Raw genomic sequence first — 144,179 nt, 5'->3', positions numbered from 1 at the left:
GAGTCCAAACCCACCAATCCATGCCAGCAAAGACAGATTGAGACAGAGTCCACTAGTCATAATGGTTTGATAATACAAAGGTTTGCAGATGGCCACATAGCGGTCAAAAGACATGATCGTGAGGGTAATGAATTCCACAGCTCCCATTGTGAAGACCACAAATCCTTGGATCATGCAGCAGGCAAAGCAGATGGTGTTTGTACCAGAGAAGCTATTGACCAACATCTTTGGTATCTCTGATGTTGTGGAAGAAATCTCAGCTATGGAGAAGTTGAGTAGGAAGAAATACATTGGCGTACAGAGCTTAGGTTCCATGGAAATCACTAAGATGATTAAGGCATGTCCCATAAGTGACAGAAGGTACATCAAAAGCAGGAGAGTGGAAAATCCCAGATAAATTTCATCTAATTCAGAAAATCCCAGAAGAATAAATTCATTGAAAAATGTAGCATTTGACATTGCCTTTTTCTTTTCTAAAAAGATACAATAATTTATTATCATTTGTGGTGTAAGAAAGAAACAAGGCATATAATGAGATCTGAGCAAAGGTTAATTGCATCAATGACTGAAGTGAATTGCTATGCAGGGTTGCTGAACTGTTTAATATTTTTTACTCATACAACTGTTGATTAATTAGTGGTTTCAGAAATGTCACCACCACTCTCAGAGAATCTGTGTCTATTTGATTCAGGATGGGAGTTGAAGCAGGAAATTCATTTTTCCTCATAAAATGTTATCACCATTTTTCCTCACTGAAATATTGCACACAGTTCAGGGTTTGTTTAGTTCTTTCTGAAATCTAATATGGGAAAAAATAAAACTGACACAATCTTCCTTCTTTAATTTAATATTTTTGAAGGACAGCCTATAATGTTGACTTTTTCTTTTTTTTAATTGAGAGTATTAAACTTTGTGGACAAACACTTTGATAACTTCGCTGTGGTGTGTAATATTATTGAGTGCCTTCACAAAGTGATTTAAAAAATGTAGTCTATTCATGCAACCTCTCACCTCCACACACACACACAAATATATACACACAGAGAGAGAATTAATTTACATTAATGCAGGAAAAACTGAAAAGATGTAGGAATGGTGAGGAATATTTGTAGACAGGAAGCAGTTGTAATTTGAAAGAATTTCTTTTTTATTCCTCTACAAAAGAATTGTATTTCATAATTTGTATCTCTGGAATTTGTATCTGTTTTTAGCCATCTCTGATCAGTTACTCCAAGGTAAGAACTGTACTCTCCTGCTTTTCAGTTAGTAAAAAGGCTTTAAAGCTGGGTGAGATTAATTAATTAATTCATGGAAGTAGATGTCTTGTCCATTTTCCTACCTGACCTTAATCTTAATCTTTCTATTTACTCTTTCAGCACCACCCCTTTATTAATGTCCTTGCAGAGTCAGCCACCAACAATCCAAATTTATCTCAACTTGTCTATGCAGAATTTTAAATTTGCACCTATTTGTGCTTGCACTGGGGTCAGATGTGCAGAACCTGTCATGGTGCTTTCAACTGGAGTCCCACATCTTGTAGGAACCCTTCCCATACAAACCTTTAAGCTGCCTTTGCAGTGTTCCACTGGCCCAAAGATAGCATGGGCAAATCCAAATAAATTAAAAATTAAAATGGCCAAATTAAAATTCCCTCAAATGTTATCTTCTAACAAACTGGGTTCAAGATTGGATAGGAAAAGCAAAGCAGAAAAAAAACAACAACAACCCATAAGCCTGCAAAGTGTTGAGCACATTGCAAATGATTTATTGTCTCCTCTCTCACCCTGAAAATTTGAGTCATGATGCCAAACTGTCCTGGATAAATCCAGTCTCATTTAGAAATACCAAACTGCTTTGAAGATACAGCATATATTTAATAAGCAAGCAAACTACAGGGTATACTAAGCTTCCACCAAAACATTGGCTGGATGTCAGCCATAGAAGTCATCTATACATCCATCCATCCATCCACCCACCCACCCACCCATCCCTGAGGCTTTGGGAAGGACAATCAATAAGGTTCTAGTCTAGTAGCCATAATCTAGTTCAAACACCAGCCCAATGCCAGCCTCTTAAAATTGCTAGAAAGAAGCTACATCCCTCTTCCTCCTCCTCCTCCTCCTCCTCCTCCTCCTCCTCCTCCTCCTCCTCCTCCTCCTCCTCCTCCTCCTCCTCTTCTCTTCTTCTTCTTCTTCTTCTTCTTCTTCTTCTTCTTCTTCTTCTTCTTCTTCTTCTTCTTCTTCTTCTTCTTCTTCTTCTTCTTCTTCTTCTTCTTCTTCTTCTTCTTCTTCAGAATGAAAAATCAAGGCTGATGGCCACTAATGGACTTGCAAATTCTTCTATATCTCTTGATGTTCAAGGCCAAGTGTAACCTGGAACTCTAAAACCTTTATGTATCTATAATTTTTAGGGAATTATATACATCCTACAATACTCTGTCTCTATCATTTATCTATCATATTGATACTTTCTGAGTATTTAGAGTTCTACATTTAAAGCTTTGAGCAAATAAAAAAAAATGATCTTTTCTCATAAATCTTACAGCTATTGATAAAGATCCATTTGAATCTCAAAATGATTTCACCCAACCCCAAAATTACCATAACTGTAAAAGATCTTACAAACCACATCAAATATAGAATATTCTTTCTTATCTTGTAGCAAGCATCAAACATGTTCTGGAGATACATTTAGAGAGGAATGTTTCTACATATAACTGCATTCAGTCACAGTGATGAGTTGGAAGATTTTTTTTCCTCATGTGATTTCTTTAGAGTTCCTCAGGGATAGCACATGTGATGTGGTAGTTTCCCTCCTGCCAATTAGTAGTTTATGTACAGTATGGAGGTTTTCAAAGGACAATATTCAAATAATGGAAAGGAATCATCAGGAAAAAAAATCCATGGTCAAGCTGAGAAATATGGGTTGATCATTGAGAAGACTTTTGAGAGTCCCTTGGACTGCAAGGAGTTCAAATCAATCAATCCTAAAGGAAATCAATTCTGACTGTCCTTTGGAAGGACATACTGAACCTAAAGCTCAAACACTTTGGCCAACTCATTGGAAAAGACCCTGATAACTGGGAAAGATTGAAGGGGAAAGGAAAAGGAAGTACAACAAAAATGAATTTGGACAGGAGACAGACAAAGACAGGGAGGCCTGGCATACTGTGGTCCATTGGGGTCACAAAGAGTCAGACTCAATTTAGTGACTGAACAACAACAATGAGCAGATTAATTAGAAGCGGTTCTTTTTGGAACTAGCTTTTTCTAGGCCATCAAACCACTCAACTGGGACTTTAGTGTGATGATCCAGAGCCCCGAACGGAGGCAAAGTAATCAGCTGGCCAGAGCAATCACTGCCAATGTTCACCCAACAGCCCCCATATATGCTGGCACGAGTTCAAACAAAGCAGCCAGGGAAGTTTACACTGTTCTTAAAGCAAGACAGATAACAAGCAAACGTATAATCCTTTTAACTCCAGCTTGCCTGTGAACTGCAAACTACAGACTGTAAGGTGAGATCAGCAGGAAGCAAGCTGGTCCAGAATACAAAGTGTTCAGGTTACAAGAGCACACTATCTCAAGATTTCACGTTTGTTCCCGGCAAATGCCCCACCCCACAGCGTCTCCTTAAATCCTACTCCCCAGGTGTGCCTTGTGGAGTGGGGCGGGATGCTCTCCTCCCGAGCAAGTGAGCCTGCCTCCATTGTTCCCTCCTCCTCTCTGCTCTCCTTGCTCTAGAACAGTGGTTCTCAACCTTTTTAATGCTGCGACCCCCCAACCGGTCATAAGTCAAGGACTACTCAATCGGTCGTAAGTTGAGGACTACTCAACTGGTGCAGCACCGTTTGCAGAATGGGACTTTTGGCGGGCTCAGCAGGGCAGAGACAGCCTGGACAATTCCTATTGGCTTTTGAAAGCCAATAGAATTAGACTCTATTCAAGAGAGTCTATTCTATTGGCTTTCAAAAGCCAATAGAATAAAAGGGAGTAGCACAGCTAAGGAAAAGGGGAAAAAATGGCGGACTGCATTGTTTGGCGACCCCCGTGAAATGGTCGTTCGACCCCAAATGAGGTCCCGACCCCCAGGTTGAGAACCACTGCTCTAGGATTTGGTGGGGAGGGGCCTTGCTCTTCGCCTGAACTCTGCCTTCCCTGTTCCAAACCTGAAGGGCCCTGGCCTGCCTCAGCCTGCTCCTCCCCACAGTCCTCAGAAGCAACAGACACCCCTTCCTGGGCCTCAACAGGGAACTCCATGTCTTCCTCAGAGTCAGGCTCGGATCAGAGGCATGACACTTTAGTAAGACTGAGGTTGAAGTTGAAGGTTCATTCTAGCTTATGGGTTGGTTTCCAAATGTTTTGTTATCAGGCCAGGTAACAACTTCAACAGCATTTAGGGAAAAGTCTTTAGTAAGACTTTCAAGAAGTCACAGTGATATTTTTATACATAAAGAGCGTAGTAGAGAGTGGTGGTTTGGGAGATCATGAAAGCATCTTCTTTGTTTGGAGTTAAAAGGACTTTTTTTAAAAAAATAGATGAATAGGAGTTTAATGGTGACCAGGGGAATTGTTCATCTGTAATATCATATCATAGTAGTCAAATGGAAATAAATTGTGCTATTTAAGGTAAGTACCATATATGCCGGCATATAAGACGACTTCCACAAGCGCTAAACTCGGCGCCAAAGACAGGGGTCGTCTTATATGCCGAGTCGTCTTATACGCCAGAAATACTGGTTCTAGGAATGTAGCTCAGCGACAAAGATGGGGGTCGTCTTATACGCCGGGTTGCCTAATATGCCGGCATATACGGTAAGTCCTTCCCCATAAAGACCTGAATTTTTAAGGAAAACAAATGGGCCACTGTCTCTTGGAAACATTTAGATACAAGAATATTGATTAGGATAGGAAGCCAAGCCTTTAGAAGATAATATCTGAAGAAAATAACATAAGAAGAACAACTTTTATTCCCATAATACTGCTTTGGTCTAACTAAACTAAAACACTCTCTGAAGTGCATTCCTCAATACAGCATTATCCTTAATTTATGGAAATACCAAAACTGTCACACCAAACCCATACTTTGCGGTCATAACCAAAACATATCCATTTTCTTATTTGTACGATTTTATAAAGATGAATTTCATCCTTGACCCTTTTCCGGTGAATTTCATTTGCCTCTGTACACAATGCTTTACCTACTCACGTTTCGATGCAACAAAATTCAGAGAAAAGGACACAATTCCTATATATTTTTTTCAGGCTGTCATGGATGTGAATAATTTATATATTTACCTAATATCAGATAGGTTGATGTTAAAAAACAAAGGAAATGTGTAGAGGATCAGGCTGTCTTCTTCAATTGCAAACATTAATGCTGAAATAAAGTTAAGCGGGGGGCTGGACTAGAAGACCTCCAAGGTCCCTTCCAGCTCTATTTTATTCTAAATATTTCTTTGCTTTGAAAGCTGCTCTCAGGGACATCAGTGCAGAGAGATAAAAGAAGTTTATACTCATGATTGTGCAGAGAGATAAAAGAAGTTTATACTCATGATAACCACCTGTTATCAGTTTGACACATTTTACAAAGTTAAAAAGGAGATGAGAGTTAGCCATGTGATTCCAATTCCTTTTTTTTAGCTCTTCTTCAAATACTCTTAGCTGACAACAATAATAATAATAATAATAATGATAATAATAAAGTTGGAAGGGACCTTGGAGGTCATGTAGTCCAACCCCCCACTCAGGCAGGAAACGCCGTAGAACAAACTTGTTCAGGCTGACCACATTTTAGGAAAGAATTCAAAATAGATGTGGTTAAAGTTTTAGAGTCCTGTTTTGTCCCCTCTTTGATTATGTGATTTTTAAGGTATATATATATATATATATATATATATATATATATATATATATATATATATATATATATATACCTAAAAAATCACACACACACACACAAACACACACACACACCACACACACATACCTAAGAAATGTTTAACTATAACTCTCTAAAGTTCTACACCATCCAGAGTCACTTTCTTTGAGATGGATGACCATATATACAGGTAGACCTTAACCTACGGCCACAATTGAGCCCAATATTTCTGTTGCTAAGTGAAACATTTGTTAAGAGAATTTTGCCCCATTTTTTACAACCTTTCTTGTCACAGTTGCTAAGTGAATCATTGCAGTTGTTAAGTTAGTCATATGGTTATTAAGTGAATCTGGCTTCCCCAATTGACTTTGCTTGTCAGAAGGCTGCAAAATGGGATCACATGACCCTGGGACACTGCAATTGACATAAATGTGAGTCAGTTGCCAAGTGTGAATTTTCATCACACATGGTATAGGGTTTTCATCACCCATGGTGTCAACTTTGAAAATGAGCATGGCTGCAGCCACTTTCCCTACTCATTTTTGATTGACACATAGCAGGGAGGGAGGGGGGTTTACCAGGTGCTTCTCTAGACTACACAGATTTTCTCCCATGGGAACCAAGGTCATTGGCTGCTCCTGGGACTGCAGGCTGTGCGTTTTGTGAAAAGCCTGCCCAAGAAGATGTATTGGAGAATGTAGTAGCTTGCATAGCTTTAGAGGTGGGATTTCTTAACTTTGTATTGGGGATTGTTACCTGTCGTTTCAGACTTGGTTTCACTTTTCATGTGCTGATACTTGGTATCATTAAACATGTTCTTTGAGGAGCTTGCAAGCCTCAGAGTTCTGCTTTATTTGTCTCTGTCTGTCAGAACCATGACATATGGTATAGGGTTTTCTTCACACATGGTAAAGGGTTTCCTGCCTGAGCAGGAGATTGGACTAGATGACCTCCAAGGTCCCTTACAACATTATTTTTATTTATTTTTATTAGTTTTATTTTTATTTTTTTTATTTTTATTATTTATTTTTATTTTTATTTAGGAACATGGGGCTGCTGCAACAGTCATAAGTGTGAAAAATGGTTGTAGGTCACTTTTTCAGTGACATTATTTATTTATTTATTTATTTATTTATTTATTTTTAAAATTTATAAACTGGCTCACTCCCGCAGGACTCTGGGTGGCTAACAATAAAAACAACATAAAACATGACAAAACAAACAGTACAATAACAGTCATCTAGGGGTCAGATTTTATAAACCCCAGGCCTGCCAGAAAAGCCAGGTCTCAAGCAGCTTACGGAAAACCAACAGGGTGGGAGCGGTCCTAATCTCCGGGGGGAGCTGGTTCCAAGACGTGGGTGCCATCACAGAGAAAGCCCTCCTCCGCGGCCCTGCCAAATGGCACTGCTTGGCCGACGGGACCTGAAGGAGGCCCAGCCTGTGGGATCTAACCGGACGAAGGGAACTATGAGGTAGTAGGCGGTCTCGCAAATAGCCTGGCACTTTGAACACTCACTAAATGAATCAATAAGGAATTCAACCCCTCCCATGGCAAAGACTGTGAAAATTTGTACCACCAGCAAAAAAGAAAAAAAAAGAAAAAAACCCAGATGGTATTTTTACCCAAGATGATATTGGTCAACATTTTGGGGACTTTGGCTGATGTGGAACAGATCTCAGCAAGGGAGAAATTGAGGAGGAAGAAATACATTGGTGTATGGAGCATGGGTTCCATGATAACAACAAAGATGATTAAGGTATGTCCTAGAAGTGATAGAAGGTACATCAGTAGAACTATGGTACAAAACACCATGTTCAGCTCACATAATTGTGGAAATCCCACAAGAATGAACTCTTCAACCAACGTTGCATCGGCCATTTTCTTCTTTCCTGCAATAAAAAGAACCACATCTAAGAAAAAAAAAACAAAACATCTTCCTGAATAAAGGATAGTGAGTCTTAAATAATATTTTGATACCCAGGATTAATATCTGAAATTTCATGTGGGAATTGTTCTTGCAAGCTCAAATTATTATCTTTCAAAATAAGATATAAAAAGCAGACTCACACAATTGTTGTCCATATATACTTAAGCTCAGAAGGAGAAAGATCACTCCTGATTCGGCATTTTGTATTTTTCAAAATAATATTTAACAGCTGCAAACAATGCATGCTAGAAGACTGACTCTTTTATTTTGGTTCATGCTTCAGCTGGAAATGGAAGATAGAATAGAATAGAATAACAGAGTTGGAAGGGATCTTGTAGATCTTCTAGTCTAACCCTCTGGTCAGGTGGATTTGCCGTAATGTGGTGGAAATCCTGACTTTTAACTGGAATCAAGGAATAGTTAATTGTATGCAACTGGGAGAAACTGAAACTGCACACTGTGCTTTGTGTATGCAGATGTTCATTGTGAGGACATCAAAAAGAATCTCCATATTGTGGATAGAGTCAATCTTGAAATGTCTGGTGAAACTGCTCTTATATGCATTGTTTCTTTTTTTAAAAAAAATACTCACAGGAGTCCTTACAATCATTCATTTACTGATATTCATTCTCATTTTTTTATTATTTAAAAAGTAAGAAAAGGATAAATTAAATCCAAAATTACATTTCAGTTACAACATTTGGGAACTTTGGTTCTAGTATCATCCTTTTATTCTGCAAAGCACTGCATGGAAAAAACTGTTGCACCATTTCAGTTTTCCACTTTGAGGGCCCTTCCTTTTTATGGACTAATGACTAGATAAAAGACAGATCTGTCAAAGTCACAATACAGTTTGTTCTGAGATTTGCTAATTTTCTGGACATTTTTATTGTCTTATAAACATGTTTAGATTGAATGATTCTTCCCCCCCCCCTTAATTTATTTAGCTTTTGAGTGCCACTCAAGAAGAAAGCTGGGATATAAATTCTAAGAAATACAGGGGAAACCCCCACCCCCACTTTCCTTTATAAAAAAGTTAATTTCTTACTATGGATTGTATTGTACACAAAAGAATCACAACAAATGCTGTTAACCTGTTCAGGATTTACAAATCTTGAGCATCAACCTCTGTTTAGTGATCACTTGAAGTTACAGTGGCACTGGAAGAACTGACTTACGACTGTTTTTTACACCTACGACCATTGTAGCATCCCCATAGTCACATGATCAAAACTGAGAGGCTTAACCACTGACTTATATTTATGACAGTTAGTGTTTTTAAGTCTGAAACTGCCAATTGAATTCTGATTGCCACACTCAAAATGTCACCAATGCCGCAATTCTCTAAAGTTCATCTCATTCCTGTTGCATAAGAAAGTGCTAGAACTATTTCTCCATGCATTGTCTCAATTTAAGGTCCCTTTCCTTTTATGGATTATGTTCTGGACAGCTTTTTTGACTTCGGCATTCCGAATTGTGTATATGAAAGGATTCAGCATTGGGGTAAGAGTGGTGTTCAAGATCGCCACAGTTCTTGTCAAGCGGTATGAGGACTGGACGTTGGGCCTCACGTACATGAAGACAAGAGCTCCATATAAGATGGACACCACCAACAGGTGAGAGGTGCAGGTGGAGAAGGCCTTTTTCCGCCCTACGGCAGAGGGAATGCGCAAGACGGTGGCAATGATAAAAATGTAGGACAGAATCATGAGAAGTAAGGTCATAATCACAACGACAAAGATAGTCAATATTCTGAGGGACTCAATGAGATGAGTATCAGCACACATAAGGCTCAACAGAGGACCAATATCACAGAAGAAATGGTCAACAATATTAGACCCACAGAATGGCATTCTCCAAACAATAAAATAATGAAAAAAGATAATCCCAAAGGCAGCATACCAGGTGGCCAAAGACATTTGAAGGGACATGTGTTTGGACATAATGATGGGATATTGAAGCGGCTTGCAGATGGCCAGATAGCGGTCAAAAGACATAGCTGTGAGGATGAAGAGCTCTGTGGTACCAAAACAAAAGTGAAAAAATCCTTGAGCCAGACAGCAATGGAAGCAAATGGTGGTTTTGGCTTCTATAAATGTCTGTAGCAATTTGGGTACCACCGTGGAGGTATAGCAGATCTCCAGGAAAGCAAGGTTGCTCAGGAAGATGTACATTGGTGTCTGAAGTCTTGGCTCAATTGCTACAATGATAAGGATGAAGCCATTCCCAAGGATGGTTACAAGGTACATGAATAGACCCACTACGAAGAAGACTCGGTGAAGATCATACAGAAAGGGAATTCCTAACAGGATAAATTCACTCACTCTGGACATATTCCTAGGCTCCATCATTTCAGAATTATTGTTATAACATCTACACATTTAAGTGAAAAGGGTATTTCATTTCATCATTTGTAATACATTACACAAGGAAGTATGTGAAAAGTCAAATTCAGGTGCACAACATTATATTTCAGTGTTTGGACTGATATTTCAGAAGTTACACTGGCCATATTCTTTCTTCCTGAAATAAAAGAAGAACACATTTAAGGAGAAAAATAACTTACTAAGTAAAGGAGGTCTCAAAAGTGCTTTTTCAAAAGGCAACTGGACTGTCTTTATTTTTCCTTGAAGATATTTTGCTTCTCATCCAAGAAGCTTCTTCAGTTCTGACTAGATGGTCATTGGGGGAGAGAAGGGATGGAAGGATTAGTTCTTCCTGTCAGAATTAATCCTTCCATCTCCCCCACCATTCAGTCAGAACTGATGAAGCTTCTTGGATGAGAAGCAAAATGTTTTCAAGAAAAAACAAAGAAAGTCCAGTGGCCTTTTGAAAAAGCATCCTTGAGAAAACCATGACTTGGATTACTGAGAATCTCCATAGATAAATAAAGGAGGGTAGTTAATTTGGGAGGCATCACATAACATCTTGAGATACAGAATTGATATCTAAAATCTCATAAGAGAAGAGTCTTTCCATGCTCATATTATGATTGTTAAGAAAGCAAAAGAAAGACTAAAAAGAATACCCATGGAAATAGTGATATATTAATTTTGTCTGAATAATCAGATAAACTTTTACCAACACCAGTCTTATTCTTTGAACCTACTATAAACCTTTGCAATTATCTTGGTCCTTTGGGTGTGCCAATCAGATCAAACAAATACAATTGTCCAGTGTCTACGTTCATCATTTTTATGCATAAATGATGGTGTATATTTGTATTATTTTGAGGATGGGAAAATTAAAAACATCTTAAGTCAGCGATTAAGAAAACAGGCATTCCAAAGAGTCCAGAGTTTCTGCATACCTAAACGATGAGCCAACTCTAAATTCAAGCAGATTCTCTTGTTAGTGATTTCAGTTGTTATTATTATTTGACTGTCAGGAGGGTGATTGGAACTGCCTGGAACCAGGATTTGGGCATTGTGAACCTTGATTTACCTTGGGGCAATGAATCTTAGCTTCAATCAGCTTTGCTTTTAAACATAGCTTCTTTAAGTTCATATCCCAGTCTCATCTTACTTTTTGGGGGGAAAGAACAGAGAAGGAAAGAAGGCTGGGAGGAGATTGGAGAAAATGATTTGAGCATCAGAGGAGAAGAATTGGTAGAATTGTGCAGTGGTAACATTAAAAAATAATCAAAATATGGTTCATTTCATCTTTGAGACTTCGGATGTTGTACTTCCTTCCCTCAACTCAAAGCAGCTGTTTCCTTCTCTGGGATCTTGCTGTCACCCTCCATGATCTCATGAGATTCCAGGTAAAGACCTCCTTGATTGAAACAGCCCCAAAGCCAAACTATTCCTATGTTATGATCTGTTCAAATCTTTAGAAGGTTGCAGATAGTAATCTACTTTTAAGTTTCCAAAGAGGAGTTATTTTTTCTCACTTCTTCAGTTCTGAGAAAGCTTCTTGAATGAGAAATGAAACGTTTTCAAGCTAAACAAGAACGTCCAGTTTCCTTTAGAAAGAAAGCACCTTTGAGGCAGCCATGACCTGGATGACTGAGAATCTCCAGAGAGATTTACAAGGAATTCTTTTAAAAAGGATGGTCATAGATCTCTTTATCTATAATGTTATATCAATGAAATAAGCCAGCCAATTCCAAATCGTAGAATCCTAAAATTAATAATAATAATAATAATAATAATAATAATAATAATAATAATAATAATAATAATAATAAAGTTGGAAGGGACCTTGGAGGTCATCTAGTCCAATCCCCTGCTCAGGAAGGAAACCCTACACCATTTCAGACAAATGGCTGTCCAGTCTCTTCTTAAAAACTTCCAGTGTTGGAGCATTCACCGCTTCTGGGGGCAGGTTGTTCCACTGGTTAATTGTTCTCACTGTCAGGAAGTTTCTCCTTAGTTCTAGGTTGCTTCTCTCCTTGATTAGTTTCCATCCCTTGCTTCTTGTCCTGCCTTCAGGCACTTTGGAAAATAGCTTAATTCCCTCTTCTTTATGGCAGCCCCTGAGATATTGGAACACAGCTATCATGTCCCCCCTAGTCCTTCTCTTCATTAAACTAGACATACCCAATTCCAGCAACCGTTCCTTATATGTTTTAGCCTCCAGTCCCCTGATCATCTTTGTTGCTCTTCTCTGCACTCTTTCTAGAGTCTTAAAGATGGAGCAGGTAGGATTCTCCTTCTCTCTCTCTCTGTATCTCCATCTCTTGGACCATCATACTGACAACTGCAAGAATCAGGGCACTTATGAAACTCCTGTTCCTCCCTAGCTAGAAAGCTGTCCACAGTGGGATTTAGCAAAACAAATCAATGTCCCTTGCTGTTTTTTTTTTCCCAACCTCTTTCAATTCTACACCTTAGATCCCAAGCAATTTCCATGTTGCATTTACTTCACCGGTTTTGAACCTGAGATTTTAAATTAGGTTCAGCCTTGTCAATTTTCCATACATCAAAGTTTTACATATTTGGGTGATATGCTTAATCTCAGTAGGAAGAGGGTCTGCAGTCATAATATAGAAACTTGCTTAGGTTGATATTTCAACAGAATTTATACATACTGAACAGAATTGTCAACAGCAACATATTCAACAAGAAAACTATAGAATCACCTTTCTTACCCTTCAGGCCATCATCAAACAGAAGATAATTTTAACACAGGAAGATTCTACATATAACTCTGTTCCATAAGAGAGGATAGTCAGAAAATGTTATTTATTAACATTTATTAATTTGTTATTTATTAATAGCTCCTCAGGGATGTTGTAACTGATGTAATAGTTTCCCTTAGGCCAGTGGTGGCAAAACATTTAGAGACCGAGTGCCCAAACTGCTACCCAAAACCTACTTATGTATTGCTGGGTGCCGGGTGGGTGAGGCCCGCTGGGAGGGTTTGGCTATGGTGGTCATGGCAGACTGGGTGGGCGTGGCCAGGGTGGTGTGGCCAGCTCAGTGTTGCTCCTAGGGATGGATGCCTGTGAGGAGCGGGCAGGGTTGGGGGAGATCCAGGGGGTCTCTGGTGGATGAGTCAGTGGGCAGGAGGGTATCTTGCTCAGCTGATGGCTTGGGGGGAAGGGGGCAGCTACGCCCCTTCCCAAACACTGCCGTCTCACAAAAGCAGGATGAAAACGCCAAAAAGCGACAAGGAAAAAAAGTTAAATCAGAAGAGTGTCTCACGATGTTTTTTTTCACTAGGGCCATGGGGGACATGAGGGAAGGCTCCTGATTCCCACAGCTCTTCCGAGGGGGTAGGAGGAGAGTGGGGAGGGGCTGTTCTGGAATTGGGGCTCCTTGTGCTCCCTTACAAATTATTATTATTATTATTATTATTATTATTATTATTATTATTATTATTATTATTATCATCATCATCATCATCATCACATGAACATGGGGATGCTGCAACAGTGATAAGTGTGAAAAACGGTTGTAAGTCACTTTTTTCAGTGCCATTGTAACCTTGAACAGTCACTAAATGAACCATTGTCAGTCGATAACTACCTGTATTTGATAAAATAAATATGCTTTTGGGAGACAATATGGAAATGGCCATAGGTTTCTTATGGCCATTAGTTCTGGCCACTTTCTATAATTTCCACTGAGAAATTATAGCCAAATTTGTCTCCTTCAAACTTTTCCTATCCACATTTTTCTTCCAACTGCTTGATAATAACCAGAGGGAGTTATCTCTAAGTGGGAAAATTCCCAAGAGAAATTATGATTAAGGAAAGTTTCCATTACTCTGAGAGCTCTTAAACAAAGTGAGTTATCCTATTGTAATTAATCTTAGGAGATTTTGATAATGGAATCTTTATTTTAAAAAATGGATGACATATTAATAGTTGGATCACTCTGAAATGTCCAGCAAAAATACTCTACATCAAGTCAATAAAGATTTATTGAATTCTGTAAATGAAGACAAAATTATCGAGAATGACATATAGAACAGTACATTACAAAAGAGATATTGATATTTATTATATTAATCAAGTTTGAAATCATATTAATTTTAGTGATAAACACAAACTGTGAGCAGCTATTGTAAAAATGCCATTGTTTTGTACACACAAGTAGATACAACAGAAAAGTATTGGTTTGCTATGGCAGCTTATGTGGTTTTCATAAATTAGGATAATGCCTTACTGAAGGTTGTACTTCTGATACAATGGTTCATTAAGTGAGACCAAAGCAGTGTTCTTGTGGTTTATGGGTTATCTTGCAAAGTATAGCCACCGAGAATCACAATATCAACATGAAGAGCCAAGGTGGACCAGTGGTTAGAATGCAGTATTGCAGGCCAATTCTGCCCAATGCCAGTAGTTCAATCCTGATGGGCTCAAGGTTGACTCAACCATCCATCCTTTCGAGGTTGGTAAAATGAGGACCCAGATTGTTGGGGATAATATGTGACTCTGTAAACCACTTAGTGAATGCTGTAAAGCACTATAGAGCGGTATCTAAATCTAAGTGCTATTGTTGTTGGTATCAGAGAGATGGATAGCATAAAAAAATCAATCAGTCAATCAATCAATGTTCTCAAGATATTTCTTGCATTTCTTTTCCTTAAAAATTCAGGTGTTTGAGGGGAGGGACTTACTTGCCTTAAATAACACAATTTCTTTCCACTTGACTACAGTGATATTATGGATGGACCATATCAGTGGTCTCATCTAGATTCCCCTTCCATCTAATTTTTTAAGAGGTCATTTGATGTCCAAGCAAAAAAGATGCAATGAATTACAGGTAGTTGTTCAGTGACCGTCTGAAGTTATAATGGCACTGAAAAAAATAACTTATGACCCTTTCAACATCACCATAGCTACTATATATGACGAAAATTCAGATGCTTGGCAACCGGCTTGTTAATGTCGGTTGCTGTGTCCCGGGGTCATGCAATAACCTTTTGCAAACGTCAGACAAGCAAAGTCAATGGGGAAGCCAAATTCACTTAACAATCATGTTACTAACTTAGCAATTGCAGTGATTCACTTAACTGTGGCAAGAAAGGTTGTAAAATGGGGCAAAACTCAACTGTCTTGCTTAGCAGTAGAAATATCAGCTAACCATCTTATGTAATGTAAGATTTAAGATGTAATGATGGGGATGACTCAGCAGGGTCTGTGTCTCTTTAAGAGCCTTTGTATAAAGGGAAGATTCCACCGATGTGTTCTCTTCTTTCCGTTTCCTACTTTAACTGTGGTTTGCTGCATCCTGCTGTATTAGTAGATGTATGTATATTTTCTCAGCTTGCCAACGAGGCTTGCGGCAACGCTGGAGCCTCCCATGGCAACCAGTAGGTCTCCCGTGCCGCTCTGCTGGGACTGCTGTCTTCTGGCCGCGTGGCTGCCTCCCTCCAGAACTGTCTTTCCCCCACGGACCATGTGCCACCAGCATCTTCTCTTTCCAAAGGAATGCAAAAGGTTTCAGGGTTTCGCTCGCCCACCCGGGTGGAGACCAGAGTTGGCTGCTCTAACATCCTACTATCTTTGGCTGCAATCCTATCCACCTGTTTTGTGCAACCGATTGCAAGCCAAGTGCTGCCTGGTTCTTAATGAATAGCTTGGGAGGGCGAAGCCCAGTGAACTGCGTGATCCCAATGACCAAGCTGACTTTGCAGGAGCCTCCATCGGATTGGAACTTTCCTGTCCGATTGAGCTTAGTTTAGGCAGGGCCGTTCTTAGCGTGGGGTTCACATGATAGTTAGTGGGGCTGACTAGTTCTCTGGCAAGGGTGCTGTGCTTTGGCCTTCCTCCAAAGTGCTGTTCTCGGGGGGTAGTCCAAGGCACCAGTTTCAGCCGGCTTCTTTTGCACGGTCCCAATTCTGCTCTGGGAAACTAGGGAGGGGCAGAGAGGGGCAGCGCTGCCTATCTCAGTCACATGGAGGGCCGTGCATTTCTTTCCTTACCTATCCTACTTGTTCAGAGGCCACTTTCTGCTTAGACACATTGCTCTTGCCAATGGTTCAACTGCCCACTTCAGCACTCTCCCTCCCCAAGCCTCCGGCGCTCCACCTCCTGCTTTGGTGGCTCTATAGGCAGAGCTGCAAAGTTCTCTTCTCTGCCTGTAGCTCAGGGGTCCTCAAATTATGGCCTCAACCTCCCGGGCAAACTGTCCAATCATGAGGAGAGGGTGGATGGATAGTATCGAGAGCCCCAGCCAGTGGTGGGATGGTGAGTTGGTGGAAGAAGATGTTTTTTTTCCAGTTTCTCCCTCGCGCACTCAAGGGTGGGCTCGCGCTTTGGCCACACCCCTTCCTTTCCTCCTCTTACCTATTCATGTTTTTACCTCAGGACCAGGCTGAGAGGTTTAGGCCTCGCTTGCAGCCTCGGCCTCGCTTAGGGCAGCCAAGCCTGGTGATGATAATGCCACTGCTGCTGCTGCTTCTGAGGCGCATTCCTCACTAGGTGCTACAGAATGCGAGCCTCAGCCTTTGCCACTGCTTCTGCTGCTGCTGCTGTGCCAGTCAAAAGGAAACTGGTGCTGCTGGTCCTCAACATCACCCCCATCATCACCGAGGGACCCAGCCCTTCGGGCTGCTGGAGTGGGGTCCCAGTTATGGGTCTGGAGGGGAGCATGAAAAGGGTGATATATTTGTGAAGGGTGGATGGGGTAAGAGAGAAAAAAGGAGGAGAATTTACTCCTGGAAGGTTATTTTGGGGTTGTGTGGAGCTGAGGCAATGAAATGTCAGGGGAGCCACTGGGAGGGAGGATGCAGTCAGCCTTTGGAGGAACATCGCGATCCATGAATGGGGATTGTGGTGCCCTCATCTAGGTGAAGCCCCAAGAGGTGGTGGAGCAGCTTGGAGTGCCAGAGTGCCAGAGCTGGTGAGAGAAACTTTATTGGCCTTTAGGCTCCAGGAAATGGTGAAGGAAGGATGGGGTCATTGGGATGTGCCCCATGGGAAAGAGGAATGAGGTCCTGCCAGGCAGATTCTTCTGCCCTGAGACAGTCCAGAATGCCAATCAAGGAGAATTTTTCTGGTTCATAGTTAAAATGAAGGGTTCCAGGGTGTGTGTGTGTGTCTGAGGATGGTGGTTTTCTTGCATACCTTTCAGGACCCAAAGTGGGATAATAATCTTTCACGAGAAGTTGGAATTGATTGATTGACCTTTTTTTTCTCCCAAAAAACTTCCTTTGTTTCCTTGCAGTGGACCGCAAAGGAGAAACAGCACGGAGCTGGGAGTTAGGTAAGGAAAGAAAGGCAGTTTCTGAGGGGAGCGAGGATTTCTTTACTTACCTGCCCCACTTGTTCTGAGGCCACTTTCCACTCCGACTGCCCACTTCATCACCCTCCCTCCCCGAGCCTCCACGCTCCACCTGCTGCTTTGGTCGGCCTGCCAGCTCCCACCTCAATGCCCTGCCAACCACCACCCAGCATGCCCCCCTGGGGCTGCAGGGGCTGGCCTGGCATGGGAAGGGCACACATCCCACCCTCTCACCACCATGCAGGTTAAGGTTGCCACACCCATCCCCCATCTAGATGCCTTGCCTCCTCCAAGTGTTTTTTTACTAACTTGCCTTTCAGCTGCATTCCGTTTCTCTGTTCGCTTCTCAGCCTTCACCGCATGTTATGGGGGATTATCAGTAAAAAAACAAAAAAGTTCCATCAGACTTTCTAACTTTTTCAGATCTCGCAAGATTAGAAAGTCTGATGGAACTTTTTTTTTTACTGATAGTCCCACAAACACGCGGCGAAGCTGAGAAGTGAATGGAGAAATGGAATGCAGCTGAAAGGCAGGTTAGTAACAAAATGCTTGGGGGAGGTGGGGGCAGGCATGGCAACCTTACCCTGGGTGGGTATTGATGCACGTTGCTCATGGACGAGACTGAAGGCCTAGGACTGGGGCGACGGTGCACGTGCCCAGAGAAAGGGCTCTGCGTGCCATCTGTAGCATGCATGCCATAGGTTCGCCATCACAGCCTTATACCATTTCAGACAAATGGCTGACCAGTCTCTTCTTAAAAATTTCCAGTGTTGGAACATTCCCAGCTTCTGGTGGCAAGCTGTTCCACTGATTAACTGTCAGGAAATTTCTTCTTGGTTCTAGGTTGCTTCTTTCTTTGCTTAGTTTCCATCCATTGCTTCTTGTCTTGCCTTCAGGTGCTTCTGAGAATAGCTTGACTCCCTCTTCTTTGTGACAGCCCTTGAAATATTGGAATACTGCTATCATGTCGCCCCTCATCCTTCTCTTCATTAAACTTTACATACCCAATTCCAGCAACTGTTCCTTGTATGTTTTAGCCTTCAGTCCCCCGATCATCTTTGTTGCTTTTCTCTGCACTTTTTCTAGAGTCTCAACCTCTTTTTTACATCGCGGTGAGAAAACTGGATGCAGTATTCCAAGTGTGGCCTTACCAAAGCATTGTAAAGTGGTATTAACACTTGTTTTGTTTTTTATTTAAATTTCAGAACAAGAATGTGTTTGCAGTAAACCAAATGTATGTCATATACAACCTAATAATTGTATTGCTACTTAATTAATTAGTGCTAATAATTGTATAAAACCATAACAAATCACTTTTTTTTAGTTTCCTTTAAAAAATAAAATAAAAAAAATTCCTAAGTCCTAGAGAACCACCATCCGTCTCACTGTTTTGTCAAGAGCTATCTTAAATTCACTGTTCCGGATTGTGTAAATGAACGGATTTAACATGGGTACAAAGCTTGTGCGTACAAGAGATATGACTTTATTGAGTTGAGGATCACCATGTGTAGAAGGACGCAAGTACATAATCATGTCTGCTGTGTAGAAGATGATTAGAACGGTCAGGTGTGATGCACAGGTGAAAAAGGCTTTGGAGCGTCCAGTGGCAGAGGAAATCCGAATGATAGCAGCTACAATGTGCATGTATGATATCAGGGAAAAACCAAGGGACCCCCACATGAAAGTGGCACCGTAGACGAGACCAATTAGCTCTATCAGAGTTGTATCAGCACAGGCCAATTTCAGAACAGGTCCAACATCACAAAAGAAGTGGTCAATGATATTATCCCTACAATAAGGAAATGTCCATATCACTACTGTTTGAGAAAAGATGATCAGGAAACCACCGATCCAAGCCACCAAAGCTAACTGAAGGATGAATTGATTGGTCATGATTGTTTTATACAATAAAGGCTTACAAATGGCCATGTAGCGATCAAAGGACATGATGGAGAGCATGAGGAATTCAACCCCTCCCATGGCAAAGACTGTGAAAAATTGTACCATGCAGCAAAAAAAACAGATGGTATTTTTACCCAAGATGATATTGGTCAACATTTTGGGGACTTCGGCTGATGTGGAACAGATCTCAGCAAGGGAGAAATTGAGGAGGAAGAAATACATTGGTGTATGGAGCATGGGTTCCATGATAACAACAAAGATGATTAAGCTATGCCCTAGAAGTGATAGAAGGTACATCAGTAGACCTACGGTACAAAACACCATTTTCAGCTCACGTAATTGTGGAAATCCCACAAGAATGAACTCTTCAACCAATGTTGCATTGGCCATTTTCTTCTTTCCTGCAATAAAAAGAACCAAATGTAAGGGGAAAAAAAAACATCTTCCTGAATAAAGGATAGTGAATTTTAAATAATATTTTGATACCCAGGATTAATATCTGAAATTTCATATGGGAATTGTTCTTGCAAGCTCAAGTTATTATCTTTCAAAATAAGGTATAAAAAGCGGACTCACACAATTGTTATCCATATATACTTAAGCTCAGAAGGAGAAAGATCACTCCTGATTCGGCATTTTGCATTTTTCAAAATAATATTTAACAGCTGCAAACAATGCATGCTAGAAGACTGACTCTTTTATTTTTGTTCATGCTTCAGCTGGAAATGGAAGATAGAATAGAATAGAATAACAGAGTTGGAAGGGATCTTGTAGGTCTTCTAGTCTAAACCCCTGCTCAGGCAGAAAACCCTATACCATTTCAGACAAATGGTTGTCCAATCTCTTCTTAAATGATTTAAGTTTATGTAAAGATGTTACTATTTACATACTTCATAACAGGGAAATATTTGTTGTGGTGGGGAAAAAAAACGGAGGGAGGGATATATGGAAAAATGCATGAAGGTTTGAGTTTCTGAACGAAAAATAGAATATAAATCAGATAAATAATTGGACGATCTTTCCTGATTCCTTTCTATTATCTTCCAAGGGCTCAAATACCTGCTGAACTTCAAAAGAGAAATGCAAAATGTTTTTCCTGCCTTTTAAGATGCTCTTCTCAGTTTACAAATGAGGTTGTGATCATTTTAATTACCTTCACAAGAACAGCTTTTGTGAAGTCATCACTTGACCAGGAAGTAACTTTTCTTCTATTGCATGAGTAGAAAGAAGTTTCATGCACAATTATGGGAGAAGGTTGCCATCTTTCACTTCTTAAGTTCATACCTCTTATCTCGTAGGAAGAATTAACCTTTGGGAGATAAGGTGCTTTTCTTAGAAGAGAAGGATGCAAAATTCAAGGCTGATGGATCATCAATGGTCCAGACTACATCTTGAATGGGTCCCTAGAAACCTTCCCACCTCCCCAATTCAAACCGATTAATACAACAGAAAAAAACCCTTAGCATTGCATTCACAGGAATTGTATTTCATAGTATCAATATATCCATGACAGGAGTTTGAATCCTGACATGCTTTTTAAGGCTATATGTAATCTGGGGTCCCAAAACATCATATGTGTGTGTGTGTGTGTGTGTGTGTTTGTGTGTGTGTGTGGGTGGGTGGGTGGGTGGGTCTGTCTGTCTGTCTGTCTGTCTGTCTGTCTGTCTGTCTGTCTGTCTATCTATCTATCTATCTATCATCTATCATGGCTCATCTGTCTGTCTGCCTGTCTATCTATCTCTACCTCTATCTCTAATCTATCCATCCATCCATCCATCCATCCATCCATCCATCCATCCATCCATCCATCCATCCATCCATCCATCCATCCATCCATCCATCTATCTATCTATCTATCTATCTATCTATCTATCTATCTATCTATCTATCTATCTATCTATCTACCTATCTACCTATCTATCTATTTCTGATTCACACAGTCTCTCTTGCTGGTTAGCTATTTGGTTATCTATCATCATAGCTTCTACATGTAAATATTTTCTCCTTTGAGCCCAGAGAAATTTGATTTTTTTTCCCTCACAAACATCAGTTTTACAGATATTGATAAGGGCCCAGTCTTTAACCAGGATTACAGTCCAAATCAAATAAATAATCTCTGTTCTTACCTTCTTAGCCACCACAGAATATATTCTGGAAACTATATTAACAAAGAAAAGACTTACATATAACTTATATAGCTGGAAGGATTTCCCCCCTTATGTGATTTCTTAACAGGCCCTCAGGGATACTGAAAGTGATGTAAAACTTTCCTTCAAGAAATGATAATTTTATAAAGAACTTCAGATACACTGGTGTACAGTGGAGGAGTGAGATTGATCCATTTTTTAAGAGTTTGTATCAAGAATGAATGGGAAAACAAAATAAAAATGGTCTGACTGAAAAATGAGGCATAGGCAAATTAATTATATTGAGATTATTTGGTCTTTATTGAAAGACTAAATGATGATTGAATTGCAAAGAAATGTGTGAAGACAGAGTGAATGTGTTGAGAATAAGGAAAAACTGAGAATGAAGTGGTTGGGTGGAACCATTGAGATCTCTAGGAAGAAAGCAGTGAAAAGTCTATAAAGAACAAAAAGCAAGGTCTAAGGTCTTGTATGGACATCATAAAAGCCAGGATGACTAACAAGGATAGTGTCAATAATTTGACTAGCAAAACAAAATATTTCCTTTAAGGCAATTGAGTCCCAAAGAGTAAAACTTTATTGAATATACCATCTTAGAACTAAAGAAGCAAGACCAGCTCTGAATTTTCCCGTGCAAAAGCTTACTTAGTTAAACAATAGATTCCCATGTCCCCACCCACCGGGTGTTCACATTGTCCAATAGTAATACTCCATTTTGTTAAAGGAACAGTTCACTTCTCCATCGAGCACCTGCGGCAGTGACCTTGGCGTGGTGCAGGCTCCCACGATCTTTGAATGGCTTCTTGGCATTACATTTGCTCCCTTCATTTTCTACCCCTCCCCCTTTTCTCTGACAAGTTGATTAGCAACAGAAGCTGACAGGCCCCATAGCGATTCAATCTTGACAGATAGTATATATGATGTACATATTTCTCCGTCTTTTAAATTATTTTCTTCTCTCTGTTTTATTCTTTAAATGATGTTTACCTAACATCTCCTATGAGGGAGAAGGGCAGTTTAAAAATGAAATGAATGAATGAATGAATGAATGAGAACAGAATGATGGGTAAGTCTTCAAGTGTGTATAAGAAAACCAAGAATATAATGACATCTCTCAGCCGCCCAGAATCACTTGGTTGAGTTGGGTGGCTATAGAAATTGATTGAATGAATAGATAGATAGATAGATAGATAGATAGATAGATAGATAGATAGATAGACAGACAGATGAACGAAGGTTCAAATTCATTCTTCTGATTTAGCAGTAAACTATAGGTGGATTTTTAAGTAATGTGGTGGAAATCCTGACTTTTAACTGGAATCAAGGAATAGTCAATTGCATGCAACTGAGAGAAACACATACTGCACACTGTGCTTTGTGTGTGTAGATGTCCATGGGAGGACATCAAAAAGTGACATTCCCTCTCCATATTGTGGGCAGAGTCAATCTTGAAATATCTGGTGAAACTGCTATTATATGCATTGTTTCTTTTTTAAAAAATACTCACAGGTAGTCCTTAAAATTATTCATTTAGTGATATTGATGCTCATTTTTTATTATTTAAAAAGTAAGAAAAGGATAAATTAAATCCAAAATTACATTTCAGTTACAACTTTTGGGAACTTTGGTTCTACCATCACCCTTTTATTCTGCAAATCACTGCATGGAAAAACTGTCACACCATTTCTGTTTTCCACTTTGAAGTGCCTTCCTTTTTATGGACTAATGACTAGTTAAAAGACAAGCATGTCAAAGCCACAATACAGTTTGTTTTGAGCTTTGCTAATTTTCTGGCCACTCAAGGAGAAAGCTAGTATATAAATTCCAAGAAATACAGGGGGAAAAAACCCTACTTTCTTTTATAAAAAAAGTTAATTTCTTACTATGGATTGTATTGTACACAAAAGAATCACAACAAATGCTGTTAACATGTTTAGGATTTACAAATCTTGAGCATAAACATCTCTTTAGTGATCACTTGAAGTTACAACGGCACTGAAAAACTGACAACCATTTTTCACACCTACGACCTTTGTAACATCCCCATTGTTGTGTCCTGAGCCTGCAAAACAGGCTCGGGATGTTGCATTGGTCCCGGGCATTCCAAAAGCTTCCCAGGACCAGACTGAGTGGTGCCAGCCTTGTGCACATGCGCAAGGTGTGAAAACGCTCTGTTACTTTGTTTGTCATTGTCCGGGTCTCTGGACACATAAAGAGGCATGCGTGCCTGTTGCTGGTTGTTCGGGTGTCACTTTAAGAGAATAAAGAACTGTTGAACTTTGCCATGTTTATTCATCATTTGCAAGCAAACAGAGTATTTAACACTGGCGACAAAGGTGGGATCCTTTGCAAACTAAAGAGAAAGTTTTAAGGACTTACCCAGGAAGTCCTGAAGAGGGAAGAGGGTGTCTGAATCAGCGTCCCAGCCTGCCAGTATAGCATCGCTGGAGGGTGAGCTCGGCTAAAGGACCCTTTCCCTAAACAGAAGTTTGCAGAGGAGAGAGTGGTGAAGGTAGTAAAAGTAGTATGGCAAAGATTGGTCGTTTGTCTGATTTTGATGTCTCACACCCAGAGAGATGGAAGGGTGGAGAAATTACTTCAGAGTAAATCAAATTAGAGAGGATGGCTTGAAGGCTGCAACTCTTTTGTGTGTCTGTGGACAGGAAGCTTTTGAAATTGCAGAGAATCTGGTGGCCCCTGCACCTCTGGAGTCAGTAACGTGTACTGATTTGAAGAAAATGTTAAAGGAACACTTCCAGCCAAAGTTGTCTGTTATTGCTTGGAGGCACGCGTTCGAGCAGAGAGACCAGAGGCCGGGTGAGTCTGCTACGGATTTTATTGCGGCCTTAAGGCAAGCAGCCAGACCATGTGAGTTCAAGGATCTGGAACAGAGGCTGCGAGATCGCTTCGTATGTGCTTTAAGGAACAGAGATTTACAGCAGAAGATTTTTGCAAAAGAAGATGTCTCTTTCCAAGATGTGCTACGAGAGGTAACTGTTGAGGAAGCAGCAGGTGGGGCTGTGAAGACCCTACGGCCCACCAAGAGCCCTCCAGAGACAGCTACTGTCCATCAAGAGGATACTAGAGAAGGATCGGAAGCGGATCCTGAAGAAGAGGTGGATAGACTTCACCAGCCAGCTGGAAGGAGGCAGAAGGAACATCTGGACAAGCCCCAGCATCTCTTCAATGCTTTGGGTGTGGAGGACGCCACAAGCAAGCTGACTGCAGGTTCCACTCCACCATATGCAGAGTGTGTGGCAGGCAAGGACACATCACATTTGTCTGTTTGGGTCACCAGAAGGTCCAACCTCATGAAGAATTGTGTCTGAAAGGTACCAGGGTCCCTAGCCAACACCACGCAGGAGTATTTTAAGGACAGGGACACATAAGCCCCTTAAGAAGAAGTTTTCCATCAATTTAAGGTTGCAAGGGGTTCCCTTATCAATGGAGTTGGACACTGGGTCCACTCTCTCCATTATTTCTATTAACACATTCAAAAGGATATGCAGCTGCAGTGGCCTTCGAGTAAAATTCCAGCCATCCAATCTAATACTTACAGATTTTCAGAATTCTATGGTGTGTTTTAAGGGGGAGGCCACCCTTAGAGTACAGCATAAGGATTTTGAAGGTCCCCTAGATGTAGTGGTTGTTGGGGGTGAACGTACGAATCTTATTGGACTCGATTGAAATCTCACCGGCTCAAGGTTGACTCAGCCTTCCATCCTTCCGGGGTAGGTAAAATGAGGACCCAGATTGTTGGGGGCAATGTAAATATATATATGCATTGCTTACTGATGTACACCGCTTAGAGAGTGCTTGCACTTAAAGCGGTATATAAGTCTCATAAATAAATAAATAAATAAATAAATAAATGAATAAATAACTGGGCTGCACCATTTGCAAACATTGAGCCTTGCAGAAGTCTGCAAGGAGTTTGCAGATGTGTTTAGTTCAGAGCTAGGATCCTACAAGGGGCCCCCAATTTCACTATGGTTAGACCCAACCATCACGCCCATCAGGGTTAAGCCTAGGAGGGTACCTTTTGCCCTCAAAGGCAAGATTGATGCTGAGCTGGACAAATTGCTCCAGCAGGGCATTTTAGAACTGTAGATTCTAGTCCATGGGAAACCCCCATAGTAACGCCTCTAAAGGCTAATGGGGACATACATTTATGTGCAGACTACAAGTGCACCCTGAATAAGGCGCTGCAACAGCACGCTTATCCAGTGCCTGTGGTACGTCACATTCTGGCCTCCCTCAAGGGGGGGCACATTTTTGCAAAGCTTGACCTGGCACAGGCCTATCAACAGCTATCTGTTGATGAGGCAGCTGCTGAGGCCTAGACTATTATAACTCACAGAGAGGCCCTCAGGGTCAAGAGACTGAAATTTGGGGTAAATGTAGCCCCTGGCATATTCCAAAGTGTCATGGAGAGCATACTTCAAGGTATTCCTGGGGTCTGTCCCTACTTTGATGATGTCCTCATTACTGGGGAATCATCTCAAAATTTAGCAGAGAGATTAAGGGCTGTCTTGCTTCATTTTCAAAAAGCAGGCTTTAAACTAAAGAAGGATAAAGGTAAGATAGGAGTCAGTTCTACTGAATTCTTAGGATTCAGGATAGATGCTCAAGGCATTCACCCTGCTGAAACTAAATTGCAAGCTATCCAGCAGGCCCCAAGCCCTAAGTCTAAGAGTGAGCTGCAAGCCTTCTTGGGGCTATTAAATTTTTACCATGCATTTCTCCCATATAAAGCTGCAGTAGCAGAGCCATTACACAGGCTCTTAGACAAGCAGGCTTCTTGGCAGTGGACTAAAGTCCATGAAAAGAGTTTCAATGAGGTTAAAGCCTTGCTCACTTCTAATGCTATTTTGGCGCATTTCAATGAGCAACTGTCTGTTTGCATCACATGCAATGCATCTCCTTATGAGGTTGGAGCTGTACTCAGCCATCTGAAGGTCTGATGGGACACAGGTCCCTGTGGCCTATTACTCAAGGACTCTGTCTTCTGCAGAGCGGAATTACGCTCAAATTGACAGAGAAGCCTTGGCTATAGTGGCTGGCATTAAGAAATTTCATGATTTCTTATATGGCCACCATTTCACGGTCTATACTGACCATAAGCCTCTGCTGGGGTTGTTTACCACTAACAAACAGACCCCACATATCATTTCTCCTCGTATGCTGAGGTGGTCCATTTTCCTGTTAGCTATACATTAGTCCACAAACAAGGAAAAGAAATGGGTCATGCAGATGGCTTAAGCAGATTACCTTTGAACCAATTAGAGCCAGAACCAGCTCCAGCCATTAATATTCTGTCCATTCAGGAATTACCTGAGTCTCCCCTCAATGCTAGGGATGTAGCTGCAGAAACTGCCACTGATCACATGCTTACACGCGTGCTGACATGGGTGTTGTCAGGATGGCCTGACAAGTGCCCAGATATTGAGTTCCAAAGCTTCTGGCACAAGAAGCATGAGTTTTCCACTTTCAAGGGTTGCCTGTTATGGAATAGCAGGGTAGTGATCCCAGCCTCATTGAGGTCTAGAATCTTGATCTCTCTGCATGAGGGACATCCTGGTATTGTCAGGATGAAAGCACTTGTGCACAGCCATCTTTGGTGGCCTGGGCTTGATAAAGCTATTGAGGCCCAGGTGCATGGGTGCCAAGTGTGCCAACAGTCTCGGCCTGAAGTGCCTCAGGCACCATTACATAGGTGGGAGGAAACTCAAACCCCATGGTCTATGGTGCATATAGATTACGCTGGGCTCTTTCAGGGGCAATTTTTCCTGGTTGTTCTTGATAGCCATTCCAAATGGCTAGAGGTTTTTCCTGTTTCCTCCACTACTACTGCCAGGACCATCCAGGTGTTGAGAGGAATTTTTGCATCACATGGTCTTCCAGATGTTCTGGTTTCAGATAATGGCCCTCAATTTACCTCTTCTGAGTTCCAGGCTTTTCTTCAGGCCAATCTGATCTGGCATGCAACATTGGCTCCTTTCCACCCATCCTACAATGGACGGGCAAAGAGAATGATGCGCACCACCAAAGATGCCCTCAAGAAACTGATTTACGGTAACTGGCATCATAGGTTAGCAGATTTCCTTCTTGCATACCGCACCATACCATGCACTGCTACAGGGAAGAGCCCTGCTGAACTCCGCTGGGGTCGCCGCCTCATCACTAACCTGGACAGGTTGCACCCTGACTGGGTGGCTTCACAGGTTTCACAACCGCAAGCACCTAGGAGACTCCAAGTGGGTGATATGGTCTGGGCACGGAACTATGGGCCTGGTCATCTCTGGGTCACAGCTGTGGTCTGCAAGGTCTCTGGGACGTTGCCATATGAAGTTGCCTTGGGAGATGGCCGTGTTCTTCGCAGACACATAGACCAACTGCGTTGGAGACTGGACTCTCACCCTTCTGCTCCTGGCTCTGCTCTGGGAGGGGAGGAGGACCATAACATGCATTCTGAGGTTCAGTTTCACAGGCCTAACAGGCCATCACTAGCTGCTACTGAGGCTATTTGGGATTCATCCCAAGGTTCTGCAAGTGCTCCTAACAGGAATTCACCAGATAGGGGGTCATCCCACACATCCATAATTACTCCAGACAGGGAGTCACACCGGGGGTATCCACAGTATTCACATATGTCAGATAGTGCTCCAGAGAGGGAGACTGACCAGGGGTATCCACACAAATCACAAGCAGCAAGAGAAAAAGAATTCCAGCAGGGGTGCTTTCCAAATTCCGCAATTGCTCCCAGAAGGAGGTCAACAGCAAAGGGGGTTGCCATGGAGGCGACTCCTGATTCTGGCACCTTGGGCACATGTTTGGGGGCCACAGAGTACTGGGCACTTCTGCTACCCAGCACTCTCCATCTGCTGGCCTTGGGTTCGAGGGAGAGTGTTCCCAAGAAGGGTCCATTGTGGACCTGGGGACTTCCACCCCTCCAAGGTATGCTGGCTTGGACTTAGAGGGTCCAGCCAGCTAGCAGATGGGCGGGTCAACGGGGTATTTGGGGCAGCAAAGTCCTGGCCTGCCTAGCCTGGTAGGCGAGCAGGTAGGCCAAGCACCCTTACCAGGGTCACCTGGGAATTTAAGGCAGCAACACCCCGGCCTGCCTTGCCTGGTGGGCGAGCAGAGGGGCCAGGCAATCTCTCCTGGCCCTAGGAGGTCGCAGTAGGCCAGGTGCCCACCCAAACATCTTACAGAATTTGTGAAGTTGCTGTCAAGTTCGAAGGGTTCTGTGAATGAGGGCCCTGAATAACGGGTAGACTATTTTGTATTATTTTTTTGATTTCGGATACATTTATTGCTTAACAAAGTTGAAGGGGTTTGCCTAAGGGAACCTCGAGTATTCCATATTCCTTGCATTTGATTGATGAAACTATATAACTCTCCCAATGTATGATGTACATGTGTGTGTACAGATATGTTCCATCTAGGGGGGAGGGGTGTTGTGTCCTGATCCTGCAAAAGCAGGCTCGGGACGTTGCATTGGTTCTGGGCATTCCAAAAGGTGCCTGGGACCAGACTGAGTGGTGCCGGCCTTGTGCGCATGCGCAAAGCGCGAAAACGCTCTGTTACTTTGTTTGTCATTGTCTGGGTCTCTGGACACATAAAGAGGCCTGCATGGCTGTTTCCGGTTGTTCGGGTGTCGCTTTAAGAGAATAAAGAACTGTTGAACTTTGCCATGTTTATTCATCATTCGCAAGTGAACGGAATATTTAACACCCATGGTCACATGATCAAAATTGAGAGGCTTAACCATTGACTGATATTTATGACAGTTGCAGTGTCCCAGAGTCACGTGATCCCCTTTTTGCAACTTTCTGACAAGCAAAGTCAATGAGAAAGCCAGATTCGGTTAAGAACCATGTTACTAATTTAACAACTGCAGTAATTCACTTACCATCTGTGGCAAGAAAGGTTGTTAAATGGGGCAAAACTCACTTAACAAATGTCTCACAATTTTGGGGTCAATTGTAATTGTAAGTCAAGAACCACCTGTATTGTAAACTATAAAGTCAAATGGTGTTTTTAAGTCTGAAACTGCCGATTGAATTCTGATTGCCACACTCAAAATGCCACCAATGCCGCAATTCTCTAAAGTTCATCTCATTCCTGTTGCATAAGACAGTGCTGGAACTATTTCTCCATTCATTGTCTCAATGTAAGGTCCCTTTCCTTTTATGGATTACATTCTGGACAGCTTTTTTGACTTCGGCATTCCTAATTGTGTATATGAAAGGATTCAGCATTGGGGTAAGAGTGGTGTTCAGAATCGCCACAGTCCTTGTCAAGCGGTATGAGGACTGGACGTTGGGCCTCACGTACATGAAGACAAGAGCTCCATATAAGATGGACACTACCAACAGGTGAGAGGTGCAGGTGGAGAAGGCCTTCTTCCGCCCTACAGAGGAGGGAATGCGTAGGACGGTGGCAATGATAAAAATGTAGGACAGAATCATGAGAAATAAGGTCATAATCACAACGACAAAGCTAGTCAATATTCTGAGGGACTCAATGAGATGAATATCAGCACACACAAGGCTCAACAGAGGACCAATATCACAGAAGAAATGGTCAACAATATTGGACCCACAGAATGGCAATGTCCAAATAATAAAATAATGAAAAAAGATAATCCCAAAGGCAGCATACCAGGTGGCCAAAGACATTTGAAAGCACATGTGCTTGGACATAATGATGGGATATTGAAGCGGCTTGCAGATGGCCAGATAGCGATCAAAAGACATAGCTGTGAGGATGAAGAGCTCTGTGGTACCAAAACAGAAGTGAAAAAATCCTTGAGCCAGACAGCAATGGAAGCAAATGGTGGTTTTGGCTTCTATAAACGTCTGTAGCAATTTGGGTACCACAGTGGAGGTATAGCAGATCTCCAGGAAAGCAAGGTTGCTTAGGAAGATGTACATTGGTGTCTGAAGTCTTGGCTCAATTGCTACAATGATAAGGATGAAGCCATTCCCAAGGATGGTTACAAGGTACATGAATAGACCCACCACGAAGAAGACTCGGTGAAGATCATACAGAAAGGGAATTCCTAATAGGATAAATTCACTCACTCTAGACATATTCCTAGACTCCATCATTTCAGAATTGTCAATGATTTCTCAGTGGTAGCTGAGATGACATATAGCATTTCAAAAATTATTGCTACCGTGTGCATTATATATATATAAATAAGGTTAAGAAATGGAATCAAATGAAGAAAAAACTCAAAGCAGAAAAGAAGGGTGTAGGAAAGAAGCACAGGGCATTTAAAACTTCTGAAATGTTCTATTTCTCTAAATTTGTCTGTCTGGAAAATTAACTAGTATTGTTATAACATCTACACATTTAAGTGAAAAAGGTATTTCATTTCATCATTTGTAATACATTACACAAGGAAGTATGTGAAAAGTCAAATTCAGGTGCAGAACATTATATTTCAGTGTTTGGACTGATATTTCAGAAGTTATACTGGCCATATTCTTTCTTCCTGAAATAAAAGAAGAACACATTTAAGGAGAAAAATATCTTACTAAGTAAAGGAGGTCTTAAAAGTGCTTTTTCAAAAGGCAACTGGACTGTCTTTATTTTTCCTTGAAGACATTTTGCTTCTCATCCAAGAAGCTTCTTCAGTTCTAGCTAGATCAGTGGTTCTCAACCTGTGGGTCGGGACCCCATTTGGGGTCGAACAACCATTTCACGGGGGTCGCCAAACAAGGCTGTCCGCCATTTCCCCCCCCCCCTTTCTTTGGCCACGCCCCTGGCACCCGGTGATGTATAAGTAGTTGGGGGTCACCACAATATGGGGAACTGTATTATGGGGTCATGGCATTAGAAAGGTTGAGAACCACTGGGCTAGATGGTCATTGGGGGGAGAAGAGATGGAAGGATTTGTTCTTCCTGTCAGAATTAATCTTTCCATCTTCCCCACCATCCAGTCACAACTGATGAAGCTTCTTGGATGAGAAGCAAAATGTTTTCAAGAAAAAACAAAGAAAGTCCAGTGGCCTTTTGAAAAAGCATCCTTGAGACAACCATGGCTTGGATTACTGAGAATCTCCATAGATAAATAAAGGAGGGTAGTTAATATGGGATGCATCACATAATATTTTGACATACAGGACTGATATCTAAAATCTCATAAGAGAAGCATCTTTACATGCTCAGATTATGAGTGTTAAAAAAGCAAAAGGAAGACTAAAAAAGAATACCCATGGAAATAGTGATACATTAATTTTATCTGAATAATTAGAGAAACTTTTACCAACACCAGTCTTATTCTTTGAACCTCCTATAAACCTTTGGGTGTGCCAATCAGATCAAATAAATACAAATAAAATTGTCCAGTTTCCATGTTCATAACTTGTATACGTAAAAAGTGGTATATATTTGTATATAAACGAAGAACCAACTTTAAATTGAAGCATATTCTCTTGTTAGTGATTTCAGTTATTATTATTTGACTGTCAGGAGGGTGATTGGAACTGCCTGGAACCAGGATTTGGGCATTGTGAACCTTGACTTACCTTGGGGCAATTAATCTTAGCTTCAATCAGCTTTGCTTTTAAACATAGCTTCTTTAAGTTCATATCTCAGTCTCATCTTACTTTTTTGGGGGGAAAGAACAGAGAAGGAAAGAAGGCTGGGAGGAGATTGGAGAAAATGATTTGAGCATCAGAGGAGAAGAATTGATAGAATTGTGCAGTGGTAACATTAAAAAATAATGAAAATATGGTTCATTTCATCTTTGAGACTTCGGATGTTGTACTTCCTTCCCTCAACTCAAAGCAGCTGTTTCCTTCTCTGGGATCTTGCTGTCACCCTCCATGATCTCATGAGATTCCAGGTAAAGACCTCCTTGATTGAAACAGTCCCAAAGCCAAAGCATTCCTATGTTATGATCTGTTCAAATCTTTAGCAGGTTGCAGATAGTAATCTACTTTTAAGTTTCCAAAGAGGAGTTATTTTTTATCACTTCTTCAGTTCTGAGAAAGCTTCTTGAATGAGAAGTGAAACGTTTTCAAACTAAACAAGAAAGTCCAGTTTCCTTTTGAAAGAAAGCACTTTCGGGGAAACCATGACCTGGATGACTGAGAATCTCCAGAGAGATTTATAAGGCATTCTTGAAAAAGGATGGTCATAGATCTCTTTATCTATAACGCTATATCAATGAAATAAGCCAGCCAATTCCAAATCGTAGAATCCTAAAATGATGGAATAGGTGGGATTTTCCTTCTCTTTCTCTCTCTCTATGTATCTCCATCTCTTGGACCATCATACTGACAACTGCTAGAATCAGGGCACTTATGAAACTCCTGTTCCTCCCTGGCTAGATCTTTGTAGAAAGATGTTCATGGTGGGATTTAGCAAAACAATTCAATGTCCCTTTTTTTTCTGACCTCTTTCAATGTTACACCTTAGATCCCAAGCAATTTCCATGTTGCATCCACTTCACCAGTCTTGAACCTGAGATTTTAAATTAGGTGCAGCCTTGCCAATTTTCATACATCAAAGTTTTACATATTTGAGTGATATGCTTAATCTCAGTAGGAAGAGGATCTGCAGTCATGATACAACAATATATTCAACAAGAAAACTGTAGAATCTCCTTTCTTACCCTTCTGGCCGTCATCAAACATGTTCTGAAGATAATTTTAACAGAAAGAGATTCTACATATAACTCTGTTCCATAAGAGAGGATAGTGAGAAAATTTTATTTCCTTAATAGGTCCTCAGGGATATTGTAACTGATGTAATAGTTTCCATTAGGCCAATTAGTTGCTTCTCTATGGGTGTCTTCAAAGAACAACTTTGAAATAATGGAAATGAGTCATCTGAACTAGTCAAGCTGAAAAAAAGGGATTGATTATTGGGAAGGCAGATTAATTAGAAGGACTTTCTTTTTGAAGATAACTCTGTCTAGCCCATCAAAAAATTAAAGTGGGACTTACTGAGATTTTCAAGAAGGCTCAGAAATATTCTTGTACATTGAAATGAAATGGGGGACTGTTTCATTGTCAAGTAGTCCTTGACTTACGGCCAAAGTTGAGCCCAAAATTTCCTGTTAGAATGTGCAGTCTTATTGCATGAGATAACACAGGAATAAACACAGTAAACAGTGGTCTATATTAAATGGTGGTTTATCTTACAATATCTACAATATCATACACCAGGAACAATATATATACATGTACTAATATAGCAGGATCCAGCAAACCACAGTTAAAGCAGGAAATGGAAAGAAGAGAACACATCGGTGGAATCTTCTCTTTATACAAAGGCTCTTAAAGAGACACAGACCCTGCTAAGTCATCCCCATCATTACATCTTAAATCGTACAGTACATAAGCTGGTTAGCTGTTAAATCAACACCATGATATTTCTACTACTAAGCAAGGCAGTTGAGCTTTGCCCCATTTTACAACATTTACAACAAGACAGTTGAGTTACAACCTTTCTTGCCACAGCTAAGTGAATCACTGCAATTGCTAAGTTAGTAACATGGTTATTAAGTGAATTTGGCTTCCCCGTTGACTTTCCTTGTCTGACGTTTGCAAAAGGTTATCACATGACCCTGGGACACAGCAACCGACATTAATACATGCCGGTTGCCAAGCATCTGAATTTTCATCACATACAGTAGCTATGGTGATGCTGCAAGGGTCATAAGTCATTTTTTTCAGTGCCATTGTAACTTCAGACAGTCATTGAACAACAACTACCTCTAATTCATTGCATCTTTTTTGCTTGTACATCAAATTAGATGGAAGGGGAATCTAGATGAGACCACTGATTTGGTCCATCCATAAAATCATATCATTGTAGTCAAGTGGAAAGAAATTGTGTTATTTAAGGCAAGTAAGTCCCTCCCCTCAAACACCTGAACTTTTAAGGAAAAGAAAAGCAAGAAATATCTTTAGAACATTGATTGATTGATTGATTTTTTATGCTATCCATCTCTCTGATACCAATAACAATAGCACTTAGATTTAGATACCGCTCTATAGTGCTTTACAGCATTCAGTAAGAGGTTTACAGAATCGCATATTATCCCCAACAATCTGGGTCCTCATTTTACCAACCTCGAAAGAATGGATGGTTGAGTCAACCTTGAGCCCATCAGGACTGAACTACTGGCATTGGGCAGAATTAGCCTGCAATATTGCATTCTAACCACTGGTCCACCTTGGCTCTTCATGTTGATATTGTGACTCTCGTTGGCTATACTTTGCAAGATAACCCATAAACTGCAACTTTTATTTCAAGAACACTGCTTTGGTCTCACTTAATGAACCATTGTATCAGAAGTACAACCTTCAGAAGACATTACCTTAATTTATGAAAACCACATAAGCTGCCACAGCAAACCAATACTTTTCAGTTGTATCTATTTGTATGTACAAAACAATGGCATTTTTACAATAGCTGCTCACAGTTTGTGTTTATCACTAAAATTAATATGATTTCAAACTTGATTAATATAATAAATATCAATATCTCTTTTGTAATGTACTGTTCTATATGTCATTCTGAACAATTTTGTCTTCATTTACAAAATTCAATAAATCTTTATTGGCTTGATGTAGAATATATTTCCTGGAAATTTCAGAGTGATCCAACTATTAATGTGTCATCCATTTCTTAAAAGAAAGATTCCATTATCAAAATCTCCTAAGATTAATTACAATAGGATAACTCACTTTGTTTAAGAGCTCTCAGAGTAATGGAAACTTTCCTTAATCATAATTTCTCTTGGGAATTTTCCCACTTAGAGATAACTGCCTCTGGTTATTATCAAGCAGTTGGAAGAAAAATGTGGATAGGAAAAGTTTGAAGGAGACAAATTTGGCTATAATTTCTCAGTGGAAATTATAGGAAGTGGCCAGAACTAATGGCCATAAGAAACCTATGGCCATTTCCATATTGTCTACCAAAAGCATATTTATTTTATCAAATACAGGTAGTTATCGACTGACAATGGTTCATTTAGTGACTGTTCAAAGTTATAATGGCACTGAAAAAAGTGACCTACAACCGTTCTTCACACTTATGACTGTTGCAGCATCCCCATGCTCATGTAAAAATGATAATGATGATGATGATGATAATAATAATAATAATTTGTAAGGGACATTAGAGGTCATCTAGTCCAACCCCTGCTCAGGCAGGAAACCCTATACCAGTGATGGCGAACCTTTACAAGATCGAGTGCCCAAACTGCAACCCAAAACCCACTTATGTATCATCGGGTGCCAGATGGGCATGGCTCATTGGGTGGGCATGGCTACGGTGTTAATGGAAGACTGGGTGGGACTAAAAAGTTCAATCAATCAATTCCAACTTTGGGAGATCTAGAAGCTGAAATTGATTGATTGAAGCTTTTTTTTTTTTAACACGGTGGCAGAGGCCTAAAGTGAAACGATTTTATAAAACCCAGATGAAGGCCTAGGACTGGGGTGACAGCGCGCGTGCCCACAGAGAGTGCTCTGCATGCCACCTGTGGCACACATGCCATAGGTTCACCACCACGGCCCTTTACCATGTGTGAAGAAAATCTTATACCATGTATCATGGTTCTGACAGACAGAAACAAATAAAGCAGAACTCCAAGGCTTGCAAGCTCCTCAAAGAACATATTTATTGATAATAAGTATCGGCACATCAAAAATGAAACCAGGTCTAAATGGACACATAACAATCCCCAATACAAAGTTAAGAAATCCCACCTCTAAAGCTATGCAAGCTACTACATTCCCCAATACATCTTCTTGGGCAGGCTTTTCACAAAACGCACAGCCTGCAGTCCCAGGAGCAGCCAATGACCTTGGTTCCCATGGGAGAAAATCTGTGTAGTCTAGAGAAGCACCTGGTAAACCCCCCTCCCTCCCTGCTATGGGTCAATTGAAAATGAGTAGGGAAAGTGGCTGCAGCCATGCTCATTTTCAAAGTTGACACCATGGGTGAGGAAAACCCTATACCATGTGTGATGAAAATTCACACTTGGCAACTGACTCATATTTATGTCAATTGCAGTGTCTCAGGGTCATGTGATCCCATTTTGCAGCCTTCTGACAAGCAAAGTCAATTGGGGAAGCCAGATTCACTTAATAACCATATGATTAACTTAACAACTGCAATGATTCACTTAGCAACTGTGACAAGAAAGGTTGTGAAAATGGGGCAAAATTCCCTTAACAAATGTTTCACTTAGCAACAGAAATTTTGTGCTCAATTGTGGCCGTAGGTCAAGGACTACCTGTATATATGGCCATCCATCTCAAAGAAAGTGACTCTGGATGGTGTAGAACTTTAGAGAGTTATAGTTAAACATTCCCTAGGGCCATCCTCACTTCAGGATCACAAGGGACAATATGCATGGGCTTATCCTTGCAAAGTGATGCCAAAAGGTAGCAATTAAAAAAATATATTAAAAACATCTGGTTTGGAGTTTGACGAAATGGGTGGAAGAAGCTGGAGCTCTGGCTTCTTAGCTCGATTTCATTCTGCCCGGTGACCCCAAGCGGTCGGACAGTTGCCCTGGAGGATAAGGGTATGGTTAGCTGATGAGAGCTAAAAAGCTTGAAATAGCTATTCTAGTCTCCCATTTAGTTCTTTAACTCTTTGTCAACAAAAAGAAATTTGAATTTGTTGTGTATCGCAGTAGCGACTTGAGCCTGCTTAACGCTTCTAGGCTGGGGCTGCAAGGCAAACGTGATCATAATAGTAAAACTGCGGTTTAGCAGTTACAAAAACCAAGATGCTTCAATCAGACTGGTTTGTCCAAAAAGAATTTTACACACACACACACACACACACACACACACACACACACACCTTAAAAATCACAAAGAGGGGACAAAATAAGACTCTAAAACTTTAACCACATCTGTTTTGAACTCTTTCCTAAAATGTGGTCAGCCTGAACATATTTATTCTACAACATAGATTCCACCAGAGAGAAAATGTTACGGATTGTTCATGTTATATATGCCATGATGGGACCTGAAAAGACCATTTGTATAGAAGATTTGAGAAAGTAGGGTGAATTATTCAGTATTGACTGATTGAATTATTCAATTCAATCAATCTGTTCAATTCAATCATTCAATATGAGCCGTGATGGCACAGCGGTTAGAATGCAGTATTCTTTCAAAAAAAGAAAAAAACTCCAGTTCATTGAGAAATTTGTGTACGCCCAAATATTGCAATGTTGTCATTCCATATTTGCAGGTATATCAGAAAAGCTCAGGTGGATCTTCAGCCAACATAACATACTGTATGTGCACACTTCAAACTAAGGAATACACTAAGGCAGAAGCTTGTCCACCCCAAGGATAAAACACCCAGACACAAACTGAGCAATGTGATATATGCAGTACAATGCAGAGAGCCCTATGCAGAACTGTACATTGGGGAAACAAAACAACCACTTCATAAACACACAGCACAATATAGGAGAACAAACCCATCAGGACAAGATTCAGTAGTCCATCTGCATTTGAAAGACAATGGCCACTATTTCGCAGAGAGCAAAGTCCACATTTTGAACAGAAAGGATCACTAGTTTGAAAGAAGGGTCAAAGAGGCCATCTAGGTCAAAACTGAACAGCCCTCTCTCAACAGAGGGGGAGGGATCCGACATCATCTATCTCCAGTCTATATCACAGTCCTTTCAGCAGTTCCAAGAAGGCTCCACAGCCATTTGCACTACTCAGATGACCCTGATGACACAGATAAACCTCCAGGTGGCCTCAATGACTCCATAAAAGAAGGCAAATGACCAGCTGTTTGCAAGGAGTATAAATGTATAAAGTATAAAAGCTGAAGAAGCTTCTTGGAGGAAAAGCAAAACGTCTTCAAAGAAAAACAAGAAAGTCCAGTTGCCTCATGAAAAAGCACCTTTGGGATATGGTGCTCCATAGTACTTTAGTCAGTCATGTCTCCATTTTAAAAAAAAAAACTTTATTTGTGGCTCTTCTTAAATACTTTATTCCAGCTTAATCCTCTTTTCAGAGAATCTTTAACTTCTTTATTCCTGAGAGTATAAATAAAAGGATTGAGCAATGGTGTAACCAAAGTATTGAGAAGGGAGACTACCTTGTTCATATTTAATGAAGCATGTCCAGTTGGTCTAACATATATAAAAATAATTGCCCCATACAACAGAATAACAACGATTAAGTGAGAGATACAAGTAGAAAAAGCCTTTTGTCTTCCAGAAATGGATGGGATCTTCATCACAGTGGAGATTATGAAGATGTATGAAACCACCGTCAAGAGGGAATTGCTGAACACCACGATGGTGGCAACCACAAAGACTATCCATTCAATAGGATGAGTGTCAGTGCAAGCCAGCTTTAGCAATGGTCCAACATCACAATAGAAGTGATTGATAGTATTGGGGCCACAGAATGGAAGCTGGAACACTAGGATGGTCTGTACCAAAACGGTCATCAGACCACCAAACCAGGATCCACAAGCCAGTTGAACACAAACTCTGCTACTCATGATTGCGTGATAATGAAGGGGGTGGCAGATGGCCATGTAACGGTCATACGCCATAGCAGTCAGAAGGAAGAATTCTGTGGCCCCAAGGAAAAAGTGGGAAAAAGCTTGAGCTTTGCAACCAGTCAGGCTGATAGATTTCTTGATGGTGAGTAAATTGACCAAAAATTTAGGGATTGTAGCTGTCACATACATAATTCCTAAGAATGAAAGGTTGCTGAGGAAGAAGTACATTGGCTTATGGAGATTAGGGTCATAAACCACAGTTGCAACAATGACAATATTCCCAGTGACAGTCAAGATATAGATCATCAAGACACCCACAATCACCAGAAATCTTACTTTTAGGATGCTGGGAAATCCCAGTAAAATGAATTCGTCCACAACTGTTTGGTTCTTCATCCCAAACCTATTCATCCAAGAACAGAATAATTGTTGAGCAGCATCAGAGGGATGATTCATCAAGATTATTATTCTACAGCTTGATGCTTTATCAGCCAACCCAAACCAACCCAAATCTTTGGCCTAGAAGCAAGTTCAATCAACATCATCACATTTTTCCCAAAGGTGCAGGGTCCACTTTTTGAGACCTAGAACCAAGTTCAGTAGGAATAAAAAAATGTGTTTACATTTTCCAGAGCTTTTAGTGAAATATGTATGGACCAGAAAGATAATATTTAAGAATAAAGATGATTTATTTTAAAAATTCTGCAACATAAAGTTTTGTTCTGTAGTTTCTATAACATGAATCTCTCTACCCATTTTTTCTTGGGTATTTGAAGAAAATGTTGATCAAACTATGTGCCTATTTTGTTTCTTCTACATTGATCTTTGTTAACTTGGTATCTACACACCTCTATGACATGGCAATTTTAAGGTCTTCTTAAGAGAAAGTGAAGGGGAGTTCTCTGCCCCACTGATTTCCTCTGTTAAATTGCTCTTACTTTTTGTGTGTTTTTCCTAGCAATCAGTTAAAATCTACCTTCCATGTTACCTGAATCCATTAGTCTATCTTGTGAGCTATGGGGTGATAGAGAAAGGAGACGACTTGACCTTCTTTTATGTGGTATCTTTCCAGAAATTGGAAGATGCCACATGGACTTTCATGTCCAACCTGTTCTTCAGTTCAAGAATCCAGATCAAAGCATTTCAGAAAGATGGACGTTCAGTTTTCTCTTGATTTCATCCAATGGAAAGGAGTCTGCCAGATTTAGTATTCTCTCTGGCAATCTATATTGGGAGAGAGAAAAACAGACAAGCATACATGTATGATGTATATAAGGGCAGCTAAAGCCCTTCCCTCCATCTTTGATTAAGTAGAGTCAGCTCCGTTAGATAGGCCAAACCAAGAAATCAACTTGCAGGACTACTAAAACTCTTTTTTATTCTATTTGGCTATAACAACAGAATCCTGCTAGTCTGACTGTGCTGGATCTCCCTCTCTTTATTATGAATTAGGGAATCAATTGTCTGATCTACTTTTAAATGTTATCTGTTCACTGTGGACTTAAAACATTTATTTAACCCCTCATTGTCTTAGAAATGGAACTTCCATAGTTCCATCAAGGTCAACTTAATTCTCTACAGATATAGAAGTGCAAAGCTTTTCAATAATTTAATAAAATAATTAATCAATAAGTTTAATGTGTTACTATTATCATTTAACTCGCATTCAATTGCTTACAGAGAAATTTATGAAAAATGGGGTTGAATATACATTTAACTCAGTTATTTAACTTTATTTATTATACACAATTATAATTTTAGTTAGATTACCTCTTTTCTGCAAGAATGTGGTCAACTAATCATTCACAAAAAATGATAAAAGAAGACAAAATACTCACCTGAGTAGATGCTCAGTTTAATTCATGAAGCAATAGATTGGATGTTATTTCTCTTTTTCATAAGCTAACTTAGGCAAATAATCTAGTCTTTGTAACCCAGTGATGAATAATACAATCGTGGTAAGCCAACAATCAAAGTCAGAGAATCAGAACTCCATAGCTCACCCCTGAGTTTCAGATAGTCTCTCCTCTATTGAAAACTTCTATTGGAAACTGAAGGAAACAAAACATATTTCTTATAGACTATCATTTGGTTCCTGATGTTAGGTTGATGCATGATTGAGTCCCAAATAGATGTTCTTATGCCTCATCCCTAATTTCTGTACTCAGTTTGTATTCAGTAATGAAAATACAGATTCTTCACCAAGGGAAAAAAATATTTCAATGTTTTCTAATTATTCCACCAAGGAGAACAAATCATTAGAGGGGGGGGACCAAGGAAACCCTTGGAGACTTTAGTTGCCCAAAACAAGACAAAGCGGAATTTAAATTATTTAAAATTGTGTTTCAAGATTTAATGCATCATTGTCATCATCATCACCACCACCACCACCACCACCACCACCACCACCACCACCACCACCATTTTTTAGAACGCAGGATGGGCTGTTTACTTCTAAATGAGAAAGAAAATGTGTTACATTTTTCTATGGGATGAAGTTGTAGGTTTTCCAATATTGGAGGTTTTTAACTTTTTAAGAAGAGATTGGACAAACATTTGTCTGAAATGGTATAGGGTTTCCTGCCTAAGCAGGGAGTTGGACTAGAAGACCTCCAAGGTCCCTTCTGACTTTGTTCTTATTCCCCCTCCTCCTCCTCCTCCTCCTCTTCCTCTTCCTCTTCATCCTCCTCCTTCTCCTCTTTCTTCTTCTCCTCTTTCTTCTTCTTCTTCTTCTTCTTCTTCTTCTTCTTCTTCTTCTTCTTCTTCTTCTTCTTCTTCTTCTTCTTCTTCTTCTTCTTCTTCTTCTTCTTCTTCTTCATCCAGAGTTGGAAGGGATATTGAAGGTATTTTAGTCCAACCACCTGCTCAAGCAGGAGGCCCTAAACCATTTCAGACAAATGGTTGTCTAGTCTTTCTTTTAAAGCCTCCAGTGATGTAGCTCCCACAACTTCTGAAGGAAAGCTGTTCCATGGGTTGATTGCTCTCACCATTAGAACATTTCTCCTTAGTTCTAGGTACTTCTCTCCTTGGTAGGTTACTAACCAAGGAGAGTTTTATTATATAGTTACTGTATAACATATTATATTAATAATTATATTAATATTATATTAATAGTTATATTATATTACTGACAGGAAATTTCTCTTTAGTTGTAGGTTGCTTCTCTCCTTGGTTAGTTTCCAATCAGTGCTTCTTGTCTTGCCTTCTGCTGCTTTGATCTCTTCTTTGTGGCAGCCACTCAGGTATTGGAACACTGCTATCATGTCACACCTAGTCCTTCTTTTCACTAGACTAGACATCTCAAATTCCTGCAATCATTCTTCATATGCTTTTCAGCCTCCCCCCCCAATCATCTTTGTTCCCCTTCTCTGCACTCTTTCCAGCATCTCAACATCTTTTATATATTGTGGTGACCAAAACTGGATGCAGTATTCCAAGTACTAAAGCAGTACTAACACTTCACATGATCTATGTCTCTGAATAGATTCAATAGATTGAAAAGCACAATTCAGTAGATTGTACAACTAGATCACTGTACAAAAAGTCCAACTCGACAGACTGAAAACTAGCATTACCATTTGGATATCACACCAAGCAGGCTGACCTCTCTAAATAAGAGATGAAATTTTCATAAGTGGAAAAGAATATAGTTTGACAATAGAGAGTTTGTCTATTGAACCACCTCATAGAATGATTTTTCCTCTAAGAAAAAAAATTCAGTTTGACCATGACAGGAGGATTGTAGCCAAAATGAAGCTACTGAAAATGCATCTAATGAATGTCAGCATCTTGGGGGGAAGAATAAATCTCCATTATCCCATCTGGGAATCAAATCAAAATAAACTTTAATTTTATAGTATATTTTATTACACTCAATGAAATATTTTATCTTTAGTACATATCATTTTCTTCAAAGCTTCTTTGACATCTTTGTTCCTCAGAGTGTAGATGAAAGGGTTGAGCAGAGGGGTTACAATGGTATTAAGTACAGAAACCACCTTGTTTATTTCCAAAGAAGAGTTGGCATTGGGCTTAACGTACATGAACATTACAGTTCCATACTGGATGGATACAACTGTAAGGTGGGCAACACAAGTAGAGAAAGCCTTCTGTCTCCCTGAAGACGAAGAGATGCGCATTATGGTGAAGATGATCAATCTATATGAGATCGCAGTGAATAGGAAGGTACTGAACAGAAGAAGGACTGATCCCAATAACACCATCTGTTCAAGCAGATATGTATTAGCACAAACTAAACTCACTAAGGGGGTCACATCACAGTAGAAGTGGTTGATCATATTGGGACCACAAAATGGGAGCAGACATAATAAAACCATCTGGACAATGACAGTGAATAACCCTCCCAACCATGATCCCAAGGCTAGTTGGAGACAAAGTCTGAAATTCATGATGCTGTTGTAATACAATGGTTTGCAGATGGCAATGTAGCGGTCAAAGGACATTGAAGCAAGAAGGCAAAATTCTGTGGCTCCGAGGAAGAAATGGAAAAAAGCTTGAGAGATGCAACAGTAGAAACAAATGGACTTTTTCTCTGCTAGAAAGTGAGCCAACATCTTGGGTGACAAGGTGGTGACATAGAAGATCTCCAAGGAAGAAAAATTCCCCAAGAAGAAGTACATGGGATTATGGAGATGAGGATCGTGGGCAACAATGACAATGATCAGGATGTTTCCAGTGATTGTGAGGAGGTAGATAAAAAGAATCGGGACGAAGAGATATTTCTGCAACTCAGCCGAGCCTGGAAACCCTTGCAGGATAAACTCAGTGACCACAGTCTGATTTATCTGATACATTTGCAGGGATATCTTTTGCCTATAACTGTCAAGGACAAACGAGAGGATAAAAATTACATGCTGGTTATTTTATCATCCTATTTAAATTGGTCATCCCTCTTTTCAAATGAAGAAAATGTCCGATACTAGATTGGGCCCATATGTCAACAGTTATGCAGCTTATAACATAAAATATGGAATCACAGGTTAGACGATTGAATTAGAAAATTAAAATGATTTAGGGCATTCATTTGTGTGAGGTACATCAGGGGCCTTTATACAATATTCATTTCTGTCACTTTCAATAGCCAACTCACAAAACCTTGGGTGGCTTACAATCTTTCAATCAAGAAATTCTTAAATATTTGTCTATTGAACCAGACCACCGAATGAATTTCTCTCTAATAGAAATCTCAGTTTCTAATAGAGCCATGGTTAGAATGTTGTATTGTAGGCTGACTTTGACCACAGCCAGGAGTTTGATCGAAATTTTTTTTATATTAATGAAATTAATTAATGAAATTAATGAATTAATGAAAATGAGGAGTTAGAACTAAGCTAACAGGAATAAGAAAAAGGGAAAATACACAGTCTTCTGCTCCAGAAGCGAAGAAAAAATGCGTCTTAGAGCAAAGAGACTAAGTCTAAAACTGGGGTGAAGTTGGCACAGAGGGGGCGGTACTAAATTTCAGACTTAGTCTAATTGGAGCAGATAGATTAAGACAACCCATCCATAGGTTCTCCATCCAATCATGCTGGAGAATGTTGTATTGCAGGCTGACTTTGACCACAGCCAGGAGTTTGATCCTGGCCAGCTCAAGGTTGACTCAGCCTTCCATCCTTTTGAGGTTGGTAAAATGAGGACCCAGAGTGTTGGGGGCAATAGGATGACTCTGTAAATCTGCTTAGAGTGGACTGTAAAGCACTATTAAGCTGAATATAAGTCTAAATGCTACGCTATTGCTATTATAGAATATGAATAGTAATCTAACAATATAGATGTGCTGAAAAACAATAAAGAAAAATAGGAGCCCAGGGATCACACAAAGTAGAAAAAAATATTTAGGGAAAAAACAAAATAAGAAAGCCAAAACGAATGACATCATATAACCTCATGTGAATTCATAACGATTTCAGAAGCTACAAGAAAATATGTAGAAATAAACCAGTAAGAGAAAGGCCAAATGGGGAATTTTAGATGTAGCAGGCTGACCGAAATGCTTTGCGGGAGCCTGGCCAACGAGAGGGGAGTGGAAAGCTCAGACAGCTGCTGCTAGTTTCGGTGTGTGGGTGTAGACTGGGGGAAGGGAAGAAAAGGAGAAGGAAAAAGGGGACGGGGTGTTGTTGCTGTTGGGGAGAGACCAGGTAAAGCCAAAGAGAATTGGAGTTTTAGGTGATTCCTCTCCTTTGGAGTAGTGGGGAGGAGAGGAAGAGAGAGAGGGGGGGTTATTGCTTTCTTTTACAAGGGGATATCCCAAGCAAGGGGAAGAGAGAAAGTGACAGTGAGGGAGTTTCCTGGGGTGCTGAACCAGGTTTTAACTAGATTTGGCATAGAGAGAGACCTGGGACAACGGGCCCCGACAGAAGAGGAGGCGAGCCGCTACTGCTTCGGAAACCAGCGGCCATCCAAACGTTGATCACTATCAGCTGTTCATGCTATAAACATTGTGGGGAGTTGCCCTAGCAGAGTGAGCTGTGACTGCGAGGTGTTGATTATCTCTGCTCATGGTTTCTGCTGCTGATTGAAGCCAGGGAGTTCTTTCCACACACCCCTTTTGTTTCTCAAATGACTGCTGGGGACTATTGACTATTATTGCTATGACTGTCTGAGGCTGTTAAATACTGTTATGCACTGACCACCATGCTTAGGGGTCAGTCACCTTTGTTCCTGAAAACTCCCCCTCTGACGACGAGAACTTGCCATCTCTTCATTCCATACGAGCTCCACTAAAACTGGACATTCTGTCAATGCCTTGAGAGCACAGCTGTTGAGTGGGAATAAAGGGGGAGGATTAAGAGGGTCTGTGCTTTGGCGGCCTCTGAGGGATAACACTACACAGAAAAGATTATGATTAAAATATTGAGGATGATCGCCAAATATTTAAATCTTTTGACCATCTCACACAAGTTCTTTTAAGATACGATGTGTCTGTATATAATTTAAATACATATAGGAGCCATATAGAGCAGGACACCACATCTGTTTTCAGTAAGTTTAGATGCTTTAGCTACTTGCTTTGTTTGTATTTATCACCTTGTGTTTTACTCTTCTTTAAACTCCCGAGAGTCAGTTTAGATTATAACAGGATAAAAATTTGATAAACTGATAAATAAAGGACCAAAATCAACATGCATTCCACAAATAAAATAATGTGCAAAAATTTAAAGTATCTGTAAGAAGAGAATGTCCACCCATCCTATGAATGACATACAAGTTATAATTATGGGAAAAACTTTCCTTCTGGGAGAGCCAGTATTATAATCTCTTGCATTTTGCTTCCATATTTCTCATGTTATCTTGATGGATATGGAAACATGTTTTGACAGAGGCAAAGAAGATGGCATTAAAAAGTGTTAGGTTTTTGTTTTGTTATTTGCTGCCTTCATTGTACTACTAAGATCAGTTTTTAAATTAAAAACTCTTTGAGGGGGTCAGAGTCTGGAAGAGATCTCCTTAGGAAAAGAAGGGCATTAATATTACAAAGATTTCCAGATCTTGATCAAACCTTCATAGGTTGGTAAGTGACTGTGTTAAAGACGTAAACTAAGTCAGGTTAGGAAAAGAAAACACATAAAACTTCGATGTGCTTTAACATCAGGAAGGATTTTTTTTTTTTAGGGTGGTATGTTAAGATGTTGTGTGAACTTAGTCTATTTGTTTGTTTAATTTTGGTTCTCCCCATCCTTCACAGTTGTGAGACTTGTGGCAGCTTAGAATGACTAAAATAAAATATCTGCAGTAGAAAATCAATTGCGATGCTTAAATATTGCACACTTCGTCCCCAAGCCCTAATACAATTAATCAAAATTAATCAAAATATATACAGAGTTGATAAAATTAATAAATAAATGATTTTCCTGAATTGTTCTGCGTTTGTGATTTCCTGTATCTTAACAAGATAGACATGATCAGAAATCAAGAACTAGAAAAGTGTATCTAGTCTAACCCCCTGCCCACCCAAGCAGGGGACCTGCAAATGTAATAGTCAAGTCAAATAAGCAATAGAAATCTGGCTTTCAAAGAAATACTGTTCAGGTGCTGAAGATGAAGTGTACTCACAGAATAAAAGGCAATTTTTCCAAGCTCTATCATACAGAATTCCACCTTTCCATCAACAATAAGCTTTTCTGAGATTTAAAGAAAATAAAACACACACATATAAGAAAGGAGTTCAAAACTCAAGGCACTCTGCAAGATGGAAGAAAATAGAGGGCTACAGCCAACTGTGCCCCATAACCTGCAAAAAAGGAGAAAATATATAGATTTTACTTAAATGTTATGGTTCCATCCATGATGCTGCATAACAGTGGGTTCTTTACAGCTCTGGTATATTTTTAGTCATACTTCCCTAAGCCACAAATGAGTTTTGAAGCAAATCTTAATAGCCCAGAGAGACCTAATTAGAATTGTGTGAATATGCATGTCTTTCTTTCTTTCTTTCTTTCTTTCTTTCTTTCTTTCTTTCTTTCTTTCTTTCTTTCTTTCTTTCTTTCTTTCTTTCTCTCTCTCTCTCTCTCTCTCTTTTCTTTCTTTCTTCCTTCCTTCCTTCCCTCCCTCCTGACTCCCTTTCCCTCCCTCCCTTCCTTCCTTCTGTAAAATTATGCTGCATAGGCATATAATACAAGCTAAAGTGGAATGTTTTTTGCTCGATGGACACATTTTTTAAAGGTTTACTCCCTAATGCTTTGCCACACCATGTTTGTTTATGGAGTAGTGGGCAAACACAATGACTAAAAGAACTTTATCCAGTTGCAGTTTGGGAAGCACAGATTAGTTTGAGATGGTTGAAATCTTGTGGGAGTATCTATTCCAGGTATGCCAAACTACCGGCCCACGGGCCAGCTGTGTCACACCAAAACCGCGTCCACCCCATTGCTGGCAATGGGGAAAAAGTCCTGATATGTCGCGCAAGTCACATGACGTCGCAAGTTTCACATGCCTGATCTATGCTTTGCAGGGGAGAAGAGGTTGGCACACTATCTTAATGTCATACTTCTGGGATAAATGTGTTGCCACTTGGGTCAGGGTGGATGAGTTCTGTTTTAGTTGGTGAGTGGGACAAAAAATTTTCCTTGGGTGTCAAGAGATGTTGGTGGAGTTGCTTGTTTTAGTCTTGAAAGCTACCCAGAGACACTTGTGTGAGATATGGGTGCACACAGAGACACACACAGAGAGAGACACACAGACACAGACATAGACACAGACATAATATATATAAATATATTCAGGTGGTCTGTGACTTACAACCACTTGTTTCATGATTTTTCGAAGTTAGAACATCACTAAAAAAAGTTACTTATGACCAGTTTTCACATTTAAAACTATTGCAGTAATCTGACAGTTATGTGATCGAAAATTTGGCAACTGGCATATGCAATATTTATCACCATTTCACTGTCCCAGGGACATATGATCACTATCCGTAATCTTTCTAGCCAGCTTTGATAAGCAAAGTCATTCGGGGACGTCTATGAATATAGACAGGCATAGATATAGATGATACAGATAGGTACAGACATATAGACATATATATGTAGACATAGAGGTAGATATAGACAGAGAGATAGGTAGCTATAGATGCAGCTGTTGCTATAGTTATAGATATATAGAGATTTCTTCCTCTAAAGTACTAATCAGGCATTCCTTGTTAATCTTGTTGATGCCTTCAAAGCTATGTTGGGATTATAGTGTCTATTCTGATTCAAAACATCAACTAAAATTCACAAAAGTTGAAGTGCAACTCTTTACTTAATAATAGAATAACAGAGTTGAAAGGGACCTTATAGGTCATCTAATCTAACCCTCTACTTAAACAGGAGACCCTATACCATTTCTGACAGATGGCTGTCCAAAACCTTCAATGATGAAGCACTCACAACAAACTGCTTCATTGGTTGAATGATCTCATTGTCAGAAGATTTCTCCTTATTTCTAGTTTAAAATAAACCCAATGAGAAAAAAATGCATATGTCAAGCTATTTTCCAAAGCACTTGAAGACAGGACTAGACGCAATGGATGGAAACTAATCAAGGAGAGAAACAACCTATAACTAAGGGGAAACTTCCTGACAGTGAGAACAATTAACCAGTGGAACAACCTGCCTCCAGAAGCGGTGAATGCTCCAACACTGGAAGTTTTTAAGAAGAGACTGGACAGCCATTTGTCCGAAATGGAATAGTGTTTCCTGCCTGAGCAGGGCGTTGGACTAGATGACTTCCAAGGTCCCTTCCAACTTTTATTATTATTATTATTATTATTATTATTATTATTATTATTATTATTATTATTATTATTATTATTATTATTATCATCATTATTATTATCATTATTATTATTCCAGGCATGGAAATAATGCTCGATAATCACTGCATAAGATTAATTTCATGTAAAACAATGCATTCATTTAGAAAACACCAATAATCTCTGTCTTAATCTCTCTCTCTCTCTTTCTCTCTCCTTCCCTCCCTCCCTCTTTAACATTTGCAAAAAGACCTCTTTTTCAGAAAAAAATGATAATCAAACTCCTGTGGGAATGGGGTAAGCAGAATTTGAGATTAAAAAGATGATTAAATTTGAAATAAATCAGCATTGACTTATTTGCCACTCTGCACATTTAAGCAGTGACTATTCTTTAATGCTCAGTGGAATTTGAGGTTTCAACAGCTGAACATGAGTCAGGTAAACTGTGCCCTATTATAGGCCACCCTATGCAAATCCTTCTTCCTTTCATCAATCTTATATGAGACTTGTGTATCTTTTCTTGAGCACATTTTGGAATGTTCTCTGTTCCAAGAACATTGTTAATTTTTGGGGGGGGCCTCATAGATACAATATCATGAACATTTTAGTAACAGTTTTTATACTGGTGAACAGCTTCCTTGGTAAGTGAAATATATTTTCCAGAAAAGGAGGAAATATATTTTTCCATATATCCCCACTGGACTAAGGAAAATCTTATATTTCTTCAATTAACTAACAATGCCTACCTACATCACCTGTAATGATGGGGATATGATTGACTATTTTACTAGAATAACAGAGTTGGGAGGGACCTGGGAGGTCTTCTAGTCCAACCCCTGCTCAAGTAGGAGGCCCTATACCATTCCAGACAAGTGGCTGTCCAGTCTCTTCTTAAAAGCCTCCAGTGATGGGGCACCCCCAGCTTCTGAAGGCAAGCCAGTCCATTGGTTGATTGTTCTCACTGTTAGGAAATTTTTCCTTAGTTCTAGGTTGCTTCTCTCCTTGATTAGTTTCCATCCATTGTTTCTTTTCTTTTCTGGTCCTTTGGAAGATAGGTTGACCTCCTCTTCTTTGCAGCAACTTCTCAAATATTGGAAGACTGCTATCAGTCTACCTCTAGTCCTTCTTTTCTCTAGACTAGACATACCCTATTCCTGCAAACGTTCTTCATATATTTTAGCCTCCAACCTCCTAATCATTTTTTTGTTGCTTTGTTCTGCATCATTTCCAGAGGCTTTTGAATGAGTCTACCATAGTTAATAATTTATTAATTGTTGTTGTTGTTGTTAAATGCGAAGTCGTGTCCGACCCATTGCGACCCCATGGACAACGTTCCTCCAGGTCTTCCTGTTTTTTATTTATTTTATTTATTTATTAATAGGTTTAATGTATTGTTGACATTTTGAATGATGTTGGCATGTCAAAAATTATTTTCTTTCCTCACTCTTTCCATTTCATAGTTTGGATCCAACAGCTAGTAGTTTCTCTTCTTTCGTCTCTCATATCAACAATCCTATGAATATATTACTTTGCCAATGTATCATCCTATTATATGGTGGTTCCAAAGTTATGAATTGTTAATAAACTAGGATGCTGGACATCACTTTTGAAGCTTTAATGTCTTATGGGCAAGCAGTAATTTCTGAAATTTGGAACATCTGGATTCAGATCATTTTGCAGTCATTCTGCTCCACTTGGCATGAGAGCAGCTACATACAATTGAATAAAATGGCTGTAAAATGGAATTTACTAAAGGAATTGGGGCGATGCTAATCTGATTTTGTAATCTTGTCCCCACTTTCTGATTTGCAGCTGTGGAGCTCCAGAAAATTCTGACCCAGCCCACCTCAGAAATTAAACTTCCTGGAGAAACTTTAACTTTAACCTGTAAAGGTATCTCCTCTTTTCTTCAATACTGGATACAGTGGACATACAAGATCGGCGACGAAGGAATTAAATGGATAGGAGAAAGCAACCTGGATGGCAGTAGATCAAGCGTACGTCAGTCTTTGAGAGATCGATTTGCCATCTCTAGGGATAATTCCCGGGATATTGGTTCTTTAGAGATAAGGCAGCTGACAGTTGGAGACAGCGGTCTCTATTACTGTAGTGCCCACAGTGAAATTGAACAGCACACAAACTGTTGTGTTTCCAAATGTCACTCTGATCTATTTTGCCTAGCCTAGATTGTTCTAAACAGCAATGGGCGTAAACACCCTTCATGGCCAACTGAAATACTCAATATTGCTGGATGTTAGCTAGATGCCACCAGATCCAAAGAGTTCTCAGAGTGCTCACTTATTAGACCAGCTAGGATCTGCTGTTGTCACAATATATAATCACTGGGATAAATTGTTTTCTTCACCAGTTGAGCTATAAAGTGATTTAAACATTAATATTATATGTATATAATATTAATGTTTTAATTTTGAGAGAGGAACTGCTCGGGCATTTCCCCTGGACCGCATCAAGAGGGAGAAGAGGAAGGTGAGAAGTAAGTAGGAAGGTGGAGGTGAAGGAGGAGAGGGGGTGAGTGAAGAAAAAGAGGGAAAGAAGTAAGTTGGTTTGAGGTGGGATGCGGTTTGGGGGGAAATGGGTGGGCAAGACCGAATGTGGTGTGTATCAATTTGTTTTGTTTTTTATCTGAAGTATTTGTAAGATCGTTATGTATTGTAAAATTGAAAATAAAAATTTTTACAAGAAAAAAAATGGAATTATATGCCATCCCCCCCAAAAAGTGATTTAAACTTGTCATTTAAATTTAATGGGACTTTTTAATATATATTTCATGCAATATACCATTCCTTGTATTCAGAATGTTCAAGATGGTGTTAGAAATGGACAAAATACTCTTTCCAATTCCTACACTATTTTATAAATCCATTGATCCAAAACCGAAATAAGAAAGAACAGCTGTTCAACTCTAAACACCAAGAGTGACTGAGAAGTGAAAGCTAAATTTGATAAAATGCTTGTTTGTGTTGCCATTGGTGGCTATTAAAGTAAGGATGGAAACAATCTCTTCTTCCTTCTTCTTCTTTAAGATACAAGTCCATCCACTTTTTAGTAAACAATATCTCTCAACCTAATCTACCATACAGAAATGCCATTATGTCGAATTAAAACTGGATGAAGAACTATGTTCATGCCATCATAAGCTCCTAGAAGAAAGTAGATAAATCTAACTAGGAATGAACACTTAAATTATGTTTCAGTAAAGTTGCTAAACATAAATATATGCTTACTTTTGAATTTAGAAATGTGGTAAGATTCATATAGCATTGATACTGATGGTCTACTCAATTTGATTTTCGGTTTTCAATGCTATTATACCATCCATATGCAAATTGAAAATCTAGATTTCCTTTACAGAAGTCATTAAATAAAAAGTTGAGTTGGTAGATGGACAACATCTGGTTATTTTCTTTTAGCTGATCAGAATCATGGTTTCCTGGCTGTATTTTCTCCTACTGGCAGATTCATTGGGAGGTAAGGCAACATAGAAAGAAATATATCTTTTGCAGAACTATAATCACCCAAAAGAACTGAAAACTGAAAGGCACCCCAACAAATCACCCTATATTTTTTAATCTTCAAAAGTTTCATTAAAATGATTATTTGCATGCATGTCATCTTTATTGTCTCAATTTTAAAGGAACTCTTCTTTTGGTTCCGAAATATTGTGAGTTGAATTTCTCAACAAATCCATCAAAAATCTCTGTGTGTCTTCCTTCTCAGATGTTCTGGCAGATGCTTCAGTAACTGAATCAGGTGGAGGAGTTAAAAGACCTGGAGACACTCTTCGACTCACTTGCACATGCTCTGGATTCAGTATTGATAGTTACTGGATGGAATGGGTCCGCCAGGAAGATGGAAAAGGGCTGGAGTGGATCTCACGGATAAAGACAGGCAACACATATTATGCCAATTCTTTTAAAGGTCGATTCACAATCTCCAAAGATAGTTCCAGGAACCTGGTTTATCTAGACATGAACAGACTGAAAGCTGAAGACACAGCCAAGTATTACTGTACAAGGAATCACAGTGGAGAAAATGAATCTGAGCTTGTTCTGAAACTTACAGTTTATGTGGCAAAGGGAACGTTTCATTTGGATTCACTTCAATGAAAATAGAATCACAACAGCACAGCTTTAAATATATCATTTGGATCTCTAACAGATAATTATGTTCTATTGTTTTAGCAAGGACATGATTATAGTGAGAAGGCACTGGGTTTGTATATGAAAAGTGGCTGAAAGAGTAATTTTGTCTCTTAGCCCAACTCACCTAACAAGTTTTTTTTGGAAAAGGGAGCCTTATGTACATTCTCCATCTTGAGCTTTGATCTTTTGCTTTTCTGCTGTTAGAGTTTTCCTTCCTGCTAAGGTGGAAAGAGCTTCTTTTCAACCAGGTACTGTTTCTGGATCTTTCATTATCAGGTTGGCATTGCCATAGAATAGAATAGAATAGAATAGAATAGAATAGAATAGAATAGAATAGAATAGAATAGAATAGAATTATAATAGAATAGAAATAGAATAGAATTAGAATAAAATAGTTAGAATAGAATAAGAATAGAATAGAATTAGAATAGAATAGAATAGAATAGAATAGAATAGAATAGAATAGAAATTAGAATAGAATAGAATAATAGAATAGAATAGAACAGAATAGAACAGAACAGAACAGAACAGAACAGAACAGAACAGAATAGAATAGAATAGAAATAAGAATGGAATGGAAATAAGGAATAGAATAGAATAGAATAGAATAGAATAGAATAGAATAGAATAGAATAGAATAGAATAGAATAGAATAGATAGTTGGAAGAGACCCTGGAGATGTTCTAGTCCAGGGGTCTGCAACCCCCAGTCTGTGGACCAGTACCGGGCCGCAGCATGTCAGCAACCAGTCTGCACAAACAAGCAAAGCCCCACCCATGGGATGCTGGCAGCACACAAAACCATGCATCCTCTGGTCAGTGGAAAAACCTGTCTCCATGGAACTGGTCCCTGGTGCCACAAAAGGTTGGGGTCCTCTGTTCTAGTCCAATACCCTGCTCAGGCAGGAATACCATCTTAGACATGTGGTTGTCTAGTCTCTTCTTAAAAATCTCCAGTGATGGAGCGTCCACAATTACTGAAGGCAAGCTGTTCCACTATTGATTGTACTCACTGTCAAGAAGTTTCTCCTTAATTCCAGGTTGCTTCTCTCTTTGATCTGTTTCCAACCATTGTTTCATGTCCTTCCCTCTGGTACTTCAGAGAATAATTTAACCCCCTCTTCTTTGTGGCAGCCCCTCAAATACTGGAATACTGCCATCATGTAATAGTAATAGTAGTAAAGTTGGAAGGGACCTTGGAGGTCATCTAGTCCAACCCCCTGCTCAGGCAGGAAACCCTACACCATTTCGGACAAATGGCTGTCCAATCTCTTCTTAAAAACTTCCAGTGTTGGCGCATTTACTGCTTCTGGAGGCAGGTTGTTCCACAGATTAATTGTTCTCACTGTCAGGAAGTTTCTCCTTAGTTCTAGGAGAACTAGTTTTCCCATATTTCTTCTTTTCTTTAGACTAGCCAAGTCCAAGTCCCACAGCTGTTCTTTGTATATTTTAGTCTCCAGGCCTTTGATCATCTTAGTTGCTCTTCTCTGAATTTTTTCCAAATTCTCAACATCTAGTCATAATAATATTCTGTCCCATGGGAATCAAGGTCCTTGGCTACTCCCAAGAGTAGAGGCTAGGCGTTGCATAAAAAGCCCGCCAAATAATCATATTGGGGAATGTAGTTGCTTGCATAGTTTTATGGGTGTGATTTTTAACTTTGTATTGGGAAATTGTTACTTGTATCACCAGACTTAGTTTCACTCTTGACTGTGCCAATACTTTGTCACTAATAAACATGTTCTTTGAGGAATTTGTAAGCCTCAGAGTTCTGCATTATTCATCCCTATCTGTTGGAAACATGACAACAGCTTTACTTGGAATAGCTTACATCTGGCAACAATATGTTTAACACAATGAAACAACATTTGCTTATTCCCAGGTCTTTGGGAAGGACTTGACAGCTGGACAAACATGCCGAGTTAAGTCTAAACATCTGGGTGTCTATGCAATGAACTGCAATAATAAAACTGGTAGAGCTGAAGGCAATATCCAGATGTTTGGTGTGTTGTTTACTGGCTTTCACTGAATAGTCATACACTATTGCAATTGTATTAGGAGGAAAACAATATTTCTTAAGTACTATCTTATACCACCATATGCAAATGAAAAGACTAGATTTCCTCCCCCAGATATCTATAAATAAAAAATTGACTTGGCAGAGTCACAACATCCTATTATTTTCTTTCTTAGCGCACTACAATCATGTCTTCCTGGCTGTATCTCCTCCTGCTGGCGGCTTTGCTGGGAGGTAAGGCAACATAGAAAGAAGGATTTCCTCTGTACAACTATAATGATCCAGGCAGTCAACTCTTTAAAGAAACTAAAAACAAAGAGGAAAAAAAAACAAGAATCTAGATATCAAATAAAACAGAGAACATCCAGTTAGGTATATTTCTGAATCACAAACTCAGCTTTTTTCCATTCTGATGCCATGTTGTGCTGAAGGGAATCATAGTTTTCTTTGCTGGGGAGGATGACTGCTAAATAGAGAACTGGAGAACTAGCTAAATTATTAGACTGTATTAAATCTAGATGACAAAAAGAGAGAAAAAAACATTAGAAAATAAAGAATATCAGAATCTGAAAATTTAAACAACTTCTTCTTCTTCTTCTTTTTCTTTCTTTCTTTCTTTCTTTCTTTCTTTCTTTCTTTCTTTCTTTCTTTCTTTCTTTCTTTCTTTCTTTCTTTCTTTTCTTTTTCTCCTTCTCCTTTTCTTCTGCACAGGGATCCAATCTGAAATACAGTTTCTTCAGTCTGGTCCACAAATAAAAAGGCCTGGAGAATCAATACGATTGACCTGTAAGGCATCTGGATATAACTTCACTAACTATAGGATGAACTGGATCAAACAGGCACCAGGAAAAGGACTGAACTGGGTGGGTACTATTAGGACAGACAACTTTAATACATTCTATGCTGAAGCTTTGAAAGCTCGAGTCACCATCACCGTGGACACTTCCATCAGCACCACATTTCTGCAATTGACAAACCTGAACACTGATGATACAGCTGTGTATTATTGTGGAAGGCACACAGTGGAGAAAACCACATTCATAGCCATTCATAAATCCTCAGGAGGAAACTGGCTGCTTTGCTGTAATAATATAGCAAGGGACGTGAAAGGCAAGATAAAAATATCTAAATCCTTGGTGTTTGTAGGAATCAGTCATTGCAGGATACAAATATGGCTGACTGCTTTCGCAGTGTTTATTGCAGTGGTTCTCAACCTGTGGGTCAGGTCCACATTTGGGGTCGAATGACCATTTCACGGGGGTCGCCAAACAACGCAGTCCGCCATTTTTTCCCCTTTTCCTTAGCTGTGCTACTCCCTTTTATTCTATTGGCTTTTGAAAGCCAATATAATAGACTCTCTTGAATAGAGTCTAATTCTATTGGCTTTCAAAAGCCAATAGGAATTGTCCAGGCTGTCTCTGCCCTGCTGAGCCCGCCAAAAGTCCCATTCTGCAAACGGTGCTGCAAGTTGTCTGCAGCGAAGGCGAGCTGTCTGGAAGCTTCCACCCCTCCCTGCTGAGCAACTACTAAAAATGTAAGTAAAAGAGGGCTGGGGTGGGAGGTGGGAGGCCGGCGGGCATAGGGAGGGTTGCTGGCACGCGTGGGGCCTGGCGGGTGCCTTACCCCCCTTGGGCTGGGCCAGCTGGTGGCCCAGCTGGTGGTCAGCCTGCGCTGTCTCTGTCGCTTGCCAGCTACGCCTCATATGGCACAGGGGGCGGCACCATGCATGTGCAGCGCTCCTGGGCAGGGAAAGTCCTTGACCTACGACTGGTTGGATAGTCCTCAACTTACGACTGGTTGGGTAGTCCTCGACTTACGACCGGTTGGGGGTTGCAGCATTAAAAAGGTTGAGAACCACTGGTTTATTGCCTTATATACAGGTATTCAAATAGCATAAAGTAAGATGGCATCAGCATAGCAACAGCAGTTCTATTGGTGAAACCCCTTACCAATCCTTAAGAATGTACTAGCCAGGAGGCCCCAGTCAGGGAGCAGTTTCTACCACATCCTGTTGATGTAACCAGGCTGATATCATGTGAACCAGGTGATATTTTGTACCAGCCTGGTACATTGTCATGGTGATGTGAATGGATGAGATCATGTAGCGAGAAGAGTTACGCAGGCATTGGAAGGGCAGTTTGCTGCTCACAACCTCTACCTGGCCCCCATCTCTACAGGTGTGCCATTTATTCACTGTGACTGGGAGCTCGTACATCTTGCAAATGCAGTAAGGGGCAAGCATAGGGTTTTAGTTTCTTATGTACTATCCTAAATCATCTATATGCAAATAAAAAGACTAGTTTTCCTCCCCCAGATATTTATAAATAATAAAAAAAATGGCTGGGCAGTCTGACAACATCCTGTTTTTTTTTTTCCTTAGTTCATTACAATCATGTCTTCCTGGTTGTATCCTCTCCTACTGGTAGCTTGATTGGGAGGTAAGGCAACATAGACAGAAGGATTTATTCTGTACAAGTATAATGATCCAGGCAGTCAAACCTTCAAAGGAACTAAAAACAAAGGAAAAAACAAGAATACATATATCAAATAAAACAAAATATTCAATTAGGTATATTCCTAAACCACAAACTCAGCTTTTGTTCATTCTGATGCCATGTTGTGCTGAAGGACATCATATTTTCCTTTGCTGACTATGAGGACTGCTCAATACAGAACTAGTGAAATAACTAAATTATTAGATCATATTAATTCTAGGTGACAAAAAAGAGAGAAAAACATATTAGAATGTTTAAACAACTCCTCCTCATCCTCATCCTTCTCAACAGGGATCCAATCTGAAATACAATTTATCCAGTCTGGTCCAGAAATAAAAACACCTGGGGAATCAATATGATTGACCTGTAAGGCATCTGAATATACTTTCACTGACTACTCAGCATGTGGTCCTCAATGGAACCGCATCTACATGGAGGGAAGTGTGTAGTGGGTTGCCTCAGGGCTCTGTTCTGGGCCCAGTGCTCTTCAACATCTTCATCAACAATTTGGACGAGGGGATAGATGGGAACTCATCAAATTTGCAGATGACACCAAGCTGGCAGGAATAGCCAACACTCCAGGAGACAGGCTTAAGATACAGGAGGATCTGGACAGACTTGAACACTGGGTGCTATCTAAAAAAATGAAATTCAATGGTGAAAAAAGTAAGGTTTACATTTAGGCAAGAAAAACCAAATGTACAGGTATAGTATAGGGGGTACCTTGCTCAATAGTAATAACTGTGAGAGGGATCTTGGAGTTCTAGTGGACAATCACCTAAATATGAGCCAGCAGTGTGCTGCAGCTGCCAAAAAAGCCAACACAGTGCTGGGCTACATTAACAGAGGGATAGAATCAAGATCACATGAAGTATTAATACCACTTGGCAAGGCCACACTTGGAATACTACATCCAGTTTTGGTCACCTCGATGTAAAAAAGATGTTGAGACTCTAGAAAGAGCAGAGAGAAGAGCAACAAAGATGATCAGGGGACTGGAAGCTAAAACGTATAAGGAACGGTTGCTGGAATTGGGTATGTCTAGTTTAACGAACAGAAGGACAAGGGGGGACATGATAGCAGTGTTCCTCAGGGGCTGCCACAAAGAGGGAGCCCAGCTATTCTCTAAAGCACCTGAAGGCAGGGCAAGATGCAATGGATGGAAACTAATCAAGGAGAGAAGCAACCTAGAACTAAGGAGAAACTTCCTGACAGTTAGAATTAACTAGTGGAACAACCTGCCTCCAAAAGTGGTGAATGCTCCAACACTGGAAGTTTTTAAGAAGAGACTGGGCAGCTATTTGCCCAAAATGGTATAGGGTTTCCTGCCTGAGCAGGGGGTCAGACTGGATGACCTCCAAGGTCCCTTCCAACTTTATTATCATTATTACTATAGTTTGAGCTGGATCAAACAGGCAGGAAAAGGACTGAACTGGGTGGGTACTATTAGGGCAGACAACTTTAAGACATTCTATGATGAAGCTTTGAAAGCTCAAGTCACCATCACTGTCGACACTTCCGTCAGCACCACATTTCTGCAACTGACAAACCTGAATACTGAGGACACAAATGTGTATTACTGTGCAAGAGAAAATCACATCCATAACCACTCATAAATCCTCCAGAGAAGACCAGCTGCTTGGTTAACATGAAAAGCGGAACAGTACTGCTGATGTGTAGTTCCATAAAATAATAGAAAAACAGAACCTGAAACGGAATCAAATAATCTAGTTCCATTCCATTCATCTCCTTGCTCAGAGAAAGAACTATTGACTTATCAGTCTTTGGATATTTCAGTTCGGAGAATTCTGATAAAACAGGAAATCATATTTATTAATTTAGCATATAAAGAGAACATGACAAAAGAGAAATAAACATATACATACAATCCACGTAATTATATACAAAATGTCTACAGGTGTATGACTGTGGTCTCATAACTGTGGAGCAAAAGTCACCCACGTCCATAACATCCCTTAAGCTACATGTGCTCCTTGAAAGGTGATAAATGATAGACAGCAATCAAAAGCAGTGGTACTGCCCTCCTTGGCCTCATAGCCATGACAAACAGAAGTGTATAAAATCAAACAGCCCTTTGGGGGACTTATCATTTTTTTGTTTTTTGTTGCATATACATGAGAACAAAGTAAAACCTTGGTAACTTTGGACTCCAACTCCCAGAATTCCTCAGTCAGCCATGCTGAGGAACTGGGGGATGGAGTCCAAACGTTATAAAGTTGCCAAGGTTGCAGAGCCCTGATCTAATGACTACGCTGCACAGTTGACCAGGGTTCAAGCAAAAACATATTAATTTTTGTGAGCTTTTCTGTTGAGGATTATTTACAGTGCTGGGTAAAACAATGATAGGAAATCATCCATAGGAAAACATGCAGAGAGAATCACCCTTGGTTTTCCAAATGAAAGGAAACTTCTTTAGCAGTATATGTCAAGTTCCGGCTGAAAAGCCCAATGAAGTCACACACCAGAGACATGGTTATCTCTAATGTAAATTTTATTAGGCATAGCATACCGGCACAGTCGAAGAAAAGCTAGCTCTGACAATATGGCAGGAAAAAGGTAGTTAAAAGAGAGTAAAACTCCCACCCCCCCACCCCCGACAGCTCAGGACACATTGCCCAATTATTCCTCAAGCATTTGTTTTGAGAAGAAGTCCTCTGTTCGCCAAAATATCTCTTCGGGGATCTTGGCTCTCACACCTGCAGATCCCAAGCTCTTCCCCCCTCCCCTTGCAACTGTAAGCAAGCTAGAAGCAGTACGGTGGGCCTAATGACAAAATCTTCGCAGCTTGACAGTATGTTTGAAATAGTTCTTGAAAAGCCATTCCTAGAATGAGGCATGCTGAGGATAATGATGCTTACCTTGTCACTGCATGTTTTTTTTTTTTTACTTTACTATAATTCATTCTACATGGGGCTGCCCTTGAAGACTAGCCAGGCACTTCAGCCAGTGAAAAGATTGGCTGCTTCTGTCTGTTTAGATCAGATCTGGTATTATCATGCTGCACCACTCCTTAAGTCTGTTGGTTTTTTTCTCGATGTAGTTCAAATTGATCACCCGTCAATCTCTATATAGCTAAGGACCTATCTATCTTCAAAATCATTTTTCCCAGGTAAAATCTGGTAGCCAAATATGTTTTATAGGGAATTTATATGTCTACCAACTCACTTGTGGTGACTCTGGACAGCTTAAAAAAAATAAACCCCAACATACAAAGCGTAAAACCAATACCCTCCTCCATGCCCCTGGCAATAACGAGCAGTTATGCAAACAGAGAAGAACAACTAAGATGACCAGGGACCTGGAGGCTAAAACATATGAAGAACGGTTACAGGAAATGGGCACAGCTAGTCTAGTGAAGAGAAGGACTGGGGAGACATAATAGCAGTCTTTCAATATTTGAGGGACTGTCACAGAGTGGAGGGGGACAACCTATTTTCCAAAGCACCCAAAGGTCAGACAAGGAATAATGGATGGAAACTGATCAAGGAAAGATTTCAAATTTAGTCTGAAATTTTCTGACAGTGAGAACAATCAACCAATGGAAGAGACTGCCTTCAGAAGTTGTGGGAGCTTCATCACTGGAAGCTTTCAAGAGATTGAACAGCCATCTGTCAGAAATGGTGTAGGGTCTCCTGTTTGAGTAGGAGGCTGGACTAGAAGACCTCCAAGGTCCCTTCCAGCTCTATTCTATTCTATTCTATTCTATTCTATTCTATTCTATTCTATTCTATTCTATTCTATTCTATTCTATTCTATTCTATTCTATTCTACTCTGTTCTGATCTGTTCTGTTCATTGTCTCACGATTATAAAATATATACAAATTTCTATTGGTGACTGTACATGGCTTTGAGTTGGATAAGAATGAAATGGAATTAAGGTAAATAAATATATGGACCAAAGTGACTTTGAGATTGAGGAGGGGATGGACTTTCCTTTATTGGAGGTGTTTCAGTAGAAGCCTACCTGTAGATATGCACAAGAATGAAAAGATGGCATCAGCATTTAAGATACCCCAAAAATTAGGTCTACAGAGGAATTCTCAAAAGGTTTATTCTTCACCATAAATGAGTCAGAACAAGGAGTCTCCTTGTAGCGAGATAGGTGGCAAATAAATTTAAAAATAAAATAATAAAATAAAATAAAAAATAAGGTTAATAAAGTTAAATAATATTAAATATAAAATAAAATTAAAAATAAAATATAGAATAATAATAATAAAAAAATATTGATTGCCCATCTTACCACAAAGTAACTCTGGGTAGTTTATAATATTAAAAAGATTACAAAAGCTATAGAAAATATAAGCTAGATAACATACAAAGATAAATATTCAACCCTATCTAAACAAGAGGGAGGGGAGGGAATAGGATGAGCAGGGGAGAAAGTGGGATGTGTTGTTAGTCTGTCATCCACACTGAATGTGAACCCCTCCCCACTGGAACCCCAAGTTAACCAGCATTGTCAGGTTTTTAAGCTCTTGCAGAAGGTTAGGATGGTTGGAACTGACCTCTGGGGCACAAAATGTTCCAAAAGGCAGGACCAAAAACAGAGAAGTGTCTTCTCCTGGACCTTGCCAGTAGGAGTACCTTGGCCAATGGGGCCTGTAGCATGTCTTCTGTATCAGTGCAGGTGAGGTGGGCCAACCCCTTTGGGATGAGATGGTCCCACAATAAGCAAGCAAACAAACAAACAAATATGTTTAGTTGCAAAAGAGCTACAAAAGACATAAAAAAAAAAACGTAGGAGAGAATATGATCTATCCTGGATTAATGCATGGGGTACTAGAGAAGGGGATGCTGGAAAAACAATACTTTCTTGTAGTATAAGAGTGCCGTTGGATCCATGACCCAAGTTTTGATCAACTAGATTTTAAATCTCATTTCTATTCAGTTACCCAGACGGTGATAAAAAAAGATAGTGGAAAGGTGGGTTTTAGACCTCATTGCTTCTATTCATGTCCTGCTGTCTTCCATCTGTTCCTTTTTGTTGTACAGTGAAGCACTGTGTGATATGGGTCACAGTGATTTCCTCCAGCACAAATACTCCCCAGATGATTATAGAAACACAAAGAGGGCTTCTAATCTTCCCAACAGAATGCAATTATATTTCCTCTGATGCTATCAAAATTTTATGGGCAGCCCCAAGCAAAGTTGTGATGGCAACTGGTTCTCTATACAATGCTTGTATTAACAAATAACTGAGGTCTTTTTATTCTAAGTATCTCATCTGCTCTTGTTCTAGGTCACAGAGATTAAGTCCCATAATACTGTTTGTTACATCAAAACCCTCTACTAAACATACTGATGGAAAGAAAAGTCACAACTTAATGAATCATGGAGAACATTCCAAATTTATGGCCATAGAACCAAAATGCAAAGAACAGGCAGAGTTCAATTTGATAGACATGGTGGGCACCACAAACTTCAACTAGTCCAAAGTCACCTAACTGGTTTTTCATGCATAAGGCTGGACTGCAATTCACAGTCTTTGTTCTGGTCATCACATTAACTACTACACCAAACTGTAAGTTTCTAAGTAATGCTAAAACTGTAGTCTAGTGTGGATGATGATTGATTGACCAATCAATTGATATTGATGATGATCTATTTCCATACACTTGCAAAAAATCTTTCTTTCTTTCTTTCTTTCTTTCTTTCTTTCTTTCTTTCTTTCTTTCTTTCTTTCTTTCTTTCTTTCTTTCTTCCTTCCTTCCTTCCTTTCTTTCTTTCTTTCTTTCTTTCTTTTTGTCTTTCTTCTGGACATGGGAGAGAAATACAGAAAAGAAACATTCTTTTGTATTATCTGAATTTGGTTAGCTTTCATCAGCCTTTATGCAAGACTCAGTCCATATTTTGCACTTAAATATTTGCTTGAGGATGTTTAAGCAATTTGTTTCTGAACATGTATACAGGTACTCATGACTTCTAATGTTTGACCCATCCCTTGGACTCAACCTGTCATCTCTTACACATAGGACACAAATATGAATGCCTTGCAGGGGGATGGGTGGCAAACTAATTTAATGAATAAAACAAATAAAGAAAACATGTCCATGGAGATTCTCAGTCTTTGGGAAAACAGAAAAGAAACACTCTTGCACCATCCAAATTCAGTTAGCTTTGATCAGTTTCTGCTCAAGACTCAGTCCATGTTTTACACTTAAATATTTGGTTGAGGATGTTTAAGCAATTTAAAATGATTCTGGATAGATGATCTCTTTTTATATAGAGAAGGACATGCAAATTCAAAGGCAGCCCAACCTTTAAACATCTCCGTTCTTCTTTCTCAAACACTCAGAGAGAGAATCAGCAACTCACCTAACATATATTTCTCCTACAAACCATTTAATAACAATGATTCTGTGGTTGAATGTCATCTTGACCCTCTCCATTTTTAAAGGTATGCTTCTTTGGGTTCCATAATATTGTGAGTTGCACTAAGATTTCTCCACGAGCTCTTCAGATATCTTCTCATGTTTTTCTTTTCAGATGTTCTTGCAGATGTTTCATTAACTGAATCAGGAGGAGGGCTGAAAAGACCTGAAGTTTCTCTTCGACTCACTTGCACATGCTCTGGGTTCAATATTGATAGTTACTGGATCCACTGGGTCCGCCAGGCAGAGGAAAAAGGACTGGAATGGATCACACAGATAAATAAAGGCACCGTATATTATGCCAATTCTTTTAAAGGTCGCTTCACAATCTCCAAAGATAGTTCCAGGAACCTGGTTTATCTAGACATGAATGGACTGAAAGCTGAAGACACAGCCAAGTATTACTGTGCAAGGGAGCACAGTGGAGAAAAATGAATCTGAGCTTGTTCTGAAACTTACAATTTATGCGGCAAAGGGAAAGTTTCATTTGGATTCACTCCAATGAAAACAGAATCACAACAGCACAGCTTTAAATATATCATGAGCAATTCATTTGGGATCTGTCACAGCTGTTTAGTTACTCTTATTTTAGCAAGGAGATGAATACAGTGAGAAGGAACTGGATTTGCATATGGACAGTGTCTGAAAGATAATTTTCTCTCACAGCCCAACTCACCTTACACCCACGACAGCCCAGAAATTAAGTTGACAGGGGAATTCTTATAAAGCAGAGGTGCCAAACTCGCAATGTCACATGATGTGTTGTGACATATCACAATTTTTTTTCCATTGCTGGCAATGGTGTGGGCGTAGTTTCGACATGACAAATCCAGCCCACGGGCTGGCAGTTTGACATCCCTGTTATAAAGCAACTAGCTCTTTGTATAATGCTTCTATTAACAAATAATCAAGGTCATTTTATTCTACTAGATTCTAGGTATCTCAACTTTGCTCTTGTTCTAGGTCACTCAGGTCAAGTCGCATAATTTATTTCCTCAACTAAACATAATTCTCAATAAAAGAAAAGATATACCCTAATAGATTATGGAGAATTTGATAGATATGGTGGGCACCACAACTGGAACTAGTCCAAAATCACCCAGTGTAAGGTCCTGCCTCAGCTAACTTCTCAGGAAATCATGACCCTTGAAACAAGCATTATTTCAAAAGGATGTTTTACTGAGAGAAAGTGATTGCAGAGAAGCCAGGCAGAATCTGAAGTTCCCGCATGAATCATTAAGCTAATTCCCCATTGTTCAAATCCACCCCGTGGCCCAGTCCATCAGGAGCCAATCCACTGGCATGAGGTCATTGTGAGAACTCTGAGGTGAGAAGGAGATAACATATCATTCCCTGGTGCTGTGACCTTGGTAACAGGCAGATGCTGGCCAGAAAGGAATCCATCCAGGATGTCCATTTCCCCCCTCCATAATTCCCATGCAGATACAGCAAAGCAAAAACATCAAATACTTCAATTTCCAAGTGACAGTCCCCCCTCCCCTCAGAAAAACAGCTTTCTGACAGGGACATGACACCGAGTTGATTTTTCATGCCTAAGACCAAAGTACATTTCTCAGTCTTCTGGCCACCATATTAACTAGTACACTAAACTGGGTCTCTAAGTAATGCTAAGACTGTGGTCTAGTGTGGATAATGATGATGATGATGATGGTGATGGTGGTGGTGATGGTGGTGAAGATGTCAACGGGCAGAGTTAAAGTTGATAGATATGGTAGGCCCCATGATCTCTTCTTATATAGAGAAGGACATGCAAATTGAAAGACAGCCCAACCTTTAAATGTCTCCCTCCTTCTTACTCAAAGATCCAGAGATTACCAGAACTCTTGGGAATCAGCAATTCACCTAATATATATTTCTCCTACAAAACATTTAATAACAATGATTATATGGATAAATGTCATCTTGACTCTCTCCATTTTTAAAGGTATTCTTCTTTGGGTTCCATAATATTGTAAGTTGCACTTCAATTTCTCCACAAGCTCTTCAGATATCTTCTTGTGTCTTTCTTTTCAGATGTTCTGGCAGATGTTTCATTAACTGAATCAGGAGGAGGGCTGAAAAGACCTGGAGATTCTCTTCGATTCACTTGCACATGCTCTGGGTTCAACATTGATAGTTACTGGATCCACTGGGTCTGCCAGGCAGATGGAAAAGGGCTGGAGTGGATCTCACGGATAAATAAAGGCACCACACACTATGCAAATTCTTTTAAAGGTCGATTCACAATCTCCAAAGATAGTTCCAGGAACCTGGTTTATCTAGAATGGACTGAAAGCTGAAGACATAGCCAAGTATTACTGTGCAAGGGAACACAGTGGAGAAAAATGAATCTGAGCTTGTTCTGAAACTTACAGTTTATGTGGCAAAAGGAAAGTTTCATTTGGATTCACTCCAATGAAAACGGAATCATAACAGCACAGCTTTATATATATATGAGCAATTCATTTGGGATCTGTCACAGCTGTTTAGTTACTCTCATTTTAGCAAGGAGATGAATATAGTGAGAAGGAACTGGATTTGCATATGGACAGTGTCTGAAAGAGTAATTTTCTCTCACAGCCCAACTCACCTGACATCCATGACAGCTCAGAAATTAGGTTGACAGGGGAATTCTTATAAAGCAGAGGTGTCAAACTCGCAATGTCACATGATGTATCGCGACATATCACAATTTTTTTTACATTGCTGGCAATGGTGTGGGCATGGTTTCGGCATAACAAATCCAGCCCGCGGGCCAGCAGTTTGACATCCCTGTTATAAAGCAACTAGCTCTTTGTATAATGCTTCTATTAACAAATAAACAAGGTCATTTTATTCTACTAGATTCTAGGTATCTCAGCTTTGTTCTTGTTCTAGGTCACTGAGGTCAAGTCACATAAATTATTTCCTCAACTCAGCATCTTTTTTACATCGGGGTGAGCAAAACTGGATGCAGTATTTCAAGTGTGGCCTTACCATCTTGATTCTATCCCTCTGTTAATGCAGCCAAGCACTGAGTTGGATTTTTGGTAGCTGTAGCACACTGCTAGCTCATATTTAGGTGATTGTCCACTAAGACTCCGAAATCCCTCTCACAGTTACTACTATTGAGCAACGTACCCCCTATACTATACCTGTACATTTGGTTTTTCTTGCCTAAATGTAGAATCTATTTTTTTTTTTCATTTTGTTAGATAGCGCCCAGTATTCAAGTCTGTCCAGGTCCTCCTGTATCTTAAGATCTGGAGTGTTGGCTATTCCTGCCAGCTTTGTGTCATCCACAAATTTGATGAGTTCCCCATCTATCCCCTCGTCCAAATCATTGATGAATATGTTGAAGAGCACTGGGCCTAGAACAGAGCCCTGGGGCACCCCACTACATACTTCCCTCCATGTAGATGCAGTTCCATTGAGGACCATATGCTGAGTATGGCCAGTCAGCCAGCTACGGATCCATCTGGTGGTGATTTTTTCTAACCCACTTTTTTCTATCTTATCGAGTAGTAGGTTGTGATCTACTTTATCAAATGCCTTACTGAAGTCCAAGTAAATGATATCCACAGCATTCCTCTGATCCACTAATTTTGTCACTTGGTCAAAGAATGCAATAAGGTTTCTCTGGCATGATTTGTTTTTGACAAACCCATGTTGGCTTTTAGTAGTGATTTTGTTTGCTCTAGGTGTTCACTGATTCATTGTTTGATTATCTTTTCCAGAATCTTCCCAGGTATTGAGGTCAGGCTGATAGGTCTGTAATTTCCTGGATCCATTTTTTCCCCTTTTTTGAAGATGGGAACTACATCAGCTCTTTTCCAGTCCTCTGGTAGTTCCTCAGTGTTCCAAGATCTTTGAAAAATATAGTTCAGTGGTTCTGAGATCACATCTTCCAGTTCCTTGACAACCTTGGGGTGTAATCCATCTGGTCCTGGTGATTTGAACTCGTCTAGGCTGGACAGGTGCTCACTTATCATTTTCTTGCCTATCTTAACTTGTGTTTCTATACTGATTTTTATGGCACTATTTTTGATAGGTTGGTCTGTTTTTTTCCCTTTGTGTAAAGACAGATGCAAAAAATGAGTTAAATAGTTCTGCTTTCTCCCTATTGCTTGTCACCTTCTTGCCACTTTCGATCATTTCCTTCACTTTTTTCTTGTTTTTTTACCTATGTAGGGAAAGGCACATGCATAACAATGTTATCTTCAACATTGTATATAGATGTATTAATGGTGTATTTATTACTGAATGTGTTCATATAACATATAACTAATTGGAGAAAAAAAACAATGGTTGGGCTGACAAGAGTTTCCAATCCTAAGCCATAGGAAGTTGATAGAATTCTTTTCTTCTATTTAATTAGACTAATTCAATTTCTATAGTCCAATCAATTGAAGCAATATTTAAATCATGAATGGTTTCCCATCTAAACATGGGTGGAAATCATTGCATTCCAAATGGACTCCATTCTCCATCAGTTCTCCCATGCTTTCTTTTCCTTTCTTCACCTACCTTGCCTCTTATATTGTAACCCATTTTCTTTAGAAATGAAAAAGGGAAAGAGCAGAAAAATTATAAAGCCATCATTTCATTTAAATTGTTTCTATCTATCTGGTATGACTCTTATTAATATTACATTCAAGCAGAACACTAAAACCACCATCTGCCAGACCATTTCTAATGTACTCAAATCTTTGTGACAGTTGAAGATTTCATTCAAATTTTGAGCTTGATTTTCCAGTGGAAGAGATTCATTTGAATTTAGGTTGGTTGTGGTTACCAGGCTCAAGACCAATATTTGAAATTGAAGAACTCCAGCATGGAGGAGGAGGAGGAGGAGGAGGAGGAGGAGGAGGAGAAGAAGAAGAAGAAGAAGAAGAAGAAGAAGAAGAAGAAGAAGAAGAAGAAGAAGAAGAATAAGAATAAGAAGAAGAAGAAGAAGAAGAAGAAGAAGAATAAGAAGAAGAAGAAGAAGAAGAAGAAGAAGAAGAAGAAGAAGAAGAAGAAGAAGAGGAGGAGGAGGAGGAGGAGGAGGAGGAGGAGGAGGAGGAGGAGGAGGAGAAGAAGAAGGAGGAAGAAGAGAGGAGGAGGAGGAGAAGGAGGAGGAAGAGGATGATAAGAAGAAGACAACTTAGATGGATAAACAATATCTATTTGGAATGATATGATATCATAATATTTTTGCACAAGAAATCAGAATATAGATCCCAGAAGGAAAAGTAATCGTCTTGCTGTGATGTAGCTACATTTGCAACACAAAGCTGAATATACACCACAGACTAGCCAATAAATACATAGCATACTTTGTTTCATGTAAATTACTTCCCTGTATGGCCTTCATTAAATAGAATGAAGACAGTATTAGAAGTACCTGACAGTATTGAATTGCTTTTCACCTTTTACATTATCCTTCTTGAAAGCATGGCTTTGAAACTGTTGATAAATTTCCTCATTGTGTTCCCAGCATGTAAGATCACTAGTTTATTTGTAGGCAGATGTGCATTTTTTTGGTGTGTATTTTTTCACATACTTTTATTTTTAAATTGTTTTTGTATTCATGCAGGCACTACTTCAGAAATTACAATTACTCAATCTGCTGCTCAAGTGAAAAGACCAGGGGAAAGGATGAGGTTCACCTGTACAGTTTCTGGATTTTCTCTTGGAAGCTCTGGAATAAGCTGGATCCGCCAGGTCTCAGGAAAGGAACTGGAATGGATCGGAGACATCTGGCATAATGGAGGCACTGCTTATAGCACTATCTTTCGAAGTCAGGCCAGCATCACAAAAGACAATTCTAGGAGCCAAGTGATCTTGCAGCTCAATGCTTTAAAGGCTGAAGACACAGCTACATATTATTGCATAAGACACAATGACAGGAACCTTCCTTCAAGCTGGTCAAAACTACCGCTGTTCAAATTTAAGCACAGTCATTCTCTTGTGTGTGTCCAACAGGCAGATGGAGGAACTTAACGAAGAGAAGGACAAGGGGGGACAGAATAGCAGTATTCCAATATCTCAGGGGCTGCCATAAAGAAGAGGGAATCAAGCTATTTTCCAAAGCACCTCAAGGCAGGAGAAGAAGCAACGGGTGGAAACTAATCAAGGGGAGAAGCAACCTAGAAACTTCCTGACAGTGAGAACAATTAATCAGTGGAACAGCCTGCCTCCAGAAGCAGTAAATGCTCCAACACTGGAAGTTTTTAAGAAGAGACTGGACAGCCATTTGTCTGAAATGGTGTAGGGTTTCCTGCTTGAGCAGGGGGTTGGACTAGATGACCTCCAAGATCCCTTCCAACTTTACTACTACTACTACTACTACTACTACTACTACTACTACTACTATTATTATTATTATTATTATTATTATTATTATTATTATTATTACTAACTCTTTTGTGTATTATTATTTCTTGAACCACAAATCCCAAACTTGCCATAATATTTTCATTGCAAGATTTCTTAAAAAAAAATAATTGTCAAGAAAAGTGACTCAAAACTTAACTAAATTGCCTTATTCTATCTTTCTTCTTGCTTCCTCAGCAGCTCTTTGGGGGATTTCAAAGCAATTACTAATGACTTTTTCTACCTTTAAGAGAACCAATGTCCATCTATGGAGAACGATAGGAATTTAGACCTTAAACATTTTGCCCCACAGTGTCAAACTATAAGAAGGTTAAATATAGTGACATTTCAGTGTCATAAAATCCTTCACTGGTAAAGTCAAGAACCACATAAACCCATTTTCCATAATGGCCTTCTTGTAATGCCAATTTTCACAAATAAGAATTACTACATGTTGCATTGGGTTGAATATTTTTGATTTTACATTTTTGTAAACTTCAATTCTTAGGGCCCATTCTTCTTCACATACGAATGTAGATAATTAAAACTAAATCTGCCTGGAGAGATAACAGATCATTACATTTTATAAAGAATTCTAAAAGTGTCTAAATTAAAAATAAAGGCATGGTAATAAAGTTATCATGTATTGTGCAGAAATTGGTTCTTCCTCCTGCAGTTTAATTAGGTGAAACATTTCTGGAGTTATTCTTCTGATGCTCTATTTATTATGATCATGCATTTATCACAACCACTCAGAATCACTGAAAGTTGGAGGACATATACATTTAATCTATTATTATTGTTATCTAGGAGATTTAGGAAGCACCTTCTATCCTTTTGTTGTTGGATGTCTTCCAGGAATAGGCAAACCAAGATCTGCTTTTCATTTTTTAAGGCCAGTCTTAGCCTTCTAAGAAAGGGACTTCTAAGCCTTTTAAGCTCATCAATTAAAAATGTTGAGTTTTCCAGTTGACAACTTGTGTTCAAGGGTGAGCTTCCATTACTTGCCCCAGTTCCTGCTCGTCTAACAGTTCAAAAGCATGCAAATGAAGTAGATAAATAAGTACCACTTCAATGGGAAAGTAACAGCATCTGGTGTGCTCTGGGATGTAGTCATGCCAGCCAAGCATCTTTGGACAATGCTGGCTCCCTTGGCTAAGAAACAGAGATGAACACTGCTCCCTACATTCAGACATAACTGGACAGGGGAAACCTTTACTTTTAGCCTTCTCTGAAAAAGGACTCCCTTCAGTCTGCCAACCATCACAGATTTATTACCCTTCCATTCATCGTGATGATATGGCTCAACTACAGCTTGATGATCATCATGACACTACTTTGTAAATTTTTATCTCTTCTTATCTTAACATTTATTTTATTTTTTATTTTATTTTTAAAATTTATAAACTGCCCACTCCCGTAGGACTCTGGGCGGCTAACAATAAAAACAACATAAAACATGACAAACAAAACAGTACAATTACAGTCATCCAGGGGTCAGGTTTTATAAACCCCAGGCCTGCCGGAAAAGCCAGGTCTTAAGCAGCTTATGGAAAACCAACAGGGTGGGAGTGGTCCTAATCTCCAGGGGGAGCTGGTTCCAAGACGTGGGTGCCATCACAGAGAAAGCCCTCCTCCGCGGCCCCGCCAAATGGCACTGCTTGGCCGACGGGGCCTGAAGGAGGCCCAGCCTGAGGGATCTAACCGGCTGAAGGGAACTATGAGGTAGTAGGTGGTCTCGCATATAGTCTGGCCCTGAGCCATATAGGGCTTTAAAGATAATAACCAACACCTTGAATTGGACCCGGAGACCAATAGGTAACCAGTGCAGCTCACGGAACATAGGTGTAACATGGGTGTATTGAGGAGCACCCACTATCGCTCACGTGGCTGCATTCTGGGCCAACTGTAGTCTCCGAATAGTTTTCAAGGGTAGCCCCATGTAGAGCATGTTGCAGTAGTCCAGACATGTTGAGCCATAACATGTTTAACAAAAAGTTAAATTTGGGAAGGACTAATTTTGTTGCTTGGTATTGACACAATGATATTATGTGACCTTTCTGGCTGTTAATAATTCATTGCAGTCACTGCCCCATTCAGTTAAAAAGACCAGGAGAATCCACAGTACTCATCTGTTCTGTGTTAGAATTTAACCTAAGCATCTACAGCATGCATTGGGTCAGGCAGTTTCCAGGAAAAGCTTAGGAAATTTTGGTTTACTATTATTCAGCAACAAACAATTACTATTCTCCAGTTATCAAAGGGAGATTCTCTGCCTCCAAATGCAGCTCTCAAATTATTTGCAAATGGACAATCTAAAGCAAGGAAACAGGTGTCTAATTACAACACTAGAGATACACAGTGCTGAAAGTCTAACCTTAGCTTGTGTAAAAACTCTTTTCTTGCTTAACCCTTGGAAGGCAGTTCCTGTAGATGGAGCTCTTGTTCCACCATGTTTTTCAGGAAAAAAATGTTCAGAATTTAAAAATAGGAGAAACCACAAAGAGAGGACAAAAATAGACAAGGAAACATTGGTTTACCACATGGAGCAGCTGTCTAGAAAGAGTGGCCTCAGAGCTAAAAGACATTGATTGATTGCTTATACATTCAACATATTTAGATGTTTGAGATGTTACTCACCTCATTATCCTTTTGAGGACAGAATAAAGGGATTCCTAAAAAGAATTGGTACAGTTTCTGAGGTAGGAAAATGGTTGCAATTCATTACCTAAATACAGGTGAGAATGCATATGGGAATTCCAAGTTGAAGGAACTTTGAGATATTATATAAAAATAAAAAAGACATGTGGAATGGGAAAGACTTTTCCAAACAGGGTTGCCCTCCACAAAATAGGAACTTGGAAAATAGACAATCAATTTGCTCAATAAAACTATTTAAAATTATCACATTCAATTGCTACATATCAGGATAATTCTTTGTCTCTTTTCAATGTTGATCTGTGATTTACACCATTTCATACATGAACATATGGACAGCTTTCACACATCACATTAAGCCTTAATTGTCTTAAGCATGTTTTACATTCCCGTTGATTCACCACTGAATCAACAGATTTTTTTTCAAATTCTATCAAAAGACGTAAGATAAGGCTCACTGTGACAGGGATATAGAGTGGCTAAACTGATAACAGTTGAATATCACTTCTGCCTTTTAATAAAATTCATTAGTTCAAAAAGGTGCTACCAGATTCTTTATTATGTTCTTCCACCATAGAAGATGTTTCTGTTCATACAATCACATCAGAAGGTGATATACCAGTCATCCATCAGTGGTATGGCCATATACTTTTCAGATCTAAAAAATGAGCGAAGAATGTTCCATCTCCTTATATTGTGAGGCAGTAAGAACTTAAACCTCTTAAAAGGGAAAACATATGCAAACCACTTCATCATAAATTAATTTCCCCCTCTACTGAAGCTTCATTCATACTTGACCATCTGTCTCTTCTAAAAAATAGATCTTCAAAGGGATAATAACAGTGAAGAAAAGGGATCATGAACTGGCTCCTTCTAATTTTCATTCCCACAATTTTGAAAGGTATGCTACTGCTGGTGTCTTCTTTTTGTTTTATTAGCACAACTCATTCTCACAGATTATCTGTATAGATCAGAAAAATAATCTTAATCTTTAATTATAATAGCTTTTTTCTTATAGAGTAATTCATTTCCATCATTTGATGACCATTTCTCCATCCCCCAGGTGCCCTTTCTCAGATTACTCTTACCCAGTCAAGTCCAGTAATCAAGAATCAAGGAGAATCACTCCAACTCAAATGCTCCATAACTGGGTTTGATATTTACAATCATTATATGCAATGGTCGATGAAGCAGCCTGGGAACCCACTGAAGTGGCTGGTACACTATCGTATCCCAAAGTACAGTGCTTATTCTCCCACAATACAAGGAAGATTTACAGCCTCCAAAGACAGTTCCAACTTTTACCTCCAAATGAATGATTTGAAAGTGGAGGATACAGCTGTGTATTATTGTATTAGTACAATAACCCACACAGTGATGGAAAAGAATCATGACAAGAGGGGAAAAAAACCCTTCTCTTAAATTGGATTCAGTTTGTGGGTTGGCTTACCTGCAGATGGGCTTATCCATAAATGTATACAGTAATACTTTTTTTTTCAAAAAAGTACTCATATGCCCCATATATATTCATGGAGAAGCCCATCAGCAGATAAGCAAACCCATAAATGTTTAACCAAAATATCATAAAAATGCAATATCTATGAAAGGGCTCATTGTGAATATTGAAACATACAAAAAATTAGAGGGTTTTTTTTATACATAGCTGACACATTTTTTCATACCGGTAGTATTTTGGTTTAAAATCTCACGAAGTTTGGTCTTACACATAATTTGGCTTATCCATGGATATGTACAGTGCTAAAGACTCATTACTCTGCTTTGTTCATAAGAGCAGATAAGGTTGTCCATATTTTACATTGGACAATAGGTATTTACTTTTGTGTAACTGTAAGTCTGATATCATTATGTAGGGTAAAATAGCTAAGAGCAAGTAATGCAAAAATAAAATAGGGCCATCAAATGCTTTGCAAATGTTGAAACAAAAACATGATACATTTAAATTCCATAGGTGTAAATTTGCAGTTCATATTGATAGTAGATAATTAGCTGTTTCATTTGACTTTCTTCAGGTCTGTAATGGCAATAGCAAGTCCTTGGACTTATATACCACTTCACAGTACTTTACAGCCCTCTCTAAGCAGTTTTTACAGAGTCAGCATATGGCCTCTGATGACTTGGGTCTTCATTTTACTGACCTTGTGAGGATAGAAAGCTGAGTCAACCTTGAGCCAGTGAGAATCAAACTGCTGGCAGTTGGCAGAATTAGCCTGCAGTACTGCATTCTAACCAGTGTGCCACCACGGCTCTTAATCAAGATTCTTATCTAGCAAATACCATTTTTCACTGGATATTCTTGTGGCTGTAAAGAATCTCTAAGAGAGAGGGTACATATTAAACCTCCACTAATTTTAGATGTCACCAATGCAATTCAGAGATGAGATATGCAATCTTGGTCCTCAGCAACAGGCACCTGTTCTTGATGTTTTTGGGTTTCAGTGGACAATTGAAGTACGGAGCACTTAAAATATTATCTACTTAAATAATGGGCATTTTGAGTACTATGCAAATTATTTTATGTTACTGCTGCTTTAAAGGGGAAGGATTAAACTGACCATTAGGTTCCTTTTAGCTGGAGATCAGAATTTCTGCTCATCTCTCTTACTCAATATTAACATTATGGAATGGACTATCTTGGCATGTTTCATATTGTCATTCTCTGAATGTAAGGAACTATATATATATATATATATATATATATATATATATATATATATATATATATATATATATATATATATACTGATCTCTTCTATCTTCATGTAATATTCCAACAATTCTTTCTGTTACCTTATGCCACAGGCAGTTTATCCAGTCGTACCATTATTGAATCAGGAGGTGATGTTAAGAGGCCTGGGGAGTCCATAAAACTGACTTGTACAGTGTCTGGATTTTCTGTAGCAGAGGCGTACATGGACTGGATCCATCAACGTCCAGGAGAGGGACTGGAATGGGTTGGACGTATTGCAAAGAGTGGGACTGTATATTATAATAGTATTTTACAAAATCGGTTAACCCTCACAAGAGATACCTCCAAAAACCAATTTTTACTGCAACTCAATGGTCTAAAACCAGAAGACACTGCCTTGTATTTCTGCACAGAAGACACACAGTGAATGAGTCCTTCTAAAAATATCCTCCCTGAAATACAATTTTGCATGTTAAACAAATCCTTTTTTCAGTCATTTGGGTTTCCCAATTACTGCTTTGTAACATCATTCTTTTTTCATACTGCAACAATCATTGGTGGTATGGATACATGAAGTGCAGTTATAACAGTATAACAAAGTTGGGAGGGACCGTGGAGTTCTTCTAGTACAAATCTCTGCTCAAGCAGATTGAACTAGAAGATCTACAAGGTCCCTTCCAGCTGTAATCTGATTGATTGAATGATTGATTGATTGACAAGGTCCCTTCCAGCTCTAATCTGATTGATTGAATGATTGATTGATTGACAAGGTCCCTTCCAGCTCTAATCTGATTGATTGAATGATTGATGATTGACAAGGTCCCTTCCAGCTCTAATCTGATTGATTGAATGATTGATTGATTGAGAAGGTCCCTTCCAGCTCTAATCTGATTGATTGAATGATTGATTGATTGAGAAGGTCCCTTCCAGCTCTAATTTGATTGATTGAATGATTGATTGATTGAGAAGGTCCCTTCCAGCTCTAATCTGATTGATTGAATGATTGATTGATTGAGAAGGTCCCTTCCAGCTCTAATCTGATTGATTGAATGATTGATTGATTGAGAAGGTCCCTTCCAGCTCTAATCTGATTGACTGAATGATTGATTGATTGAGAAGGTCCCTTCCAGCTCTAATCTGATTGATTGAATGATTGATTGATTGACTCCTAAAAGGGATTACAACAGTTTATGCTGCAGGAAAATGGTTTAAATATTTATTTATTTATAAAATTTAAATATGCATTGAGAATGCATATTGTGAATGTCAAGTTGGAAGGCCTTTGAGATATAATTTAAACATATGAAATGGTTTTTGCATGGAAAAATAGTCTTCAAACAGGGCTTGCTCAGCAAAGCCACTTCAAAACATTGCATTTAATTGCAGCTTATCAGGATAAATCTTTGTCTCTTCTCAATGTTGATCTGTGATTTACACCTTTTCATATAGGAAGACATGGACAGCTCTCACATATCACATTAAGCATTGATTGTCCTAAGCATGATTTCTTGAACCATTCACCAATGAATTCAAAGGAATCTAGATTTTTTGTTTTTCAAAGATTTTGTAGAAAGGCTTAAAGCAGGCATGCCAAAATGCTGGCCCGCAGGCCAGGCGCATCACCAGGAAATCACACCACCCCATTGCTGCAGTGGGGAAAAATTCTGATACGTTGCACGATGTCATGTGACATCACAAATTTGACGTGTCTGGCTTAAAGTTTTGTAAGGTACTTTAACAGTCACATAGTGACTAAGCTGATAAGGGCTAAATAAAAACATTTGAACTTGGAAAATGTGCTACCAGACCCTTTATCATTTTCTTTCACTGTAGACTAATGTGGTTCTATTGCTACAATGACACTAGAAGCTCATCAACCAATGATGGCACAGCCATACAATAACTTTGTTAACTGTCAAGACTGTTTTTTTTTTCCATTAGTTATTCTAAATAGTCTGTGATCCTCTCCTCTCCTCTCCTCTCCAGTGTTGTTCTAATGGAAGTTTCCTTCTCCTTATGTGATGAGGCAGTAAGAACTTAAACCTCTTAAAAGGGAAAACATATGCAAATTACTTCATCATATATTATTTTCCTCCTCTGCTGAAGCTTCATTCACTCCTGATCTCCTGTCTCTTCTACAGAAAAGTCTTCAAAGGGATAATAACAGAGAAGAAACAGGATCATGAATTTGCTGCGCCTAATTTTCATTCAAACAATTTTAAAAAGTATGCTACTGCTGATGTCCTCTTTTGGTTTTAAAGCACAGCTCAATCTCAAAGAGGATCTGTGCAGATCAGAAAAATAATCAATCTTTAATTATGGTAGCTTTTTTTCTTATAGAGTAATTCATTGCTATCATCTGGTGACCATTTCTTCTTCCTCCAGGTACCCTTTCTCAAATTACTCTTACCCAGTCAAGTCTAATAATCAAGAATCAAGGAGAATCCATCCAACTCAAATGTTCCATAACTGGATTTGATATCAGTCACCATTATATGAATTGGGTGATGCAGAGGCCTGGGAAGCCATTGGAATGGCTGGTATATTATCGTATCCTGAAGTACAGTGGTTATTCTCCAAGAATACAAGGAAGATTTACAGCCTCCAAAGACAGTTCCAACTTCTACCTCCAAATGAATGACTTGAAAGTGGAGGATACTGCTGTATATTATTGTACTACTCATATAGACCCTGCACAATGATGGAAAAGAATCACGACAAAGGAAAAAACAATCCTTATTTTTCTGGAACAGTCATGTTTCATGATATGGACTGCTGGCAGAATTATTTATTATGAGGTAACAACTGTTTCTAAAGAAAATAGAAGGGGGAATCTCCCTCTCCATGGCAAAAAACTCTTTCATGCATGAAAAATCCAAGAAGTGAGTTACCATCTGTTTCCATGGCCATTTGTCTATCTCACACATCATAAACAGTCCTCCACATCAGTATTTGTCAATCTTGTCAACTTCAGGTTTTCTGGACTTCAATTCCTAGTGTTCCTAGTCAGCATGAATTCTGGGAGTTGAAGTCCAGGCATCTTAAAAGTGACAATGTTGACTAAACACCAACCCCAAACAGATGTTGGAGAATGCACATTGATGTTCACTTCTGACTGCTTGTAGTTAGATTTCAGAAATTAGAACATAACAAATGAAGTGAAATGAAACAATGCATTGTCATAACTCTTTGCTTAATTGTAAATCTATGTAAAATAAATCAAAGAATTTGGAAAATTACTATGATCGAAATGTTTACAAAATGCTTGAGCCGGTCAGTTTGCAATCCTTCATGGTGGATTCTTCAGAATTATGAAGAGCTCCAAAATATGTTTTGTCTTGTCTCATCAGTTCTTGTAGGAAGGGTATGTTTTGAGTCCTGTCAAATAATATCATCTGGTGGGGCACAGGAATCATGTCTTCTCAAGACCTTCTCTTTGGAAGATAATTCCATCTGAGGTTAAATTAGATCCAATTTTGCTGACCATTCATACAGCTCATGAGACCTGGCCTTTCTCTTAATCATGGGGATTTTTCTTCTAGACCAGGAGTCTTCAAACGTGGCCCTTTTAGGACTTGTGGACTTCAATTCCCAGAATTCCTCAGTCAGGCACTCTGGCTGAGGAATTCTGGGACTTGAAGTCCACAAGTCCTAAAAGGGCCACGTTTGAAGACCCCTGTTCTAGACTAACATGGTTTTATTCACACAATCACACCAGAACGTGATAAGCCAGTCATCCGTCAATGGTATAGCTATGTACTTTTCAGATCTGAACATTGAACAAAGAAATGTTCCATCTTCTTATATTGTGAGGCAGTAAGAACTTAAACCTCTTAAAAGGGAAAACTTATGCAAACCACTTCATCATTAATTAATTTCCCCCTCTGCTGAAGCTTCATTCATATTTGACCTCCTGTCTCTTCTAAAAAAAAACGGTCTTCAAAGGGATAATAACAGAGAAGAAACAGGATCATGAACTGGCTGCCTCTAATTTTCATTCTCACAGTTTTGAAAGGTATGCTATTGCTGGTGTTTTCTTTTGGTTTTACAGCATAGCTCATTCTCACAGATTATCTGCAGAGATCAGAAAAAAATACTCTTGGTTTTTAATTATAATAGTTTTTTTCTTATAGAGTAATTCATTTCCATCACTTGATGACACTTTCTCCTTCCTCCAGGTGCCCTTTGTCAGATTACTCTCACCCAGTCAAGTCCAGTAATCAAGAATCAAGGAGAATCACTCCAACTCAAATGCTCCATAACTGGGTTTGATATTTACAATCATTATATGGATTGGTTGATGAAGAAGCCCGGGAACCCACTGAAGTGGCTGGTACACTATCGTATCCCGAAGTACAGTGCTTATTCCCCCACAATACAAGGAAGATTTACAGCCTCCAAAGACAGTTCCAACTTCTACCTTCAAATGAATGATTTGAAAATGGAGGATACAGCTGTGTACTATTGTACTAGTGCAATAACCCACACAGTGATGGAAAAGAATCATGACGAGAGGGCAACATGCTTTTTGGTCTGAAGCACTCATGTTTCATGACAGTGCAGCAACTGGCAGGAATATTTATTATTAGAAAGCATTTTTACTAAAGAAAATATAAAGGGGAATCTATGTCTCCATGACAAAGTTCAGTTTCATGCATGATAAATCCAAGATATCTGTTTCCATAGCCATCTGTCTCTCAAATCATGCACACTCCTCTATACCACCATTTGTCAACCTTCTAAAATTTAAGATGTATGGCCTTCAACTCCCAGAATTCCCCAGCCAGCATGAATTTACCTGAGAATTCTCTCAATCATGGGAGATAGTTATGCACATGAGTTCTATGTTATTAATGAATTTACTCCTAGTTTTTTTCCTGTTGGCTTTGCATATTTTATGGGTTTATTTTTTTAACTTGCATTCCATGGATGTGTTTTGTAAGTTGATTATTATCTCACTCACTTGGTGAGATAATAATCAACTAAAATAAACTCAACTTTTATTTAATTAGCTAATTGATCTGTGTTCCATTGGGTCCATTTTTATCATTTTTATTCAATGCAATAAAACTAAACCACTTCCTCAGCCCTTTAAACAGCAATGCAGTGATTTTTGTTTATCTTCAGAGTCTACTTTTAAAGGGAAGGAATCCTTTGAGGGAAGTGCAGATTCTAGCAATTTCACTCATGGAAGTTTATTTGCAACTCTCAAAAAGTATTTTACAACTGCTGTCTTCTTGATTGTGGTTTGATTAAGCAACTTGGCCAACTCATTTGAATTCTCAGATGGTTCAACATATAAGTCCAGTCTATAAACTTGATTTTTCTGGTGGACTCAAATCTACATACCATACATACTTTAGAATAAGCCAAGAATGTTAGCTTTGAAAAAAAAATCACCAATCAAGTTGGGTTCACCTTATCTGGGGTTGGGTTTATCCATGTGTATATACAGTATACTTTTTTTAAAGTACTCATATCTCCAAGTTATATTCAGGGATAAGCCCATCAGCAGATAAGCCACAAACAAATATTTAACCAAAATACCATGAAAAATGCAATATCATAAGAAGGATAATTGTAAACACTGAAACATACAAAAAACCAAAAACAAACAGAGAGTTTGTTTATTCATAGCTGACACATTTTTATGGTATTTTGGTTTAAAGTTTCACAAAGTTTGATCTTATCCATAATTTGGCTTATCCATGAGTATGTATGCTACTAAACAGTCATTACTTGTTTAGTAATGTTTATAAGAACAGATTAGAGCTAATAAGATTGTCCATGTATTAAATTGGATAACAGGTCTTCTAGTGTTTTATGGAATTGTAAGTCTGACTTCATTAGGTGTGGCAAAGAAGCTATGAACAAGTACTGTCAAAATTAAATAAAGCCATTAATTGCCCCAAGGGTATTTTTTCAAATGGCAACTTTTTTTTTGCTAAACAAAGCAAAAAAAACAAAAACAAAAAAAACAAAAAACACCTCAAAACAAAAACAAAGTCCAGTTGTATTTTGAAAAAGCACCTTTGGGACAATCTTCACCTGCATGACTGAGAATCTCCATAGACAAGGCCATTAATTGCTTTGCAAATGGTGGAAAGAAACCATGATGGGTTTCATCTCCTTAGGTGTAAATTTGCAATTCACATTGTCAGTTGATAATTAGCTGTTTCATTTGGTTTCCTTCAAGTTTGTAATGGCAATAGCAATAGCACTTGGACTTCTATATTGCTTCACAATGCTTTACAGCCCTCTTTAAGCAGTTTTTAGGGAGTCAGCATATTGCCCCAGTGATATGGGTACTCACTTTACTGACCTCGGAAGAATGGAAAGCTGAGTCAACCTTGAGCTGGTGAGAATCAAACTTCTGGCAATTGGCAGAATTAGCCTGAAGTACGCATGTGCAGTACCAGTGCTCCACCATGACTCTTAATCAAGATTCTTATCTGGCAAATGTCATTTTTACTGGATATTCCTATGGCTGTGAAGAATCTCTAAGAAAGAGGGTCCTTATCAAATCTCCACTAATTTTAGATGTCACCAAAGCAGTTCAGTGATGTGATATGCAATCTTAGTCCTTAGCAACAGGAATTTGTTCTTGATGTCTTTGGGTTTCAATTCACAATTCACATACTGGGCACTTAAGTACTATCTAATTAAATAATGGGCACTTTGAATATCATGCAAATTATTTTATGCCACAGCTTCTTTAAAGGGGAAGGATTATTTCTTTCAGCTGGAGATCAGAATTTGTGCTCATTTTAGTTAGTCAGTATTAACATTATGGAATTAACAATCTTGGTGTGTTTCATATTGTCATTCTCTGCATGTAAGGAAAAAATGTATTTCATATACTATTTCAAGATGTCATTCTTTTACCTTCTGCACCATCATTTTCTCCTTTTTAATTTTACATTTTTATTGTTGTATCACAGGCATTTCATCCAGTCATACTATTACTGAATCTGGTGGTGATGTTAAGAGGCCTGGGGAGTCCATAAAACTGACTTGTACAGTGTCTGGATTTTCTGTAGCAGAGGCGTACATGGACTGGATCCGTCAACGTCCAGGCAAGGGACTGGAATGGGTTGGACGTATTGCAAAAAGTGGGACTGTATATTATAATAGTATTTTGCAAAATCGGTTAACCCTCACAAGTGATACCTCCAAAAATCAGGTATTTGTCCAACTCAATGGTCTAAAACCTGAAGACACTGCCTTGTATTTCTGCGTAAATAACACACAGTGAATTAGCCCTTCTAAAATTATCCTTCCTGAAATATATCTATCTACCCTGTCATAATGTCACAGCTGCTGAACAAATCCTTTTTTGGTCAGTAGGTTCCTCAATCACTGGTATATAATGTCATTTTTTTTTATGCTGCAAGAATCATATATGATATGGAGCAGTGAAGTGCAGATATCCCATGTTCCTAGTCACAGAACTGAAAGATGAGTTATAAATAAGGGAGAGAGGAAGGGAGAGAGGGAGAGAGGAGGAAGTACCGTAAATGCCGGTGTATAAGACGACTTCCGCGAGCGCTGAAATCGGCGCCAAAGATGGGGGTCGTCTTATACGCCTAGTCGTCTTATACGCCGGAAATACTGGTAGTTTCCGGCGTATAAGATGACGTTCTAGGAATGCGGCCCGGCTATAAAGACGGGGGTCGTCTTATACGCCGGGTTGCCTAATACGCCGGCATATACGGTATTTCCAAAGGTTTTTGATTATTCTTTTTCCTTTTTTACTACTAACAATGGGTAGTAGAAACAGCCATGCAGATCTGATGATTTTTAATGTAAGCCAGCAAGAGTCATTCATAAATAAATAAAAATTGGGGTTTCCCATTGAAGATAGCAAGGAAGCCAACCAAGAAATCATTATGGGACAATGTAGAGAATATGTGGAAGTAGGATTCATTCATCCATTCATTTATTCATTCATTCAGATCTGATAAATTTTAATGTTGTAAGCCTCCCCCCACTCTGTCACCTCTATGAGAATTGGGCAACCATATACATAAATAAAAATTGAGGTTTCCTATTGAAGAAAGCAAGTAAGCCAACCAAAAGTCATTATGGAACAATGCAGAGAATAAATGGAACTAAACATTCATTCATTCATTCATTCATTCATTCATTCATCATATTTATATAGCCATAAGTGCTGCAAAAACATGGCTCTGTGCAGCATACAATGAAAAATAAACCATACAATAAACAATATTAAAAGTATTCTGTAACTAAAAAAAAAGTCCATTAGTGTTACTATTAACACACTTAAGAGAGAATTTGATGTTAAAGGCAATGCAGCCATCTCTCTAAATCACCACTTCCCTGAAATACTCAAGGAACAACCATGTTTTAAAGGAATTCCAGAAAGATGTTGTAAGAGATGAGAGAGGGGATAAATGTATAATCAGTCATGAGTCCTTTCATCCCCACAAGAGATCTAAGTCCAGTCCAACTTGAATTCCTTTTTATTCTTAACTCCCACTAATTTATCTTGACTGATAGTAGTTCAGATTCTTGTATAGAGTTTAAGCTTACAATTAATCTTTCTACAATTTGAATTATCTGGATCTCCTGATTTTCCTGGTTCTTGATTGATGTCATGGATGGGACCAATCTCACCTCAGGGGGAATAATGTTCCAAGGTTGGATGCCATGAAAGAAAAGACCCATCTCCTAGGTCCTTTCTGATGGAATTTCAGACATGAAGGGGATAAAGATACATCATTGGGCAGAGAAAGTCCCTTCCTTGAATAACTCAGCCCCATGCCATAAAAGAATCTAAACCTCAGAACTAGCATCACAAATGGGACCTAAAAGCAAATTAACAACCAATGCAGTTTACAGTGCAGAATTATAATGTATGCCATTCTAGGACACAAATAACAGCCTGGACCACCACATTTTGTATCAGTATAATTATCCATGAACGTAGCTATTATTTTTGCAAATCATGGTTCACATTACATGGGGCCTAGGCTGAATGGCCTGAGGCTTGCTTCTATCCATGACTTATATTTAAATAATAGGTTAGAGTGATGTGTGTATTTACCTAAGTCTGCTCTGAATTTATAATTTTACTTGTGTTTCTTCCTAAGGCCCAGCTTCATTTTAGAAGCTTTTTTCTTTAAATCTCACAGGTCTCATCCTCAAATGAAAGAAAACTTAAATGGATTTGCTCATATTTATAGTTGTTCATACTTAGCTCTACTGCAGGGTACAATTGCCCAAGTTTAGAATAGAGCAGAGCAGAACAGAACAGAACAGCAGAGTTGAAGGAACCTTGAAGTCTTCTAGTCCAACCCCTTGTTCAGGCAGGAAACCCTATACCAATTCAGATAAATAGTTATCCAATCTCTTCTTAAAAAACTTCCAGTGTTGGAGCATTCACAACTTCTGGAGGCAAGTTGTTCCACTCGTTAATTGTTCTGTCAGGAAATTTCTTCTTAGTTCTAGGTCAGGGGTGTCAAACTGACAGCCTGCAGGCTGGATGCGTCATGGCAAAACCATGCCCACCCCATTGCTGGCAATGAATAAAAGTTGTGATACGTCATGACACGTCACGTGATGTTGAGAGTTTGACACCCCTGTTCCAGGTTCTCCTTCATTAGCTCCCAGCCATTGCCTCTTGTCCTGCCCTCAGGTACTTTGGAGAATAGCTTGATTCCCTCTTCTTTATGGCAACCCCTGAGATATTGGAACACTGCTATCATGTCACCCCTCGTCCTCCTTTAAATTAAACTAGACATACCCTATTCCAGCAGCCTTTCCTTATATGCTTTAGCCTCCAGCCCCCTAATCATCTTTGTTGCTCTTTCTTCTCTGCACTCTTTCTAGAATCTCAACATATTTTTACATTGTGGCGACCAAAACTGGATGCAGTATTCCAAGTGTATTGTAAAGTGGTATTAACACTTTGTGTGATCTTAATTCTATCCCTCTGTTAATGCAGCCTAGCATTTGATAATTTGCACTGGAATTCTATTATAACATAATTGTACTATATGGATTTTGGGACAAAATTTGGAAAGATGGTTGAGAAAATATATATTAAACAAACAGCTAGGATAATTATAAATGAGGAAATGACAGGAAAAAATGATATAACCAAAGGAGTAAGACAAGGATGCCCACTTTCTCCTCTTCTATTTATTTTATCATTAGAAATACTTCTTACAAAAATCAATGCAACCTAGAATTGTGTTGGCTTTTTGGGTAACTGCAGCACACTGCTGGCTCATATTTAAGTGATTGTCCACTAGGACTCTGAGATCCCTCTCACAATTATTATGTTCCAGACAATATCACCAACAGTTAGGTGTACTACCACCATAATTATGGACTCCAAGCATTGGATGCTATGACTTTTTGGATTTAGGATGTATTTTGCATTTACCTGTCTGAAATCTGCAAATCAAGACCTGCACTTCATTATTAAAAGCCATTTTTAGCTTTCTTAGAAAAAAAAAACTTCTTTTCAGTCTATATTAGTCATCACAGATTTATTAAGCCTTCTATTCACCACAATGCTGTGCCTCTTCAACATGTTATTGTTCATCACCATGTAAATCTTTTTAACTTTTTTTAATAAAAAATGATTGCTTAATAAAGAGTTAAATTGTGAGAAGATTAATTATCTTGCTTGCTGTAGAGAGAGATATCACTTAATCATACTGGTTTTGATCTTTCATTAAAGTAAACTAACTGCCTCTTTGCTTTCCAGAGGGGATTCACAAGTCACTGTTCATATCTCTTCTCTTCTCTTCTCTTCTCTTCTCTTCTCTTCTCTTCTCTTCTCTTCTCTTCTCTTCTCTTCTCTTCTCTTCTCTTCTCTTCTCTTCTCTTCTCTCCCTTTCCCTTCCATTTTGACTTCTCTTATCCCCACTTCATGCTTGATGCTGTTGTTTGACTGGCAGCTGTTATTAATGATGGGGGATATAAAGGCAAGAAGAATTAAGTGATATCCCTGTCCATACTAAGCCATAACATTAATCTTCTCCCAATTAACCTTATTCTTAAATGAGTATCATTTTAAGAAAAGAAGACAGATGGATCTATAAGGCTATACTGTGACAGGAAGGGAAGAGTTTATAGTGACAACATTAGTAGACATTCTCAGTGTCTCCATTCATTGTCTTTAAGTCTCTCCACACCTGAACCTTCAGCCACTTCCATTTTTTGGTCCTGAAGAGAGGCAATGTTGTCTATACCTCAATGGATTTGTGTTATTTCATTAAATTGTTTATACCCATTGGTGCTCAGTTTATAAGGCAAGAACACCTTCATATAATTAAAGTTTCTAAGAAAAAAACCAATAAAAGTGTAAAAAAAAGGAAAAAGGAGAAAAGGAAAAAGGACTATGTTAGTCATCACAGATTTATTAAGTTTTCCATTCACCACAATGCTATGGCTCTTCAACATGTTATTGTTCGTTACAACACCACCATGTAAATCTTTCTGACTTTTTTTAAAATAAAAAATATTTTTAATAAGGAATTAAATTGTGAGAAGATTGCTGTAGACAGGGATATCACTTGATCCTACTGGTTTTGATCCTTCATTAAAGTAATCTATCTGCCCCTTTCCTTTCCAGATGGGGATTCACAAATCACTCTCACTCAGTCAGGTCCAGAACGAAAAAGAGCAGGAGAATCCACAAGACTCACTTGTTCTATAAAAGGGTTTGACATAAATAACTATGGCCTGCTTTGGATCAAGCAGTTTCCAAGGAAGGGTCCGAAATGGTTGGCTCACTATTCAACAGAAACAATCAACCACTATTCTCCAGCCATCCGAGGGAGATTCTCTGCCTTGAAAACCAATTCTCAATTCTATCTACAAATGAACGATCTAAGGACAGAAGACACCAGATATCTATTATTGCCCTGGAGATACACAACACTGAAAGTCTTATCTTAACTCTTGCAAAAACTCTTTCCTCCACTAAATCTTAGAAGGATGTTCCTGGAGGTGGAGCTGTTGTTCCATCATGCTTTTATTCTGGAAAAAAAACAACAATGTTCAGAATCCAAAAATAGAAGAAACCACAAAGGAAGAACAAAAATAGAGAAGGAAACATTCACTTACCATCTGGAGCAGCTGTCTAACAGAAGTGTCCTCAGAGCTGAAAGACATTGCTTGATTGTTTATTCATTTCACATATTTTAAACATAAGATGTCTTGACTTCAATCCCCCAGATTCTCCAGCCAGCATGAATTCTCCTGGGAATCATCTTAGTCATGGGAATTGGGAGGTGGTTAAGCTTATGAGTTCTATGTATGTGTTATTGATGAATTTACTCCTGGTTGCCATTCTTTGCAGTTTGTTTTGTATATTTTATGAGTTTATTGCTATTATTATTATTTTACAAAAAAATGTTTGTACTGATATTTTTCATAAAGTCACCCAAAAGTAATTTCTTGTGATAGCTACTCTTTTAAGAGTTCTTCCCCTTTATTTTTTTTGTACTTTGTATTTTGATAACTAATAAAAAATTAAAAGTGAAAGATGTTCTTTAGACCTCTCTATTCTATTCTAAAGAGGTCCAAAGAACATCTTCTACTGTTAATTTTTTATTAGCTTATCAAAATATAAAGTACAAAAAAAAAATAAAGGTAAAGTGAGGATAAAAAAGAGAAATAGGAAAAAAAAGTGTACAGGAAAGGGGGGAAAAAGAAAAAAAAAAATTCACTTTAAACTCTTTTTTTAGAGCAGTAGAATAAGGTAATAACATTCAGCCCCAATTCCTCCACCTGGCCCACTAGGATAGGAAGTCAGGCTGTGTTGTGGGTCCCATCTCTCAGGTATCTACGTCTAGGCTGACACAAAGTATTCATTTCTTTTTCCCTTCCCTTCTCTCCCCTCCCCTTCTTTTCTCTTCTTTTCTCTTCTTTTCTCATCTCTTCTCTTTTCTTCTCTTTTCTTCTCTTCTCTTCTCTTCTCTTCTCTTCTCTTCTTTCTCCTTCCATTTTGACTTCTCCCTACTTTATGCTTGATGCTGCTGTTTGACTGGCAGCTTTTGCTGATGATAGGGGATATAAAGGCAAGCAGAATCAAGTGATATCCCTCTCCATAGCGAGCCATTAAATTAATCTTCTGCCAATTAACTTTTTTGTTAAATGAGCATCATTTTAAAAAAAGAAGGTAGATGATTTTATAAGGCAATATTGTGATGGGAAGTGAAGGGAAGAGTTTATAGTGACACATCAGTAGCCATTCTCCGTGTCTCCATTCATGGTCTTCAACTCTCCCCACACCTGAACTTTCAGTCACTTCCATTTTTGGGTCCTGAAGAGAGGCAATGTTGTCTATACCTCAATGGGTCTGTGTTATTTCATTAAATGGTTTGTACCCATTGGTGCTCAGTTTATAAGGCAAGAACACCTTCATATAATTGAAGTTTCTAAGAACAGTTTTCTAAATAGATATATTTATACTGACCATTATGGGAAAAATAAATTTATTGATCTACCAATATTCCTCAAGCCAGGAAGATAAGGCTTTCCTAAAACATGGATGGAAGAATATAGAATTCTCAGGACTCTAGTCTAGATTGGAAATCAAAACCAATTCAGGAAGACCATCTCATCAAACACCTTCTGTATCAATTCAAAGAAAACAACATGGTCTTGTCTATGAATTCATTCCAAACTGAATTCAGCTAGAAGGGATTTCACGTAATCCACAGCTACATAAGTTGCTCACTAAAGCGAATATCGATGTACAGTAGATGCAGTGTGGACATGCACCATTCCTGATATGAGCTCAAGGTCTGTTGTTACACAATAGTTGAAGTTGAGGATGTGACTTGGTTATATTTGTACGATCTGTGATTTCATGCAAATATTCCTGGTGTAGCTTTTTCTTAAAGGCGGTAATTTAGAATATAGTTCAGATCAGTTTCAAGTGGAGAGAGTGAATTCCGTACCTCAATCATGGAGCTTTTTATCTTGATTTCTTTCTTAATGGTCTTTCCTGCATGTAAGGGGAAAAAAACCCTTTAATTTTTTTTTTAAAATAGCAAGTGGTCTTTTTTCTACATTTCCTCATACCCATTTTTTTTTGTTCTTTCTACATTCTTGAATACAGGTATGTCATCACAGATTACCCTTACTGAGTCTGGTGATGGCCTTAAGAAGCCAGGAGATACTCTACGGCTGACTTGTACAGTCTCTGGATTTGCCATCACAAGCTATGGAGTGCACTGGATCCGTCTGCCCCCTGGAAAGGCATTGGAATGGAATGGTATTATCTGGAATGATGGAAGCACTGACTATAACAGTGCTCTCCAGAATAGGATCACCATCACAAGGGATACATCCCAAAACCAGGTTTTCCTTCAACTGACTGGTTTAAAGCCTGAGGATACCGGCACTTATTACTGTGCAGGATACACAGTAAAAAAATGCTTTGCTCTATCAGCCTAAAACTTCTCTTCCTCAAAATGAACTCTTAGTCATTTGTTGTTTTTGAATGGCAGCTGGCAACTAGATTGCTTTCCATGCTCTGCCAGCTATGTGTGAAAGTTTAAAAGGGGAAATTTGGAGCATGCCTTTACTATGGGAACAAGTGGGGCAGGCAGATGTTCTTGGAATAAAGTGGTCCCTCAAGTTGCCCCTTTCTATGACATGTAAGTCTTTAAAAGTGATAACCAGCACCTTGAATCAAAACAGGAGCCTATTGGAAGCCAAAGCAACTCACAAACTAGCAGTGTTAAGTGGGCCTAAAGACATGCACACATAACTCTGGTTGCCAGATGGTCTTCAAGGGCAGTTCCATGTAGAATGCATTGAACTACTCCAAATGAGATGTCAGTAATCAGTATGCTGTTCCAGTTCAGGAATTGGAAAAACTGCTGCCCAATAGGCAAAGGCTCCCAAGATCATAGCTGTTGAATGTTCTTCAAGCAGAAGCTGAGTTCAGAACCTCAGATTGTTCACCAAGTCCAAACAGGGCAATGCTACTCTATTCAAAATCAAAAATGGAAAGACTCGGTTTATTAGATCCGATAGCCAGATGCCAGAATGATTCAGTTCAGTGTTGAGCTGCAACCTGTTCTACCCCCTCCAGTTCCTCACAGCCCTAGAATAGAACCTCAACAGCTTCACTTGGATGGTTGGGGGCAGAGATATACTGTGTCTCTGGGTACCATCTCCATATTGATGATGCCTCACTCTGTACAGGCAGATGATCTCACCAAGTACTACTGAATTGTATGAAAAAACCAATAAAAGTGTAAAAAAAAGGGAAAAAGAGAAAAGGAAAAAGGACTATGTTAGTCATCAAAGATTTATTAAGTTTTCCATTTACCACAATGCTATGGCTCTTCAACATGTTATTGTTCGTCATAACACCACCATGTATATCTTTCTGACTTTTTTTAAAATAAAAAATAGTTCTTTAATAAGGAGTTAAATTGTGAGAAGATTACTGTAGACAGGGATAACACTTGATCCTACTAATTTTGATCCTTCATTAAAGTAATCTATCTGCCTCTTTCCTTTCCAGATGGGGATTCACAAGTCACTCTCACTCAGTCTTCTCCAGAATAAAAAAGAGCAGGAGAATCCACAAGACTAACCTGCTTTGGAAAAGGATGTGACATAAATAGCTATGCCAAGCTTTGGATCAAGCAGTTTCCAAAGAAGGGCCCGGAATGGTTGGCTCACTATTCAACAGAAACAAACCACCACTATTCTCCAGCCCTCCGAGGGTGATTCTCTGCCTTCAAAAGCAACTCTCAATTCTATCTGCAAATGAACAATCTAAGGACAGAAGACACCGGATATCTATTATTGCCCTGGAGATAACATGATTCTCCTGGGAATCATCTTAGTCATGGGAATTGGGAGGTGGTTAAGCTTATGAGTTCTATGTATGTGTTATTGATGAAATTACTCCTGGTTGCCTTTCTTTGCAGTTTGTTTTGTATATTTTTATGGGTTTATTACTATTAACATTATTTTACAAAAAATTGCATTGTACTGATATTTTTTCATAAAGTCACCCAAAGTCATTTGTTGAGATAGCTGCTCTTGTAAGAGGTCTTTCCCTTTTTTTTTGTATTTCGTATTTTGATAAACTAATAAAAAATTAAAAGTGGAAGATGTCCTTTAGACCTCTCTATTTTACTCTAAAGAGCTTATCAAAATATAAAGTGCAAAATAAATAAATAAAGGTAAAGTAAGGATAAAAAAGACAAATAGGAAAAAAAGTGTAATGGAAATGTGGGAAAAAAGAAAAAAACATTCACTTTCAACTCTTTTTTTAGAGCAGTAGAATAAGGTAATAACACATAGCACCAATTCCTCCACCTGGCCCACTAGGATAGGAAGTCAGGCTATGTTGTGGGTCCCATCTCTCAGGTATATACATCTAGGCTGATACAAAAGTGTTCATCTCTTCTTCTCTTCTCTTCTCTTCTCTTCTCTTCTCTTCTCTTCTATCACCTCACCTCATCTCACCTCACCTCACCTCATCTCACCTACCTTCCATTTTGACTTCTCCTCACTTCATGCTTGATGCTGCTGTTTGACTGGCAGCTGTTGCTGATGATGGGGGATATAAAGGCAAGCAGAATCAAGTGATATCCCTGTCCATAGCAAACCATAACATTAATCTTCTCCCAATTAACCTTGTTCTTAAATGAGTATCATTTTAAGAAAAGAAGACAGATAGATCTATAAGGCTATATTGTGATGGGAAGGGAAGGGAAGTGTTTATAATGACAGCATCAGTAGCAATTCTCCACGTCTCCATTCATGGTCTTCAAGTCTCTCCACACCTGAACCTTCAGCCACTTCCATTTTTTTGGCCCTGAAGAGAGGCAATGTTGTCTATACCTCAATGGATCTGTGTTATTTCATGAAATGGTTTGTAACTATTGGTGCTCAGTTTAAAAAGCAAGAACACCTTCATATAATTGAAGTTTCTAAGACCAGTTTTCTGAATAGATATATTTATACTGACCATTATGGGAAAAAATAAATGTATTGATCTACCAGTATTCCTCAAGCCAGAAAGATAAGGCTTTTCTAAAACTTGGATGGAAGAATATAAAATTCTCAGGACTCTATTCTAGATTGGAAATCAAAACCAATTCAGAAAGACCATCTCATCAAACACCTTATGTATCAATTCAAAGAAAATAACTAGGTCTTGTCTATGAATTCATTCCGAACTGAATTCAGCTAGAAGGGATTTCACCTGATTCACAGCTACACAAATTTCCCACAAGAGTGAATATCAATGTATAGTAGAGGCAGTGTGGACATGCACTATTCCTGATATGAGCTCAAGATCTGCTGTTACACAATAGTTGAAGTTGAGGATGTGACTTGGTTATATTTGTACGATCTGTGATCTCATGCAAATATTCCTGGTGTGGCTTTTTCTTAAAGGCGGTAATTGAGAATATAGTTCAGATCTGTTTCAGGTGGAGAGAGTGAATTTCATTCCATCATGGAGCTACATATCTTGATTTCTTTCCTAATGGTCTTTCCTGCATGTAAGGGAAAAAAAAACCCACATTTTTTTTTAAGATAGCAAGAGGTCCTTTTTCTACATATCATAATATACATTTTTTTTCCTTTCTATATTCTTGAATACAGGTATCTCATCACAGATTACACTTACTGAGTCTGGTGATGGCCTTAAGAAGCCAGGAGATACTCTACGGCTGACTTGTACAGTCTCTGGATTTGCCATCACAAGCTATGGAGTGCACTGGATCCGTCAGCCCCCAGGAAAGGCATTGGAATGGAATGGTGTTATCTGGGGTGGTGGAAGCACTAACTATAACAGTGCTCTCCAGAATCGGATCAGTATCACAAGGGATACATCCAAAAACCAAGTTTTCCTTCAATTGACTGGTTTAAAGCCTGAGGACACCGGCACTTATTACTGTGCAGGATACACAGTGAAAGAAATGCTTTGCTCAAGCAGCCTAAAACTTCTCTTCCTCAAAATGAACCCTTAGTCTTTTGTTGTTTTTGAATGGCAGCTGGCAACTAGATTGCTTTCCATGCTCTGCAAGCTATGTGTGAAAGTTTAAAAGGGGAAATTTGGAGCATGCCTTTACTATGGGAGCAAGTGGGGCAGGCAGATGTTCTTGGAATAAAGTGGCCCTACAAGTTGCCCCTTTCTATGACATGTAAGGTTCAAAGGTGATAACCAGCACCTTGAATTATAACAGGAGCCTATTGGAAGCCAATGCAACTCATAAAATAGCAGTGTTAAATAGATCTAAAGAGATGTACTCTGGTTCCCAGATGGTCTTCAAGGGCAGCTCCATGTAGAATACATTGAACTACTCCAAATGAGAGGTCAGTAATCAGCATGCTGTTCCAGTTCAGGAATTGGCAAAACTGCTGCCCAATAGGCAAAGGCCCCCATGATCATAGCTATTGAATGTTCTTCAAGCAGAGCTGAGTTCAGAACCTCAGATTGTTCACCAAGTCCAAACAGGGCAATGCTACTCTATCCAAGATCAAAAATGGAAAGACTCGGTTTATTACATCCGGCAGCTAGATGCCAGAATGATTCACTTTGCTCAGCGTTGAGCTGCAACCTGTTCTACCCCCTCCAGTTCCTCACAGCCCTAGAACAGAACCTCAACAGCTTCACTTGGATGGTTGGGGGCAGAGATATACTGTGTCTCTGGGTATCATCTCCATATTTATGATAACTCACTCTATACAAGCAGATGATCTCACCAAGTACTACTGAATTGTATGAAAAAAAACCAATAAAATTGTAAAAAAAGGAAAAAAAGGACTTCTTTTCGGCCTATGTTAGTCACCACAGATTTATTAAGTTTTCCCTTCACCACAAGCTATGGCTCTTCAACATGTTATTGTTCGTTACAACACCACCATGTAAATCTTTCTGATTTTTTTAAAATAAAGTTCTTTAATAAGGAGTTAAATTGTGAGAAAATTGCTGTAGACAGGGATATCACTTGATCCTACTGGTTTTGATCCTTCATTAAAGTAATCTATCTGCCTCTTTCCTTTCCAGATGGGGATTCACAAGTCACTCTCACTCAGTCAGGTCCAGAACAAAAAAGAGCAACAGAATCCACAAGACTCACCTGCTTTGGCAAAGGATATGACATAAATAGCTCTGCCATGCTTTGGATCAGACAGTTTCCAAGGAAGGGTCCGGAATGGTTGGCTCACTATTCAACAGAAACAATCAACCACTATTCTCCAGCCATCAGAGGGAGATTCTCTGCCTTCAAAAGCAAATCTCAATTCTATCTGCAAAAGACCCATCTAAGGACACAAGACACGGGATGACTATTATTGCCCTGGAGATACACAATGCTGAAAATCTTACCTTATCTTATGCAAAAACTCTTTCCTCCACTAAATCTTATAAGGATGTTCCTGGAGGTAGAGCTGTTGTTCCATCATGCTTTTATTCAGGAAAAAAAAGTATAGAATCCAAAAATAGAAGAAACCACAAGGGAAGAATAAAAATAGAGAAGGAAACATTCACCTACCATCTGGAGCAGCTTTCTAGTAGGAGTGTCCTCAGAGCTGAAAGACATTGATTGATTGTTTATTCATTCCACATATTTTAAACATAAGATGTCTTGACTTCAATTCCCCAAATTCTGCAGCCAGCATGAATTCTCCTGAGAATCCTCTTAGTCACAGGGAATGGGAGGTAGTTAAGCTTATAAGTTCTATGTATGTGTTATTGATGAATTTACTCCTGGTTGCCATTCTTTGCAGTTTGTTTTGTACATTTTTTATGTTTTTATTACTATTATCATTATTTTACAAAAAATTGCATTGTACTGATATTTTTCATAAAGTCACCCAAAGTCATTTGTTGAGATAGCGGCTCTTATAAGAGGTCTTTCCCTTTATTTATTTTTTGTACTTTGTATTTTGATAAAGTAATAAAAATTAAAAGTGGAAGATGTCCTCTCTCTTCTATTCTAAAGAGGTCCAAAGGACATCCTCTACTGTTAATCTTTCATTAGCTTATCAAAATATAAAGTACAAAAAAAATAAAGGTAAAGTAAGGATAAAAAAGACAAATAGGAAAAAAAGTGTACAGGAAAGGGGGAAAAAAGAAAAAAAACATTCTCTTTCAACTCTTTATTTAGAGCAGTAGAATAAGGTAATAACATACAGCCCTAATTCCTCAACCTGGCCCACTAGGATAGGAAGTCAGGCTATGTTGTGGGTCCCATCTCTCAGTATGTACATCTAGGCTGATACAAAAGTGTTCATCTTTTTTCCCCTTCCCTTCCCTCCCCTCCCCTTCTTTTCTCTTCTTTTCTCTTTTCTTTTCTTCTCTTCTCTTTTCTTCTTTTTTCTTTTCTTTTCTTCTCTTCTCTTCTCTCTCCTTCCATTTTGACTTCTCTTCTCTCCACTTCATGCTTGATGCTGCTTTTTGACTTGCAGCTGTTCTTGATGATGGGGGATATAAAGGCAAGCAGGATCCAATGATATCCCGGTCAATAGCAAGGCATAAAATTAATCTTCCCCCAATTAACCTTTTTTGTTAAATGAGCATCATGTAAAAAACACAAGACAGATGTATTTATATGGCAATATTGTGATGGGAAGGGAAGAGTTTGTAGTGACAGCATCAGTAGCCATTCTCAGTGTCTCCATTCATGGTCTTCAACTCTCCCCACATCTGAACTTTCAGTCACTTCCATTTTTTGGTCCTGAAGAGAGGCAATTTATTTTATTTTTTTGTTTTTAAAATTTATAAACCGCCCCACTCCCGTAGGACTCTGGGCGGCTAACAATAAAAACAACATAAAACATGACAAACAAAACAGTACAATTACAGTCATCCAGGGGTCAGTTTTATAGACCCCAGGCCTGCCGGAAAAGCCAGGTCTTAAGCAGCTTGTGGAAAACCAACAGGGTGGAAGCGGTCCTAATCTCCGGGAGGAGCTGGTTCCAAGATGTGGGCGCCATCGCAGAGAAAGCCCTCCTCCGTGGTCCCGCCAAATGGCACTGCTTGGCCGACGGGACCTGAACGAGGCCCAGCCTGTGGGATCTAACTGGCCGAAGGGAACTATGAGGTAGTAGGCGGTCTCGCAAATAGCCTGGCCCTGAGCCATATAGGGCTTTATAGGTAATAACCAACACCTTGAATTGGACCTGGAGACCAATAGGCAACCAGTGCAGCTCACGGAAGATAGGTGTAACGTGGGTGTATCGAGGAGCACCCATTATCACTTGCGCGGCTGCATTCTGGACCAACTGTAGTCTCCGAATACTTTTCAAGGGTAGCCCCATGTAGAGCGCGTTGTCTATACCTCAATGGATCTGTGTTATTTCATTAAATGGTTTGTACCCATTGGTGCTCAGTTTATAAGGCAAGAACACCTTCATATAATTGAAGTTTCTAAGACCAGTTTTCTAAATAGATATATTTATACTGACCATTATGGGAAAAATAAATTTATTAATATATCAGTATTCCTTAAACCAGGAAGATAAGGCTTTCCTAAAACTTGGATGGAAGAATATAGAATTCTCAGGACTCTAGTCTAGATTGGAAATCAAAACCAATTCAGGAAGACCATCTCATCAAACACCTTCTGTATCAATTCAAAGAAAACAACATGGTCTTGTCTATGAATTCATTCCAAACTGAATTCAGCTAGAAGGGATTTCACGTAATCCACAGCTACATAAGTTGCTCACTAAAGTGAATATCAATATACAGTAGATGCAGTGTGGATATGCACCATTCCTGATATGAGCTCAAGGTCTGCTGTTACACAATAGTTGTAGTTGAGGATGTGACTTGGTTATATTTGTACGATCTGTGATTTCATGCAAATATTCCTGGTGTGGCTTTTTCTTAAAGGCAGTAATTGAGAATATAGTTCAGATCAGTTTCAGGTGGACAGAGTGAATTCCTTACCTCAATCATGGAGCTACATATCTTGATTTCTTTCTTAATGGTCTTTCCTGCATGTAAGGGGAAAAAAAGCCACTTTTTTTTAAGATAGTAAGTGGTCTTTTTTCTACATTTCCTCATACCCATTTTCTCTTTTTGTCCTTTCCATATTCTTGAATACAGGTATTTCATCACAGATTACACTTACTGAGTCTGGTGATGGCCTTAAGAAGCCAGGAGATACTCTACGGCTGACTTGTACAGTCTCTGGATTTGCCATCACAAGTTATGGAGTGCATTGGATCCGTCAGCCCCCTGGAAAGGCATTGGAATGGAATGGTGTTATCTGGGGTGGTGGAAGCACTAACTATAACAGTGCTCTGCAGAATCGGATCAGCATCACAAGGGATACATCCAAAAACCAGGTTTTCCTTCAATTGACTGGTTTAAAGCCTGAGGACACCGGCACTTATTACTGTGCAAGACACACAGTGAAAGAAATGCTTTGCTCAAGCAGCCTAAAACTTCTCTTCCTCAAAATGAACCCTTAGTCATTTGTTGTTTTTGAATGGCAGCTGGCAACTAGATTGTTTTCCATGCTCTGCCAGCTATGTGTGAAAGTTTAAAAGGGGAAATTTGGAGCATGCCTTTACTACGGGAGCAAATGGGGCAGGCAGCTGTTCTTGGAATAAAGTGGTCCCTCATGTTGCCCCTTTCTATGATATGTAAGGCTTCAAAGGTGATAACCAGAACCTTGAATTATAACATGAGCCTATTGAAAGCCAATGCAACTCATAAACTAGCAGTGTTAAGTGGGCCTAAAGACATGCACACATCACTCTGGTTCCAGATGGTCTTCTAGGGCAGCTCCATGTAGAATGCATTGAAGTACTCCAAATGAGAGGTCAGTAATCAGCATGCTGTTTCAGTCCTGGAATTGGCAAAACTGCTGCCCAATTGGCAAAGGCTCCCATGATCATAGATGTTGAATGTTCTTCAAGCAGAAGCTGAGTTCAGAACCTCAGATTGTTCACCAAGTCCAAACGGGGCAATGCTACTCTATCCAAAATCAAAAATGGAAAGACTTGTTTATTAGATCCGATAGCCAGATGACAGAATGATTCACTTTTCTCAGCTTTGAGCTGCAACCTGTTCTAACCCTTCCATATCCTCACAGCCCTAGAACAGAATCGCAACAGCTTCACTTGGATGTTGGGGGCAGAGATATACTGTGTCTCTGGGTACTATCTCCATATTGATGATGCTTCACTCTATACAGTCAGATGATCTCACCAAGTACTACTGAATTGCATGAAAAAAACAATAAAAACTGTAAAAAAAGGAAAAAGGACTTCTTCTCAGCCTATGTTAGTCATCACAGATTTAGTAAGTTTTCCATTCAACACAGTGCTATGGATCTTCAACATGTTATTGTTCGTCACAACAACAACATTTAAATCTTTCTGATATCACTTGATCCTACTGGTTTTGATCCTTCATTAAAGTAATCTATCTGCCTCTTTCCTTTCCAGATGGGGATTCACAAGTCACTTTCACTCAGTCAGGTCCAGAACAAAAAAGAGCAGGAGAATCAAACAAGACTCACCTACTCTGGAAAAGGATGTGACATATATAACTATGCCGTGCTTTGGATCAAGCAGTTTCCAGGGAAGGGTCCGGAATGGTTGGCTCACTATTCAACAGAAATAGTGGGTTGGCCCACTATTCTCCAGCCATCAGAGGGAGATTCTCTGCCTTCAAAAGAAATTCTCAATTCTATCTGCAAAATCTAAGGACAGAAGACACCGGATGTCTATTATTGCACTGGAGATACGCCACACTGAAAATCTTACCTTAACTCTTGCAAAAACTCTTTCCTCCACTAAATATTAGAAGGATGTTCCTGGAGGTGGAGCTGTTGTTCCATCATGCTTTTATTCAGGAAAAAAATGTTCAGAATCCAAAAATAGAAGAAACCACAAAGGAAGAAGAAAAATAGGGAAGGAAACATTCACTTACCATCTGGAGCAGGAGTGTCTAGCAGGAGTGTCCTCAGAGCTGAAAGACATTGATTGATTCTTTATTCATTCCACATATTTTAAATTTAAGATTTCTTGACTTCAATTCCCCGAATTCTCCAGCCAGCATGAGAATCCTCTTCGTCATGGGGTTTGGGAGGTGGTTAAGCTTACGAGTTCTATGTATATGTTATTGATGAATTTACTCCTGGTTGCCATTCTTTGCTGTTTGTTTTGTATATTTTTATGGGTTTATTGCTATTATTATTATTTTACAAAAAAATGCATTGTACTGATATTTTTCATAAAGTCACCCAAAGTCATTTCTTGTGATAGCTACTCTTGTAAGAGGTCTTTCCCTTTATTTTTATTTTTTTGTACTTTGTATTTTGATAAGCTAATAAAAAATTAAAAGTGGAAGATGTCCTTTAGACTTCTCTATTCTATTCTAAAGAGGTCCAAAGGACATCCTCTACTGTTAATTTTTATTAGCTTATCAAAATATAAAGTACAAAAAGTATAAATAAAGGTAAAGTAAGGATAAAAAAGAGAAATAGGAAAAAAAGTGTAATGGAAAGGGAAAAAAAAAAACAGGATGTATTATCAAGTGATATCCCTGTCCATAGCAAGCCATAACATTAATCTTCTGCCAATTAACTTTTTGTTAAATGAGCATCATTTAAAAAACAGAAGACAGATGGATTTGTAAGGTAATATTGTGATGGGAAGGGAAGAGTTTGTAGTGACAGCATGAGTAGCCATTCTCAGTGTCTCCATTCATGTTCTTTAAGTCTCCCCACACCTGAACTTTCAGCCTCTTCCATTTTTTGGTCCTCAAGAGAGGCAATGTTGTCTGTGTTATTTCATTAAATGGTTTATACCCATTGGTGCTCAGTTTATAAAGCAAGAACACCTTCATATAATTGAAGTTTCTAAGACCAGTTTTCTAAATAGATATATTTATACTGACCATTATGGGGAAAAATTATTAATCTACCAATATTCCTCAAGCCAGGAAGATAAGGATTTTCTAAAACTTGGATGGAAGAATATAGAATTCTCAGGACTCTAGTCTAGATTGGAAATCAAAACCAATGCAGGAAGACCATCTCATCAAACACCTTCTCTATCAATACAAAGAAAGTAACTCGGTCTTCTCTATGAATTCATTCTGAACTGAATTCAGCTAGAAGGGATTTCACCTGATCCACAGCTACACAAGTTGCTCACTAAAGAGAATATCATTGTAAAGTAGAGGCAGTGTGGACATGCATCATTCCAGATATGAGCTCAAGATCTGCTGTTACCCAATAGTTGAAGTTGAGGATGTGACTTGGTTATATTTCTACCATCTGTGATTTCATGCAAATATTCCTGATGTGGCTTTTTCTTAAAGGAAGTAATTGAGAATATAGTTCAGATCTGTTTCAGGTGGAGAGAGTGAATTTCATTCCATCATGGAGCTACATATCTTGATTTCTTTCTTAACGGTCTTTCCTGCATGTAAAGGAAAAAAAACCCACATTTTTTTAAGATAGCAAGTAGTCTTTTTTCTACATTTCCTCGTACCCATTTTCTCTTTTTCTCCTTTCCATATTCTTGAATACAGGTATTTCATCACAGATTACACTTACTGAATCTGGTGATGGCCTTAAGAAGCCAGGAGATACTCTACGGCTGACTTGTACAGTCTCTGGATTTGCCATCACAAGCTATGGAGTGCACTGGATCCGTCAGCCCCCTTGGAAAGGCATTGGAATGGAATGGTGTTATCTGGAGTGGTGGAAGCACTTATTATAACAGTGCTTTCCAGAATCGGATCACCATCACAAGGGATACATCCAAAAACCAGGTTTTCCTTCAACTGACTGGTTTAAAGCCTGAGGACACTGGCACTTATTACTGTGCAGGATACACAGTGAAAGAAATGCTTTGCTCAAGCAGCCTAAAACTTCTCTTCCTCAAAATGAACCCTTAGTCATTTGTTGTTTTTGAATGGCAGCTGGCAACTAAATTGCTTTTCATGCTCTGCCAGCTATGTGTGCAAGTTTAAAAGGGGAAATTTGGAGCATGCCTTTACTACGGGAGCAAATGGGGCAGGCAGGTGTTCTTGGAATAAAGTGGTCCCACATGTTGCCCCTTTCTATCACATGTAAGGCTTCAAAGGTTATAACCAGCACCTTGAATCAAAACAGGAGCCTATTAGAAGCCAATACTACTCACAAACTAGCAGTGTTAAATGGGCCTAAAGGCATGCACACATAACTCTGGTTCCCAGATGGTCTTCAAGGGCAGCTCCATGTAGAATACATTGAACTACTCCAAATGAGAGGTCAGTAATCAGCATGCTGTTCCAGTTCAGGAATTGGCAAAACTGCTGCCCAATAGGCTATGTTGTGGGTCCCATCTCTCAGGTATGTACATCTAGGCTGACACAAAAGTGTTCTTCTCTTCTCCTCCCTTCCCTTCCCTTCTCTTCTCTCCTCTCTCCTTCGATTTTGACTTCTCTTCTCCCTATTTTATGCTTGATGCTGCTGTTTGACTGGCAGCTGTTATTGATGATAGGGGATATAAAGGCAAGCAGGATCAAGTGATATCCCTGTCCATAGCAAGTCATAAAATTAATCTTCGGCCAATTAACTTTTTTTGGGGTAAATGAGCATCATTTTAAAAACTGAACACAGATGATTTTATAAGGCAATATTGTGATGAGAAGGGAAGGGAAGAGTTTATAGTGACAGCATCAGTAGCCATTCTCCGTGTCTCCATTCATGGTCTTAAAGTCTCTCCACTCCCGAACCCTCAGCCACTTCCATTTTTTGGGCCCTGAAGAGAGGCAATGTTGTCTATACCTCAATGGATCTGTGTTAGTTCATAAAATGGTTTGTACCCATTGGTGCTCAGTTTAAAAAGCAAGAACACCTTCATATAATTGAAGTTTCCAAGACCAGTTTTCTAAATAGGTATATTTATACTGACCATTATGGGAAAAATAAATTTATTGTTCTACCAATACTCCTCAAGCCTGGAAGATAAGGATTTTCTAAAACTTGGATGGAAGAATATAGAATTCTCAGGACTGTAGTCTAGATTGGAAATCAAAACCAATTCAGGAAGACCATCTCATCAAACAACTTCTGTATCAATTCAAAGAAAATAACTAGGTCTTGTCTACTGAACTGAATTCAGCTAGATGGGATTTCACCTGATCCACAGCTACACAAGTTTCCCACAAGAGTGAATATAAATGTACAGTAGAGGCAGTGTGGACATACACCATTCCTGATATGAGCTCAAGGTCTGCTGTTACACAATAGTTGAAGTTGAGGATGTGACTTGGTTATATTTGTACGATCTGTGATTTCATGCAAATATTCCTGGTGTGGCTTTTTCTTAAAGCCAGTAATTGAGAATATAGTTCAGATCAGTTTCAGGTGGAGAGAGTGAATTTCATTCCTCCATCATGGAGCTACATATCTTGATTTCTTTCTTAATGGTCTTTCCTGCATGTAAGGGAAAAAAAAAACACATTTTTTTTAAGATAGCAAGTGGTTTTTTTTCTACATTTCCTCATACCCATTTTTTTTCCTTTCTATATCCTTGAATACAGGTATCTCATCACAGATTACACTTACTGAGTCTGGTGATGGCCTTAAGAAGCCAGGGGATACTCTACGGCTGACTTGTACAGTCTCTGGATTTGCCATCACAAGCTATGCAGTGCACTGGATCCGTCAGCCCCCAGGAAAGGCATTGGAATGGAATGGTGTTATATGGGCTAGTGGAAGAACTAACTATAACAGTGCTCTCCAGAATCGGATCAGCATCACAAGGGATACATCCAAAAACCAGGTTTTCCTTCAATTGACTGGTTTAAAGCCTGAGGACACCGGCACTTATTACTGTGCAAGAGACACAGTGAAAGAAATGCTTTGCTCAAGCAGCCTAAAACTTCTCTTCCTCAAAATGAACCCTTAGTCATTTGTTGTTTTTGAATGGCAGATGGCAACTAGATTGCTTTTCATGCTCTGCCAGCTATGTGTGGAAGTTTGAAAGGGGAAATTTAGAGCATGCCTTTACTACGGGAGCAAATGGGGCAGGCAGGTGTTCTTGGAATAAAGTGGTCCCACATGTTGCCCCTTTCTATCACATGTAAGACTTCAAAGGTGATAACCAGCACCTTGAATCAAAACAGGAGCCTATTAGAAGCCAATACTACTCACAAACTAGCAGTGTTAAATGGGCCTAAAGGCATGCACACATAACTCTGGTTCCCAGATGGTCTTCAAGGGCAGCTCCATGTAGAATACATTGAACTACTCCAAATGAGAGGTCAGTAATCAGTATGCTGTTCCAGTTGAGGAATTGGCAAAACTGCTGCCCAATAGGCTATGTTGTGGATCCCATCTCTCAGGTATGTACATCTAGGCTAACACAAAAGTGTTCTTCTCTTCTCTTCTCTGTCCTTCCATTTTGACTTCTCTTCTCCCTACTTTATGCTTGATGCTGCTGATTGACTGGCAGCTGTTATAGATGATAGGGGATATAAAGGCAAGCAGGATCAAGTGATATAAATGTCCATAGCAAGTCATAAAATTAATCTTCTATCAATTAACTTTTTTGTTAAATGAGCATCATTTTTTTTAAAAAAAGGTAGATGATTTTATAAGGCAATATGGTGAAGGGAAGGGAAGGGAAGAGTTTATAGTGACAGCATCAGTAGCCATTCTCCGTGTCTCCATTCATGGTCTTAAAGTCTCTCCACTCCCGAACCCTCAGCCACTTCCATTTTTTGGGCCCTGAAGAGAGGCAATGTTGTCTATACCTCAATGGATCTGTGTTATTTCATAAAATGGTTTGTACCAATATGTGCTCAGTTTAAAAAGCAAGAACACCTTCATATAACTGAAGTTTCTAAGACCAGTTTTCTAAATAGATATATTTATACTGACCATTATGGGAAAAATAAATTTATTGATCTACCAATATTCCTCAAGCCAGGAAGATAAGGCTTTCCTAAAACTTGGATGGAAGAATATAGAATTCTCAGGACTCTAGTCTAGATTGGAAATCAAAACCAATTCAGGAAGACCATCTCATCAAACACCTTCTGTATCAATTCAAAGAAAGTAACTTGGTCTTGTTTATGAATTCATTCCAAACTGAATTCAGCTAGAAGGAATTTCACCTGATCCACAACTACAGAGGTTTCCCACAAGAGCGAATATTAATGTATAGTAGAGGCAGTGTGGATATGCACCATTCCTGATATGAGCTCAAGGTTTGCTGTTACCCAATAGTTGAAGTTGAGGATGTGACTTGGTTATATTTGTACCATCTGTGATTTCATGCAAATATTCCTGGTGTGGCTTTTTCTTAAAGGCAGTAATTGAGAATATAGTTCAGATCAGTTTCAGGTGGAAAGAGTGAATTCCATTCCTCCATCATGGAGCTACATATCTTGGTTTCTTTCTTAATGATCTTTCCTGCATGTAAGGGGGAAAAAACCCCACATTTTTTACCATAGCAAGTAGTCCTTTTTCTACATTTCCTCATACCCATTTTCTCTTTTTGTCCTTTATATATTTTTGAATGCAGGTATTTCATCACAGATTACCCTTACTGAGTCTGGTGATGGCCTTAAGAAGCCAGGAGATACTCTACCGCTGACTTGTACAGTCTCTGGATTTGCCATCACAAGTTATGGAGTGTCCTGGATCCGTCAGCTCCCTGGAAAGACATTGGAATGGAATGGTGCTATCTGGGCTGCTGGAAGCACTCAGTATAACAGTGCTCTCCAGAATCGGATCACCATCACAAGGGATACATCCAAAAACCAGGTTTTCCTTCAACTGACTGGTTTAAAGCCTGAGGATACCGGCACTTATTACTGTGCAGGATACACAGTGAAGAAATGCTTTGCTCTAGCAGCCTAAAACTTCTCTTCCTCAAAATGAACCTTTAGTGATTTGTTGTTTTTGAATGGCAGCTGGCAACTAGATTGCTTTCCATGCTCTGCCAGCTATGTGTGTAAGTTTAAAAGGGGAAATTTGGAGCCTCCCTTTACTACAGGAGCAAATGGGGCAGGCAGATGTTCTTGGAATAAAGTGGTCTTACAAGTTGCCCCTTTCTATGACATGTAAGGCTTCAAAGGTGATAACCAGCACCTTGAATTATAACAGGAGCCTATTGGAAGCCAATGCAACTCATAAACTAGCAGTGTTAAATTGGTCTAAAGAGATGTACTCTGGTTCCCAGATGGTTTTCAAGGGCAGCTCCATGTAGAATCCGTTGAACTACTCCAAATGAGAGGTCAGTAATCAGTATGCTGTTCCAGTCCAGGAATTGGCAAAATTGCTGCCCAATAGGCAAAGGTCCCTACGATCATAGTTCTTGAATGTTCTTCAAGCAGAAGCTAAGTTCAGAACCTCAGATTTTTCACCAAGTCCAAACAGGGCAATGCTACTATATCCAAGATCAAAAATGGAAAGACTCTGTTTATTAGATCCAACAGCCAGATGCCAGAATGATTCAGTTTGCTCAGCATTGAGCTGCAACCTGTTCTACCCCCTCCATATCCTCACAGCCCTAGAACAGAACCTCAGCAGCTTCACTTGGATGGATGGGGGCAGAGATATACTGTGCCTCTGGGTACCATCTCCATATTGATGATGCCTCACTCTGTACAGGCAGATGATCTCACCAAGTACTACTGAAATGTATGAAAAAAACAATAAACTGTAAAAAAAGGAAAAAGAAGAAAAGGAAAAATGACTATGTTAGTCATCACAGATTAATTAAGTTTTCCATTTACCACAATACTATGGCTCTTCAACATGTTCTTGTTCGTCACAACACCATCATGTAAATCTTTCTGACTTTTTTTAAAATAAAAAATATTTTTTTAATAAGGAGTTAAATTGTGAGAAGATTGCTGTAGACAGGGATATCACTTGATCCTACTGGTTTTGATCCTTCATTAAAGTAATCTATCTGCCTCTTTCCTTTCCAGATGGGGATTCACAAGTCACTCTCACAAGGCTGGTCCAGAACAAAAAAGAGCAGAAGAATCCACGAGATTCACCTGTTCTATAAAAGGATTTGACATAAATAATTATGGCCTGCTTTGGATCAAGCAGTTTCCAAGGAAGGGTCCGGAATGGTTGGCTCACTATTCAACAGAAACAATCAACCACTATTCTCCAGCCATCAGAGGGAGATTCTCTGCCTTCAAAAGAAATTCTCAATTCTATCTGCAAAAGAACTATCTAAGGACAGAAAACACCAGATGTCTATTATTGCCCTGGAGATACACAATGCTGAAAATCTTACATTAACTCTTGCAAAAACTCTGTCCTCAACTAAATCTTAGAAGGATGTTCCTGGAGGTGGAGCTATTGTTCCATCATGCTTTTATTCAGGAAAAAAAAAGTTCAGAATCCAAAAATAGAAGAAACCACAAAGGAAGAACAAAAATAGGGAAGGAAACATTCACCTACCATCTGGAGCAGCTGTCTAGCAGGAGTGTCCTCAGAGCTGAAAGACATTGATTGATTGTTTATTGATTCCACATATTTTAAACTTTAGATGCCTTGACTTCAATTCCCTGAATTCTGCAGCCACCATGAATTCTCCTGAGAATCTCTTAGTCACAGGGATTGGGAGGTGGTTAAGCTTACGAGTTCTATGTATGTGTTATTGATGAATTTACTCCTGGTTGCCATTCTTTGCAGTTTGTTTTGTATATTTTTATGGGTTTATTACTATTATTATTATTTTACAAAAAATTGCATTGTACTGATATTTTTCATAAAATCACCAAATGTATTTCTTGTGATAGCTACTCTTTTAAGAAGTCTTTCCCTTTATTTATTTTTTTTGTACTTTGTATTTTGATAAACTAATAAAAAATTAAAAGTGGAAGATGTCCTTTAGACCTCTCTATTCTATTCTAAAGAGGTCCAAGGGACATCCTCTACTGTTAATTTTTTATTAGCTTATCAAAATATAAAGTACAAAAAAGATAAAGGGAAAGTAAGAATACAAAAGAGAAATAAAAAAAAAGTTTACAGGAAAGGGGGGGAAAAGAAAAAAAAAACATTCACTTCCAACTCTTTTTTTAGTGCAGTAGAATAAGGTAATAACATTCAGCCCCTATTCCTCCACCTGGCCCACTAGGATAGGAAGTCAGGCTATTTTGTGGGTCCCATCTCTCAGATATGTACATCTAGGCTGACACAAAAGTGTTCATCTCTTCTTTTCTTCTCTTCTCTTCTCTTCTCTTCTCTTCTCTTCTCTTCTCTTCTCTTCTCTTCTCTTCTCTTCCCTTCCCTTCCCTTCCCTTCCCTTCTCTTCTCTTCTCTTCTCTTCTCTTCTCTCTCCTTCCATTTTGACTTCTCTTATCCCCACTTCATGCTTGATGCTGCTGTTTGACTGGCAGCTACTGTTGATGATGGGGTATATAAAGGCAATGAGGATCCAATGATATCCCTGTCAATAGCAAGGCATAAAATTACTCTTCCCCCAATTAACCTTTTTGTCAAATGAGCATCCTTTTAAAAACAGAAGACAGATGGATTTATAAGGCAATATTGTGATGGGAAGGGAAGGGAAGAGTTTATATTGACAGCATCAGTAGCCATTCTCCGTGTCTCCATTCATGGTCTTCAAGTATCTCCAAATCTGAACCTTCAGCCACTTCCATTTTTTTGGCCCTGAAGAGAGGCAATGTTGTAAATCAGAATTTACTCCTGGTTGCCCTTCTTTGCTGTTTGTTTTGTTTATTTTTATCGGTTTATTGCTATTATTATTATTTTACAAAAAATTGCATTGTACTGATATTTTTCATAAAGTTACCCAAAGTCATTTCTTGTGATAGCTACTCTTGTAAGAGGTCTTTCCCTTTTTTAGTACTTTGTATTTTGATAAACTAATAAAAAATTAAAAGTGGAAGATGTCCTTTAGACCGCTCTATTCTATTCTAAAGTGGTCCAAAGAACATCCTCTACTGTTAATTTTTTATTAGCTTATCAAAATATAAAGTACAAAAAAAATAAAGGTAAAGATAAAAAAGAGAAATAGGAAAAAAAGTGTACAGGAAAGGGGGAAAAAAGAAAAAACCATTCACTTCCAACTCTTTTTTTAATGCAGTAGAATAAGGTAATAACATATATCCCCAATTCCTCCACCTGGTGCACTAGGATAGGAAGTCAGGCTATGTTGTGGGTCCCATCTCTCAGGTATGTACATCTAGGCTGATACAAAAGTGTTCATCTCTTTCTCCCTTCCCTTCCCTCCCCTTCCCTTCTTTTCTCTTCTCTTCTCTCTCCTCACCTCATGTCACCTCACCTCATCTCACCTACCTTCCATTTTGACTTCTCTTATCCCCACTTCATGCTTGATGCTGCTATTTGACTGGCAGCTACTGTTGATGATGGGGGATATAAAGGCAAGCAGGATCCAATGATATCCCTGTCAATAGCAAGGCATAAAATTACTCTTCCCCCAATTAAACTTTTTGTTAAATGAGCATCATTTAAAAAACAGAACACAGATGGATTTATAAGGCAATATTGTAATGGGAAGGGAAGAGTTTATAGTGACAGCATCAGTAGCCATTCTCAGTGTCTCCATTCATGGTCTTCAACTCTCCCCACACCTGAACTTTCAGTCACTTCCATTTTTGGGTCCTGAAGAGAGGCAATGTTGTCTATACCTCAATGGATCTGTGTTATTTCATGAAATGGTTTGTAACTATTGGTGCTCAGTTTATAAGGCAAGAACACCTTCATATAATTGAAGTTTCTAAAACCAGTTTTCTAAATAGATATATTTATACTGACCATTATGGGAAAAATAAATTTATTAATATATCAATATTCCTTAAGACAGGAAGATAAGGCTTTCCTAAAACTTGGATGGAAGAATATAGAATTCTCAGGACTCTAGTCTAGATTGGAAATCAAAACCAATTCAGGAAGACCATCTCATCAAACACCTTCTGTATCAATTCAAAGAAAACAACATGGTCTTGTCTATGAATTCATTCCAAACTGAATTCAACTAGAAGGGATTTCACGTAATCCACAGCTACATAAGTTGCTCACTAAAGCGAATATCAATGTACAGTAGATGCAGTGTGGACATGCACCATTCCTGATATGAGCTCAACACAATAGTTGAAGTTGAGGATGTGACTTGGTTATATTTGTACGATCTGTGATTTCATGCAAATATTCCTGGTGTGGCTTTTTCTTAAAGGCGGTAATTTAGAATATAGTGCAGATCAGTTTCAAGTGGAGAGAGTGAATTCTGTACCTCAATCATGGAGCTTTTTATCTTGATTTCTTTCTTAATGATCTTTCCTGCATGTAAGGGGGAAAAAACCCACAATTTTTAAAATAGCAAGTGGTCTTTTTTCTACATTTCCTCATACCCATTTTCTCTTTTTGTCCTTTCTATATTCTTGAATGCAGGTATTTCATCACAGATTACCCTTACTGAGTCTGGTGATGGCCTTAAGAAGCCAGGAGATTCTCTACAGCTGACTTGTACAGTCTCTGGATTTGCCATCACAAGCTATGGAGTGTCCTGGATCCGTCAGCCCCCAGGAAAGGCATTGGAATGGAATGGTGCTATCTGGAATGATGGAAGCACTGATTATAACAGTGCTCTGCAGAATCGGATCACCATCACAAGGGATACATCCAAAAACCAGGTTTTCCTTCAACTGACTGGTTTAAAGCCTGAGGACACTGGCACTTATTACTGTGCAGGATACACAGTGAAAGAAATGCTTTGCTCAAGCAGCCTAAAACTTCGCTTCCTCAAAATGAACCCTTAGTCATTTTTTGTTTTTGAATGGCAGCTGGCAACTAGATTGCTTTCTATGCTCTGCCAGCTATGTGTGAAAGTTTAAAAGGGGAAATTTGGAGCATGCCTTTACTTTGGGAGCAAGTGGGGCAGGCAGGTGTTCTTGGAATAAAGTGGTCCCTCAAGTTGCCCCTTTCTGTGATATGTAAGGCTTCAAAGGTGATAACCAGCACCTTGAATCATAACAGGAGCCTATTGGAAGCCAATGCAACTCACAAACCAGCAGTGTTAAGTACGCCTAAAGACATACACACATAACTCTGGTTCCCAGATGGTCTTCAAGGGCAGCTCCATGTGGAATGCATTGAACTACTCCAAATGAGAGGTCAGTAATCAGTATGCTGTTCCAGTTCAGGAATTGGCAAAACTGCTGCCCAATAGGCTATGTTGTGGGTCCCATTTCTCAGGTATGTACATCTAGGCTGACACAAAAGTGTTCTTCTCTTCTCTTCTCTTCTCTTCTCTTCTCTTCTCTTCTCTTCTGTCTCCTTCCATTTTAACTTCTCCCTACTTTATGCTTGATGCTGCTGTTTGACTGGCAGCTGTTATTGATGATAGGGAATATAAAGGCAAGCAGGATCAATTGATATCCCTGTCCATAGCAAGTCATCAAATTAATCTTCCCCCAATTAACCTTTTTTGTTAAATGAGCATCATTTAAAAAACACAAGACAGATGTATTTATAAGGCAATATTGTGATGGGAAGGGAAGAGTTTGTAGTGACAGCATCAGTAGCCATTCTCAGTGTCTCCATTCATGGTCTTCAACTCTCCCCACATCTGAACTTTCAGTCACTTCCATTTTTTGGTCCTGAAGAGAGGCAATTTATTTTATTTTTTTATTTTTAAAATTTATAAACCGCCCCACTCCCGTAGGACTCTGGGCGGCTAACAATAAAAACACAACATAACTTAACAAAACAAACAATACAATAACAGTCATCAAGGGGTCAGGTTTTATAAACCCCAGGCCTGCTGGAAAGCCAGGTCTTAAGCAGCTTGTGGAAAACCAACAGGGTGGGAGCGGTCCTAATCTCCGGGGGGAGCTGGTTGCAAGACGTGGGCACCATCACAGAGAAAGCCCTCCTCCGCAGTCCCACCAAATGGCACTGCTTGGCCGACAGGGCGTGAAGGAGGCCCAGCCTGAGGGATCTAACCGGCCGAAGGGAACTATGAGGTAGTAGGCGGTCTCGCATATAGCCTGGCCCTGAGCCATATAGGGCTTTAAAGGTAATAACCAACACCTTGAATTGGACCTGGAGACCAATAGGCAACCAGTGCAGCTCACGGAGGATAGGTGTAACATGGGTGTATCGAGGAGCACCCACTATCACTCGTGCGGCTACATTCTGGACCAACTGTAGTCTCCGAATACTTTTCAAGGATAGCCCAATGTAGAGCGCGTTGTCTATACCTCAATGGATCTGTGTTATTTCATTAAATGGTTTATACCCATTGGTGCTCAATTTATAAGGCAAGAACACCTTCATATAATTGAAGTTTCTAAGACCACTTTTCTAAATAGATATATTTATACTGACCATTATGGGAAAAATAAATTTATTAATATATCAATATTCCTTAAGCCAGGAAGATAAGGCTTTCCTAAAACTTGGATGGAAGAATATAGAATTCTCAGGACTCTAGTCTAGATTGGAAATCAAAACCAATTCAGGAAGACCATCTCATCAAACACCTTCTGTATCAATTCAAAGAAAACAACATGGTCTTGTCTATGAATTCATTCCAAACTGAATTCAGCTAGAAGGGATTTCACGTAATCCACAGCTACATAAGTTGCTCACTAAAGCGAATATCAATGTACAGTAGAGGCAGTGTGGATATGCACCATTCCTGATATGAGCTCAACACAATAGTTGAAGTTGAGGATGTGACCTGGTTATATTTGTACCATCTGTAATTTCATGCAAATATTCCTGGTGTGGCTTTTTCTTAAAGGCAGTAATTGAGAATATAGTTCAGATCAGTTTCAGGTGGAGAGAGTGAATTCCGTGCCTTAATCATGGAACTACATATCTTGATTTCTTTCTTAATGGTCTTTCCTGCATGTAAGGGAAAAAAACCCACATTTTTTTTAAAATAGCAAGTAGTCTTTTTTCTACATTTCCTCATACCCATTTTCTCTTTTTGTTCTTTCCATTTTCTTGAATACAGATATTTCATCACAGATTACACTTACTGAGTCTGGTGATGGCCTTAAGAAGCCAGGAGATTCTCTACGGCTGACTTGTACAGTCTCTGGATTTGCCATCACAAGCTATGGAGTGTCCTGGATCCGTCAGCCCCCAGGAAAGGCATTGGAATGGAATGGTGTTATCTGGGCTAGTGGAAGCACTTACTATAACAGTGCTCTCCAGAATCGGATCAGCATCACAAGGGATACATCCAAAAACCAGGTGTTCCTTCAATTGACTGGTTTAAAGCCTGAGGACACCGGCACTTATTACTGTGCAAGACACACACTGAAAAAAATGCTTTGCTCAAGGAGCCTAAAACTTCTCTTCCTCAAAATAAATCATTAGTCATTTGTTGTTTTTGAATGGCAGCTGGCAACTAGATTCTTTTCCATGCTCTGCCAGCTATGTGTGAAATTTTAAAATTTGAAGCATTCTTTACTATGGGAGCAAATGGGGCAGGCAGATGTTCTTGGAATAAAGTGGTCCCTCAAGTTGCCCCTTTCTATTACATGTAAGGCTTCAAAGGTGATAACCAGCACCTTGAATCATAACAGGAGTCTATTGGAAGCCAATGCTAGCAGTGTTAAATGGGCCTAAAGACATGCACACATAACTCTGGTTCCCAGATGGTCTTCAAGGGCAGCTCCATGTAGAATGCATTGAACTACTCCAAATGAGAGGTCAGTAATCAGTATGCTGTTCCAGTTCAGGAATTGGCAAAACTGCTGCCCAATAGGCTATGTTGTGGGTCCCATCTCTCAAGTATGTACATCTAGGCTGACACAAAAGTGTTCTTCTCTTCTCTTCTCTTCTCTCTCCTTCCATTTTGACTTCTCCCTACTTTATGCTTCATGCTGCTGTTTGACTGGTAGCTGTTATTGATGATAGGGAATATAAAGGCAAGCAGGATCAAGTGATATCCCTGTCCATAGGAAGTCATAAAATTAATCTTCCCCCAATTAACCTTTTTGTTAAATGAGCATCATTTAAAAAACACAAGACAGATGTATTTATAAGGCAATATTGTGATGGGAAGGGAAGAGTTTATAGTGACAGCATATAGAAGACAAGCAATGTTGTCTATACCTCAATGGATCTGTGTTATTTCATTAAATGGTTTGTACCCATTGGTGCTCAGTTTATAAGGGAAGAACACCTTCATATAATTGAAGTTTCTAAGACCAGTTTTCTAAATAGATATATTTATACTGACCTTTATGGGGAAAATATTAATCTATCAATATTCCTCAAGCCAGAAAGATAAGGCTTTCCTAAAACTTGGATGGAAGAATATAGAATTCTCAGGATTCTAGTCTACATTGGAAATCAAAACCAATTCAGGAAGACCATCTCATCAAACACCTTCTGTATCAATTCAAAGAAAACAACATGGTCTTGTCTATGAATTCATTCCAAACTGAATTCAGCTAGAAGGGATTTCACGTAATCCACAGCTACATAAGTTGCTCACTAAAGCGAATATCAATGTATAGTAGAGGCAGTGTGGATATGCACCATTCCTGATATGAGCTCAACACAATAGTTGAAGTTGAGGATGTGACTTGGTTATATTTGTACCATCTGTAATTTCATGCAAATATTCCTGGTGTGGCTTTTTCTTAAAGGCAGTAATTGAGAATATAGTTCAGATCAGTTTCAGGTGGAAAGAGTGAATTCCGTGCCTTAATCATGGAACTACATATTTTGGTTTCTTTCTTAATGATCTTTCCTGCATGTAAGGGGGAAAAAAACCCCACATTTTTTATGATAGAAAGTAGTCTTTTTTCTAAATTTCGTTATACCCAATTTCTCTTTTTGTCCTTTATATATTTTTGAATGCAGGTATTTCATCACAGATTACACTTACTGAGTCTGGTGATGGCCTTAAGAAGCCAGGAGATACTCTACTGTTGACTTGTACAGTCTCTGGATTTGCCATCACAAGTTATGGAGTGTCCTGGATCCGTCAGACCCCTGGAAAGACATTGGAATGGAATGGTGCTATCTGGGCTGGTGGAAGCACTCAGTTGTAGTAATCACTCCTTAGTCATTGAAGGGTGCAAAGAAATGGCCACCCTACGCAGCCTTTTATTGTTTATATAGAGGTTCACAAATAGCAAAAGATACAGCATGGCAACAGCATTTTATTGGCTAAAATCCTTTACCAATCCTCAAGAGTAAAAAGTTAGAGGCCATAAACAGGAAAACTTGTTGTTCACCCATTAGCCTTATCAAATTGGCAAGGTCACATAGACCTGCGTCACGTCACCATGGTGATGTGGGAGGGGGGGAGGAGAAGAAGATGCATAACAAAGGCACAAGCGTTGGGAGGGCAGTTTTCTGCTCACAACTTTCGTCTGTCTCTTATCCCTACATCTCACTCCTTTTTGTTTTGTTAGACAAAATATCGCCATAAGCAGGGTTAATAAAAGATTATAATCAGGAGAGGAGCATCCTTGCAGTTGTTAATATAGGGCCAAAACTTGACCCTGAGGCAATGTGAGAGAGGATCTGCTAGGATTTAAAGCTCTAATACATATATTGCAAAATGAAAGAAATACATTACATAAACAGCACCCATAAAGATCCTAAGGTACCAATTTTCAAATCAAAGGCCAAATTGTGTAAAATTTAAATCTGGTGCTGGATGGTTTATGAATTATCAGAAATATTGAAACAATACATTTCCTCAAAATGTTTACAACCGAAATGCTGGTGTAGAAGCAAATAATCAATTGCAGCGTGATTTTGCAAAATAGCTCTTCTCAAATTTTGCAGTTCATGGCTGATCGCTGAAATAGTTGAAGAAGTAGTATTAAGTGTCTTTGCCAAATTTCATATAATAGCATTAATGTTGAGGTGGGCACGAACAGCGAGTCCTGGCACGCCCACTGGAGATATAGCCAATGCTACAAAGTAAGGTTGTCTCAGAGTCACAAGTGTTGTCTAGCATGACATCACATGGAGAATGGTTCATGTGAACTTGTTGTTTGGAAAGCAAAACAGGAATCAGCTGGCTGAGGCAACATTGCACTTCACTAATATTAGCAGGAAGATAATTTAAAGTTTCTTGACCACACGTATAAAACCCTCCTTGCAGTAGCCAAGCATGTCCAAAATGAAAGGAAGTCTCTATTGAAGCTGTGCAATTTAAAGCAGGTGAGCCAATGCGATGACAGTGAGGTTTTTTAAGTAATAACCTCCCAGAGTCAGTGAAGTTTTGAATTACTGTAGAAGGGGTGCAAACAAAGACTAAACATGTAGAAAGCAAATTACATATAATACATTTCAGATAAACAAAAGAAGTCATTTTGTGTGATGTTAGATTTTGCTTCATTCATTGTTCGAATGATTGTTTAAGTGAGATGACAGTTACAGTTGTCAAAGGGCAGATGTTAACGATCAGACATAAACAAATGATGGATAAAAAATTTGCAGTTAAAACCGCAAAAATGGCAGCACACAGGTTCTTGGGGATCAAGTTCTTTACATCTCCCCATGTCACTGGCTGCCTGGCATGTCAGGATTGGATTACTTGTTGTGCCATCTATAGAGTCACCCTTGCCATTTCTGGGACTGGGTCCAGGGACCGGTGCAACGACATCCCTGGCTGGGTGATCACAACGCGCTGGAATCCGCAAAGGTCCTGTTGGAGCAAGCACAGCAGCATAGCCCCGCCCCCAAGTGATCAGAGGGACTGGTCCCAACCATGCTTTGTCTGGTAATGCCCGATATGCCAGAGGTGGAGGCAAGCTTGTTTTCTGTTAAAAGTGTTTCTAATAAGCAGTCAAATTTGGAATGGAAATATTCAATTGGTGTAATGTAAATAATACTTTTTGAACCTGTTGTATTACCCACTACAAATTGGGTATCCTAGATAATCCGTCCTTTTTTATTTATTTGTGAAGGCAGTCCTTGAAAGACCAATTAGCACGTTCCACGATAGCTTGACCCGTGGAATTATAGAGAAAACCATGAGTAAAAACAATATTTCAGGTTGTATAAAATTGTCCCAAAAAAGATGAAAAATAACATGTGAACCTGTTTCCCCTCATAGAGGTGGGGGAAATTGTTCCTAAATATCTATTTGTGAATATACATTTCTAAAAAGCCAAAAAAAGAAAACATGGATAATGTCCATTTGTCATAGTTGATTAGAGGCAAAACCACATAAAAGACATAAAAAAAGACATACAAAAGACATAAAAAAAAAATTAGGCCCAGGAAGGGAGGAGTGATTGTGTATATGAGAAACAAAATTATAAATGCTTTCAGTTTTAGAGCAGCTGCTGCAAAGTTAAAAACAAAGTCATAAGATTGGGGCCAATCCTGGGCATGATGTAAGCACCTGAGGGAGTAAAAGTAAGTTGGCACACATAATGAGAGTCAGAGATTAAGTTAAAAGACTGTTGAGAAAAGGTTTGAAAAGCTAAAATAATTCTGAGCATTGTGATAAGGGTTGCATTGCAGTGTAGGACACTTTCCAGGTATCATCCTTGTAAGCAATTGCTCCTCTCATTCACCCTTCATCAGAAAAAGCAATAACTTGTGGCAAGGGAGAAAGAGAAAGAAAATAGTGGCTGGACTGGAAAGGAAACAGTCATTAAACAAGCAAGTCAAAGATCATTAGGCAAATGATATGAAAGTCATTTAAAGCACATTAAAGAAATAAGTTATTTTTGAAAACAATATTAATTAATCAGTTTCTTTTTGGACAGCAAACTCTTGTGCGTCCTAAGGTTATCATTTTAACAACCACCTGGATAAAAAATAAAACATTTTGGAATGGGATGTGGGATAAGTAAATATTATTTAATTTAATATATTTTCTGTACTTCTATTACAGTTAATACTCCATTAGGTAATTTATTGGTAGGAAAAAATCAAAAGTGTGAAATTCTGTCCACAAATTGAGTATTCATGATGTCATCAATTTGTGCAACTATATTTTTTTCTGGGACTTATTGCAATCCTAAATCATTATATATTTTTTGAAAGCCAATTAAATTGTATTTTTGGTGTTTCAATTTAAGCAAAGTCCATTTAGATGGAAATAATTTTTATATAAATAGGTTAAATATATATATAAATCTATAACAATGTAATTCAGTTAGTTCTTTTGGCTGTTGGATATAAAAAATATTGTCCAACATTACTGCTTCTCTTTTGAGTAAAAAAAATTATTTGCCGAAACTGTATAGGTGAATGTCAAGTTTTAAATTCACTCCATTCTTTTTAGATTATAATTCTAAGCAGAGGAAAAAAATTTTTTTAAACGAACAGTTCCCCCCCCCCTTCCTGTCTCTGGCTTTTTAAGCTATGCAGCCAGCCGAAAGAGACAGGGGGGGGGGGAATCTCACCACCCAAAAATAGTTTCACCTCCTTCCTATGCATTTTGCAATAAATTCTTCTCATACATTTTCCATGAAATTCTTTTCATACAAATATTTACTATTATTTTTACAGTTAGGGAAAAAATGGGTGGGTTTTGAAAGCTAACACACACTTCAACAAATTAACTCATTTAGTTTCATACTGACTGTTTGCATAAAACCATTTCACATACAATTATTTCATTTCATACTTTCTCCAGGCAAACCATATATTCTTAACAAGGCCTTTTTGTATTGTTGTTATCAGAGAGGGCTTTGAGCCTCTTCCAAGTCTTGGAATAACACAGAACAACACAGACAAATATATATACACAGATACTGTTACAACATTTATTTAGACATATAACTTGTCTTGCAAGAAGCGAGAAAAATGACAAGGTGATTTCAACCAAAAAGTGGTTTTGAGGGCCCTAATCATTTCCCATTTTTCTCACCATTCCAAGCCCAAGCATAATGTTCTGAGTGGCCACACACATAACACAAAACACAAAACACAACCGGCTAACTTAATATATTACAAAGTTTCAAAGCATTCTGATTGCTCAAAAGAGTTTGTTCTGAGGGAGTAAATTTTGATTTATGACTTTAACTAATAAACAAAGAATTAGCCTCTTCAGAAGAAGCTGAAAATCCAATTAAAGATGTTTTTAGAAGGAATAAATTTTACTTAGTTGCTAGCAGAAGCGGGCTGATAGTTAATTGCCGTTCTGAAGTATTTGGGTCCATTTTTTTTTCTTTTTGACAGGAGTGAACACTAAAGGTGTTTATACTGAAGCCCAAGGTTCAAGATGTAATTTATGCTCTATCTTTTAGCCTAAGCGTCCGATGCTTAGGATTGGAAAAACACTGTTTTCTTATCTCCCCAATCAGCTTCCTTATGTTTGTTTCAAGCGTTGCCAAGCCTGATTTCTGTAGAAGGAGTCTGAACTCCTGTACATACTTTTGCTGAGGGTGAGATAATTTACAGCCCATACTTACTCACTGAGGGGTCTCGTAAGACGAAAGTGCACCTAGGGGTCTGTTCCAGATGATGGTAAGTATGTTGGCAGCTGCTTCTTCCCGTAGGGGTCCCAAAACAAAATGTCCCTGTTTGGGCGCCAGCTGTAGTAATCACTCCTTAGTCATTGAAGGGTGCAAAGAAATGGCCACCCTATGCAGCCTTTTATTGTTTATATAGAGGTTCACAAATAGCAAAAGATACAGCATGGCAACAGCATTTTATTGGCTAAAATCCTTTACCAATCCTCAAGAGTAAAAAGTTAGAGGCCATAAACAGGAAAACTTGTTGTTCACCCATTAGCCTTATCAAATTGGCAAGGTCACATAGACCTGCGTCACGTCACCATGGTGATGTGGGAGGGGGGGAGGAGAAGAAGATGCATAACAAAGGCACAAGCATTGGGAGGGCAGTTTTCTGCTCACAACTTTCGTCTGTCTCTTATCCCTACACTCAGTATAACAGTGCTCTCCAGAATTGGATCACAATCACAAGGGATACATCCAAAAACCAGGTGTTCCTTCAATTGACTGGTTTAAAGCCTGAGGACACCGGCACTTATTACTGTGCAGGATACACAGTGAAGAAATGCTTTGCTCTAGCAGCCTAAAACTTCTCTTCCTCAAAATGAACCTTTAGTGATTTGTTGTTTTTGAATGGCAGCTGGCAACTAGATTGCTTTCCATGCTCTGCCAGCTATGTGTGGAAGTTTAAAAGGGGAAATTTGGAGCCTCCCTTTACTACAGGAGCAAATGGGGCAGGCAGATGTTCTTGGAATAAAGTGGTCTTACAAGTTGCCCCTTTCTATGACATGTAAGGCTTCAAAGTTGATAACCAGCACCTTGAATTATAACAGGAGCCTATTGGAAGCCAATGCAACTCATAAACTAGTAGTGTTAAATTGGTCTAAAGAGATGTACTCTGGTTCCCAGATGGTTTTCAAGGGCAGCTCCATGTAGAATCCATTGAACTACTCCAAATGAGAGGTCAGTAATCAGTATGCTGTTCCAGTCCAGGAATTGGCAAAATTGCTGCCCAATAGGTAAAGGTCCCTACGATCATAGTTCTTGAATTTTCTTCAAGCAGAAGCTAAGTTCAGAACCTCAGATTGTTCACCAAGTCCAAACAGGGCAATGCTACTATATCCAAGATCAAAAATGGAAAGACTCTGTTTATTAGATCCGACAGCCAGATGCCAGAATGATTCAGTTTGCTCAGCATTGAGCTGCAACCTGTTCTACCCCCTCCAGATCCTCACAGCCCTAGAACAGAACCTCAGCAGCTTCACTTGGATGGATGGGGGCAGAGATATACTGTGCCTCTGGGTACCATCTCCATATTGATGATGCCTCACTCTGTACAGGCAGATGATCTCACCAAGTACTACTGAAATGTATGAAAAAAACAATAAACTGTAAAAAAAAGGAAAAAGAAGAAAAGGAAAAATGACTATGTTAGTCATCACAGATTAATTAAGTTTTCCATTTACCACAATACTATGGCTCTTCAACATGTTCTTGTTCGTCACAACACCATCATGTAAATCTTTCTGACTTTTTTTAAAATAAAAAATATTTTTTTAATAAGGAGTTAAATTGTGAGAAGATTGCTGTAGACAGGGATATCACTTGATCCTACTGGTTTTGATCCTTCATTAAAGTAATCTATCTGCCTCTTTCCTTTCCAGATGGGGATTCACAAGTCACTCTCACAAGGCTGGTCCAGAACAAAAAAGAGCAGAAGAATCCACAAGACTCACCTCTTCTATAAAAGATTTTGACATAAATGACTATGGCCTGCTTTGGATCAAGCAGTTTCCAAGGAAGGGTCCGAAATGGTTGGCTCACTATTCAACAGAAACAATCAACCACTATTCTCCAGCCATCCAAGGGAGATTCTCTGCCTTCAAAAGCAACTCTCAATTCTATCTGCAAAAGACCCATCTAAGGACAGAAGACACCAGATGTCTATTATTGCCCTGGAGATACACAACGCTGAAAATCTTACCTTAACTTTTGCAAAAACTCTTTCCTCCACTAAATCTTAGAAGGATGTTCCTGGAGGTGGAGCTGTTGTTCCATCATGCTTTTATTCAGGAAAAAAAAAAAGTTCAGAATCCAAAAATAGAAGAAACCACAAAGGAAGAACAAAAATAGAGAAGGAAACATTCACTTACCATCTGGAGCAGCTGTCTAGCAGGAGTGTCCTCAGAGCTGAAAGACATTGATTGATTGTTTATTGATTCCACATATTTTAAACTTAAGATGTCTTGACTTCAATTCCCCGAATTCTCCAGCCAGCATGAATTCTCCTGGGAATCATCTTAGTCATGGGAATTGGGAGGTGGTTAAGCTTATGAGTTCTATGTATGTGTTATTGATGAATTTACTCCTGGTTGCCATTCTTTGCAGTTTGTTTTGTACATTTTATGGGTTTATTACTATTATTAATATTTTACAAAAAATTGCATTGTACTGATATTTTTCATAAAGTTACCCAAAGTCATTTCTTGTGATAGCTACTCTTGTAAGAGGTCTTTCCCTTTTTTTGTACTTTGTATTTTGATAAACTAATAAAAAATTAAAAGTGGAAGATGTTCTTTAGACCTCTCTATTCTATTTTAAAGAGGTCCAAAGAACATCCTCTACTGTTAATTTTTTATTAGCTTATCAAAATATAAAGTACAAAAAAAAATAAAGGTAAAGATAAAAAAGAGAAAAAGGAAAAAAAGTGTACAGGAAAGGGGAAAAAAGAAAAAAACATTCACTTTCAACTCTTTCTTTAGTGCAGTAGAATAAGGTAATAACATACAGCCCCAATTCCTCCACCTGGCCCACTAGGATAGGAAGTCTGGCTTTGTTGTGGGTCCCATCTCTCAGATATGTACATCTAGGCTGATACAAAAGTGTTCATCTCTTTTTCCCTTCCCTCCCCTTCCCTTCTTTTCTCTTCTCTTCTCTCATTTCACCTCACCTCACCTCATCTCACCTACCTTCCATTTTGACTTCTCTTATCCCCACTTCATGCTTGATGCTGCTGTTTGACTGGCAGCTACTGTTGATGATGGGGGATATAAAGGCAAGCAGGATCCAATGATATCCCTGTCAATAGCAAGGCATAAAATTACTCTTCCCCCAATTAACCTTTTTGTTAAATGAGCATTGTTATGTCCCGAGCCTTTGCAAACGGCTCGGGCGTTTGCAGGCAGTCCCGGGCAGGTGCAAAGCTGCCCGGGACCAGACAGGCTGTCGCCAGCGCCGTGCGCATGCGCGGGTGCTGGCGCGGGAAAAGTAACCCATTTACCCGGGAGTTGCCTATATAAGAGGCTGCGAGGCGTTGGGCGAGGCTGAAGCCATCTTCCTGTAAGCTGAACGCTGAATAAAAGAAACTGAGAACTCCAGCTGCTTCTCGTGTCTGTTTTCCCGCCAAGGACGCAACACTGGCGACGAAGGTGGGATGCCTTGCACTACCTGGAAAGGAAAAAGTGTAAGCTTACCCAAGGAGTCCTGAGCGGCGGAAGAGGAACGGCGTCGACTCGGCAGCTGCCCGCCAATCCGGTGCGCATTCGGGGGTAGGCTGGCTGATAGACCCGTCTCCTGAAGATCCGAAGATGGCGAAAATCGGAAGGCTTTCGGAATTCGACGTCTCACATCCAGAGCGGTGGGAGTCCTACGTATCCAGAATGGAGAACTACTTCAAGGCAAACAAAGTGAGGGAAGATAGCTTGAAGGCCGCCACCCTGCTTTGCGTTTGCGGCCAAGACGCCTTCGAAATCGCAGAAAATCTTGTAGCACCTGTTCCAGTAGAGTCTGTAAGCTACGCAGACCTGAAGAAGCTGCTGAAAGAGCACTTCCACCCCAAGGTGTCCGTTATCTCATGGCGCCACACCTTCGAGCAGAGGGATCAACGGTCCGGTGAAACAGCCAAGGAATACATCGCCGCGCTACGGAAGGCCGCCAAGCCCTGCGAGTTCAAGGACCTCGAGGAACGACTGAGGGACCGATTCGTGTGCGGGCTAAGGCATCGAGAGCTACAACAGAGACTTTTTGCCAAGGAAGAATTATCCTTCCAAGACGCCTTAAGGGAAGTCACCGCAGAAGAAGCAGCAGGCGGCGCCATCAAAAACATGCGGCCGATCAGAAACAGTGCAGAGGGTGCGTCCGTGCACCAGGAAGACGTCCGACGAAACTCCGAGGAGGATCCGGACGAGGAAGTCGACCGTCTACACCCCGCGAAGGAAGAGAACCAGAAGGGAAGCTCTTCGGCTCTGCTCAAGTGCATCGGCTGTGGAGGTCGCCACAGGAGAACCGACTGCAAGTTCCGCTCCGCTACCTGCCGGGCATGCGGCAAACAAGGGCACATTGCAGCTGTGTGTCTGAGCCGACGAAAGGCACAACCCCAAGAAGAACGCCTGAAAGGTACCAGATTCCCCAGCCAGAATAGGGTAGGGTTTTGCGCTTCGCGAAGAAGCATCTGTAGAACAGGCACACACAAGCCCATGAAGAAAAAGCTGTCACTCAACGTGAAGCTACAAGGGGTTCCATTATCTATGGAACTAGACACAGGGTCTGCCCTGTCCATCATTTCATTGCATACATTTAGGAAGATTTGTTCCAGTAGTGGGTCTAAGGCCAAGTTAAGGCCTTCTGATATTGTATTAACAGATTTTCAGAACTCAAGAGTGTGTGTTAAGGGGGAGGCCACCCTTAACGTGCAATACAAGAGCTAAGAAGGTCACAGAGAGCAAAGAAATCTCCCAAGTACCTAGAAGACTACATAACATTGCTGGCAAGGCAAAGGCCAGTAAACAGTGGGAGCACTGGGGAGCAAAATGTCATATAAAATAAATGTTGTATGTTGGTAGTAGTTTTAGCCCGGGGGAAAGGGGTGTTATGTCCCGAGCCTTTGCAAACGGCTCGGGCGTTTGCAGGCAGTCCCGGGCAGGTGCAAAGCTGCCCGGGACCAGACAGGCTGTCGCCAGCGCCGTGCGCATGCGCGGGTGCTGGCGCGGGAAAAGTAACCCATTTACCCGGGAGTTGCCTATATAAGAGGCTGCGAGGCGTTGGGCGAGGCTGAAGCCATCTTCCTGTAAGCTGAACACTGAATAAAAGAAACTGAGAACTCCAGCTGCTTCTCGTGTCTGTTTTCCCGCCAAGGACGCAACAAGCATCATTTAAAAAACAGAAGACAGATGTATTTATAAGGCAATATTGTGATGGGAAGGGAAGGGAAGAGTTTATAGTGACAGCATCAGTAGCCATTCTCCGTGTCTCCATTCATGGTCTTCAAGTATCTCCACATCTGAATCTTCAGCCACTTCCATTTTTTTGGCCCTGAAGAGAGGCAATGTTGTCTATACCTGAATGGATCTGTTTTATTTCATAAAATGGTTTGTAACTATTGGTGCTCAGTTTAAAAAGCAAGAACACCTTCATATAATTGAAGTTTCTAAGACCAGTTTTCTAAATAGATATATTTATACTGACCATTATGGGAAAAATAAATTTATTAATATATCAATATTCCTTCAGCCAGGAAGATAAGGCTTTCCTAAAACTTGGATGGAAGAATATAGAATTCTCAGGACTCTAGTCCAGATTGGAAATCAAAAGCAATTCAGGAAGACCATCTCATCAAACACCTTCTGTATCAATTCAAAGAAAACAACATGGTCTTGTCTATGAATTCATTCCAAACTGAATTCAGCTAGAAGGGATTTCACGTAATCCACAGGTACATAAGTTGCTCACTAAAGCGAATATCAATGTACAGTAGAGGCAGTGTGGATATGCACCATTCCTGATATGAGCTCAACACAATAGTTGAAGTTGAGGATGTGACTTGGTTATATTTGTACGATCTGTGATTTCATGCAAATATTCCTGGTGTGGCTTTTTCTTAAAGGCGGTAATTGAGATTATAGTTCAGATCAGTTTCACGTGTACCTCAATCATGGAGCTACATATCTTGATTTCTTTCTTAATGGTCTTTCCTGCATGTAAGGGAAAAAACCCCACATTTTTTAAGATAGCAAGTGGTCTTTTTTCTACATTTCCTGATATCATTTTTTTTCCTTTCTATATTCTTGAATACAGGTATTTCATCACAGATTACCCTTATTGAGTCTGGTGATGGCCTTAAGAAGCCAGGAGGTACTCTACGGCTGACTTGTACAGTCTCTGGATTTGCCATCACAAGCTATGGAGTGCACTGGATCCGTCAGCCCCCAGGAAAGGCATTGGAATGGAATGGTGGTATCTGGAGTAGTGGAAGCACTTACTATAACAGTGCTCTCCAGAATCGGATCACCATCACAAGGGATACATCCAAAAACCAGGTGTTCCTTCAATTGACTGGTTTAAAGCCTGAGGACACCGGCACTTATTACTGTGCAAGAGACACAGTGAAAGAAATGCTTTGCTCAAGCAGCCTAAAACTTCTCTTCCTCAAAATGAACCCTTAGTCATTTGTTGTTTTTCAATGGCAGCTGGCAACTAGATTCTTTTCCATGCTCTGCCAGCTATGTGTGAAAGTTTGCGTGGGAAATTTGGAGCATGCCTTTACTACGGGAGCAAATGGGGCAGGCAGGTGTTCTTGGAATAAAGTGGTCCGACATGTTGCCCCTTTGATAACCAGCACCTTGAATCAAAACAGGAGCCTATTGGAAGCCAATACTATTCACAAACTAGCAGTGTTAAATGGGCCTAAAGAGATGTACACATAAGTCTGGTTTCCAGATGGTCTTCAAGGACAGCTCCATGTAGAAGGCATTAAACTACTCCAAAGGAGACGTCAGTAATCAGTTTTGCCAGGAATTGGCAAAACTGCTGCCCAATAGGCAAAGGCCTTAAAAGTGCCTATGGAGCAGTACTATCACTTCCAGTGACCTTAATGCTGTCCCTCTATTTTTTTATAACACTTTAATAGTTTTTTTATATTTACAATTCATTAATGCTTAGTAAAGAGTGTGTTGTCTGGGTCTATTTGTTTTACTTAATAGTACACATTAAATTCCTAATCTGTGACCCATTTTTCCAGCCATTGATAAAATATATCCCATATTTGAAAATAAACCTAGCCGACAACTTTATCATCCAAAGATGCTGTCCCTCTGTTGATGCAGCCTAGGACAACATTGGCTTTTTTGGCAGCTATGGTACACTACTGGCTCATTCTTAAGCAGTGATCCACAGGACATCCTCTCACAGACACTACTGATGAGCCAGGTGCTTCCTATCCTGTACCTGCATATTTGGTTTTTCTGCTTCAGGGCAGGGCCTTACTTTTCTCACCAATGAACTGCTTCTTGTTGGAGCACAAAGGACCCAATGCTCAAGTCAGTAAAACCCTTCTGAATCCTGAGTCCATTTTCCAAAATGTAAGGATCCCCCCCCTACTCCAGTTGGTATCATATTTCATGATGATGATGAATTGGGACGAGGAGGAGAAGGAGGAAGTATCTTGAGAGGTTTGTCCAACAGTTACTCCAACAACATTTTATGGGATGAAATCATCAAAAGCCCCATTTATCTTTATCATGTCTATAATTTTAACTCTTCATTTAATGACTACCATTTATCTTCTTACATATCAACTCCTAAGATATTTTACTAAAGTAATATTGCAGAAATTTCCCCTTTGTTTCTCAATTCCATGTGTAATCTTACAATCAAAGAATTTTAGAAGACTTGTTATGAAAAGAATGATTAAAAATAGCATTATTTAATAGAAAATAGCCCTGTAAAAGCATATGATGTTGCAGTTTGAACTAAGGTCAGATATATTTCACCAGCATACAGGCTACATGAAAACCACAAATTTATTCTTCATCTTTTATTGACATGTTTTTACTGTATTTCTGTGGGGAGGGTTGGGATGAACAAGTAAATTGGAAAATAAATTGAAACTGGATGGAATGATTTGATCAGCAGATAAATAAAGTCCACTCTATCTGTCCTATAGTAGATATTCTTTGTGCATTATTTTTGCATCTGCTTTCTTCTCATGAGCTGCTCCTTGTTGTTCAGTTCAGGCCTCAGCACAATTATGAAACATTTGGGGAAAAATATGCATCCCAAAAGCCCAGCACTGGAAGCCAAGATGGAAAAGATCTCCACAGCTACCATATATTTTCCTTTGGTGCTCAGGTAAGTTGGAACAAATGACAACCAAACAGTGGTGAATACTAGCATGCTGACGGTGATGAATTTGGCTTCGTTGAAACTATCTGGCAACTTCCTAGCTAGAAAAGCAACACTGAAGCTGATGATGGACAGAATTCCCATGTAGCCTAAGACAAGATAAAACATAGCAACAGAACCTTCCTTGCACTCTGCTACCATCTCAGTAGTCAGTGAGTCCATGTCCAAATTGGGGAACGGAGGAGAGATTGTTAGCCATATAGCAGAAATGCCTACTGGGATGGAAGAGCTGGGAAGGACAATAAAACCAGTGAGCCTCTTTCCCACCCACCTCCTCAAATTGGATCCTGGCTTGGTGGCCATGAAAGCTACAACCACAGTAATAGTTTTGGCTAACACACAGGAAACAGCCAGCGAGAAGATGATGCCAAAGGCTGGTTGCTGAAGGAAGCAGGTCACTACTCCGGGCTTACCAAGAAATAGGAAAGGTGAGAGGAAGCAGAGCAAAAGAGAGATGAGAAGAGCATAGGTGAGGTCCCGGTTGTTGGCTTTGACTATGGGGCTATCTTTGTGCAGGTGGAATATTTTTAATAATGAAATTGTGATTGAGAAAAAGAAGATGGCACTTGTTGCTAATGAAATGCCCAGAGGTTCTTCATAAGACAAAAAAATGATCATTTTGGGAAAACATTCATCTTGTTTCTGGTTTGGATACTGATCAGATGGACATTTGAAGCAATCTTCTGTGTCTGGATGCAGGAAAACAGATTAAGGCAGGGTTAAATTTATGCAAAATGACTCAGTTCTCATGGTCAGTCTTTTAAAAAAGAGGCCCATCACTCTTGATTCCACAAGAGAACCGAACTTTGTGAAGAAACAGCCATTATTGTCCAATTGTCCTTCTAACCACTAAACTAGAAAGATCAATATATTTATTATTTGGATTATTCATGAAGTCTTCCTGTCTTCAGCTCAATTCTGCTTCCTGAATATTTTTACATTGTTTCTTTTGAAAACACACATCATCAAGGAATAATGGATGAAGAAAAAAAATAGGAGCCACTGTTTATAGCTTCAGGTTTGAAGGGAAGAAAGACCCTTTCACTTAACCACTTCTGTAACTCGCTAAATCATCTGTGCTTTCTCCTGGTGATATGATGGTTGATAGATAAAGGTAAAGATTTCCCCTGTCCAGTCATGTCTGACTCTAGGTGGTGGTACTCATCTTCATTTCTTTGTTGAAGGAACCACCATTGTTTGAAGACATGTCTGTGGTCATGTGGTGAGCATGACTATACACCAAGGCCCACAGAATGCTGTTACCTTCACACCAAAGTGGTACCTATTTATCTACTCACATTTGCATGCTTTTGATCTGCTGGGTGGGCAGGAGCTAGGGAAGGTAACAGGAGATCATCCCATTGCATGGTGCTCAGGTTTCTAACCCAGGCTATCAGCTTTTCAGCTAACAAGCTCAATGTCTTTAACCACTGAACCATCATGTCCCCATTAAGAGATATGGCCAAGAAAAGATCTTCTTGAATTAAAGAAAGTAGCACATGGGTGCTATGTTCATGCACCCATGTATTTTGAAGGACCTTTCTTCCTTAAAATATGAAGTCCTGCAAAGTCATAATGATAATATATTAAGCAAGAATACATTGCTATATAACTTATGTGGCCCAACACTTCTCAACAATTGCCATATGGAATATCCCTCCAATTCTCATTAAGCATGCAGGAGAAAAGAGATAAAAAGAAAAATAAGGGGCAGAGATGTTATCAAACCGGACCATTTTGATTTTCTCCAACCCTCTTTATATCCATTATGTTGGAAGAGTTGCTGTACTGTGTCATTTACCTCTTTGATTGGAAATCTTCCCTTCTGGACACCGAACACATCCATAGCAGCAAAATTTCTCTCCTTCTTTTTTTCTCTTTTGAGAACCAGGCTGGCAATAAGGATTACACAAGGAAAGAGGATGGACCTTTAAAATAAAAAATAAAAAAATAAAAGGTTAGGTAGAAATTATCTGGCATGACATAACAAATGAACCATCAGTTTACACATGTTTAGAAAGTAAATAGGTAGGTAGGTGGTAGCTAGGTAGGTAGACAGGTCACTACAATTAATGCCTCCTGGACAATGCTGAATTTATCATATAAAGTACACTTCATCTTAACCTAAACTCTTGATATAGAATTAACTATGAGTAATCTTCTTCTCCTTCCTGTTCTTCTTTTTGTTCTTCCTCCTCCACCTCTTTCTTTCTTATTATTATTGTAATAGAAAGTGAGAGAATTCCAACAATTAAAATTGGGCTTTTCAAAAGATTTATGAATACTCACTTTGCTAACGCTCCCATGCCATTTAATCTTGTCAGTCTCAATGATGATTTCTTTCCCTTGAGAATCCTTGGTCCCCATCCACCCAACCTTCACTTTATGAAAAGAGTTATTAGAGAAAATAAGCATGTTTACTATATCAAATCCATATCCCATCTCCTTATTCTCATTAAAGGAGACCATTTCTCCATCTGTGTTGTTAAATGAAAGGGTCTGAAGGAAGCGGTGAAGCTAAGAAGAACAAAGCAAGAAACAGATAAGAGGACGGATCTTTTCATAACTCAAACTAAAGTGAATACATAAAAATATTATCCCCGCCATTTGTCATTCTTATTCTTGTTCTTTTAGAGCTGTAACCTTTTGTTTTATTTTTATATAAATATTTTAACTCTTCATGGTAGGCCAGATATGGAAATAATTACAATTATACTTTATTGGGATACAATAACAACTTTATCAAAAGTTATTTGTTTACAAAAACAACATTTTAGAAGAATGCCTGTGTCTTTCTTTTCCTCCCTTTTGTACCTGAGCCAGTTGTAGTATGTGTCTTTGTAATACTCTCCCACCCCTCTGGATTTAACACACTTTTTTTTTTTACTACCATAATGTTTTCTAAAAGCCTTTTAATACCTTTTTCATCTTGCTGGCCTCCTACAAAATATCATTATTATTTTTTTAAAAAAATTACTGAACGAGGGCAATAATAGGATAAGAAAATCAACTCTAATAACATATGGAACTGAATCAAACTTTTAATAACTACCGGTATGGATGTAGAAATCTCTGTCTGAATGCCTGAATCCATACATTCTGCTTTTCCTTTTTTTAAAATAACTTCTTTTAACCTGATTCATTACCAAATATGAAGGCTTTTGAACACTCTTCTTTAAAAAGGATAGTTGTGAAAATGAATGAAATGATTTTACTCATCTTCAGAACTGGAACTACTACAGTCATATCACAAGTGCTTCAGCGCTTCTGGGTTGAAAAGATTGAATGGTGACATCACCATTGACCAGGGGATGCTCAATTGGGGGGTTCCTTTCATAATCTCATTAAGTTGCCAGCTGGAGTTTATCTACGGACAGTTGTCCACTTTAATATGCTAACTTGGCAGGAACTGGAGAGTGTGACGGAACTCACCCCATCCTGGGGCAGCAAGTGGGTCTTGAACACAAGCTTGTTGTTTGTCAGCCCAGCAGCCTAACTCATGTCAGTGCGCTCCCTAGAACTGGAAAATGTAAGAGGACTCCTCTCCCCTAATGGAAAATATTTTAAATAATCCACAAATACATATATTCCTGTGAGTTATTAGTGAAAAAGAAGTTCTATGTATTTTAATATGATGTGATATATTTTTTCAATTCTATGTAGAATTTCTTTTAATTTTCTTTTCTTTTTCTTTCATTGTGGAAACATTACCTGCCAAGGGCTTATCTCTTCAAGATGTCTTGTAATCCTGATTGTTTTATGTTTTGATCTAGATAAATCCAGGCCATGTAATGCATGGGCCACAGCAAAGACTGCAGTATAGATGCTGTAGCTATGGCCAGTCATGACCATCTCAAATAGAATCCCTGGAAGATCCCTCAAGGATTCTGTCCCACTACAAAATTTGTGAGCCTCTATTAGGTTCGTAGGATCTGGAACAGAGCAACCAAAGGCTTGTTACCAGAACTCCTTGGAAAAGTCATCAGGTTGTGCCTTGGCTGGTTTTATATTCTGAAGATAGATCTGAAACTCTTCGTGTTCATTGGAGTGGATCGCAAAAAGAAAAGCACCTTGGAATATTTCGTATTTCTAGTCCTTTGAAATGACTGTTGAAGCAAAGTCAATCTGGTCTGTCATAATCCACACCTTTTCGGTATATTTAACACCCGCAAAAAATAACGCAGTGCTTAGCCACATTACAGTTAGAGTTTCACCATAGACAACAAGGGTGTTAACTTTTGGATCTGAGTAGAACTCATTAGCATTGGCAGAAATAGTTTTCAGTTCATCAGGTTCAGGGAACCGGCTATCAACTGGCATTCTTTGAACAAAGGCTGGACATATCTTATTCTGGAGAAATAATGACTCCATCTTTTTCAAGAAACGCTCTCCACTTTCGTCATCTCCAGCCAAAAGTCCAACCCAGATCCACCCAAAATGTTTAAGTAAATAGATAATGCCTGTATACTGATGACCTTCATTGGAGACTGTGTGGTAAAAGGAAGATGTCTCTACCATATTACTTCTTTGCATAGGAAACGATCCATATGTGAGCTGAAAGGACATGCTCAGAGATATTCAGATACATATTATTTATTTACTTATTCATCACATTTCTACACTAACCATCTCATCTAAGTGATTCAAGGCTAATAATAATAATAATAATAATAATAATAGTAATGTTGTTGTTGTTAATTGCGAAGTCATGTCCGACCCATCGTGACCCCATGGACAATGTTCCTCCAGGTCTTCCTAATAGTAATAGTAATAATAATAATAATAAAATCCAGTCTGAACATCTGGCTGATTGTACGATGATTAATAATAATAATAATAATAATAATAATAATAATAATAGAAATAGAAAGACTGTGGCAAAAGCAAGCAAGGGTAGTACCAGTAGTAATAGGCTCCTTAGGTGTAATCCCAAAACAACTGGAGCACCACTTGAACACCATTGGCATTGACAAATTTGCTATTAGTCAATTGCAAAAGGCGGCCTTACTAGGAACTGCTTCCATCCTACGACAATATCTGTAATACCATCAAACATCCACATCTGCCTATCCCAGGTCCTGGGTAAGGACTCGATAGGTAGACAAAATGCCAAATCCAGTCTGAACATCTGGCTGACTGTGCGATGTTCCATAATAATAATAGTAATGCATTGGAAGATCTGCAAAAAATATCATTTGCCTGTAAGCAAAAACTGGTGAGATCATAAAATAGAGAAAGTCCTAGAAAATGATAAAATTAAACTGCTCTGGGACTTCAGGATTCAAACAGACAAGCACTTGCAACATAACACCCCAGACTTAACAATTGTCGATAAGAAAGACAAAAAAGTCTGGATAGTGGATGTGGCAGTGCCTGGAGATAGCAGAATAGAAGAGAAAGAACTGGAGAAGATAACAAAATACAAAGACCTACAAATAGAAATAGAAGACTGTGGCAAAAGCAAGCAAGGGTAGTACCAATAGTCATAGGCTCCTTGGGTGCAATCCCAAAACAACTGGAGCACCACTTGAACACCATTGGCATTGACAAATTCGCTATTAGTCAATTGCAAAAGGCGGCCTTATTAGGAACTGCTTCCATCCTGCGACGATATCTGTAATACAATCAAACATCCACATCTGCCTATCCCAGGTCCTGGGTAAGGACTCGATAGGTAGACAAAATGCCAAATCCAGTCTGAACATCTGGCTGACTGTGCGATGATCAATAATAATAATAATAATAATAATAATAATAATAATAATAATAATAATAATAATAATGTAGTATAAGAGCATAAATCAGAACAAAGTTAAAAACAAAATTTAAAAGATAGGGCTATGGTATTAAAAGTTAAAAAATTAAAAAGATCACAAAGGAGAGAGAACATGATATCAATTCCTCCCCCCCCCAGAGATGCATATCACTCTTACACAAACAAACATAGTTTTGTGTAAAAGTGTCTTAACACTCTTTCTGAGATAAGATACCAGAGATACCTCTGAAGATAGGATAAGGTGGGAGCAACGACAAAGAACTGTCTCTCCTTGGATCCCACCAATGATACAGGATACACAGCATGCCCTCCCTGTCTGACCAGGTGGGATGAGACAATATAATTGGTATGAAACAGTTCTTTAGTTAACGTGGCCCCATGCCATAAAAGTCTTTAAAGGTGAGAGTTAACACCTTGAATTCAACAAGAAAACAAACCAGCATCCAAGGCTACGCATGTAGCAGAGGTGTTATATGCCATTTATCTATCTCTATCTCTATTTCTATCTCTATCCCCCTCTCTCTTTCATAAGAGGTTTTCTCAATGCATTTATGAACATTATTTTTAAGACCAGGAATTATCAGTGAATGGAGAAAAATAGTTGCTTTTTTATCCATTAAGCCTATTAATCACTAAGTTCCCTCAAAGGTTTAATAACAAAAGAATAAATACCCACCTTAGCAATTCAAACTTTATTTAAAAAGATTTGTTTGCAAACCAGGCTGCTTTAAAATCTAAGAAAGAAGTCTTAGGAAAATCAATCAAAGCAATATAATATCTTTATGGCTTTTCATGGCCAGACTTCATCCTGATGGGCTATGAACATGTACTAGCTGATCTCAAGGAACGGGTCATTCATTTATAGCAGCTTTACCAGATGTACTGAGAAACATCTTTCTGAGGCATTCTACACACTTTTCCAGCCAGCCAGATATCTTAGCTGCATACAAATTCAAAAATTTAGAAGGGTTTATCTGTCTATGGAGATTCTCAGTCATCCAAAGATTGTCCCAAAGATGCTTTTCTCATGAGGCAACTAGACTTTCTTGTTTTTCTTTGAAGATATTTTGCTTCTCATCCAAGAAGCTTCTTCAGCTCTGACCATCCCCACCATGCAGTCAGAGCTGAAGAAGTTTCTTGGATGAGAAGTGAAACATCTTCAAAGGAAAACAAGAAACTCCAGTTGCCTTGTCAAAAAAAAGCACCTTTGGGACAAGGGTTTTATCTGTTAATTCAATGGCCTCCCAACAGCTTTTACTGAAGTATACACCAAAATATTCCCTTCAAATGAAGACTGTGTCCATGCAATGGAAGAATAATTGAAACTGGAACATATTATCTTCTATTGTCCCTTCTGTGCAAATGATCATCAGGAATTATTATCTCCATCTTTCGCTAAATATCCTGATAATTCTGATTTTCTAATCTTACATTGTTATTATCAGATCAATCTGATTTTACTTCCTTGACTACAGAGACATATTGTTCTATTGTTTATACAGAGTGCCATTGGTTCTTTTCTAATATATATTAGATTTTTTTTTTCTTTTTACCCTAATTAATTGTGATGTTCTTGTTTTTATCTGCTGGACTATAACCAAATAAATTTGATTGATTATTTGATTGATCCATTCAACATAGTACTATGTGTACTGAAATGGCACTCTGAGATTCCAAGCAGGAAACACTTAATATTAAGCTACAATTCATTCTATCAGGTCGGACCATAATTAGAATTCTGATGATGGTGGAATCTGGGAGAGTCCAAATCATGGACTCTTATGCCAAAACCTTGAGAATAATGATGCAGCATTAGAGAAATGTTGATAGCATTGATAATATCAATATTGTATCAATATTGATATCAATCTTCCAATATATAAGGGGCTGCCACTATGAAGAGGGGGTTAACCTAGTCTCCAAAGCATCTGAAGACAGGACAAGAAGCAATGAATGGAATCAAGGAGAGAACCAACTTAGAACTAAGGAGTAATTTCCTGACAGTGAAAACAATTACTGTAACAAGTGGAACAGTTTGCCTCCAGAAGCTGTGGGTGCTCCAACATTGGAGGTTTCTAAGAAGAGACTGGACAACCATTTGTCTGAAATGGTATAGAAGACCTCCAACTATGTTATTCTGTTAATATGCATGCTTATTGCTTTGCTATTAAACCTTTAAGGAAACCTAACCTTAAAAAATATCAAAAATAACCATTTTGCTTCATTCAGTGATAATTCCTGGCCTTAAAAATAACGTGTATAAATGCATTGAGAAAACCTTTCCTTAGATGATATAGGTCGATAGATGATAGATGGATAGATGATAGATAGATGATAGATAGACGGACAGACAGACAGACAGACAGACAGACAGGCAGACAGATCCTTCCAACATTTTTATTCTGTTATTGGCAAGATATCGTAGCAAAATCAGGGAGCTGAATAGAAGACAATTCCAAAGGTTTAGGAAAAAAATAATCATGAAACTGATTCGGGATACTCCAAGTGTGAAATTAGAAGCTCATAAAGTAGGCTTAGCAGATGTTAGTTTCTAGATGTCAGTTTTCCATTGAGGACATAGCACATAAGCATTGCTTGAGCAGGGTCTGCAAGATTGTCTGAGACATAACACATCCTCTTCACAACCTGCTTTCCTTGTTACCTTCTGGGACAGGGCTCCATAGTATCCAAAGCAGAATACAGTTTTGTCCCTTACAGTATTAACCTTGTGAACTCTAAAGCTTCCTCCTTCCATTATGTATTCAAGATGGACAGTGAATAATGCTTACATGTTATTTATGTGCAAGGGTGTATGTCTATACATATGTTGTATATAGTATGTTTAAATGTGTTTTATGTATGTGTACAATTTGAAAGCAAGCAACTAAATTTCATTTTTAATGTGGCCATTGTGCCCACAATTAAAAAAAAATGACAATGGAGGTTATCTAATCTAATAATAAAGACAGTCCACTTTACCTTAATTTATTCATACCTTAATTATTTTCCTTAAGTGTCTTCTTTAACTTGAAAGTTAAAGAGCAAATAAGTCCTACTAGTTCTAAGGTGCAAAATAGCTACTAGGTGGTAGAAATAAGTAAGGATGGTCCTCTGATCTTTTATGCCACTGAATGGCTGACCAGATCTTTTGCAGCTCAGAGATTGTAGCCCTGATGGCAGAGGAGAAGAATAGGAAGCAAGCGAGAAATACTTACAGTGGAAGCTCATCACTCAATTTCTTAGAAGGAGCTTCATCAAAGGTGTATTGGAAATATACATTTAATATATGAGAAACTATCCCACCAATCAGGAATTTGCCAGACTGGTACCACTCATGTGGAACAAGAAACATCTCTTTGCTAGAGCACTTTTTGGGGTCTGCTTTAGCTCTCCCGTATGATGAAAGGAGTACAAGTATTGTTAACAAGAACTTCTGACTCCAAATCACTCTAGATGGATGCAATTTCCAGGCCATCTCTGTAGGCTGAGAGCTGATCGTTGCAAACATCAGCAAGCTACATCATCTGAAAACCACCTCCATAATTGTAGCATAGGAAAAGGAACTGTAATTAAGGATAGCATGTCTCTGAAAGTGTTCTTCAGGCTTCAAACAATACAGTGATATATTGCCTAAATGAATTGGGGAAATCTACAGTGTTCAGCTGGATAGAATTCTGCCTTCTTTGTCCTCTCCCAGCTTAGAATTGGGCAAAAGAAAGGTTTTATAGTTCCTTGCAATATTGCTTGTGGATTTCATTTTTGATGCTCTCTAGAAGTTCCATGAGTGAAGTCAATAGGAAAATGAATATCCTCAGATAATTGCAAGAAGGATAATTACTACTCATGCAATACCAAGTCTCTTTGTGGCAGAGAAGGGAGTAAACTCTTCTTGTTTTTCTTCATATTTAGAGAAATGTATGGAAGTTGACTAAATGATGATGAATGTTATTACTAAATGTCGTTTTCATCTCCATCATGCAGAGAACTAGACAATCAGTTATTTACCAGATTTAATATTCCCCAAATGTTCAAATGATGCATCATGTTGAATTTTCAAGAGATGATTTTCCTTCTCACACAATCAACCTGTTCCTTCACATGTTTCTTAAGGATTAAAATGAATATAATTTAACTGATGTTGGTACATTTTCAGCATGTCTACAATGGAGGACTAATGCATTCTAGCAGGTCAAAGAAGTATGTATCTCTTTTATCCCAAGGCTATGTAAATTCAGTAATAGCTTCCTGTTGAAAGGAACAATACCTTCCTGTTCTCCGGCCACACTCAACATCTGAAATGTTGAGTGCTTGACTGAATGTTTCCTCATCAGTAAAACTCCTTTAATTTTTTAAGCAAGCAATAATGGCCCTCTGGCTAAACCTCATGTCCTTGTTAGTTATCCTCAGAGGTATTATTTAACCCTCCAAAGAGGGGTTATTACTCAATTTCTTGTGTTTATCTGCAGGAGACCTCATTAAGCCATCTTTCTTTCTAGGTGTCCAATCTGATGTTCAGTTGGTGGAATCTGGAGGAGTTGTGAGAAGACCTGGAGAGTCCCTCCGTCTCTCCTGCCAAGGATCTGGATTCACCTTCAGCAGCTACTGGATGGATTGGGTGAGACAGGCCTGGAATGGGGGGCATACATAAGCACCAGTTCTGGTACGATTTACTACTCCGACAAAGTGAAGGGATGCTTCACCATCTCCAGGGACAATGCCAAAACCCAAATTTATCTGCAAATGAACAGCCTCAAAGCTGAAGACAGGACAGTCTTTTACTGTGCTAGAGACACAGTGAGAGGAACAATATGTGAAGTCAAAAGTGCCCATTTCACATAGCAGCTCTGCAAATTTCTTTTCTAATAAAAATAAACTTTATTAATTCGGATTCTCCCTTCACGTCTTCATTCTGCACTTTAACCTTCCTTAGAAATGAGCCTCTTTTTTGTTCATGTAATGAACACCACACGTCAATTTTATCCTCAATCCAGGTTGATATTTATTCAATCTACTCATTCCTGAACCTATCCCACTCACTTCACCACCCTTATTTCTTAGCCCTTAATTTAATAATGTTATCACAAATTTATCTAAATAAAATCAGTTGGTGTTGAAAACCACAATCAATGTCCAGCCTCTGGGATGGGACTAATTGATCGACTTAACCTTCCTTTCTTACAAACTGGTTTTATCTTCCCCTTGAAACTCAGATGCAAATGAGGCCACTCAGTTGCTTCTCCTTTAAATAATCACAAACACACAAAAGAGAATCACAGACCCAAAGGTGTCATTACTCTAAAGAAAGGGTGGATTTCTCACTGCCCAATGAATCTTGCCATTCTTCTTCTTTGCTTAGTAACAGCTCCTTTGTGTGAGTATCTTCCAGATAGAGATGAACAAAGAGATAAACAAAAGCAGAGTTGTGTATTAATCCCTGTTTGTCCTTCATTTAGATGTCCACTCCACTGTCCAACTTGTGGAATCTGGGCCAGGAAGAGTGAGCCCCGGAGGATCCTTTAGATTAACCTGCAAAGTGACAGGGGACTCCATCAAGAATGCATACTGGCAGTGGATCCGCCAGGCTCCAGGAAAAGGACTGGAATGGGTGGGCCAGATAGACTGGGATGGTAGTAAGTGGAGGACATATATGCCTCATCCCTCCAAAGCCGAACAACTTTGTCTGCAGATGACTCCCACAATGAGTATTATTTGACAATGAGGTCCCTGACAGCTGCAGACTCAGCCACATATTACTGTGCAGGAGAGTCACAGTGAGAGAAAGCAAGGGAGGAAGTCTGCAGATGACTCCCACAATGAGTATTATTTGACAATGAGGTCCCTGACAGCTGCAGACTCAGCCACATATTACTGTGCAGGAGAGTCACAGTGAGAGAAAGCAAGGGAGGAAGTGTGTAAAACCTCTCAACGTTTGTGTGAAGAAACTTCATTCACACAAATGGATTGAGATAATTTATTCATTCTTTCAGCTTTGGCTGCAAAATGGAACAAGCTAATATTCCAAGTCAAGAAGAAGTAGGACTAGATTTCAGAGTAGCTATTCATATTCAGATGAATTTACCTGATGAAACATTATTCATTCACACCAATGGATTGATATAATGTATTTATTCTTTCAGGTTGCTGTTGTCTGCAGAGCAGAAGGATTAAGAGATAAAGAGCCGTGGTAGTTGGGTTGATTAAAAACTCCTACCGGTATGAGTCATTTAACCTTTTCTCTTCCCATCCCCCCCCCCAGATTTGTATTGGTTTTCAAAAAGTTCAGTATGGGTCTGAGATGGTAGGAATGGAAAGCCTCTGATCAGTCAATCCACAGTTTCATCAGGGCTGAACTACCCATTACATCTGAGAATATGAGCATCTGTTAGTTCTAAGGAAACAAGTACTGATAATATATACTTTATGTTATTACCAATTAAATGTATATATTAAATATTTTCATAATGACACTTTCTGAAGACTAATTCCAAGTAAATAAATATATTGTATTATTTTTATTTATATTTTGAGGTGGGCTATTGAACTTATTCTTGAAGCTGATATCAATGGATATCAAAAGTTAAGCAGAGACAGTGCGTGACTAGACAACTGCCCACAATACTAGGTCCATAAGATCATTTAAAAATATTTAAATAAGGTATCAAATCAACATATATTACATGTAAATTGGGTAATAGATAGATTCCTTTAATATTGATATAGTATTTATTTCATTTTTTATGCATATGTGGTCCTTATACCATAATTGTCCCATCTTCTCTTGATAATCTTCAGTATTGGAGCTCCCATAACTGCAGAAGGCAAGATATTCCATTAATTAATTTTTCTCACTGTCAGGAAATTCCTCCTTAGCTCCAGATTGGATCTCCCTCTCCCAAGCCTTTAACCATTGCTTTTTTTTCCTGCCTTCAAGTGGTATGGAGAATAAATCAATCCCCTCTTCCCTGTGACAGCCCTTCAAGTATTGGAAGACTGCTATCAAGTCACCCCAGTGGTGGGATTCACATATGTGAACAACCAGTTCTCTGTGTGGATGATGCTTCTGGAAGTCTGTTCTGGGCCTGGGCAACAAAAAAGAGCTACCAGATCTGCAAACTGGTGCAAACGGGCTGAATCCCACCACTGGGTCTCCCCTAAGCTTTGTCTTCATAAATACCTAGTTCCTTTAGCTATTGATTCTATATTTTAACATGCAAAGCCCTTGTCAACCTTTGTTGTTCTTTTTTATCCTTTTCAAGGCCCCCAGCATCTTTTTTTGTATCATGGTGACCAAAACTGGATGCAGTATTCCAAATGTGACCTATCAATTTCCAGTGACCTGTTGATGCAGCCTGGACTACATTGGCTTTTTTGGTAGCTGCAGCACACTATTGTCTCATACCTATCCAAGGGGACACTCAGAGCCCTCTCACAGACACTACTGTTGAGCCGGGTACTTCCTATCCTGTACCTATATATTTGGCCTTTCTGTCTCAGTGCAGGATTTTACTTTGCCCACCAATGAACTGCTTCTTACTGGAGCACAGAGGACCCAATGCAAGGAACTTGTCACCAGCAAGATTAGCAAACATGTTTAAAAATATGTCAGATAGATGTTGGAAATGTAAACACAAGTCAGGCACTTATTATCATGTATAGTGGACATCTGTTAAAGCAAAGAGATATTGGATAAAAATACACACTTCGCTAGAAAAGATGTTGGGGAAACATGTAGTTTTTAGGCCTGAACTTTTTTTTATTAGGTATAATGTCAGAAAAGTTTGATAAACAAAGTATATACTTGATTTTACATGTGATAACAGCGGCAAGAATCATATTTGCACAATATTTGAAAAATGAAGAAATACCACCAGAGGAAGAAATATATTTTAAAAATGCTTGATTGTGCGGAAATGGACAGACTTACCGTATATGCCGCCGTATTAGGCGACCCGGCGTATAAGACGACCCCCGTCTTTATAGCCGGGCCGCATTCCTAAAACGCCATCTTATACGCCAGAAACTACCAGTATTTCCGGCGTATAAGACGACTCGGGGTATAAGACGACCCCCGTCTTTGGTGCCGATTTCAGCGCTCGCGGAAGTCGTCTTATACGCCGGCATTTACGGTACTCTGAGGCTGAAAGAAAAAGAAGAAACAGAATACTATCAAACTTTTGACTTATTTTACCAATGGCTGGAGAAAAGAATTAGGAATTAAATCTGTATTAGTGAATGATAAACTCAGACAACCCGTTTGTTGAACAAATACTACTGAATTGTATGAAAAAAACCAATTAAAATTGTAAAAAAAGAAAAGAAAGAAAAAAGAAAAAAAGGACTTCTTTTCGGCCTATGTCAGTCATCACAGATTTATTAAATTTTCCATTCACCACAATGCTATGGCTCTTCAACATGTTATTGTTCGTCACAACACCACCATGTAAATCTTTCTGACTTTTTTAAAAATAAAAAAATAGTTCTTTAATAAGGAGTTAAATTGTGAGAAGATTGCTGTAGACAGGGATATCACTTGATCTTAGTGGTTTTGATCCTTTATTAAAGTAATCTATCTGCCTCTTTGCTTTCCAGATGGGGTTTCAAAAGTCACTCTCACTCAGTCAGGTCCAGAACAACAACAACAAAAAAAAACAACAACAGGAGATTCACCTGTTCTGTAAAAGGGTTTGACATAAATAACTATGGCATGCTTTGGATCTAGCAGTTTCCAGGGAAGAGTCCGGAATGGTTGGCTCACTATTCAACAGAAACAATCAACCACTGTTCTCCACCTATCAGAGGGAGATTCTCTGCCTTCAAAATAAACTCTCAATTCTATCTGCAAATGAACGATCTAAGGCAGTGATGGCGAACCTTTTACAGAACAAGTGCCCAAACTGCAACCCAAAACACACTTATGCATCGCCGAGTGCTGGGTGGGTGTGGCTCATTGGCTAAGTGTAGCCAGTTGAGTGGGTGTGGCTGCAATGGTAATGGCAGACTGGGTGGGACTAAAAAGTTCAATCAATCAATTCCAACTTTGCAAGATCTTTTTTTTTCCCACAAGAGGTTGAAATTGACTGAACCTTTATTTTTGTTTTTGCACATGGTGGCAGAGGCCTAAAGCGAAAAGGTTTTATAAAACCCAGCTGAAGGTCTAGGACTGGGGTGATGGCGCACGTGCCCACAAAGAGAGTTCTGAGGGCCACCTTTGGCACCCGTGCCATAGGTTCGCCACCACTGATCTAAGGACAGAAGACACTGGATGTCTATTATTGCCCTGGAGATACACAACACTGAAAACCTTACCTTATCTTATGCAAAAACTCTTTCCTTCACTAAATCTTAGAAGGATGTTCCTGGAGGTGGAGCTGTTGTTCCATCATGCTTTTATTCAGGAAAAAAAAGTTCCGTATCCAAAAATAGAAGAAACCACAAAGGAAGAACAAAAATAGGGAAGGAAATATTCACTTACCATCTGGAGCAGCTGTCTAGCAGAAGTGTCCTCAGAGCTGAAAGACATTGATTGATTGTTTATTCATTTCATATATTTTAAATTTAAGATTTCTCGACTTCAATTCCCTGCATTCTCCAGCCAGCATGAATTCTGCTGAGAATCCCCTTAGTCGTAAGGATTGGGAGGTGGTTAAGTTTATGAGTTCTATGTATGTGTTATTGATGAATTTACTCCTGGTTGCCATTCTTTGCTGTTTGTTTGGTACATTTTTATGGGATGCTGCTGCTGCTGCTGCTGCTGCTGATGATGATGATGATGGTCAGCCAGATGGTCAGCCAGATGTTCAGACTGGATTTGGCATTTTGTCTACCTATCAAGTCCTTACCCAGGACCTGGGATAGGCAGATGTGGATGTTTGATGTTATTACAGATATTATCGCAGGATGGAAGCAGTTCCTATTAAGGCCGCCTTTTGCAATTGACTAATGATGAATTTGTCAATGCCAATGGTGTTCAAGTGGTGCTCCAGTTTTTTTGGAATTGCACCCAAGGCGCCTATTACTATTGGAACTACCCTTCTTGCTTTTGCCACAGTCTTTCTATTTCTATTTGTAGGTCTTTGTATTTTGTTATCTTCTCCAGTTCTTTCTTGTCTATTCTGCTTTTTCCAGGCAGTGCTATGTTCACTATCACCACCACCACCATCATCATCATCATCATCATTATTATTATTATACAGAAATGCATTGTATTGTTATTTTTATAGATAAGTCACCCAAAGTCATTTGTTGAGATAGCTGTTCTTGAAAGAGGTTTTTCCCTTTATTTTTTTGTACTTTATATTTTGATAAACTAATAAAAAATTAAAAGTAGAAGAGGTTATTTAGATCTCTCTATTCTATTCTAAAGAGGTATAAAGAACATCTTCTACTTTTTAATTTTTTATTAGTTTATCAAAATATAAATTACAAAAAAAAAATAAAAGGAAAGTAAGGAGAAAACAGGGAAATAGGAAAAATTGTAAAGGAAAGGGAGAAAAAAATGATTTCCAACTCTTTTTTTAGTGCAGTAGAATAACATACAGCTCCAATTCCTGCATCTGGCCCACTAGGATAGGAATTCAGGCTATGTTGTGGTCCCATCACTCAGGTATGTAAATCTAGGCTGACACAAAAGTGTTCTTCTCTTCTCTTCTCTTCTCTTCTCTTCTCTTCCCTTCCCTTCCCTTCCCTTCCCTTCCCTTCCTTTCTCTTCCATTGTGAATTCCCTTCTCCCCACTT

The 144,179-nt window shown here is 39.1% G+C and overlaps 6 protein-coding genes and 14 gene segments (V, D, J or C); 14 read left to right on the top strand and 6 right to left on the bottom strand.

The window, feature by feature from the left end:
* The window catches only part of LOC120302115 (olfactory receptor 6X1-like), a 3,960-nt gene extending 1,287 nt beyond the window's left edge, over positions 1-2,673 (bottom strand). The window contains exons 1-2 of one of the 2 annotated variants that reach the window (XM_039330022.1): positions 2,626-2,673; positions 1-473 (exon numbers count right to left, since the gene is read on the bottom strand). The exon at positions 1-473 is cut by the window's left edge and continues 1,287 nt beyond it. In XM_039330022.1, coding sequence (XP_039185956.1) covers positions 1-459 — 459 coding nt within the window. In that variant the 5' untranslated portion in view covers positions 460-473; positions 2,626-2,673. Of the gene's footprint in view, positions 474-2,621 lie in introns of both variants that reach the window. The other variant, XM_039330023.1, reaches the window with a different exon arrangement.
* A 5,798-nt stretch (positions 2,674-8,471) lies between these two features.
* On the bottom strand, positions 8,472-12,955 carry LOC120302117 (olfactory receptor 6X1-like). 3 transcript variants are annotated; one of them, XM_039330026.1, is made up of 2 exons: positions 12,904-12,955; positions 8,472-10,334 (listed from the first exon to the last, which is right to left on the bottom strand). In XM_039330026.1, exon 2 carries the CDS (start codon positions 10,190-10,192, stop codon positions 9,218-9,220), a length of 975 nt encoding a protein of 324 aa, XP_039185960.1. In that variant the 5' UTR covers positions 10,193-10,334; positions 12,904-12,955; the 3' UTR covers positions 8,472-9,217. The 3 variants fall into 3 exon arrangements, with proteins under 3 accessions (XP_039185960.1, XP_039185961.1, XP_039185962.1); XM_039330027.1 differs by having other exon boundaries at positions 12,895-12,954; XM_039330028.1 differs by lacking the exon at positions 12,904-12,955 and adding an exon at positions 11,256-11,342.
* Positions 12,956-18,681: 5,726 nt separating this feature from the next.
* Positions 18,682-21,567, bottom strand: LOC120302119 (olfactory receptor 6X1-like). Of its 2 annotated transcripts, XM_039330031.1 has the most exons (3): positions 21,517-21,558; positions 20,544-20,699; positions 18,682-19,791 (listed from the first exon to the last, which is right to left on the bottom strand). In XM_039330031.1, exon 3 carries the CDS (start codon positions 19,778-19,780, stop codon positions 18,851-18,853), a length of 930 nt encoding a protein of 309 aa, XP_039185965.1. In that variant the 5' UTR covers positions 19,781-19,791; positions 20,544-20,699; positions 21,517-21,558; the 3' UTR covers positions 18,682-18,850. The 2 variants fall into 2 exon arrangements, with proteins under 2 accessions (XP_039185965.1, XP_039185966.1); XM_039330032.1 differs by lacking the exon at positions 20,544-20,699 and having other exon boundaries at positions 21,517-21,567.
* Positions 21,568-29,434: 7,867 nt separating this feature from the next.
* Positions 29,435-33,227, bottom strand: LOC120302116 (olfactory receptor 6X1-like). Its single transcript, XM_039330025.1, has 2 exons — positions 33,170-33,227; positions 29,435-31,042 (listed from the first exon to the last, which is right to left on the bottom strand). The coding sequence occupies exon 2, from the start codon at positions 30,651-30,653 to the stop codon at positions 29,709-29,711; it is 945 nt and encodes a 314-aa protein (XP_039185959.1). The 5' UTR covers positions 30,654-31,042; positions 33,170-33,227; the 3' UTR covers positions 29,435-29,708.
* Positions 33,228-38,360: 5,133 nt separating this feature from the next.
* Positions 38,361-41,198, bottom strand: LOC120302123 (olfactory receptor 6X1-like). Of its 3 annotated transcripts, XM_039330036.1 has the most exons (3): positions 40,902-41,198; positions 40,052-40,287; positions 38,361-39,466 (listed from the first exon to the last, which is right to left on the bottom strand). In XM_039330036.1, exon 3 carries the CDS (start codon positions 39,457-39,459, stop codon positions 38,515-38,517), a length of 945 nt encoding a protein of 314 aa, XP_039185970.1. In that variant the 5' UTR covers positions 39,460-39,466; positions 40,052-40,287; positions 40,902-41,198; the 3' UTR covers positions 38,361-38,514. The 3 variants fall into 3 exon arrangements, with proteins under 3 accessions (XP_039185970.1, XP_039185968.1, XP_039185969.1); XM_039330034.1 differs by having other exon boundaries at positions 38,361-40,287; XM_039330035.1 differs by having other exon boundaries at positions 38,361-40,287; positions 41,067-41,196.
* A 1,737-nt stretch (positions 41,199-42,935) lies between these two features.
* On the bottom strand, positions 42,936-47,343 carry LOC120302108 (olfactory receptor 6X1-like). Its single transcript, XM_039330017.1, has 2 exons — positions 47,137-47,343; positions 42,936-43,902 (listed from the first exon to the last, which is right to left on the bottom strand). Exon 2 carries the CDS (start codon positions 43,875-43,877, stop codon positions 42,936-42,938), a length of 942 nt encoding a protein of 313 aa, XP_039185951.1. The 5' UTR covers positions 43,878-43,902; positions 47,137-47,343.
* Positions 47,344-49,865: 2,522 nt separating this feature from the next.
* LOC120302086 lies at positions 49,866-51,510 on the top strand. The segment is given in 2 exon segments: positions 49,866-49,959; positions 51,131-51,510. Coding segments are annotated over 2 exon segments (420 nt in total).
* Positions 51,511-55,653: 4,143 nt separating this feature from the next.
* Positions 55,654-58,351, top strand: LOC120302107. The segment is given in 3 exon segments: positions 55,654-55,731; positions 56,209-56,580; positions 58,284-58,351. Coding segments are annotated over 3 exon segments (486 nt in total).
* Positions 58,352-64,325: 5,974 nt separating this feature from the next.
* On the top strand, positions 64,326-64,823 carry LOC120302106. The segment is given in 2 exon segments: positions 64,326-64,414; positions 64,504-64,823. Coding segments are annotated over 2 exon segments (366 nt in total).
* A 4,805-nt stretch (positions 64,824-69,628) lies between these two features.
* Positions 69,629-70,352, top strand: LOC120302105. The segment is given in 2 exon segments: positions 69,629-69,849; positions 69,946-70,352. Coding segments are annotated over 2 exon segments (525 nt in total).
* A 9,709-nt stretch (positions 70,353-80,061) lies between these two features.
* Positions 80,062-80,626, top strand: LOC120302104. The segment is given in 2 exon segments: positions 80,062-80,104; positions 80,268-80,626. Coding segments are annotated over 2 exon segments (402 nt in total).
* Positions 80,627-82,853: 2,227 nt separating this feature from the next.
* On the top strand, positions 82,854-83,344 carry LOC120302103. The segment is given in 2 exon segments: positions 82,854-82,924; positions 83,031-83,344. Coding segments are annotated over 2 exon segments (360 nt in total).
* A 6,666-nt stretch (positions 83,345-90,010) lies between these two features.
* On the top strand, positions 90,011-90,534 carry LOC120302102. The segment is given in 2 exon segments: positions 90,011-90,088; positions 90,197-90,534. Coding segments are annotated over 2 exon segments (384 nt in total).
* Positions 90,535-93,547: 3,013 nt separating this feature from the next.
* Positions 93,548-94,085, top strand: LOC120302101. The segment is given in 2 exon segments: positions 93,548-93,614; positions 93,718-94,085. Coding segments are annotated over 2 exon segments (414 nt in total).
* A 9,366-nt stretch (positions 94,086-103,451) lies between these two features.
* LOC120302100 lies at positions 103,452-103,986 on the top strand. The segment is given in 2 exon segments: positions 103,452-103,517; positions 103,619-103,986. Coding segments are annotated over 2 exon segments (414 nt in total).
* A 1,448-nt stretch (positions 103,987-105,434) lies between these two features.
* On the top strand, positions 105,435-105,944 carry LOC120302099. The segment is given in 2 exon segments: positions 105,435-105,500; positions 105,607-105,944. Coding segments are annotated over 2 exon segments (384 nt in total).
* Positions 105,945-110,296: 4,352 nt separating this feature from the next.
* On the top strand, positions 110,297-110,851 carry LOC120302098. The segment is given in 2 exon segments: positions 110,297-110,378; positions 110,484-110,851. Coding segments are annotated over 2 exon segments (414 nt in total).
* Positions 110,852-112,883: 2,032 nt separating this feature from the next.
* On the top strand, positions 112,884-113,423 carry LOC120302097. The segment is given in 2 exon segments: positions 112,884-112,949; positions 113,056-113,423. Coding segments are annotated over 2 exon segments (414 nt in total).
* Positions 113,424-114,892: 1,469 nt separating this feature from the next.
* On the top strand, positions 114,893-120,078 carry LOC120302096 (the record flags this gene model as incomplete). The annotated part of the segment is given in 3 exon segments: positions 114,893-115,091; positions 119,499-119,512; positions 119,926-120,078. Coding segments are annotated over 3 exon segments (366 nt in total), but the record flags the coding sequence as incomplete, so codon positions are not given.
* Positions 120,079-125,399: 5,321 nt separating this feature from the next.
* On the top strand, positions 125,400-125,931 carry LOC120302095. The segment is given in 2 exon segments: positions 125,400-125,466; positions 125,564-125,931. Coding segments are annotated over 2 exon segments (414 nt in total).
* Positions 125,932-144,179: the final 18,248 nt, after the last annotated feature.

Source organism: Crotalus tigris, unplaced genomic scaffold, assembly GCF_016545835.1.
Source record: "Crotalus tigris isolate CLP2741 ecotype Arizona unplaced genomic scaffold, ASM1654583v1 scf7180000024422.289953, whole genome shotgun sequence".
In the NCBI taxonomy this organism is placed as follows: Eukaryota; Metazoa; Chordata; class Lepidosauria; order Squamata; family Viperidae; genus Crotalus; species Crotalus tigris.
This window is presented reverse-complemented; position numbering and strand designations above follow the sequence as displayed.

Excerpts from the sequence above, each read along its gene's own strand:
- LOC120302117 (XM_039330026.1), bottom strand. The coding sequence starts at position 10,192 with ATGTGTAGATGTTATAACAATAATTCTGAAATGATGGAGCCTAGGAAT.
- LOC120302119 (XM_039330032.1), bottom strand. The coding sequence starts at position 19,780 with ATGGCCAATGCAACATTGGTTGAAGAGTTCATTCTTGTGGGATTTCCA.
- LOC120302116 (XM_039330025.1), bottom strand. The coding sequence starts at position 30,653 with ATGATGGAGTCTAGGAATATGTCTAGAGTGAGTGAATTTATCCTATTA.
- LOC120302123 (XM_039330034.1), bottom strand. The coding sequence starts at position 39,519 with ATGAATCATCCCTCTGATGCTGCTCAACAATTATTCTGTTCTTGGATG.
- LOC120302108 (XM_039330017.1), bottom strand. The coding sequence starts at position 43,877 with ATGTATCAGATAAATCAGACTGTGGTCACTGAGTTTATCCTGCAAGGG.